At 39.4% G+C, this 115,802-nt stretch overlaps 8 protein-coding genes and 3 long non-coding RNA genes across 19 annotated transcripts; 6 read left to right on the forward strand and 5 right to left on the reverse strand.

Moving 5' to 3' along the window:
• Nucleotides 1-706: 706 nt before the first annotated feature.
• On the forward strand, nucleotides 707-20,992 carry ghrhrl (growth hormone releasing hormone receptor, like). The gene is made up of 13 exons (XM_037769447.1): nucleotides 707-876; nucleotides 8,919-9,024; nucleotides 9,572-9,679; nucleotides 10,802-10,893; nucleotides 11,769-11,872; nucleotides 13,631-13,763; nucleotides 13,908-14,061; nucleotides 15,799-15,859; nucleotides 16,577-16,646; nucleotides 16,962-17,053; nucleotides 17,825-17,954; nucleotides 18,528-18,569; nucleotides 19,679-20,992. The coding sequence occupies exons 1-13, from the start codon at nucleotides 823-825 to the stop codon at nucleotides 19,778-19,780; spliced, it is 1,248 nt and encodes a 415-aa protein (XP_037625375.1). The 5' UTR covers nucleotides 707-822; the 3' UTR covers nucleotides 19,781-20,992.
• A 1,701-nt stretch (nucleotides 20,993-22,693) lies between these two features.
• On the forward strand, nucleotides 22,694-24,643 carry LOC119488128. The gene is made up of 3 exons (XR_005206876.1): nucleotides 22,694-22,847; nucleotides 24,031-24,121; nucleotides 24,502-24,643. It is a non-coding gene; the product is annotated as an uncharacterized LOC119488128 (long non-coding RNA).
• Nucleotides 24,644-28,091: 3,448 nt separating this feature from the next.
• Nucleotides 28,092-42,406, forward strand: si:ch211-221n20.8 (multiple epidermal growth factor-like domains protein 6). Of its 2 annotated transcripts, XM_037769439.1 has the most exons (22): nucleotides 28,093-28,436; nucleotides 28,895-29,029; nucleotides 29,153-29,219; nucleotides 29,305-29,481; nucleotides 30,735-30,860; nucleotides 31,031-31,171; nucleotides 32,200-32,325; nucleotides 33,905-34,027; nucleotides 34,225-34,347; nucleotides 34,511-34,633; nucleotides 35,474-35,596; nucleotides 35,917-36,039; nucleotides 36,885-37,010; nucleotides 37,240-37,368; nucleotides 37,502-37,594; nucleotides 38,314-38,409; nucleotides 38,569-38,664; nucleotides 38,960-39,055; nucleotides 40,819-40,920; nucleotides 41,013-41,118; nucleotides 41,733-41,849; nucleotides 42,150-42,406. In XM_037769439.1, exons 2-22 carry the CDS (start codon nucleotides 28,904-28,906, stop codon nucleotides 42,238-42,240), a joined length of 2,430 nt encoding a protein of 809 aa, XP_037625367.1. In that variant the 5' UTR covers nucleotides 28,093-28,436; nucleotides 28,895-28,903; the 3' UTR covers nucleotides 42,241-42,406. The 2 variants fall into 2 exon arrangements, with proteins under 2 accessions (XP_037625368.1, XP_037625367.1); XM_037769440.1 differs by having other exon boundaries at nucleotides 28,092-29,029.
• Nucleotides 37,015-41,110, reverse strand: LOC119488129. Its single transcript, XR_005206877.1, has 3 exons — nucleotides 40,970-41,110; nucleotides 38,348-38,472; nucleotides 37,015-37,148 (listed from the first exon to the last, which is right to left on the reverse strand). It is a non-coding gene; the product is annotated as an uncharacterized LOC119488129 (long non-coding RNA).
• Nucleotides 42,396-54,775, reverse strand: LOC119488490. The gene is given in 19 exon segments (XM_037770213.1): nucleotides 42,396-42,981; nucleotides 43,117-43,304; nucleotides 43,658-43,799; nucleotides 43,881-44,068; nucleotides 44,193-44,346; nucleotides 45,402-45,578; nucleotides 45,747-45,907; nucleotides 45,995-46,144; nucleotides 46,900-47,059; nucleotides 48,473-48,826; nucleotides 50,310-50,482; nucleotides 51,119-51,334; nucleotides 51,337-51,528; nucleotides 52,257-52,398; nucleotides 53,004-53,180; nucleotides 53,429-53,589; nucleotides 53,677-53,826; nucleotides 54,228-54,390; nucleotides 54,493-54,775. Coding segments are annotated over 18 exon segments (3,246 nt in total). The 5' UTR covers nucleotides 54,697-54,775; the 3' UTR covers nucleotides 42,396-42,981; nucleotides 43,117-43,122.
• A 1,035-nt stretch (nucleotides 54,776-55,810) lies between these two features.
• LOC119488125 (cytochrome P450 2J6-like) lies at nucleotides 55,811-60,345 on the reverse strand. 2 transcript variants are annotated; one of them, XM_037769446.1, is made up of 9 exons: nucleotides 60,045-60,345; nucleotides 59,771-59,933; nucleotides 59,458-59,607; nucleotides 58,789-58,949; nucleotides 57,800-57,976; nucleotides 57,288-57,429; nucleotides 56,776-56,963; nucleotides 56,560-56,701; nucleotides 55,811-56,415 (listed from the first exon to the last, which is right to left on the reverse strand). In XM_037769446.1, exons 1-9 carry the CDS (start codon nucleotides 60,237-60,239, stop codon nucleotides 56,240-56,242), a joined length of 1,494 nt encoding a protein of 497 aa, XP_037625374.1. In that variant the 5' UTR covers nucleotides 60,240-60,345; the 3' UTR covers nucleotides 55,811-56,239. The 2 variants fall into 2 exon arrangements, with proteins under 2 accessions (XP_037625374.1, XP_037625373.1); XM_037769445.1 differs by having other exon boundaries at nucleotides 60,036-60,345.
• A 7,688-nt stretch (nucleotides 60,346-68,033) lies between these two features.
• On the reverse strand, nucleotides 68,034-72,378 carry LOC119488124 (cytochrome P450 2J6-like). Of its 3 annotated transcripts, none has more exons than XM_037769443.1 (10): nucleotides 72,253-72,378; nucleotides 72,030-72,142; nucleotides 71,763-71,921; nucleotides 70,404-70,553; nucleotides 70,153-70,313; nucleotides 69,732-69,908; nucleotides 68,884-69,025; nucleotides 68,568-68,755; nucleotides 68,340-68,481; nucleotides 68,034-68,248 (listed from the first exon to the last, which is right to left on the reverse strand). In XM_037769443.1, the coding sequence occupies exons 3-10, from the start codon at nucleotides 71,887-71,889 to the stop codon at nucleotides 68,067-68,069; spliced, it is 1,269 nt and encodes a 422-aa protein (XP_037625371.1). In that variant the 5' UTR covers nucleotides 71,890-71,921; nucleotides 72,030-72,142; nucleotides 72,253-72,378; the 3' UTR covers nucleotides 68,034-68,066. The 3 variants fall into 3 exon arrangements, with proteins under 3 accessions (XP_037625371.1, XP_037625370.1, XP_037625369.1); XM_037769442.1 differs by having other exon boundaries at nucleotides 71,763-71,925; XM_037769441.1 differs by having other exon boundaries at nucleotides 71,763-71,925; nucleotides 72,030-72,368.
• A 1,678-nt stretch (nucleotides 72,379-74,056) lies between these two features.
• On the forward strand, nucleotides 74,057-77,344 carry LOC119488127 (cytochrome b-c1 complex subunit 6, mitochondrial). Of its 3 annotated transcripts, none has more exons than XM_037769448.1 (4): nucleotides 74,057-74,215; nucleotides 74,483-74,518; nucleotides 76,149-76,310; nucleotides 77,098-77,344. In XM_037769448.1, exons 1-4 carry the CDS (start codon nucleotides 74,171-74,173, stop codon nucleotides 77,128-77,130), a joined length of 276 nt encoding a protein of 91 aa, XP_037625376.1. In that variant the 5' UTR covers nucleotides 74,057-74,170; the 3' UTR covers nucleotides 77,131-77,344. The 3 variants fall into 3 exon arrangements, with proteins under 3 accessions (XP_037625376.1, XP_037625377.1, XP_037625378.1); XM_037769449.1 differs by having other exon boundaries at nucleotides 74,064-74,215; nucleotides 74,486-74,518; XM_037769450.1 differs by lacking the exons at nucleotides 74,057-74,215; nucleotides 74,483-74,518 and adding an exon at nucleotides 75,966-76,074.
• Nucleotides 77,345-80,266: 2,922 nt separating this feature from the next.
• On the forward strand, nucleotides 80,267-109,931 carry LOC119488568 (vitamin D3 hydroxylase-associated protein-like). 3 transcript variants are annotated; one of them, XM_037770346.1, is made up of 16 exons: nucleotides 80,267-80,630; nucleotides 97,555-97,813; nucleotides 98,275-98,388; nucleotides 98,690-98,833; nucleotides 99,134-99,225; nucleotides 99,338-99,544; nucleotides 99,648-99,688; nucleotides 101,674-101,798; nucleotides 102,620-102,745; nucleotides 102,867-102,964; nucleotides 105,147-105,246; nucleotides 106,714-106,757; nucleotides 106,871-106,910; nucleotides 106,993-107,101; nucleotides 107,253-107,398; nucleotides 108,800-109,931. In XM_037770346.1, the coding sequence occupies exons 2-16, from the start codon at nucleotides 97,586-97,588 to the stop codon at nucleotides 108,920-108,922; spliced, it is 1,737 nt and encodes a 578-aa protein (XP_037626274.1). In that variant the 5' UTR covers nucleotides 80,267-80,630; nucleotides 97,555-97,585; the 3' UTR covers nucleotides 108,923-109,931. The 3 variants fall into 3 exon arrangements, with proteins under 3 accessions (XP_037626274.1, XP_037626273.1, XP_037626275.1); XM_037770345.1 differs by having other exon boundaries at nucleotides 99,092-99,225; nucleotides 108,800-109,927; XM_037770347.1 differs by lacking the exon at nucleotides 80,267-80,630 and having other exon boundaries at nucleotides 97,562-97,813; nucleotides 99,092-99,225; nucleotides 108,800-109,928.
• Nucleotides 80,629-91,263, forward strand: LOC119488569 (vitamin D3 hydroxylase-associated protein-like). Its single transcript, XM_037770348.1, has 15 exons — nucleotides 80,629-80,890; nucleotides 82,377-82,490; nucleotides 82,791-82,934; nucleotides 84,419-84,552; nucleotides 84,669-84,875; nucleotides 84,979-85,019; nucleotides 85,111-85,235; nucleotides 87,108-87,233; nucleotides 87,358-87,455; nucleotides 88,518-88,617; nucleotides 89,176-89,219; nucleotides 89,333-89,372; nucleotides 89,455-89,563; nucleotides 89,715-89,860; nucleotides 90,716-91,263. Exons 1-15 carry the CDS (start codon nucleotides 80,675-80,677, stop codon nucleotides 90,836-90,838), a joined length of 1,767 nt encoding a protein of 588 aa, XP_037626276.1. The 5' UTR covers nucleotides 80,629-80,674; the 3' UTR covers nucleotides 90,839-91,263.
• On the reverse strand, nucleotides 107,274-114,398 carry LOC119488570. Its single transcript, XR_005206985.1, has 3 exons — nucleotides 114,292-114,398; nucleotides 111,072-111,197; nucleotides 107,274-107,388 (listed from the first exon to the last, which is right to left on the reverse strand). It is a non-coding gene; the product is annotated as an uncharacterized LOC119488570 (long non-coding RNA).
• Nucleotides 114,399-115,802: the final 1,404 nt, after the last annotated feature.

The following is a 115,802-nucleotide window of genomic DNA, read 5'->3' on the forward strand; positions in this document are numbered from 1 at the left end:
TAAGACAATTCTTTTTTTGTATTATAAGTTTCCTAAAATGTCATTTTTAATTATGCAAATGAGGCATTATCTAAAAGTTTGGTGAATTTAGGAGAAATTAATAGACAAAGTAGTAGAAAAATGTTTTTTCTACTAGTCTGAAAGAAGACATGTTATGGAAGCTAAATAGCCCAAAATTGACCAATGCATGAAAAACTATATTTTTATATAGTGTCTCCCCTTAATAAGATGAACAATCTGAAAAGAATAAACGTGTCAGAGAGAAAATAGAAACATAATAAAGCAAACAAAACACATTTTTTTAAAAGTCTGCTACTCATATCTCAGTATTTCATCTCTTCTTTCAGTTTGTAAAGTGTAAACACATATAATAACATGAGAGCACATGTTGTGTGTGTGTTTGGCGACACAGTCCGGCTCAGTAAAGCAAAGGGATGAAACTAGAGCATCTCTCTCAGCATCAGCTGTAAAGCTCACCAGCCAAACTAGGAGCTTCCTTCATGCCTTCAAAATAAAAGAGAAACGTGTCTCTTCACAATCGTGCATTACATAGTTATGAAGCCTTTCATCCTTCATTGGGGTATTTGAGGTATTTCTTTGCAATGCTTTAATAATCAGTGAAAAAAAATGTTTTCAGAGCCATTTCATACCGATAATTTGTGAGTGGTGCTTTTATTCTGAAAATATACACACATTTCTATTGTTGCATACTTGACAGGTGTTGTATTTACACCTGGACAGAGAGAGGAGCGTCTCAGCATCCCGTCCTGAGGTCTCATTGATGAAAACGACACGTTGGAGTGAACAGGAGGAACAGACAACATGTCCTGTCTCCACATCAGAGGGATTTTTCTCACCATGTCTTTGGCTTCAACTGTGAGTAAATTCACTTTAACTTCAGCTTTGTGAAAAAAAAAAAAAAAAAAAAGATAAATTATTATTTTTGCCACGTAGAAAACTTGCGAGAACTATTTATAGAGATGAGAGATAATAAACGCCTTAATCTACAGATTTGAGGTTATTCCTCTCTTATGTCCTCTTTACCTGCATTTTATTGAACATATTAATAATATAATATTAATAATTCTGCATCTGTCTGCAGGCACCTGATATGGAGCTGTTTGGTTTCTCTCATGTCCAAAGTAATTTTCTAATCATTAACGTGTTGCATCATCAAATACACATCAGCAGACTGATCTGAAACCAAAAGTACTGAATGAATGTGAATAAGTATAAAGTGAGTGTGTATGTTATTGTAAATGTTTAATATAGCCCCAATACCATAGTATATTTATGAATTATTCTGTGTGTGTTTTAATTTAATCTTTCACATTAAACAAAAATGAGTTTGGGTGGAGATTTACTGTGTGTGTATGTGTGCATAATATGGGGTGTAACTATATGTAAATGCATTTATATATCAGAATCAGCTTTATTGAACAAGTATTGTGTACACATACATACAAGGACTTTTTTTCATTGCTCTAAATGTAGTCTACTTACACAGCTAAAAACAAGGACAAATACTGGTTAACAATAGACAGGATTATATTATATTATATATTATATTATATTATATACGTAAGTAAGTATAAGTATAATATATATATATATGTCAATCAATTAAAATATTTAATTGGAATTATTCGCATGATTGTCCATGATTAATCGCACTAATCGCAAATTAATCGCACATCTTTGATCTATTCAAAATGTACCTTAAAGGGAGAATTGTCAAGTATTTAATACTCTTTTCAACATGGGAGTGGGCAAATATGCTTGCTTTATGCAAATGTATGTATATATTTATTATTGGAAATCAATTAACAACACAAAACAATGACAAATATTGTCCAGAAACCCTCACAGGTAATGCATTTAGCATAAAAAAAAATATGCTCAAATCATAACAAACTGCAGCCCAGCAGGCAACAACAGCTGTCACACTGACAGCTGTCGTTGACTGTTGGGCTTCAGTTTGTCAGTGTGCTGACTTGACCATGACTTGCCCCAAACTGCATGTGATTATCATAAAGTGGGCATGTCTTTAAAGGGGAGACTCGTGGGTACCCAGAGAACGCATTTACATTCACATATCTTGAGGTCAGAGGTCAAGGGACCACTTTGAAAATGGCCACGCCAGTTTTTCCACAATATATGTGTGAAAAATGTGGCCAAACATTAACTGGTTTTAGCTTCCGTTCTTGTTCCAAATGCGAGGATTTACTGGTTTTGTTAGTCTACTATAACTATTATAGAGGCCTACACTATTATAATAAACCAAATATATATCTAGTTTTGGACTATTAGTCTGAAAAAACAAGAGCTTTGAATTTGTCACCTCGGGCTTTGGATAAATGAAATGGACATTTTATAGACAAACGATTAATCAAGAAAATAGTTTACAGGTAAATGGGTAAGAAAAATAATTATTATTTGCAGCCCCTGTACTGTTGTTGATATCTATAACCTGGTATTGTTTTATCATTATTTTGTACTCAATGATTTGCATTTTGAAGATGGGTCTGCGTGTAGATTTTGATTCAAGTAAAAGGTAGTCTGGTGGGCTACAGGTGATGATGTTTAGATATTATGTTTGTTCATTCAGATGTAAAACGTGTAATAGGCCAATTGGAAAATGTATGCTCGTGGGATGGGACAATAGCAAAGGAAATGTTTTTCATTTTCCATGAGACTATTGGAAGAGGTTATGTTACCTGAATTCACTTTATTGAAATCAGAAAGTGAAAATGACTGAATGACTTTTGTTTGCTGATGTTACCCCTTTATTTATTATCTGAAGTGGTTGTACAATTCATCTTGGCAAATCAACCGTGAAGAAGCAAGACAGGCAACAAACTGCCCACAATAGGCTCTGCACATCCACACACGCCGACAGCCTTTTTTTTTTCTTTTTATCAATAGCTTTGTAAGGTTATTATTACACGACCACCTCATTAATTTCCATAACTGAATAGAAATATGAGAAGCAGGCAAACAGGTGGTATGATGATCAGCGTGACAGAGAGAGAATGGGAACAGGGCAGACACTCATCACCGTGCTCCACTTCAGTCTATTCACTTTCAGTGCTCTGGACTGCAGAGAATTATAACGACCTACCACGGTCCATAAACACACACACACACGCACACACACGCACACATTTCAAAAGAAAACACAGACAAAACTAATTGTACATGGATCTTTTTTGAATGTTCAGATATGATTGAAATTTGAAGAGAAAAATAATAGGAAAGATGGAAATGGTCATCTTTTTGCTGTGTGATTAAAAAAAATAGTAATGTCCAAATATACACCTTATTCTTATGAACTAAACCTGAATCACCTCCCAAGCAGCCAGCAGAGTTTTATACATTTGTCAGTTAAAAAAATGACATTTTGAGAAATATGGTTATTCATTTTCAAGAGTTTGATGTCTCATGTTAATACGATAAATATTAAGCTAAGTCAGCAGCCGGTTAGCTTAGCCTAGCATAAAGACCGAAGGAAAAGTTGTGGTTTGACCAAGAAATATTCTAGCACATAATTCCACAGTAAAAATCACAATTTGTCCTTTTTAAACTTCTACACAGGATATAATGTGTAAATTTTAGGGCTGTCAGTCGATTAGAATAGTTAATCACGAATAATCTCAAATTAATCACACATTTTTTATCTGTTTAAAATGTACCTTAAAGGGAGATTTGTCAAGTTTTTAATACTCCTATCAACATAATATGCTTGCTTTATGCAAATGTATTATTGGAAATCAATTAACAACACGAAACAATGACAAATATTGTCCAGAAACCCTCACAGGTACTGCATTTAGCATAAAAAATATGCTCAAATCATAACATGGCAAACTGCAGCCCAACAGGCAACAACAGCTGTCAGTGTGTCAGTGTGCTGACTTGACTATGACTTGCCCAAAACTGCATGTGATTATCATAAAGTGGGCATGTCTGTAAAGGGGAGACTCGTGGGTACCCATTGAACCCATTTTCATTCACATATCTTGAGGTCAGAGGTCAAGGGACCCCTTTGAAAATGGCCATGACAGTTTTGCCTCACCAAAATTTAGTGCAAGTTTGGAGCATGAATTACAGTTGTCTCCTTCATGACAAGCTAGCGAGCGACTCCTCTGTTTGCAAAACAAAGTCCGATTGTTTAGAAGTCTATGAGAAAATGACCTTACTTGATTTATTACCTCAGTAAACATTCTAAAAAAAATAACCTTTTTGGTTGCCTAAAAGGCCTTATTCAGCATTTGGTTGTACTGAGCTCCACCCTCTCGTGTCACTTCTGGTTGCAAAAAAAACCAAGATGGTGGCCAAAAACCAAGATGGTGGCCAAAAACCAAGATGGCAACGGCCAAAATGCCAAACTCGAGGCTTTAAAACCGGAGGCCACACACGACTGGGTGATGTAAAGGTGACTACATCCACTTCTTATATAATCTGCAATCTTTGTCTGAACTGCAGAGAGCCTGTCTGTGTTTTGCTCTTTTTTCTGATTGACTGAACATGTTTTATATTTTAGTCATGTGCCACGGATCCGAGGCAGCAGCGTAAAAGTGCACCTCATTTGCTGTCGAAAATAGAAAGCAACATCTGCAAAGTGAGCCCAATCCGATGGCCACTTTTTGGTTAGTTAGTGGATAATGGGCTTCACCTCTCAGGGAACATTTTTACAGCAGACTGCACGCTAGCCTGGCAGTGTGAAGGGGCCTTTGGCTCTGCATTTAGTTTCATAGCTCATATTATCCAGACATACCTTCTGCAGCCCCCCCAATCTCTCTCCTTATGTTTGTTTCAGTCTCTTAAACGCATGCTGCCTTTATCCCATCATGCATCAGCCACCCAGTCTCGATTCTTGATTTGTTCCTCACCCCCTGGCATTCAAAGCTTTTTTCTCAACTGCACACCATTCTTATCGAGAGTAAAATATCTTCACAGCATCCCCTTGCATATAAATAGGGAACCCATGTGAAGTACACTACATGAGCCCTGTCTGACACGCAGCGTGTCATTTAGCTGATGCTTTTGTGTAGTACACTTTATGGTAACATGAGAGCATAAGTCTTTCTGCTTTGAATATAAATGCCTGGTGCTGTTCATTCCACGCTTGTTCAAACAATGAATTATAACAACTCAGCAGAGAACAATGTACCGTTATACCTGCACACATGTCGTGCCTTGAAGCACGCTTAACCGCAAACTCTGGTTTCTCTGCAGGAGGCAAGGTAAACCTTTTTTTTTCCCCATGCGTCCCTCGCCCGCCTTTGAACAGGAAGAGCAGTAATTGCTGCGTAAATTGCACAATGACACCTCTCATTAAATTATTAGCATTGCATTAAGAACAAGGAGGGCTGGCAACGATTTGCTCAGGTTGCTTCATGTTACATGTCTGTTCCTCAATGATGGAGGGAGAGATGGTGTTGAGAGGTTGCATGTTTGTTCCTACTGACGGTAAAGAAAATGGGGGGGGGGGGAGATTGTTCCTGTCCAACAACCTGCCAGGAGAATTGTTTTCAATTCCAGCTAGTTTTCTGTATTGTGTTTATTCTGTAGGTGACATATTTAGTAAAGTGGTTTGTTATTCTGCACACACACAAGCTCCGGCTTTTTTTTTCTAGGAATCCCATTATTTGTGTGTGTGTATATGTGTGAGATGTACAAGTTGTCAGTTAAGACACAAAATGAGGAGAAAGGACTAAGGTGAATGATTGTGTTGGAGAGACAGAAATGAAGAGTTTCGGTCCAAACCAATTTCACCTATGGTTATCTATTTTCAAATGTATCCTGATGAATTTCAAGGTGCAGCATTGCAGCTTCAACTATTCTTGCATTTGGGGTTTAAATCCTTCAAAGGTCTGGCTTTGCCTTTGATGTGAATCTCAAAGGCTGTTTTTTGTAAGATACAACTGTTCAACTGTAGCGTGATTGAATTAGAAGATTAGATATCTTATCTATGTGTCGAAAACATTAATGTCGAATCTAAATCTGTGTTTGAAACTCATCAATCTCCTTCTTTTACTTTACTTTTATGATAAAAAAATTTAATATTTTGGACAAACAACCTGTTTGTGCCCTGCCATTACACGTTTGGCATTTTATTCTCAATTTTCAAAGCGATTTTGTTTTTCCAATAACATCATACTCAGTTCAAATCGTATGCACAACATTATGATAATATAAGGGCCATATCTATGCAAGGCGTACTCAGTCATGTAATTTCATGAAATGGCTCCAGGTGGGTTTGTACGGGTGCAGATGTTTCTGTTTCCCCCTCAGAGAAACTTATAGATCTCTTTAATGGAAATGTTCATAACACACAATGACTGCGTCCTATTGGAGGACACTCAGAGAGCTGGTGAGTGGGGGAAACTCTCCAGAGGGAGCGTTTGTGGTCCCAGAGGAGTTTAGACTCTGAAGCTTCTTTTTCATTAAGAGTTCCCTCAGGTGTTGCAAAATGAGATGGAACTAACTGAGCTGAATCCAGGACAAACGTCTGTGCAACATGCCTATCAATAACGGAGATGACTTCATTAGGGATGTGCCTGCGACCTGTTGTGTTAATTCACCTTCATCTACTAAAACCAAGAAGAGAGACTTAAAAAGCAGCCGCAAAATTACTCAGCAAGGAAAAACTAAATGCAAAACATTTTCAAAATTTCAAGTAATTTTGAAAAAGGAGGGGCATAGTGATTAGGCTCCATATCAGCCTATAACTAAGTACCACATTTTTTTCTACTTTTGTCTCGCTTTTGTCTGCATTTGCGTCTCTCTTCTTATTAACACACACACGTTTTTCTAATTCCTGCTGACATCAGATTGTGCCTTACACATTGTAGCTACTATAGAGAGGTGAAGTTCCTCCCCTTCCGGTGGACCCCATGGGACCTTATTTACAAAAAAAAAGTCCGGTAGTCAACGGCGAGAGACAAATATTTTTCTGATCCCGTTAGAATTGCGCCATAAATCACACATATGATGTTTGTCAATTTAAAACATAATTTTGCGTGTCAAGAAAGTCACAGTTTGTCGTAGTATCATTTAGTTTTGTGTGAAACCGCTCAGTGAACTACATCTCTCGTCTCGCACAATATTTATGTCACCAACTCTAGCTAGCTAACTTAGCTATGTTGCACGCACAAATGAAACGTTATCTTACCTGATGTGTTTTATCCAGCGACTCCTGGTCTTTTTATCAGCCAGGAAGCGAAATCTAGACTTGTTGCTCATGTGAGTACATCCCAGTACGAAATACACAGACATCTAGTCTAACTATAAACTCAAGGGTGCAGTAATTAAAATGAATTAATCTTTTCTAACATGCAAGCAAATCTCATGTGTTTCACTTGCCTAAATGATAGAGATCAAAAATCAAGGTACAGTATGAAAGCAGATATTATATGATGCCAAAATGTGTACGTACATTAAAATGAAACAGATAGAAAGACAATGGGCCCCTGGGCACAGACATGTGAGAGGACCCCACCCTGTCTACATAGGAAAAAGACACCCAAACTCAAAGAGTCCCAAATCTTTTAGTCATTTTCTATCCCTTTTGTTGTCATTTTGCATCAATTTGTAATCCTTTTGCATCATCTTTTTTTAGTAACTTTAGATGTCTTTGTGGTCATTTTGCATCTCCTTGTAGTTTTTTTCAGCAAGATTTTGAAAGTCAGGTCCCCTGACCCCCTTGGGCCCCTGGGCCTGTGCCTGGTAGACCCATTCAGTAATCCATCCATGACTTCAGTAGCAGTACCATGGAAGATTTTATCAGGAAACACACACACACTGTTGCAGTATGCTGTCAAAGCTTACGAAAAAAGGACCTTGCCTGCTGCTCTGACCTTTACATTCAAGTCTACTTAAGTTCACCAGCAGCATGAGATAAAAATAAACACTTCACCCCAGAGAAGTTGAGCCCACTCACACAATATACTCCTCTTCTCACCACTGACCTTTTCAGTGAGTACAGAGATATAATCTGTTTTATAAAACGTTTAAAATAAAATGGGTAGATTCGTTATGTGGACTCACTTCTGGTCCCTCTTGCCACTTTGACCCTTTTCTTTGGCATTACTCTCATCTGGAAACCCGTCACCACCAATGGACATTACCCGTTTCTGCCATGATCAAAAATCCAATGTAAATATCCCATTGGCTTTTCGTCAAAGGAACCAGTGTGATTCTAACTTCCGGGTTGGCCTACCATAATACGTCATCCCTGCACCACTATATTCACTGGCACAGACTGAGAAACAGGTTTATTATCACAGTGCACTCACAGTTTTGCGGTACAGCCAAAAGGACAATTACCACAGAATCGTGACAATACTGTCCTCGGTGCATACTTCCTCCATCCACCCTCTTCTTCTCTCTACATTACCCTCCAACATTCACCTTACATTAGTCGTTCTTATTTCTTTAAGTCTGAGATAAATGTCAGTCAAATGCAAATACAGTTATTCTGTTTTTATATGGCATCAGGAAACGGAGAGATGAGCAGGGACAGAATAGCTTAAGGATCTCTGAGCGCCGCTAAATGAATGGAGCGCATAGTTGTTGGAGGCCAAGACAATCGTCTGTGTCCTCAGGGACAAACTCATTAAATTAATTTACTGTGCTTCCCCTCTCTGTGCGCTGTAGTAAAAGATAATTTTGCTTAATGCCATAGATGGAAATAGGTACATTTAGCCAAAAGGTTACTGCTTTAGTGGGAAAGCATTTCTTGCTGAGGGCAGAATGACTCACTGCCCTTTAAAAATTGACATACACATGACATGAAATGCCTTTTTCATGGAATTACAGACTGAGTGGCCGCTGTGTGCTCTGCTTGAATGTCTCTATACATCTAATCGAGCATCCCTTCCTTCCTTCCTTCCTTCCTTTTTTACTACCTCTAGGCTTTGTCGAGCCTGCACCCTGAATGCGAGTACATATTTCAGATGGAGAAAGAGGAGCTTCGCTGCCTACAGTACGTTGCAGAGCATGGCAACAGAAGCACAGAAGGTGTGTTTTCCGTTTTAAAATCACCCTGCAGCTGCATATAGCTCATATAAATGCAGGCGTGGCTGTAGTTGTGATATGAAATATACTGTGAATGTTCACATTAAGTACTCGAGTCTAAGCTGGAACAAATGCTTCACAGAGAATCATCAGTTGTCAGGGCGTCCCAACTGCAGAATGAAAACGCACTGGGGGATCTATCACTGTGATGCATCTGTAGAGGAGACCATTAAGGATAGTTACATCAGGATTTATGTAGGTAATCTATCTCAAGATAAAGGTCTTCGTTGGAGATGTACAGTACTTCCTCATTCTTGTCTTAATACAATTTATACAGAGGCGGATGTTATGGCTTTGAGGAATGACGTCGGAGGTATTGTGCATGATACACCCCATTTACCTCTACGGTATCTACATGAGTATATATTTAAACTGTGTTCATTTCAGGCGGCGGTGTATGACAGTGCATATAAATGTGTGTTTATGGAATCTGTCTTCTGATTAACTACCCCGATAGACACTTACTCCTTCTTTCTCCTTCTCCGAAAAGGTTGTCGACCATTCTGGGATGCAGTCGCCTGCTGGCCTCATGCAGCCGTTGGGGAGACAGTCCAGAGAGCTTGTCCTGCCGTCTTCTCCCTCTTCAAAAACAACACAGGTGACTAACGGATCACAAGGTGAAAGAGGGGGGTGAGTTGGGTGTTCAGGCTGAGATAATGATGCAGGCAGCGCGTTCACCAGTGAGTCAAACATTGTTGCTCTAATGAAAGCAAAGGGTGTTTCTGATCCTGATCAATTCAGTTCAAGTATGTTAATTTATTTACCCATTTAGTCTTTCATTTACTGATTTGTTTTGTTGATTAGACTCATGCCGGCTCTCAGTGCTGCTCAGGCTTGTTAGATTGTTACAGGAGGCTGAAATCAAAGTCGTTTTTTTTTTTTTAAAGAGGACCTATTATGTTTATTGTCAGGTGTATACTTGTATTTGGGATTTCTGGGATTTTCTGACCCTAACCTCTCAAAAATCTGAGGGCTCGCCGATCCGTCTGAGGTTGTAACGGGCTCCGTTTTAAAGCTAGAGTGAAGAACTAAATAACTAACTAAAACTAGAAAAACCTAAGAAATCCATTGGTACCAACCATGTCATACTACCTTGTCATGAAGGAGGCTAAATAATGCTCCAAACGTACACAATTATGGCGAGGAAAAACTGGCATAGCCACTTTCAGAGGGGTCCTTTGACCTCTGACCTCAAGATATGTGAATGAAAATGGGTTCTATGGGTACCCACGAGTCTCCCCTTTACAGACATGCCCACTTTATGATAATCACATGCAGTTTGGGGCAAGTCATAGTCAAGTCAGCACACTGACACACTGACAGCTGTTGTTGCCTGTTGGGCTGCAGTTTGCCATGTTATGATTTGAGCATATTTTTTATGCTAAATGCAGTACTTGTGAGGGTTTCTGGACAATATTTGTCATTGTTTTGCATTGTTAATTGATTTCCAATGATACATATATACACACATTTGCATAAAGCAAGCACATTTGCAATCTCCCTTTAAGGTACATTTTGAACAGATAAAAAATGTGTGATGAATTTGCGATGAATCGCGATTAACTCTGGACTATTATGTGATTAATCACAATTAGATATTATAATCGATTGACTGCCCTAATAATTACATTACCAGCATGGCTGAAAACACCAACACAAGTCAGTGAATCTAATCTGAAGATGATCTCTTCATGGCTGACTGTTTGACCTTTCACCTCAGGTTCAGTGAGCCGCAACTGCACCAGCAGAGGTTGGTCCAGGCCTTTCCCACCGTACCACGTCGCCTGCAGTGTGGATGATGACATTCCCGAGGTGAGGGTTGCTGGGGCGTGGCAGATAAAGAGGTCCGACTGGGGAACGGGAAATTGAGAGCGCAGAGGTCAGAACAGGAGGAGAAGTTAACAGGAGCAAGGAGACGACCAACAGAATAAGAACTAATAAAAACAGGGACAAATACCGACCTGTTTCAGCTTCAGAAATCAACAGGCCAAGCAAGATCAATTAAAAAAGAAAAATGTACCATGTTACAAGAGGTTCCTGTCAAAAGTTTTAGTGCGACCTGTCAGACTGTAATGAGGTGAAACCGCTGCCCATATACCGACTTTCTTTTTGGTGTATTTTAGATTTGAGTGTGCAGTGTATGCTTACTGGTTCGCTGCCTCTCGAGAGCAGAAAAGAAATCTATTCAAACAAAAATGTGCCTCATGTGAAAATACTTTTGCAAGGCAGTAAGTGAATCGAATGTCAGCCATCAGCTAATAGCTGAAATTATCTTGTTTCACAAAGAGAGGATGGTGCTTTATCGTACTGAACAGTGTTTCTGCCGGATAATTATCAGAAAACTGCTTTTGGTGCTATACAGAGCTTCTTTGTCTTGATTTTTAAGAACTGAACCGATAGAAAAATCCTTGATAACGTGGTCTGATGTAATTAAATAGCTTTTTTTATATACTTTTGTGAGTTGATTCAGTGCTCTGCTTCGTCCAGTCATAACGTCATTAGACTCAAGCTTCAAAGCTTCAAAATATGGAGAAAGCTTTCTTGCAGTAATGCAGTTGAGTCCTGAGCTTGTCTGCAATTTGGTGTCATTTCAAGACATTACATTCATTTCAGCCCTGACAGCATTTCACAAATTTTGGAATTTAACGTCCTTTTATGCAAAATCTTCTTTCTCGTCTTGCTTTCAGACAGAGCAGTCGTACTTTGCCACAGTGAAGCTGATATACACCGTCGGCTACAGCATCTCTCTGGTGGTGCTGGCTCTCGCTGTGTTGATCTTGTTGCTCTTCAGGTAAGAAGAGATGATGTCCAGAGAAAAGACAGACAGACTTTTATTACGGTTTTCATCAGTAAGTGCTTTTTGGTAAACTTGAAGCCATTCCTTTCACCACAGAGAGCCAACCAATAGCAATCACAACAATATTGTTGTAAACAAAAAAGATTATTCCAAGGTGCTCTTGGTCCTGGGTCTAATAAAACGCCTTTAATAATGCCTGACACTCAGTGGGGCCTTTGTTTGGGCCTTTAGCTTTGACATATTTAAAATTATTTCCTAGTGTAGTTTATTAAAGGAATAGTTTGATATTTTGGAAAACACGCTTGCACTTGACACCACTCATACGCTAAATATGAGGCAACAGCCAGCAGGTGATTAGCTTAGCTTAGCATAATGACTGATAGCTGTAGGAAAAAGCTAGCCTGGCACTGCCCACAGTACAAAACATCCGCCAGCCAACACCTCTAAATTTTACTAAAACATATTATATCTCATTTGTTCTCTACCCAAACGGAAATGTTAAAACACTAAGTTGCGGTTGCATTACCTAAATTATTGGCCACTACCTAGCAGTCTAATCTTCTTGGCTTTAGCTTCCTATATATAGCGTAAACTCTTGCCTAGAAAGCAAATCAGCATATTTCCCGAAAAGTATGACATTTTGGGAAATATGCTTTTAAGGAAGAAGTAAGAAAGTAAGAAGTCATTTTGGAGCCTTATTGACCCCGAAAACCAAAGTAAAGTAAATAAACAAACATAACTGTAATGAAATCAGTTGTCATGGTGATATGATGAAAGAAAATAACCCTAATTTTCTCTTTCATAATCCCTTACGTGCTTCTCCTGTACCTGTGAGGTCCCTCTCAGTTCCAATATTTTCCATCATGGATTTGGACCCACATTAACATGGACATAACAGGTGCTATAAATCCACTTAGCAACTGATTGACACCATGTCAAGGGTCTCTTCACCTCCCCGCCCCACTCAGCTCTGTGATTCACTGGATTAAGAGAAGTAGGAGCGTGTAGAAACACAAAACCTCTTAATTAATGGTTTCTTTTTTTCTCTCTGTCCAGCCATTTTATAAATCTGTTTGTCATGAAATCTTTTTGAAACCACCATAACTTCCATCTCTTTTTAAATTGTTTTTGTTCCTCTTATACTGTATATTTTAATGGTTTTATTTTCATGCTAACTGGCTTGGTTTCCACTTTTTCTGCCACATTTTTTGACTCAAACTGACATCATACTGTGTCAACTGCCTATGTGAGAAACCTCCGGGTCTGAGAAGTGAAGCCAATGCAAAAGTGCCTTTAACTTGCATTCTTTCTAACAGCCAGCAGGGGGCGACTCCTCTGGTTGCAAAAAGAAGTCAGATTGTATAGAAGTCTATGAGAAAATGAGCCTACTTCTCACTTGATTTATTACCTCAGTAAACATTGTAAACATGAGTTTATGGTCTCAATCGCTAGTTTCAAGTCTTCTTCAATACAGCATGATGTTCATTTAGTAAATTATGGTCCCATTTAGAGTCAAATAGACCATAAAGCAGGGGATGCTTTAGGGCGTGGCTACCTTGTGATTGACAGGTCGCTACCACGGCGTTGTCCGGTCTGGGAGTTGTCCGAACTTTTCAGTGTGTTTTCAGTTCATGAAAGTTAATTATAAACTTTTTGGTCGCCAGAAAACATCTTATTCAGAGTTTGGTTGTACTACATTAGACAACACTACAGTACATTTATTACGTGTATCTTGCCTGATTTTTTCAACAGGAGGCTGCGCTGTGCCAGGAACTTCATTCACATCCAACTTTTCATCACATTTATCCTGAAAGCTGTGTCAGTGTTCATAAAGGATGCAACTCTGTTCTCGAGCGATGACACCAACCACTGCACTCTTTCCACAGTAAGAACAAGAGGCTCTTGGTTGTATTAAGAAATTCCTGTGGGCAGATTCCCAACGGCTGTCATCGCACGTCCTCTTTCATACTAATATCCACTTACAATTCACCCTATGTCCTTCTTTTCCTTCCTGTTTTTGTCTGTCCAGTTTGCCTGTAAAGCCTCTGTGGTCTTCTGTCACTACTGTGTAATGTCCAATTTTTTCTGGCTCCTGGTGGAGGCGCTCTACCTCAATTCCCTGCTGCTTTCGTCCTTTTATCACAGCCGTCGATGCCTTTGGGGCTTCAGCCTGCTGGGATGGGGTGAGAGACTTTGACATGAAATAATGTAGGGTACATTTGCAGGTAATAGATGCAAGGATTACAAAATGAGTGGACATAAAAAGACTGGATCATTAATATTTTACAGAGGTCTGATTTTTCCCCTCTGTATTAAATGTAAGTTGGCTCAAGGTGACTAATGCTTATAAATTAGAGAAAGAGAAAAGGCGACATGCTATAATCAGCAAGAATAACAGTTATCAATGTAAATTGCCTGAAAGGTTTGCAAGTGCACTTGAGTCCACATTGGTTTGTGTGCTGTTTATTCGGTTTATGCAACTAGTGCGTCATGTGCTGAATGAGTTTCTGTTTTCTTTGATCTCAGAAAATAGATGTTTTTTTGTTTTTATTAACATCCCTATAATTTGATGCTCCAGACTGTTATTCTTCTTGGCGAATCACACAGTGTGAGTATTTCTCCACTAGATATGCAGTCTCCAGTCTGTGACTTGCATGTTGTTTGGAACAGAACTATTTTGTAAACAATTTGCCTTGTGTTGCACATTTTTTTCCAAGTCACATACCAGGTTTCTTTATTTTTTTATTTATATGTCTTTTATTAATCTACAAATGAGTGTAGCACACTGAATTAAATGAGGGCCATCGTGGAAAACCTTGAAAATATAAATTAGTGGTCTATTTTTTTTTCTTTGGCAAGTGACCATGGTATAAGCAGGATAATGCCCTTCAAAGTGTCCATTATCAGGAATTAATGGACTATGAGGAGGCAACTGCTGGCCTCCACGTCTTCACCTCATCAGGCATTATCCCGTACTTATAAAAGTCACATCAGCAGCTTTGCAGCTTCAAATTTAAGATCGAGATGAATGGAAAAATGCCCTTTTAACCTTTTTTAGATCACATCCCTGGTTATATCGTGCAGTTATATGAATATATATGCAAAAAAAATTTACAAAAAATAAATGTCTTCTTATTTTCATATCAAAATCCAATCATCTTTTTTCCCTGTAAAACAAAATATGACGTGTGCTTACGTCAGCTAGTACCAACCAATTTCAACCAATAATATCATGACATCCATCCATCAATTAATCTGCAACTTTTAGCTTCAAGAGAGGCGTATGTGGAGATTTACGAATCACGCTACCTTCTAAGCCCGCCCTCTCCAATCAAATGCGAAGGATTTGATTTAAATCCTTCTTGTAACTGTACACCGCTAAAATATGCAGTTTTACTGGGGAATACTTCAGTACAGTAGCTAAAGACGCTCTAACTTCCGTTTCACTGGGATTTAAAAAAAATAATTGACATTTACTTTATGTCTCCACAGGATCACTAGAGAATTAGAAATTTTTACATTAAATTACTTCCAAGTAGCGTGTATTTTTTTAATTCCAAACATACCTATCACACTCTTAAACATCATGCTAAAGGGCCTAAGATGACAATGTGAGAGCCAAACAGTGTAATGATGCTTCATTCTCCAAAATCAGATGACTGATTCCAAACCTACTGAGCTGAAAAGTTAGACATTTACCGCAGTTCTGTGATTCAAAGGAGATTTACAGCTGTCTTTCGGGACGACAAGAAGCAGACAGACCTTATTTTAATACAGCCAGAAATTCTCCTCGCTCGGTGTCAACGGCTGTAATTACCAAACAAACTGAATTAAAGTTAACTCCCCTGTGCCAGTAACTGTCTCATTATGATTCAACCAACTTAGTGTGTATTGATTGCATCTTTCCTGCCTTTCTATAGGAGTACCTGTGCTCTTCATTATCCTGTGGATTGGATCCAGGGTGTATTTTGAGGACACAGAGTTTGTATAAACTTTTAGTACCTTATCTCCTCAAGCACAGTTATTTCTTATAATTACAGCACACTGCAACACGTAATGTCCAGCAGAGCCACAGTGTATAGCATTTTTCTAAAGTGTAATGATATACAGTATTGGTTTTTGATGAAGAAATACGCTCTTAGGTTGGAAGGTCAGGTATTTAACCCTTTAAACAAATTTGTAATTTGCACTCATTATTATTTATTGCTGGTTAAGAGTTAATTTTTATTCTACAGTCAGTTGTACATCATGCCTCAAAAGCACTTCTGCACATTTATAAATCATCTTAAGGATTTATCTCATGTTGAACGAGTCTGGGGAAGGATAATTATTATAGCATCTGTAATTGAGTTCATATGAGCAACCGTTGTAGATGAATGTAGAGCAATATACGTGTTGAATATATAGGTATTGTAAATGTGTGTCTGTCAATTGTAATGTACAACCTTTGGTGATTTTTTTTTATAATAATTATTACAAATATTATTATTTCACCACTTATTTTAATAGAAGTTCATTTTATTTATTTATTTTTTAATAATTTTGATATTGTTTGTTAATATGTATGAATCTATGTAGGCTATATATCGTATATATTTATATTATATAAAATGTTGAAAACTCTAAACATATTATTGAAAAGAAAAGAACTTGTACAGACTGACTAAAGTTTGTATTTCAAATTGTCTTCCTACATAGATGTTGGGACATCAACGAGGACTCGCCCTATTGGTGGATCATCAAGGGACCAATTGTTGTGTCTATAGCGGTAAATGCTCCCATTGTGCCGAAAAAAAACAAAACTTAATCATAAGCCTGGCAGATTGTTATGCTGATATTTTGTTTACTTTCTTTTTAAAGGAAATGATTTGAAAAAAAACATCTTTTGTGCATGTTAAAATAGAGTGTCAAAAACCGCCCTCACACCAATCTTAGTCATTACACACTTGGCTGCCTTTATTGTTGCCATGACATTTCATCACGTTGTTGTACGTGACTTTTGGCCAAATACCTAACAAGACATTTCATTAAAGTCAAATTTTTTTTTTCCTTATTCTTTCATTATTGCTTTTTCAATCAACAGGTCAATTTCATTCTCTTCATGAACATCATCAGAATCCTGATTCAGAAGCTCAACCCCCGGCTGATCCACTTCAATAACTCCTCTCAGTACAGGTAATGATTTGGCTGCAGACACAGTATGAGTATGCTAAACTCAGCAGTGATACAGTATCTCCTACTTTAGTCATTACAGCATTTATCAAATTTAGCTTTCATCTTTTTTCTCATGCAGTGTTGGATTTTCAAAGTTGTATCTGCATGTGTGACTTTTTTTATTTTTGAATTGTTAAGCTTTTACAGACACATTTTCAAATACTTTTTCACTCTCTTTGATACTTTTTTCACTCTGATAAGTGGACACTTTGATGTAGGGAAATATGCAAGTTGCGTGAAAACTTTTGATACACCACAGTCAGCAATGTATAATTCATTCAGTCACTACCGAACCTCAAACTAGTCAGTCTGGCCACATCTACCTTTCCACATCCCAGAGTCTGAATTTCTAATTGAAATAGGCTCACTAATTAGCTGGAAGCAATCAGGGACATAATGAATATCCGAAGCTTAAAAAAGACTCACCAAAGGTATGTAAGTTGAGTGATGCTTGACTTAATTGCACCAGGTAGATTGATATGTTCCCCCAAATAAAACCATTACTTAGGCACTCACATTTTACTTTGAATCGCACCTGCTACTACCTTATCCCTCATAAACATAAGCCGCATACAAACTGATGCACTCACACAAAAGCATCCTCTTGATTGGCATCTGATGATTAGCTTGCCTGCATGCTATCCGGAGCAATATTTAAATTAGGCACACACTAAATGACTCCCCGAGGTAGCTTCACCTCCTGCATCTTGTTTCTTTCCTTCTGTGCAACAGACGCCTGACTAAGTCCACCCTCCTCCTCCTCCCTTTGTTTGGTACTCACTACATGGTCTTCAATTTTCTGCCTGACTACTTCAATGTTAACCTGCGCCTCTGCATCGAGCTCTGCTTGGGATCCTTCCAGGTACACACACACACATTCTGACAGCAATATATTTGTACTTGCTCAAAAACCGTTGTAGTATCCCTTTAATTTTGTTAACATATTATTTCTTTGGTATGTATCTACGTTAACAAATATGTACGTCTTGAAATATGGGTTCAATTATCGCTGGTGTGTGATAACTTTTGCATTACTATAGAGTCAAGTCAATTTTATTTGTATAGCCTAAAATCACAAATTTGCCTCAGGGTGCTTTACAATCTGTACAGGATGCGACACCCTCTGTCCTTTACAGTATAACCCTCTCATCAGATAAGGTAAAAACCCTTTTAACGGGGAAAAAGAAATGGAAGAAACCTCAGGAAGAGCAACAGAGGCCTTCTCCTTTAGATTATACAGCAGTGTATTATTGAGATATAAATCCAAATCATTCATTATTCCACTCACGTTTGCTGGCTGTGTGAGTGAAACTAAATCTTCTTCAGCCTATCAGCTCTCGTTCTATCTGCTATTTAAGCTATCTTCACATGAGCAACCTTTTGAATGGTGCGGACTAGTCCTAAATGTTAATGATTCAAACCATCTCTCTTACAGGGGCTTCTTGTGGCGATTCTCTATTGCTTTCTCAATCAAGAGGTCAGTACAAGCCACACCACTCTCAAGCATTTATACTATAACATATTCAGCAAAGCACACAGACAATTTACGGTTCTCTGTTGCATAATAAGCCTGTGTACCCAGATCACATACCAGTGAGGGGTGAGTGGTTCACAGTTGTCGGGGCTTAAAAAGCAAGATAATTTGCTCGTCTCTTCCACAACAAACCAACATGACTACACTTATGTAACCATCAAGAAGTGTTAAATACTCAGTACACAATAACTCTAACATATGTTCATCTGTTTGGTGCTTTAGGGCCTCATGGGTAGTACTTGGAAGCCACTCAATCATCATATAGACTAATGGATTTGTTAATTTCATCTATATGCTCTTGTAGATTAAAAAATGGATAAAAAATGACAGCTGTGGTTTATCAATGAATAATGTTCGGATTTCACAGATACCCCAATAACATGCCGAATAAATACTTTCGATAATTTAATATCTATTAAAATGACTGTAATGCACGGGGGGAAATTATTGACTTTAATGTTCAAGTTTTACCTACCAAAACTGAATTAAATTTTTTTTGGTCCTGTTTTTTGAATTTCAAAGAAATAGTTGAACATTTTTGGAAACAGAATTATTTGCTTTCTTGGCTACCAGCAGTTGCCAGGTAACCAGTGTAGACTCCAAGAAGCACTGCTCCTGAGCAAGAAACTGTCCGGCTCATACTGTAGCTGTTCTTACACTTCAATTTTTGTAAGAATTAAACAAGATATAACATGATGTTTCGTGGTGCTGGTAGGCGTACTTTGTTACCTTTGGACATAGCCAGGTTACCTGTTTCCCCCCATTCTTTGTGTTAAGATAAGCTAACCAGTCGCTGGTTGTAGCCTTATATTTAACGGAGAAACAAGAAAGCAAAGAAATATATTTCCCAAAATGTCGAACTATTGCTAACTATAACTACTAAGTTTATTATCTTGTAGTGTTGCAATATATATTAAATTAGATTTTTTTTTTAAATCATAAACCAAGCACATAATGCTTTAAACAAATATATGTGGCATATGAGTTGAAACAGCATTATCGTACTTGTTTGAAAACAGCTTAATGGTGCATTTTCTGTATGTGTTTGACAGGTCCAAAAAGAGGTCCACATGCAGTGGCTGAGGTGGCAGGAGCGGAGCTACGGTGTGGTGTCACCTGCTGCAAAATGCAGCCAGATGGACACACCCTTCTAGTGGTGGCCTTCACCCTCATCCTATAGGTCTTCTGCTAATTGGACATTGACTGAAGATTGCTTCTGTGCACGTCATCGTCTCCAGTGGGCTGCACAGTACGCGCATCACCAGCGCTTGTCGGCCACGTCTGTAAGTTTTCATTCCAAACTCGATGATAGACTTTTTTTTACTGGCAGCACTTCTTCAACCAGAATGGAGGAACTGGGGTGAACTTTTCCAACGGGGAATGATTCTGAAATCTCCCTGCCAATTACATATGCATTTCACTTAAGACACTGTGGCAACAATTTCAGGAAGATCAGCTTCAAGATTTCCTTGGAGGCCTCACTGATCAAATTAAAGAATGCCAATTTGGTTGAGCTGAGAGTTTAGCCTAACAATTAAAGAACCATCAATTAGCAAGTAAATAGTTCAACCAGATATAGGTTTTATCCTACAAAACGACACACTGTCTTTTCAAGTAATGTACTCACTATGTACTGTAAATGCTAAAGTAAGATACAGTATATTGAAATTTGATTCCATTTATCACCGATGCTGAAGCGTAACCTGTTGAACGTATGATATTTAGACCTTTTCTTATGAAGCTGTATTCTACTGCCAAGTGACACAAAGATTATTCATTACTAGCTGACTCGCATGACAATTAAAATGGGTTCTTATTAATTCTTTTCATATTATTCAATGGTGTTATAACATTGTGTTACATAATTCATATTATTCATATTATCTCTGTGGGAAGCACTGATTGATATGAGTTGTGTGCTTTCTTGTTTTTTGTACTTTTTTGAATTATTTATTTGTTTTCCATTCTTTTCTTTTCTTTTTGCAGTGAAAAACTGCACACTCTTGAACTTCGATGGAAAACTGTTGACAGCCACTTCACTGTATACTTGCGTGTTGTGTTCTGTCATGTCATGTGATCGAAAGAAATCTCCACTAACATCTGCAATTCAGCAAAAGACTAGACAATATCAATATATAGAATATCAATATATATGATTTTAACATATTGTACAGTGCTTTAAACTGCATGGTTATACAAAGAATGATAAAACTGGATATATTATTGCCATAAATAGGGATTCATCGATCCGACTTTTTCAGTCCCGATACCAATGGTGATACCAGTATTTAATTAATAAGCTGTATGCCTCACGGTGTGGAAGTGACTGGGATCATTCTTTATGTGTAAGGTAACATCAGGCCTGACTTAAATATTGCTTTCCTAACTTTGTAAAACAAAATGTGACCAATAAATACATAGATATAAATGTATTTAATTGTTATATATTATTAAAATGGTAAATCGTATACCAGCAACTTGGTAAAAAATCTTCTAAATCAACAGGAATTACAATTCAAGTGTAAACCTTTTTAATGCAGCAACAAATTACAGTATATAATATATAAACATAAAATTGAATTGAATAGATTGTCACCGATATCCGATCCAGCTATTTGAGTCAGTATCGGACTGATATCCGATAAGTATCGGTAGCTGTGTGTCCCTAGTAATTACTATATTTGCGTTGGATCTTTTTTTGTGAGAAATTTAGATTGTTTGTATTCTTTATGCGTTATAAGCTAAACTTTTTTCATCAAGATAAAAGGTCATGCAAAATATTGAAACACTACCCAGTTCCGCAACATCCACAATCCTCTTGTTACAATGGAGTTTCTTATATAAACAAAACATTTGCTTCAAACTGAATGTATAAACCAGTCAACTGTTGGACTGTTGTTTCATAGACATCTTTCTCTTGTTGCATTTAGATGTTGCTGCTTTTCTTGTGCCTCTCTCTCTCTGTGATGTTTTAATGCCTTGTGAAAAAAAACGGTTCCTGCGAGTTAAAGCATAGAAATGTTTACGCTGCTTCATTATGGCTCTCTGCAAACTCTTTCACAAAATGAAGATATCATCAGCTGACAGTTACAAAATGTTAATTCAGTTATAAAAGCTTAAGCCATTAAAAGTCATTGTGGCTGCATGTAATTTAGATACATTGATACAAAATGTGCTCATACTGGCATCCTTTTTCCGAAGGAAGCTCTGTCATTCATAAACATAATATGAAAGTATTTTGTAAAACTTAACATTTGCTTCATAAGAATAACCTCAATACATTTTATTCTTAAAAGCAATGGCATAACGTTTGTCAATGTGTCCTTTTTTTAAACAACAAATCAACATCTTTATTTTTAAACTGTTAGAATAATGAGGTATTTGTTTAAATACATATATTAGAAAAGTAAAGATATTAATCGTTAGTATAGTATAGACTACATGTTTTATTGTTATGTTTATTTAGACGGCTGTTAAAGGGGAACTACACCCATTTTAAAAATTCATACATGTTATTCCTATGGTCTGCGACAGTCCAATATCATAGATACCGTTAATGCTTTTAAAGATTTTATACAGATTTTTGAAATTCTCTTTAGTTTTTTTCGACCAACTGAGAGAACATCTTTCCTGTGCTGAAGCTCTGAGGTAGGATCTTTTTTTCTCATTATCAGCTGCGTTAGTATTTAGTGTTGTTGACTATTAAAAACATTTTAAATTCAGTGGCCTCTTTAGCTTTGTTATGAACTTCTTGAAAATTCATTAAATTATAAGATATGGTCTGTAATAGACATGAACATTCATTCAGTGTGATTTACACTTCCCAAGAATATCATTATCTCTGATGTCCAGAACTGCAGAATACCTGAAGCTGAAATTACATTTAAGGACTTCATTTGTCTTTTTTGTTTGTTCTCAGAGAAACGACCCAAGGTGTTGGAGGAGGAGCAGCAGACTGGATGGAGACGAAGACATCAAGGTGAGGGAGATGAGGACCTGAAAAACACTACTGTCTGCACACAGCTGGAAACTGCAACAGTCAAATGACATGTTTACATTTGAATGATTGTGTGTTTGTAATGTGTTGTTTTTTTTGCGTCTCTGTTCTCCAGAAAATGCTGGATGAGCACCTGGAGGACCACAGGGAGGCTCATCAGAAGCAGCTCAGCCGCCCTCCGAAATGAGATCTAAGACGAGCAGAGGATGCTGGACGAACTCAGAGTAAGGAAACACCAGTAAAGCCAAATATTGTCTTGGTACTTTTATTATTCATTAGTCAGTAAATAGAGTAGGCCATAAAAATTTCATAATCTAGTACGTCATAAAAGAAGTCATAGTATGCCATAAAATGTCATAGCATGCGTTAAGAGTCATAATAAAGGTCAAAGTACAGTATGCCATAAGAGTCATACAAAATGTAGTATATAGTTTGTCATAAGTGTCATAGTATGCCTAATATACAGTATGTCATAAAATAAAAAAATATATAATGCTATAAAAATGTCATTTAAAAGCATCCCAGTCGAAATAATACAAGCCTGGACTGATGGTCTAATGCAGTTTATTCTGTTTTACATTCACTTCATCAACCAACGTAAGTAAATTAAACAAATAGAAGGCAGAATAATACATTTGCGTTAAACTCTGTTAGCACCACTTCCAGAGAGTTAGCAAATACACAAACTCAAAATTACTAGATTTGACACATAAATGCAATTAATACCTTGTTGCCCTTTCAACTGGAGCTAATCTCCCCGTTCATCCTTATTACTTGTTAATCCCCGTTTTAATGTTACTACACTGTTTAGTTTACCTTTTTCTATCAATTTCCTTCTTTCACCTGCATCTAATGTCTTCTCAAATAAAAGCACTTTGATGTTCATGGGAAATAACAAAAAATTAAAGCAATATATAACATATACATTTAACATGTTAAACCACACTGTGTGCATTGGGGTCATTTACAATCATAATATAGTATGCCATGAAAAATGGAATAAAGAACAAAACACAACCATGCCTTTTCATACTTCTGATGATGGTCGGAACAAAAATATTTAATACGGAAAAAAGTTATGTAATTGATACCATACTAATAGCTACTAAAATATTTTTTGTTAAAATTTGCTCTAATAGATCCCTGATATCTGCCCTACACCTCAAGGCAATATGAATATCAAAATATTTTTTATTATAAATACAAAGTTGTCATAGGTGGAAATTTCACACAGACGCCTTTTTAAAAGAAAGTTGATTTTACTTAAGGTAATATATGATGGTATGTTGCCACAGTTCAGGCCATCACACTGATATAACTCTTTGTTTCTTTCTTTTCTTCATAATACCTGAAGCTGACATTAAAGACAATTTAAGGAGCTCATTTGTATTCTTTGTTGGTTCTCAGAGAAAAGACACGAGGTGTTGGGGGGGGGGGGGGAGCAGCAGCTGCCTACAAGACGAGATCTAAGATGAGCAAAGGATGCTGGATGAATACAGTAAGGAGAAAGGAAATACCATTATAGCAATATGTTATCTTGGTACTTTCATTGTTGTTTCAGTATGCCATAAAATATTATTGAATAATGTGTCATTAAAAGTCCAAATTTACAATACAGTATGCCGAAAAGTCATTAAAAATCATTAAAAAAACATGAATTTTTTTTCATGACATTTTCAACATACTATACAATGACTTTTTATTAAAAAAAAATTTACATAGTTTACTATGGCTTTTTTTTACATGCTATAAATATTGTACTAAACCATACATTTTTTTTACACATTATATTATAACTTCTTTTTCGATTTAATGTAACCTGGCCCACTTTTACCTCACTTACCTGCTCCATCACCACACTCTGATTTCATCCTCCAGTGTCCATCACTCGAAAACAAAAACCGGACCCGGGGCGGCGACAGAATTCTCCACAGCTGCCTCCTCCATCTGAAACTCGCTCTCCAAACACATCAGAGAGTGCACCAACCTGTCAACATTGAAATCATGGATCAAAACTCAACTTTTCAGAATTGTTTTTTTATGTGCAAATAATGTTGAGTGTTTTATATATTATGTTGTTTTTCTTTATGATAAGTTTTACTTACTATGTATAGTGTCTCTAAGTTTCTTGAAAGGTGCTTGATAAATAAAATATATGAACATTATTATTACTGTGACTTTTCTAGAAAAAATATACTGAGTTTTTATACTCTTTTATCAACTTATTTTAAAAATAATTTTTTGACATAATATACTATGATGTTTTACAAATTTTTTTTTTGACATTCTATACTTTGACTTTTTTTTTTATTCTTTGCTATGACTTTATTTGACATAAAATACTATGACTTTTTAAAAATATTTTTTTTCAACTTAATATACTATGACTTTTTAAAAATATTTTTTTTTACATTATATACTTTGGCTTTTTTTGACATACTTTGCTAAGACTTTATTTGACTTACTATACTATGACTTTTTAAAAATATTTTTTCAACATACTTTGCTATGACTTTTTTCCAACATAATATACTATGACTTTCCAAAAATATTTTTTCGACATACTATACTATGACTTTTTAAAAATATTTTTTTTCAACATAATATACCATGACTTTTTAAAAATATTTTTTTGACATACTATACTAACTTTTTTTGACATACTATACTATGACTTTTAAAAAATATTTTTTCGACATACTATACTATGACTTTTTTTGACATACTATACTATGACTTTTAAAAAATATTTTTTTTCGACACAAAATACTATGACTTTTTTTTACATAATATACTATGACTTTTTAAAAATATTTTTTCGACATACAATACTATGACTTTTTTGACATACTATACTATGACTTTTTAAAAATATTTTTTTTCAACATAATATACTATGACTTTTTAAAAATATTTTTTCGACATACTATACTAACTTTTTTTGACATACTATACTATGACTTTTCAAAAATATTTTTTCGACATACTATACTATGACTTTTTTTTGACATACTATACTATGACTTTTAAAAAATATTTTTTTTCGACACAAAATACTATGACTTTTTTGACATACTATACTATGACTTTTTAAAAATATTTTTTTTCAACATAATATACTATGACTTTTTAAAAATATTTTTTCGACATACTATACTAACTTTTTTTGACATACTATACTATGACTTTTCAAAAATATTTTTTCGACATACTATACTATGACTTTTTTTGACATACTATACTATGACTTTTTAAAAATATTTTTTTTCAACATAATATAAAATGACTTTTTAAAATATTTTTCATCAACATACTTTGCTATGACTTTTTTTGACATACTATACTATGATTTTTAAAAAATATTTTTTTCAACACAATACTATGACTTTTTTTTACATAATATACTATGACTTTTTAAAAATATTTTTTCGACATACAATACTATGACTTTTTTTCGACATACAATACTATGACTTTAAAAATATTTTTTTTTGACATACTATACTTGACTTTTCAAAAATATTTTTTTTCAACATACCTTGCCATGACTTTTTTCAACATAATATACTATGACTTTTTAAAAATATTTTTTTTCGACATACTATACTGACTTTTTTTTTACATACTATACTATGGCTTTTTAAAAATATTTTTTCGACATACTATATTATGACTTTTTTTGACATACAAGACTATGACTTTTTTGACATACTATACTATGACTTTTTAAAAAAAGATTTTTTTCAACATAATATATTATGACTTTTTAAAAATATTTTTCTTCAACATACTTTGCTATGACTTTTTTTTGACATACTATACTATGACTTTTAAAAAATATTTTTTTTCGACATACTATACTGACTTTTTTTTTAGATACTATACTATGACTTTTTTTCGACACACAATACTTTGACTTATTTGACATACTATACTATGACTTTTTAAAAATATTTTTTTCGACATACTATACTGTTTTTTTTTCAACATACTTTGCTAAGACTTTTTTTGACATACTATACTTGACTTTTTAAAAATATATTTTTTCAACATACTATACTGACTTTTTTTTGACATACAATACTATGACTTTTTAAAAATATTTTTTTTCGACATACTATACTATGAATTTTTTTCAACATACTTTGCTTTGACTTTTTTTGACATACTATACTTGACTTTTTAAAAATATTTTTTTTCAATATACTTTGCCATGACTTTTTTTAACATAATATACTATGACTTTTTAAAAATATTTTTTAGACATACTATACTATGACTTTTTACAAATATTTTTTTTCAACATACTTTGCTATGACTTTTTTTGACATACAATAATATTACTATTTTTCGACACAGTAGAGTACGTATGTCGAAAAAAAGTCATTGTATTGTAGTCATGTTAGCTTCCATTGGTTCCAATTAATCCAAATTTTACATTAAACACTTTATTTCACTCTTTCGCCGCACCTGTCCGAGTTGAATGCGCCGCGGTAGCTTCAGCCAGCGCGCACCTGGCGTCTACCTGATAGTCATTACGCGAGACGTTCAGGGGAACCTCTGTAAATTGGAGTGACAGAAAATCTTCTTCATTGGATTTGTGCAGACTACACCTCTGCTGTTCTCTACTGATAAACTGGGTTAAATCTAACACAATTAATATTTTCTGTATTTTTTTTATCATTAATCTCCTTGTCTCAGCATAAACAAACTATCAAAATGTATACACGGTCCTGTTTTCTGTTTTGTTTTATTAAATAAATCTCCATTAATATATATATATATATATATATATATATATATGACTTCTTCAAAGAACGATCAAAGATCAGAGGCTACAAATGTAATAAATCTGCACTCGATTGCTCTTGCTCAACGACCGGATATGTGTCTCAGGAAAAATTGAAATTTATTGTATTCATTTCTTATTGGCTTTTATTTTATTTATTTATAAAACACACATATATATATATATATATATATATATAATAATTATTATTATTATTATTATCAATATAATAATGAAAAAAATAAACAAAAAAGAGAAGAAAAAAACCCCCACAAGTGCTCAAACAGGAATTAAGGTACTTGGATATTCATGAAGATATAGGGCTTTTTGAATTTTACAACATTTTATATATTTCAGTATCAGTATTATATAGTTCAGTATCATTTCGTTTAGATATGCAGCAAATATATGAATAGTTTTTTTTAAGATATCTGAGATAATGATTGCAAAATTAACTAAAACTGCCGGAATGGCTTTATAGATAAAGCTATTCTAATGACTCAGTCAGCGTTTTAAAAGAAGTGTTTAATATTCAACCATGAAGCCAAATTGGGAAAAATATTTTCGTGTGAATTTACTCTAAACTTCCTAAAGGAAAGTTCCACATAAAGAAGCTGTCAGTGAAAACTCCAGATGTTTGCATCATCAGGCCTGGTGTCTTTTTACCTGATGAACTCTCTTGTGAAGTCTCTCTGACCTCCCATGTTCCCTCTTGACTGCTTTATGACCTCCATGTCAGGAGTTCAAAGCAGGGCCATTATCAGAGCAGCCTGTGAGTCTCTGGACTTACTGCTGCTCCTCTTTAGAGCTGGTTTGGGATTTGAGGAATGGGAAGTGCAGAGTTCCTGGACAGGATGTGGTGGAGTCAGTCACTGCTGCAGCTGTACAGCCCCCCATACTGACACAGAGGCTGGCTGGCTGCTGCACGAGTCCGCATCTGGAGAAGATAGAACGACACATCTGGATAACTCTCCGTCTATCTCCTGGTGACACAAACCCGTTCATAAGTGCGAGTCTAACCCGGGTAAGTCGGCTATAAGTTTGTTACACTTTTACTCGAATTGCATCATTACTCTATAGGTTAAAGTCCCACCCACGTTTTTTTTTATTGTTTTGTCAGAGTTTCTTGTCGCAAAAGTTCTCCATAATCAGCTTGCTTTTCATTTCAAATTCAGCTTATCTAAAACATGTAGCTGCAGTATTACAGCTGCTTCTTTTGTTCTGTGCAGACAGCCCTGGGGGTTGATGTTAACTTTAATAACAGGGTGCTCTAACCCCCAAAGTGGTTTTGCACGCCTGGACATGCACTGTATATGGCTGCTGTGACTGCTGCACACAATGCATGCCTATTTCACTATAAACTCAACCTTTATAGTCACATGCTCTAAAATTGTATTTTTCTGCATTATTAAACACTTTGAGCTGATTTTTTTCTGTGGCCTGCTGGTGGCTCAGTAAACACACATCTTCTTCTCCACACAGATTCAGGTGATGATGACTCACCTCAGGACCCTCCTGTCTGCCCTGCTGCTGGTTTTGTCTGCCTCTGAGCCTCTGAACAGCACTGAGGAACATGAAAATGAAGTCCTGGAACTCACAGAGCTCACCAAGAGCCAGGTCAGTGACCAATTAGGAAACTCCTCCATGCTGTTAAAGAGATTCCAGTGATTCTTATTAGAAATGTCCTCGTTGTGGATGTGATGTGCATGAATTAAACTTGTTGGTTTCTACTGTTTTTAGAATCAGGTGCCTGAAAATGCCATCAGAAACCTCAGTGAAACTACACCGAGTCACCCACCTACCACAGGTGAGTTTGTGGCTTTTTGCTGCATTCTCCTTTGACTTTACCCTTTCAGTTTCTCCTAAAATTGCCCTTTTTTCTTTTACATTAGCAGCTCCCTTGACTACCACATTCTCCCCGAGCCCAAGTCTTGCTCCTCAGTGTCCGGGAAACCAGGTGATGCTGGAGAACAGCACCGACTGCAGCTGTCCAACTGGCCTGGTGAAGGATGGTGACAACTGTACCTGCCCCGTGGGCTTCACTCTGGAGGGGGACGCAGGGTGTAAAGGTGAGAATCAGCGACAGAATCAGCGTTTAACTGAAGGTGCTGGAACATCAATAAATCATTACTGCATTCACTTTGTGAAATAAGTGTTATTACTGTACACAAATGAGGTGAGCAGTCTCTACTCTGCATTTTAAAGAAATTCAGCAATAACACACAGTCAAACAAAACACAAAATCAGTGAAACAGAAGATTTCCTTAAAGGTACAGTGTGTAGGATTTGGCGGCATCTAGTGGTGTGGTTGCAGTTGCAGCCAACTTAGTACCCTCTGCTAACTCCTCCCTTTCTAAGACTGCAGTAATGTGAGCCGCCAAGTGTAAAAACTGTGGTAACGCTGTTCGCGTCGCTCAGAGGTCATCCTTACCATAATAACACTACTTTAGGAGCAACAGAAGTAAGATGGCGGCTGGCGGTACCACGGTTTCGCACTCCGTGGCTCACGTTAACGCAGTTTCAGAAGCGTGTCAGAGACCTACGGTGGCCTTCAGGTAAAGTAAAAATGCAAAAGTCTCTCTCTAGAGCCAGTGTTTGGTTTGTCCATTCTGGGCTACTGTAGAAACATGGCGGACTCCCTTAAAGAACATATATTGCCAAGAAGTGAAAGTCAGTTGTTCATTCCATTGCAACATCAGCGCCCAGCAGCAAAGCTACGCTTCCGACATTTTGGACTGAAAACGACAACCGGACGGCAGTAAAATGTCCGTCTACAAAGTGCCGTACAAAAGTAAAACTAAATTATTTTCTCTTCTATTGTCCATATTTAATGTCTCTACCAAATGGCCTGTGTTGAACAATACAAATATTATAAATATAATAAGCATTTTCAGTCCAAAATGGCAAAAGTGGCAGTTTCGTTTGGAGTTTCATCTCCTTGCTTCTATACTCTTTGACTCTATGAAGAGGACCTGCTCCCTATGTAGATATGAACGGCTTCTAAGCTAATGAAAACATAATGACTCTTAATTTCAGGTGATTATACACTAATGAAAACATGGTTATGATTATTATATTCCATTTCAGCTATACATCCCCCAAAATGCCTCACACTGGTCCTTTAATGTAGCAGGACCAGCCTTTATAAGAAGGCTACCCCTTGTCTCAATTATAATCTACTCTCTTTACAATAATTATGCATTTGATATTTCAATGCTATACGAAACATTATCCATCAATATACCACATTTAGCAGCTGTTTTATAATTGCATACAGTGATGTCAGTTAGATGCAATGCATTACCTTCTCTCTACTCGACAGATGTTGATGAGTGTGAAGGAGAGGGACCAGGACCATGTGGCCTCCATGCCAGCTGCACTAATAACCCTGGCTCTTACTCGTGTAGCTGTCTCCGTGGTTACCTGATGGGTGCTGGAGGATGCCAGGGTTCGTCAGCATCTGTGTGTGTGTGTGTGTGTGTGTTAGAGAGAGAGAAAGGCAGAGAGGATGTACTGTATGTGTGTGAGAGCATGTTGAAACGAGAGTTGATTATCTGTACCGTTCTATCCTCATATGTAGTATTGTGATAACGTATGTGTGCCGTATGGGTGTTACAGATATAGACGAGTGTGCTCTGGCTGCGGTGACGGGCCTGCAGGCCTGTCAGGGTAATGCTGAATGCAGAAACACTCCCGGCTCCTTCACCTGCTCGTGCCCTTCGGGATATGTAATGGCTCTAAATGGACAAAGCTGTGTAGGTGAGACAGAAGCATTTTATCTAGTGTGAACACTTAGTGCAGTGGTTCCCAACCTGGGGTTCGGGCCCCCCTTAGGAGGGCGCCAAAGATCACAGGGGGCGCACCAGGATTTGTCTGCTCCGAGGTTGTGAAAATTAGATTTATGTATAACTATTAACTAAAATCATAATTACACACTTACTGGATAACTTCTACAAAAGTCTGTATATAAAACTATTTAAAAAGATGTATACGTTTGTTACTTAATAGGCCACATTCTGTTTAAACCCAATATTTGTGAACATTTGCAGATCAGGCTACACTAAAATGATTAATATTATACTATTTGTAGAATTAGATTCAAGTAGTGGCTGCATAGGATTGTTTCCGACTCGTGTAATCCAAATATTTCCAATAACTCCAGAGCGTTTTAAAGTCCAAAATGTCCAAACATGTTTATATTTAACAAAATATTCTGCATCAATCCATATTTGATGCTGTTGTGTGTGTTAGTTTCAAAAACAACATTTTCACTGTGGACAAAAACCTATTTGCTCTCCTGCTTGCCGTACACAAATGGAGGCACGCACCTGTATTAACATGGCAGTTTAGCAGCAATTTAACAGCAACAATAATTACATTTAATTAACCACAATAACAATTTCGGCGCTAACACTATTACAGTAAATTAATTGAGTTGTTAAAAAATGTATCTGCATTTGCTTGGCAAATATATCAAGACGTCATCAATTTACTTATGTTGATGAAAATGATGACATATATACATTAAAGAAAGTTGATTTAATACATTGAATCACCTTATTCAAAATGAGGATTTGTAATTTTTTGAAGGGTGATGAAGTCAAGGAAAACAGGTTGGGAACCTCTGACATAGAGCACCTGCACTGAGGTAGCAGTGACGGGTAAAATGTCTTTCCCAAGGCTCTTTGACAGGATGTCTGGGTGTTGTTATACCTCTGTAATTTTCAAATGCAAGCCTGTCAAGTGAAAGCTTTCTATTTATAGCTCTTGGTTTCTCTCCTCTGTAGATGTGGATGAGTGCAGCTTCGAGGAGCAGTGTCGCCGCGAGCTGGGAAACGTGTGCGTGAACACTCCCGGCAGCTTTGTGTGCCAGTGCCAGCCGGGCTTCAGAGCAGAGGCCCCAGCATGTGTTGGTAAGTCTGGCATTACGCTTCACCGCAGCAGGATGAGACTGGTGTCCAGATTTGATCTGGTGTTGTTGTGGGTTTCTCATATTTCTCTCGAGCTGCCCCAGACTTAATAACTTCTGCTGACAGGAAGTAAAACTTTACAGGAATAGAGATCTTTAATCTGCTGCTTTGCTGCTCGCCTGCGTCGTTACTCTTTGTTTTTGTTTCCTTTCTCTGCTCTTTCACCTTTCCCTTAATGATTCATTTCCTCTCGTCTTCTAAAATCTTCCCATTCGCTTTCTTTTTTTTTTTTTTTTTTACATCTGCCTTGTGCTTTCTCTGTGACTCTTCTGTACTTCTGGTCTCAGGTCCTGTGTGTCCAGACTACACCGTGTGTCAAGGTATGATGTGCTTTCCATGCTTAACACATGCTGCTTGCTTTTTAAGTTCATAAGTAACATCATAAATCACAAGCAAAGCTTGGATATTTGGAAAAGCTCATATTTATAAGAGTTTCTTATAATATCTTCTTATTTTTTTTACCATATTTTAATGCTATTTCCACAATTACAATTTCTTTAAAGAAATGTGCTTTTTCCCCCTTTCCTTTAGTGTGTTATATAGTTTTTTGTTTAGTTTTATTTGTACCCATAGTTAGATCTGGTTTGCAGTAAATAACAAAGGTATCCATCGTGATACACACATTTTTACAAACACAGACAATAGACAAACATGTTAAAAAAATACTCAAAACTCCACTTAAAACTACTAAAATACAATGAATAAATAAATAAGCATGTGTTCCTTCTATAGCATCCGTACAGTGTCGTTACAACTTGTTCATCTGAGTTATGGCTGCTGGATCTAAATCTATTTTTATACCGCTTTGTTCTACACCTTGGGACACTTAACCTCCATCCATAAGGAAGAAGCTGAAATTCACGGTGCAAAAGGTTTGGGAGTCATCATTTAAAATGGAGCCGGTTATCCGCTGGTGTACAGGGACCCTGGGTGAAGCTGTGACTCACCAATCAGCCTTGTGCATGTAAAAGATCTGCAAAGTCAAAAAGCCTAAAGTCCACGTCAAAGAGAGTTACTCTCCTCCACAGAAACACTGCTCCTGAACGGCCTGAAACGCCTTGCTTGAAGTCCCGCCTTTTCTTCTGTAACTCGGTGATGTCACCAAGTAACACATTTGCATAATACCTGCCTACCGGCTAAAACATTAAAGCATGTAAACATGTTCTTGTAAAAACCTAAAATACAAGTATGCACCTGAAAATGAGCATAATAGGTCCTCTTTAAAAACTGCTATGGGAAAGTAATGGATGTGGTGTTGAACAAAAGGGAATATTGTCTTATATTAATACAACAGCTCCCCATAGTGTTGCAGGGTCAACAGTTTACTTATGCCTAATAAAGACTTGATTGGAGTTTGATGACATGAAAATCATTTAGTAACTCCAGGGTGCATTGCACAGACAACAGTTTCTTTTTACTCATCAATAAAATGTTTTATTGCAAATGTCAGAGCAGCAAGTGAATGAAAAAGTCATAAACTGTACGTAGCATTGTCTTTGTCTGTCCTTTGTCTCTGTCCCAGATGTGGATGAATGTACGGAGAGTCCTGCGGTGTGTGACGGTCAGGGTGTGTGTGAGAACACGCTTGGGAGCTACAAGTGTGTTTGTCGACCAGGTTACCGGGGAAACGGCACACACTGCGAAGGTAAGCAATTAGTGCTGACGTCCCTCGATGGAAAACTGACGGGGTCAGTTTCCTTGTGTGCGCGTGTTTTAATGCTCGCTGTTATGCCTTCCATTAAAATGATCCCGAGCGGCAGAATAATAATTATTGAATGGAAATGAACTGAGTTTAGGATCTTTTTTTTGTTTTGTTTTTCTGTGTGTGCGCTCTCTTTCCAGATGAGAACGAGTGTGCATCTGGTCATCACGGGTGTGACACCAACGCTCGTTGTGGCAACATCATCGGCTCTTATTTCTGCCAGTGCTACCAGGGCTTCAACGGAGACGGACACTCTTGTTTTGGTGGGTAAGCAGCAGTGTTCGGTGTGTTTTCATTCATCCATACATTAGTGGTGCTAAGTGATACTTGTGTCATGCAAACAATTACTTACTTGCCTGTGCCAGCTGCACTTGGGCACACAACATTCAGCAGACAGCAGTCCCTCAGGATTGTCCTTGTTTACAGACATTGATGAGTGTGCTCTGAACAACGGCCACTGTCAACACAACTGCTCCAACAAACCAGGAGGGTACAGCTGCCAGTGTGACTCCGGCTACCTGCTGGACCAGGATGGACTCAACTGCACAGGTAAAGCACAGGTCAGGTAAAACACAGGTCAGGAATTCACACCATCTTTTATGTGATGAAGAGAATCATTCAACATTTTGAGAAATACGCGTATTAGCTTTCTTGCCATGAGTTCGATGAGAAGATCTATACCTCTCTTGCTAAATATGTAGCTATGAAGATTGGACTCGGGGAAATGTTACGTTCTAAAGCACAAATAAACACGACCATAACTCTGCACCACCCTGCAGGAAAGTGCCAAGTTGCCGGATTTTGAATGAATGCAGCCGAAGAGCAGGCTTCATCCTGTCCGCTGTGGCTCAGCGCTGCTCTCGGTCAAGGGGGGGGACACTGTCTGAATCACATGCACATAAGAATACACAACCCGTTCTTATCTGTGAAATACGGCCGCTTTGTATCTGACAGAGCTAAAGGGGGACTTGTGCCTCAGAATTAGACACCAAGGGGCGTGTCAAAGCGACAGCATTTGATGACCTAAACGGGCTGCACACCCTGCACGCTGTTATTGGCTGGGGCACAAACGCTCTTTGCTGACGCCAAGAAGCGTCCAGAGTAAAGCAAAATAACATGAAAAGAGAAAATACAGGCAGAGGGCAGGGTCTCTGCAGATACAGACACCACCACACACTTCTAGTGGGTCATAAGAGACAATCGAGAGGGATTATTTTTCTTGCATATTATACCTTTAACTGGTCTTCTGCTGCAAAACCCCACTCGCCCGGCCCTCCAAGCTCGTTGAAACAAGTGGTAAAATGAATTGCAAATAGTGTTTGACTAAAGTCTGAATGAGCCGTGTTGAGCCATTAGAGAAGAGTTAACTAAATGTCTCTGATCCCCCAGATGTGGACGAGTGTTTGGCGCTGAATGGGACCTGCGAGCACATTTGCGTCAACACTCGGGGATCTTTCCAGTGCTCCTGCAGGCCCGGCTACCAGCTGCACATTGATGGCCGCACCTGTGTGGGTCAGTGTCGCCCACCGACACTCTTTCACTTCTCACTGTTTACCTACTCATTTTAGTCATTCAAACAGGCTCATTTACCAACATGCAGAAGAGACAAACACCGCCATGAATATGTTATCTCACGTTCTCAGTTGGTGTGTGTCTGTTTGTGTGCGTGCCCAGACGTAAGTGGATGTCCTAGGGGCACATTTAGGAGGATTAGTGAGATGAGAATGCCAGACTCAGTTAGGAATCTGTTGCACAGCAGAAATAAGGGTGTCCAAAAAAGGATGTTTACCTTGTGTCTCTGTATGTGTGTCTCTGTGTTTGTGTGTGCTCAGACATTGATGAATGTAAACTCCAGAGCGGCGGCTGCTCTCACACCTGCACCAACTCTCCAGGAGGACACAGTTGCCACTGCCCTCCTCCTCTGCTGCTCGACACAGACAACCTCACCTGCAGCAGTACGGTTCTCATTACACTGTTGACAGCTCATTATTTCCAGTTAAAAAAAAATTAATTGCACCTATTTAAAGTTTGAAAACTTTTTAAAAAGTGAGTCAAACTGCTTTTCTTATTACTAAATGTTTTGTTTTCCATGATCTCACTGCAGCCCAGGCAGATATCATAGTTTAAAAAAAAAATGGTCCACATACAGCACTTTAGTATATATACTGAATACTAGAATATATACTGCATATTTTTACAATCTTTTATTCTTTAGGACTGGTACAACAGTCCCTGGGTATGATTTATTTTACGGCCTCTCTTATTATCAGATAATATTAAACAATAGTTGTTTAAAAAGGCTACAAACAATAGCTTTAACTAAGTATTTATAGCGACTGCATGTTTCTAAGAGGAAGAATTTTGTTTGATGATTTATTTTTTGATATAGTCTGTTATTTTTAAAATTTGTCCAATAATTTGACAATTCAGTTCAATTAGGGCTGCAGCTAATTATTCATTTAATTATCATTTAATTTGCACATTAACTCTCGATCAATCGTCTTGTCTATGAAATGTCAGAAAATAAAGAAAAATGCCCATCATGATTTTCAAAGCCCATTGTGACGTCTTCAAATGTCTTGTTGTGTCCATCCAACAGTCCAAAACATTAAATATACTCTATATAACAAAAAACAGCAGCAAATTTCCCAATTCAGAAACTTTTTGGCATTTTCTCTTGATTAAAAGATTAATTGATTTTTTAAATCTATCGACGAATCAATTCTTTCAGCTCTGCCGAAAACACAATATTTATCTGTAAATATTCAATGTTAAAATAATTTATTTTTCACCTGAACAGATGTCACATCCTGCAAGCTGAGGAATGGTGGTTGCGCCCACATATGTACCGTGCGGGCTGAGGGTCAGGTCCGGTGTAGCTGTCGAGCAGGCTGGATGTTGGACGGGGACCAGAGGAGCTGTGTGGGTGAGATTGGATTTTCTGTCCTCTTCATTGCCACCTTCACTGTTGAGTTTTGATGACCCTGAACGGTTCAGCTGTGGCCACATTTTCTTGGATGATAAGCTTGTGTGCACACAGCCAAGCTCCCCTGGCCACTCAGCCCTTAAGGAAATAAACTGACTGTATACTACAGATTGTTTTGTAGTTCTGAAATGTCCGCCTGTTTAACTGTCACACTGTCTTTTGTCATAAGATGTGAACGAGTGCGGGGACTTCACCAACGGAGGTTGTGAGCAGCTTTGTGTGAACCATCCTGCTGGGTTTAACTGCACCTGCAGGGACGGGTATGAAGTGCGAACGGATGACCTCACCAAGTGCCAGCGTGAGTCGAAACATCTAATAAGTCGATTGTGATTAATCTTGAAACAGTATTAGCAAAAGGAACTACTTTATTCTGCTGTTTCTAAACAGTTAAAAATATCAAATTATGCTTATTAACTTCTCTGTCTTTCCAGCTGTGTGTAACCCTCACTGTCAGAACTACGGAGTGTGTGTCGCCCCAAACAGCTGTGACTGTCCTCCAGGCTACCCTGGACTCGGCTGCTCAGGTACAAACATTCACTGTTGTACATGGATACCATACTGTATATGTAATAGGGCTGTCAGTCGATTCAAATATTTAATCGGGATTAATCGCAAATTAATTGGACATTTTTTATCTGTTCAAAATGTACCTTCAAAAGGAGATTTGTCAATTATTTAATACTCTTATCAACATGGGAGTGGACAAATATGCTCAGATCATAACATGGCAAACTCGAGCCCAACAGGCAACAACAGCTGTCAGTGTGTCAGTGTGCTGACTTGACTATGACTTGCCCCAAACTGCATGTGATTATCATAAAGTGGGCATGTCTGTAAAGGGGAGACTCGTGGGTACCCATAGGACCAATTTACATTCACATATCTTGAGGTCAGAGGTCAAGGGACCCCTTTGAAAATGGCCATGCCAGCTTTTCCTCGCCAAAATTTAATGTAAGTTTGGAGCGCTATTTAGCCTCCCTTGCGACAAGCAAGTATGTCATGGTTGGTACCAATGGATTCCTTAGGTTTTTCTAATTTCATACGTTTCGTATCTTCACTCTAGCTTCAAAACTGAGCTGGCTACAGCCTAAAAATTGCAAGTTGCTTTAAAGAAATTAGTGGCGTTAACACGTTATTATCGTGTTAACTTTGACAGCCCTAATATGTAATTGTAATATATTATTTTCAGTTATTTGCTGTTGCTGTGAGAAATGGACCGATGTTGATTATTGTTGTATTTCAGCCATCTGCTCCCCACCCTGTGCCCATGGAGGTACCTGTATGCGCTGGAACAAGTGTCTGTGTCGTCCTGGTTGGACCGGAGCAGGCTGCCACACAGGTACATCACCTCTTAACAAAGACTGCCCCACTTCTGTACAAGCAGGAACTGCAGGGACGCTGTCTATAAACACAGGGGGATAGAAGTTATACTGAATAAGCAAAGCAGGAAAACAAACACTGTTGCATAAGCAGTTACATCATTGTTTCTCTCTCTCAGCGGTGTGCGAGCTGCCCTGTGCTAATGGCGGTCGCTGTGTGGGGCCCGGGACCTGCCAGTGTCCCTCCGACTACACCGGCCCCCAGTGCCTCTTGCGTGAGTAACAAAACCACCAACACATCTGGCATCAGTTACACCAGGCATGCAAGTACTTCCATGCTTGTTAGCAGCACCGCCTGGTAAAATATGTGTGTTATGTTCCCAATTTACCCCCGGGGAACAATAAAGTATTTCTGATTCTGATCTGAGATCATGATGGAAAAACAAAAAAAGCAGCGGGTAATCTAAAAATCATCATGTTTAGATTACACATTATACCTATACGCCATCTATAAGTGTCATTTTCCAACATAAATCTACCTCAATCCTTACGTGTGTGTGTATTTTGCAGCCCTGTGCACGCCTGCCTGCCAAAACGGGGGAAGATGTGTGGATGTCAACAAATGCACATGTGTTGGTGGATGGCAAGGAGCTCGTTGCCAGATAGGTGACATTTCACTCACAATCTGTTTCTATCCAGTGTTTTATAGTTAAAATATTAGTCAGCGTCAAGGTTATAAAAGTTTGCATTTTCAATTATTTTTTTATTTTTAGTTTTGACTATTCGATTTCATTTTAGTTTAGTTAGTTTTCTGAGTGTGTTTACTAGTTTTAGTTTAGTTTCAGTTTTTCAGAAAGGTTAAGTTTTTATATATATTAAGTTTAGTTTACAGTAGTTTTAGTTGGTTTTACACTATACAGTATATAATGTCTCATAAGTATGTAGCTACATATACATACGAAATACATGGTTGAAACTGTGTAAGAATGGTCATAATGTTTAATGTTAAATCTTTCTGCTACTTTAGTGAAGCAACTGAGCATAGTGCCATCATCTTGTCCGTTCAATTTCTGTGGTTCAGTGTCCAGAATGTTCAAATTCATGTTTTTTTCAGTAGTGATATATTATAGCTAAAAATCAAAAACTGAAATGAATTTACGTTCATTTTTATTTTATTTTTATTAGTGTTTTACCCAGGCAATATCAGTTAGTTAGTATCTGTTAGTTTTTCTTAAAGGATTACATTTTTTTCACTGCTTATTTTAGTTTTAGTTTACTATAATAACCCTGTACAGTATACATTTTACATACAGGACCAGTCATGTTTAACTGGTGTTTCAATATAGTAAAACCTATAGAGCAATATTATTATCAATAACAAATCATCGTCAAAGTAAAAAGCATGAGAAGTGTTCCCTTCCCGACCGTATGACTTCTCATGGCTTTTGCTTTGAGTAGTACACACCTTAGTTTAATTTGCATCCATCAGGACGCAGGTTTTAACTCCCTCGAGGAGCCACTAACTGAAATACGAGACTCCATTATTCCATCAGCTGGTGGGCTTTTTAAACAAAATGAGATTTGGGTTGTTACCAGCTGTTGATGCAGCTGCAGAGTTTTCCCTGGTTTTTGGCTCTTTCTTCTCTTTGCTGCTTTCTGTAGATTTTTTTGGATAACAATGTTAACAGTGATGTAAAAAAAAATCATATTTCTGTAACGTGTTTTTTTAGGGCTGGCAAAGTTAACGCGAAAACGCAAATTAATTTTAACGCAACTTGTAATTTTTAATGAACCTCTTAAAATTTCAACAGGGCGCTGTTGAGCCGGCCGCTATTTGATCTTTTCGAATTTTAAAGCTAGAGTGAAGTTACTGTCATCACATAAAAATAGAAAATCTAAGGAATCCATTGGTACCAACTATGTCATACTAGCTTGTCGTGAAGGAGGCGAAATTACTCTCAAAACTCGCACTAAATTTTGGTGAGAAAAAACTGGCATGGTGATCTTCAAAGGGGTCCGTTGACCTCTGACCTCAAGATATGTGAATGAAAATGGGTTCTATGGGTACCCACGAGTCTAAATGCAGTACCTGTGAGGGTTTCTGGACAATATTTGTCATTGTTTTGTGTTGTTAGTTGATTTCCAATAATAAATATATACATACATTTGCATAAAGCAGCATATTTGTCCACTCCCTTGATGATAGGAGTATTAAATACTTGACAAATCTCCCTTTAAGGTACATTTTGAACAGATAAAAAATATGTGATTGATTTGCGATGAAATATTTTAATCGCTTGACAGCCCTAGCTATTATTATTTTTATATTATACTGATTACCAATTTTCCCTTCTACAATAACAGTTGTAGATGCTCTGTGAATTTCTACCATAAACTTTACTGTATGTTGGCTTTTCTGTCTCCCTCAGAGCCTGTTCAGTGTCACAAACCTTGTAAGAACGGTGGAGTGTGTGTGGGCCTCAACAGGTGCCGCTGCGCCAAAAGATTTACTGGAAGTCTCTGTGAAACGGGTTAGTTTCTGTGTGTGTATGTGTGTGCGTTAAAAAGACCTTTCTTTACCTTCACTTTGCATTAAGACTCTTGCTGTGTGGTGTGTCTGCAGCGGTGACCACCCCCTGCGTGCCGCCCTGCCAACACGGGGCCACATGCAGTCCTCACAACACCTGTACATGTCCAGAGGGCACCGCAGGCCTGCGCTGTGAGAAACTGTAAGTATGAACAACACCAACTACAATAAGAGTCATAAAAAAAACACCTGTGTTTCTTTAACCTGTGGTTTGTCTACTGCTCATTACTGGTCTGCTTTTTCAGTGAAAGTTTATTTTACTCAAGCATATTATATCAACAGTGTGCAATTATTTAAAGACCTATTATGTGATCTACAACTTTCATTATATGCAACAACATCAATACAGATCTGGTACTCTTTACAGGGCCTGATTTTTCCTGAGAAGTTCAACTAGTCTCAATATTTCTGCTGCATTGCATTGTGTTGACCGTGCTGCTATGCAAACATGCATGATCCCCCATTCAGATTAATAGTTACAGTTAATAACAGCATACAATTAAGCGGCTGATATAACTTTATTTTGCTAAGTTTTCACAATAGTGGAAAAAGACCGAAGAACCTACATAAATACCTGGTGTCAAGATAAGTATCATAAATATTAAATGACAATGTTAGGGCTTTCTCCTTTGTCAATTTCTTCCAAAGTGTTGAGCAGATGATGAGCTGTGTGTATGTTTGGGAATGTCATGTAACTCAAGTTATTATCATTATTACTCATTCTCATGGATGTGTGTTCATGTGTGTGTGTCCTAGGACGTGCCCTGTGGTCACCACGGTGGTCAGTATGGCTCGAGCCGTACGAAAGGCGTTTAGGGAGAGTTACGTTGACCGCTGTGGACCCCTGGGAGTTCAGCTTTGCACTAAATACAGGTTACCTGTTTTCTTATTACATCCTCTACATCTGGATTTAGCAGTTCATGAAGTTGTTATTTGTTTCAAGTAGCAGAAGGTTGGAGTTTTGAGTTGACTCAGGTAATGCTAGCGTCCACATTATTCATAACCTTATTGATTAGCTTATTTTGGTAACCTACATGTACATCACTGCTTTTTGTTAATGGCTGAGTGGGCGTTTCCATTTTTTTTTTTTAAATGAAGAAAATGCAGATGGACCTGCCCTTTAAGTTAGATCAGAGTATAATAATAATATATGCTTTGTGGTTGCGTTTACAGGATAAACCAGGCACGTGTGTACCTGCAGGCCTACCGGGTGGGCTACAAGATCCAGTGTCCAGAGGAAGGGCAGATGAGTGATGTTGTATAAATGTCATGAGGAAACCCAACAGAGAACATTTTGGGCAACACACTAGAACTGAAATGAGACGAGCTGTAAACTGTAAAATGAAATGGGAGTTAGTTAGAGGGTGTCGTGGCGTCTCTGAGGGCGAGCCTCTATGTTGAAATAAAAAGGGGAGATAATGACTGTATCATAAAGGCTTTTTATTTGATCTGTGACGTACTGTATGTTGACAGTTATCTTGAAATCACTTCTGTACACAATCATGTTTACATTTCATGAAATATTCCTCAGTATATAAAATGTGCAATGGTTTGATTATTTGTCATGTTTGTATATGGCAGCTGATAGTTATTAAACATTACTCCGTGTTTACCTTTTTACAAATTGGTGTCAACATTTTTTACAGCACACAAACACGTTTTGGAGGTTGATATCTTTGATTTTAAACTAGAATTACTGTGTGAATGACAGGACAGGGCTGTCATCTCACTAAACAATTCATAGTAGCAGTTCTTGTCCACTTTTATTGGTTGCAGTTTGAATTGAACTGCATTGTGTGACTGTATGTCACATTATCGCTGTGTAGTACTGATATCTGCTGTCCAGCACGTTCAGGTTGATGACCTTGTTTGCTTTCCTGTAAAACTTGAATGTATACGCAGGTAAAAGGTCTCTATGTGACATACTTTGGTTCAGGAGCTCCAGATGTTGGCAAAGATGTCCTCCTTCAGGCTTTTACAGATGTTTGTATTCACAGCACTATGACTGTTGAAGTGAAAAACACTGTTATAGACCATATGTACACACAGATATATCAGCCCAATCTTCCCCGTATCTCTGACAATACAGTAACACTTCCATCTTTTTGTCTTGTTACCTTAAAGCTCCACTTTAGCTCACCGTTTATCACTCTTCACGTGAAGTGGCACAGATTTCATAGGGGTTGGGTGAAAGGATGAGACCAAAACGGGGCTTCATCACAGCCTCCACACCCGGAGGCATGGAGAAGGTGAAGCGCTGCATGAAGGAGGTGAAGAGGAGGAAGAGCTCCATCCTGGCCAGGTTCTCCCCGAGACACACCCGCTTACCTGCAGCAAAATCACACAACAACAAGTCATCAGACAAATGCCAGTACATAAATTAAACAGTTGAGTTTTATACTATTTAAACTACGGTAGAGCGCAATGGGGGTGTTTATGAACTTAACACAAAATACTTAACTAAATGAAACATTTCTACCTAATATTAATCAGAACATATTTGAAACCTAAAATAAAACCTAAATAACTGTGTTCTCAAGTATTTTGTTTTCTTAATAATACATTTCTTAGAAGGATTCCAGTGTATTGAAGTCAATCAATGATCGCATAAACTTCAATTAAAATTCTCTGTCCTGTAATCTGTTTCCATGACATTCAAAATGTTGTGAAATTGTACTTGCCTGCAGAGAACGGGATAAAAGCAGCTCGCTTCACAAACTTGCCCTCCTCGTTCAGAAAGTGTCCTGGGTTAAAGGTGTCGGGCGTCTCCCACTCATTCTTGTCGAAATGCACCGAGGTCAGATTGGGGATTACTGTAACTCCCTGGTGATTGGAATCATAATAATTCAGAAAGGTGCATCATGGTCGTGTATGTGATGAAGAAAATTGCACACGAGAGCTGACCTTTGGGATTGTGTAGCCTCCCAGCTGGATGTCCCTGTTGGTAACATGAGGCACGCTGAGAGGAACTATGTTGCCCATCCTCTGGATCTCGTGGATGACAGCGTCAGTGTAGGGCAGGCTTGCACGATCTTGCATGGACGGCTGTCTGGACCGTCCAATCACTCTGTCTATCTCAGCCTGGACCTTTTCTGTGCAACAGGTTAGCAGAGGAGAGAACAATAAATTAGTCTCTGAGACTTAATAAGTGTAATTCAGATTTCTGCCAATCAAACTTCTTCTAATGGCTTCTCGTCCACATCTGTGAGCTCCTACCCTGAATGTCGGCGTACTTTGCCATGAAGAGCAAAGCCCAGCGCAGGGTGATGGATGTGGTCTCAGTGCCAGCCCCAAACAGATCATACGAACACATTGCCAAATTGTTCTCATGAAAACCGGCATCTGCTTCATCGTCCTTCTTGTCCTGATGCTGAACACATTTTGTTTCTGAGAGTTAAGGTTTATAATTTACAAGCCAAACTGTAAAGTTCATTATTATAGCGTCACCCGTTGGCCAAATTGCACCACATTCAACACTGCACTCCCATTGGTCCTGAGCAATACACCCACCAAGTGTGAAGTAGATCGAATGAGCGGATCTTGAGATATACGAAGGACACACAGAAAGACAGAGATTCCTCGCTTTTTAGTTAGATTTGTTGATATGATTTCAAATTATAAACCATTAAAGTCTGTATTTAAACTCTTAAGCTACAAGCAGGATATACTACAAACCTTTTTTCTCTTGTGAGAAAGCTTTCATATTGAGAAAACACAGTGATCACTTAGAGCATCTATAAACTGGTGAGACATCTGTTGGTATTCTGATGCGTTTTCATACTCAAATGGTTAGTCAAGCACTATGGACTGAGTCATAAAAGTAATGCTACTTCCATTTGAGTGATATTAACGCCAACTAACAGTACTTTTATTATTTTTCTTCCCTCAGGAATATTAGCAAAACCTTACAAATTGGGGCTGCAATTCGGGCTGTACCCGATTATTCAACTTTTTGATTATTTGTTCGGGATTACAAACATGTATACAACACACCAAACCGTTTGGAATCAAATGCTTCTTATTCAATAACAAATAAAAATGCAAATAACAATACTGTAGAATAACAGAATCTTTAAAAATGAATGCCTTTAATTAAACCAAAAGACACATGTTGCAACGCTATGCTATGCATTTCAGCCGAGAATGGAGAAATGTCTTCCCGAGTGTTGTCATGGAGACTTCGAATATTCCTTGTTGACTACTACTGAAGCTCCGGAGCCCAAAAAAATGGTATTTGGGACAGCCCTAGCTGCAGCATCAACGTCCAAAATCCAAATATGTTCAGTTTACTATCACGTAAGACAAAGAAAAGTAGCAAATGTATAAATTGAGAAGCTGGGAGTGAGGAACGTTTGCTTGAAAAATGACTTTGAACAATGAATTGATTATTAAAATAGTTGCGGTTTTATTTGCCTATCCACCCACCTTCTGAATCTCATTCAGGTAACAGTCGATGAAGTCCCTGGGCTCAGAGGGGTTCCAGTCTTCCTTGTGCTTATTGATTTCTGTTTTTATCAAGTCCATTATTTCACCATAAATCTTTTGAAGAGTGCGGTGTGGCCCCGGCAGACGCCTCATCAGCACAGGAAATGCGTTGTACAGCTGTCAGAATCAATGAGAAGACCGTAAATCAGACTAAGAGCACTTTATTTCAAAGAGCAAATACTTAGCAACAACTTAATAAAAAAAGAGTATTCAGATGCATGAATTGCACAAGAACAGTACAAAGCAGGCCATGAAGCCTTCATTAATAGCTTTGAAATGCAGTACCTGTGCCCAAATGGAGGCTTCAAGCTGGGCCCCTTTGTCAAACAACTTCATCATTTTCAGAAACTTCTCATCACCGTACTCAAAGCGATGACCAAAAACCAGGGAGCTGATGATGTTGGAGGTGGCGTTGTTCATCATTAAATGTGGACTGAAGGGTTTGCCTGGACAGTTGAGCACGTTAAGAAGAGGTAAGAAGCACCAAGTATTTGACTTAAGATTACAGACACTTCGTGCATTAGGTTCTTTACCTTTATGATCAGCGACTTCTTTGGACAAATAAATAAATTCATCCAGTATTGAAGATTCAAGGGATTTCTTGCCAACGCCAAAGTATTTGAGAGTAAAGAGGGCAAATTGTCTCTGCTGTTTCCACATATGTCCATTAGCAAAAATAATACCTGATGAGAAAAACTGAATTCAGATTAAGATTCAACTCAGAAAAAACAGATTGTGATATAAATGAATACACCGGGTATGAAACAGTCTGTATGTAGACGTGGGAAAACTCAGTGAATATAACAAAGCTCTACAGGAATACTTAATGAACTACACTTGTCATAAACATGCACATCATATTTACACTTGAATATGGTGCTGGCCTCAACTCTGATTCAATACTAGTAGAGCTGCAACGATAAATCGATTAGCTGTCAACTATCACATTAATCGGCACAATTTTTAATATCAATTAATCGGTTTGAGTAATTTTTTAATAAAAAAAAAGGTCAATTCTTTTATTCCAGCTTCTTAAATGTGAATGAATGGTTTGGTAAACTGAATATCGTTGAGTCGTGGATAAAACAAGACATTTGAGGGCGTCATCTTGAACTTTGGGAAACACTGATTGACATTTTTCACCATTTCTGACATTTTATAATTTAAACAAGTAATCGATTAGTCGAGAAAATAATCAACAGATTAATAAACAGTGAAAATAATCGTTATTTGCAGCCCTAAATACTAGAACATCAAATTCATAATGTCAGTGATCACAACAGTGAAAGCAACACTGGGGAACTGAAATGCATCTGAATCATAAAAATTTCTGAATAAGCTCTATGCTTTATCCACCATGAGTAGAAACTATCTATGAAGTGCTGCTGCCCCCCAGTGATGGAGTAGGTAATCTTTATGGTTATAAATAAGTCTTTACCCAGACTGGGGAGCACATCAGTGTGGAGTGGAAGTTCTGGTCGGTCGACAAGGAGGTCTCCTTTGGTGAGACCCTCTTGCAGTGTGCCGAGTCCATTCAGCACCACCGTCCACGAGGGACCCATTTTCAGGCTGTACACGTTCCCGTACTTCTCTGCTAACTGGCACAAGGACAACACGAGTGAGTGACACGAAAAAGCAAATATGCAAATGTTTTTTTTCTCAAGAAACTCATTGCATATTTTCTAGTGTTGTCGAAGTATTTATTTTTCAGCAACAATTATTTGAAAACTGTTGATCTCAAAGCTGGGGAGGCCGCTAACACCAATCGAACTTTGACCATGTGTGGATTGTTGTGGTCTCCTTCACATTACCACTCACAACTATACGGTCTCATGTGTATTAAATTGTATCTAACAAAATTATTTTGGTGTGACTGTATTCTGTGTTCTCACAACCTCTGTCCTATTCGGATTATTAAACAAAGCAGCAATACTGTGATATAAAGAAAGTCCATTACAAGTAAAAGTAAAGTATTAAGTAAACGTATTATTAGCAAAATGTACATAAGGTGTCAAATGTAAAAGTACTCATAATGCAGAAATTGCCCCCTGTTAGTGTTATAGCGGTATATATCATATTATATGATTATTATTACTGGTGCATTATCTGTAAATATAATTTTACTGTTGTAGTTGGTCAAGGTCGAGCTAATTTGAACAATTTTAGATACTGTTGGGTAGTTTAATCTAATAAAATCATCATAAAGTATGTTGAGGAGAGTGGCCCTATGTCAAAATCTAGTGTTAGGAGCTTTATTATTTTAGTGTATATTGTGCTCACATTGTGCGTATTCCTAAATAAATTAGAGTACTGGTTCTGGAATTAGTGGGAATTTGGAGGATGGTGTGTATATATATATATATATTTATATATATGATTGCTCTGCACACCTGTACCGGTATGAGGCAGCGGTACGCATTTAGTCGATCTATTATCTGCACTCTGACCCCATGGTGACACATGCTGAGTGACAGCCCCCTCATTTACATAATGACGCAGAAAATGCATAAAACAATGTAAAAAAAAATGTAAGTAATGTAATGAAGTTTGGTAAAATAAATAAGGGGTGAAATGCAAAGGAAAATCATGCAGGAATAAATAAATGCATAAATACATACATTTAAAAATAAATATAAAATGAATTTTTAAAAAATGAAATTAAAAATAAATTAAAAAATAAATAAATAAATACAATAAATTCAAAAATTAATAAAAAGTAAATATCTAAATAAATAAAAGGGAAAAAATAAACAGAAGAGTAAATAAATAAGGGAATAAATAAAAAAAATAAGCAAATTAAAACAGAAATGTCAATTTATGTCCATTTATCAATTTTAATATTATATTTGCTAGATTTATTGACATATTTATTCATCGAGTCTTTTATTTATTCATTCATTCATTCATTTTTTTGGCAGGTTTGGGGTTCCATACCCTATAAGTCAATGACTTTTAGGTTATTTCCCCCTCTGATCTGAAGATAAATGGATGCATTATCTCAGTGGTCCTACCTTAGTCATGTCTCCGTGGACGTTGTTGAAATCCAGAGAGAACATGTTGCCCACTAGAGGAAGAGGTCGAGGTCCTGGAGGAAAGCTGCTGGGTCGACGGCTCCTCAGATACTCTGCAGTCACCAGGAGCACCAGGGTGAAGAGGAGCAGACTGCGGCCGTCCAGACACAACCACACTGAGGACACAGACACACCAGAGAGTCGGTCCATCGTCACAACCTGCTGCCTCTGGATACACTTCGAAATCTGCAATGATCCTAATTCTGGTTTAGTATTATCTTCAGAGTTTATCACAGAGACACGCACACCTGCACAGGTGTCTTCCTCTCTGCATAACTTGAGTTCACCTCTTCTCTAAACCCCGCCTACAGGGTTTATCTCTGGGCTGTGATTGGCTGTTTCCTGGCAGGAAAGGATGTCGTCACTGGAACACTCCTATTTACAAAATAAAATCTTTTCAAGAACAATTTAAAGTTTTTCTTAAAAAAAAAAAAAGATGACATTTATCATGGTTGTGTGAGCTTTTAACAGTAATGTAATCCTTTATTTTATAGCCTATTTACCCAGATGACTTACAAGATTTCGGCATGACTATAGCGATATTCTTTTCATGTTTATAACTGTTTCAATATAAAATGTAATTCAAAGATATTTAATTTTAATATTTATTATAAATATTAAATCTCTTTAATATTTTGTATTAATATTAAATATATAATATTAATGTTTAATGTTAATATGACATATATTTAATATTAATATTAAATATTAAAGATATGTCATATTAATATTAACACACATACATACAAAATACTAGATGCATGCTGCCAATTAAATTGCCAAATATTCCTTCAACTCCTAAGCTTTTTCTTCTTCTTTTTTTTTTAAATATCTATACAGTATCCTAACATATATTAGGCATAATGACCTTACTCTCCTACCACATCATTTAATGAGTCTCAATATAAAATAAAAGGTATGTTCAGTAAATATTGACCTCTCTCCTCTTGGGTATGTGTTAGAAATCCAAAATGTAGGCTATCATACAGGCTATCACACATTTTACACTTTAATAAAAAGAAAGCAATATAAATATTTGAATATTATATGTGCCTATTATTAAATTCCACAGTTAATATTCTGAAATTCAAAAGAGGCTTAATTGATGTGGGATTTTGACACTCAGTGACAACATTTTTGTATTTAAGATGGGATTTTGTAATTTTAAATCAATCCATTTTCATGCTATGAGAATGTTTTAAGGTAAGCAGTATGCTAAGTGACTCATGTCATCTTTTCTAAATGAAAAAGGATTTACAAAAATATCAAACAATTGAGACAGGCTAAGCTAAACTCACCTTATAAGAGTTTTCTTCTTAGAAATTCAAAATCTCCACCACTGATGTAGAAAAGAAAAGAACAGAGTAGAAAAAAATGGGGACATGTTGGTGCTACTGCAGTGTTTTTTAAAGTTAAAAATATAGGAAAATATAGGAAAATATGGATACTGATTTTAATATAATTATTATGATTCAGTTTGTTTTATGTTATGCATTCTATGTATTCTATTTCATTTTATTTTTTGTCTTACTTAAAATTTGTATCGTATTTTATCAAGTGTGTTTTATTTTCCATCTTATTTTCTCTGTTTTTATGCGTAAAACAATTTGGGCTGAATTTCTTGTGTGAAAAGTGCTATACAAATCAAGATTACTATTATATTTATTAAAGTTAAAGCCACATTACAGTTTGATGTATTCAGTAAACCCTGTCACAGTGACATAATCATAAGAGGTTAATGCTTTTTGAAATATTTTTTACGTCAGAGCTGCTCTTAGCGTGACGTTGCGCAGATTTCATATGGAAGCGGTGCCCGAATGACGCCAAAGCGAAAATCCATCGCAGGCTTCACCCCAGCAGGCATGGAGAAGGTGAAGTTCTGCAGTAAGGAGGTAAAGAAGAGGAAGAGCTCCATCTTGGCCAGACTCTCCCCGAGACACTGCCGCTTACCTGAGACAGGAAAACAAACTGAACATTTCTTTGACACAGTTTTGGCCCAGAGATCAAATTAATTTAAGACAACAGTAGTAGTCATTCTCATAAGGCCTTTATAGGAAGTAGAACTGTTAACTGTTCTGGTAAACATTATACGTTTTGTCCTGATTTTAGGTCTAGACAGAAGGTCAGAGGTTCACCTAAATCATTACTCAGACATCACTATTGTTAGGTTCTGCTGGTGCCCACTAGTAGGGCTAAAGTAATGATGGACACATCCCTCACTTAATCTATTTTCCTGCCGCCTGGTATACAGAAAAATAACTTTATGTGGAAAAAAAATTACCATCTCTGCAAACCCAAAACAAAATTCACCAGCCTGAGCCTTCCATAAGAAATGCTGAATGTGTCAACACTTCCAGACAATTATTACTGGGATGGCAGTGGAGTGATCAGTGATCGTAGATATGATCCCTGGCCTCTATCCTCTCTGTGTTCTCTTGATCTCTCTCATGAGAGTTTCCTCTGGGCCAATCAGCAATCATTATGTGAGGAACACCGTAGGGTCCCAGTGTATGCTGGGAGAGGCTCCAGGCTCCTGTATAAACAGGTAAAGACACTAATAAAACAAGAGATTGTGTTGCTCCTCACCAGCAGAGAACGGGATGAAAGCAGCTGGCTTCACAAACTTGCCCTCCTTGTTCAGAAAGTGTCCTGGATTAAAGGTGTCGGGCGTCTCCCACTCATTCTTGTCGAACAGCGCCGAGGTCAGATTGGGGATTATTACAACTCCCTGGTGATTAGAATAGTAATAATTCATAAAGGTGGAGCGTGGTCGTGTATGTGATGTAAAAATTATGTATGAGAACTGACCTTTGGGATTGTGTAGCCACCCAGCTGGATGTCCCTGTTGGTAGCATGAAGCAGGCTGAGAGGAACTATGTTGCCCATCCTCTGGACCTCGTGTATGACAGCGTCAGTGTAGGGCAGGCTTGCACGATCTTGCATGGACGGCTGTCTGGACTGTCCAATCACGCTGTCTATCTCAGCCTGGACCTTTTCTGTGAAATAGGAGGGGAACCGATGAAACAGTATTTCATCAACATGCTGCAATAGTACATCTTAAAGACTCATGGAGAGATGAAGGACAATGCAGCACTGCCACATTATGAATAGACAGATTTGTGTTGATTTGCAACCAGTCATAAGAAGGTATACAATATTATATAAAAACAGGTAGATGCACAGAGTTAGTCATAAATGTAAAGGACACTAGTGATTGCACAATATTTGTCACCTTGGAGTAAAAGTAGTTACATGATGTATAAAGGTCCAACCCGGTCTCATGGGAAGGCGTATAAATACCACGGCATTGCACGGACATTCCGCGTGTCATTTGTACGCCGCTTTTTGCGTGTCATTCGTACGCCATGCAAACGTTCGCAGTTAGGTTTAGGCAAGAAAACCACTTAGTTAGGGTAAGGGAACACATCATGGTTGGACTTAAAATAAGTAAGTAAACTAAGTAAACTAAGTAACACGTACGGAAACAACTACCAAAAACACGTCACAAACATCAACAAAAAACATGTGACAATCGTCACTAGCGTAACTTACAAAACAAAACACCGGCAAAAAATTGGTCTGAAACACGGGTCTCCTGGTTAAAAATGGGCAAGAACTGGAAACACTGGGGTTGATTACCACCAATAAATTTGTTTTTGTATCACCAATTTTCACATTATTAAGTAAGAACAAAGAGCTTCGTTGTCTTGGTCAATGCTCTTACCCTGAATTTCAGGGTACTTTGCCATGTAGAGGAACGCCCAGCGCAGGGTGGTGGATGTGGTCTCAGAGCCAGCCATAAACAGATCCATGACACAGATAACCAGGTTTTCCTCATCAAAAGCATAATCAGCCGGTACCTTACCCTGAGAATAAATACAAATACATGTGTTTAAACATGCTGCAAAATAATTTAGAATGACTTCATGTCAGTGCCATACAGCCAGGGTTATAATCATTTATGGTCTTAATTTAAGTAAAGTAAAAAACTTTTTTCTATGCTGGACCTTGTACTTTGAAAAATATTTGAAATGCTTTGCTATGTTGATTAAAAATGGTGTCACTATGTCAACTGTATATAAAAATACATGTGTTAAAACATGCTGCAGTGCTATTACAGCCAAGGTTATGATCATTTATGACAGAAACTTCAGTAAAACAACTTTAATGTGAACTGGACCTTGTATCTTGAAAAGGATTTGATTTGTTAGGTTAAAAGGGGTGTATGCTGTTGGAGATAAGGGCATAAAAGATAGTGCTATAAGGCAGAGGCCTTGGCAAAAGTGCACATTAGGTTGTTGGACATTTCAACACACAGCAGCCAGGAGTGGTGCCACGATGAAAGGTTGTGTCAGGACAACATGTTAACAGCTGATAGTTCTGATGTAGGTGCAAAGAAAGCATAGATGATGTTCACAGGAAATGAACAACACAGTATATGAAAAACAAAGCTACATCTAGTGCCGATTACCATCTGAATCTCATTCAGGAAGCAGTCGATGTAGTCTCTTTGGTCTGAGGGATCCCAGTTCTGTTTGTGCTCTTTAACCTCTTCTCTTATGAAGTCCTTTGCAAAGTTCAACATGTGCTGGACTGTCTGATGTGGCCCTGGCAAACGTCTCATCAGCAGAGGGAACGCGTTGTAAAGCTAAGGAGTAGAGCAGATTGAAACAATAACATATTGATAAGGCATTTCAGAGAACGATTTTCTATTACAATCAATACCAAATATTAAAAATCCATTTACAATCTTGCAACGTGAGCTGTGTGTGTACTACATATAACATATCTGTGACTAGAGCCACTGGCATGAATGATAAACTGTTTTACAAAACGGAATGTATTGCACAACAACGGCACACAGTATTTAGATTTCATAGCTTTAAAATGCTGTACCTGAGCCCAAACGGTGCCTAGAATATAGAGAGATTCACCAAACCACCTCATCAGTTTTATGAACTTCTCATTATTGTAGTCAAAGCGATGACCGAAAACCAGGGAGCTGGTGATGTTGGCGACAGCTTTGTGGATCACGAGGTGTGGATTGAATGGCTTACCTCCACAATGAAACAGAAAATGACATGTAAATAGTGTATTTGTCATTGTGTCATCATTCTTAATGAATCACTGCATTCACTTTTTACCTTTATAGCTTCTGATGTCTTCTGCACAATATGTAAATTCCTCAGAGATGACGGGTTCAAGTGAGTTCTTGCCAAGTCCAAAATTCCTGAGGGTTGAAAGTGCAAAACGCCTCTGCTGCTTCCATATGCTCCCATTAGTGAGAAGTACCCCTGATGGGAAATACATCACAAGTAGATCAAAATAAAGTAGATAGAATTCAGGAAAATTAAGGAATATTCTTTAACACATTAAACATGAACAATCCATGTTTGGGAGACAGTCTGTATTTTTGTAACTGCTAAATAATTGCTATATAAAAATGGATTTGTTATTATGTGTGAAATACAGAAAAACAGTAAACTAACAAATATTTTCATCATTATTCTCTATTGAAAACAATGTGACATAGTGTATGTACCTTAAAAATACACCTTACCTATGAAAAGGGTAAATCAAACTTTCAACTTATTAAAGGGTATGAACAATCAAACTATTACACTGATTGAGAGAAAGCAATGTATCACACAGTGTATTCACTCAACAATGGTTTCTGTGTGTTACGTCCTCTCACCTAGTCCATTGGTTATGTCCAGCGTCAGAGGGAGCAGTGGACGGTCCCTCAGGCTGTCTTTCTGATTTACCAGAGCTTCTTTCAGAACCTCGAACTTGTTCAACACCACGACCCATGCCTGGCCCATTCGCATGCTGTACACATCTCCAAATTTCTCTGATAACTGAGAGACAATTTGAGAGAGGAGGAAGAGAATCATGCTTCATATTACAGATAACAGAACTGTTGCATTTTGAATGGTATCTATAAGGATCTATTGATGTACCTGTGTCAAAAATTCATGGTTCCTGCTGTAATCCATAGTGAATATGTTGCCAAAGATAGGGAATGCCCGGGGTCCTGGAGGGAAGTTGTCTGGTCGACGGTTCTTAATCATATCTGCAGTGATGATGAAAACTGCAGTGAAGAGCAGCAGACTTTTGACATCCCAGTCAACATAAGATCCCAATACCGAAAAGATTGAATCCATTCTGCAAACAAGGGCTCAAGCCTGTCTAAATAAAACCTGTGTTTTCCTTGCTTCTCCTGTCACATAAAAGGCTGGTGTTGTTTACCAGGGACATATAATATCACCCATGTCCCTACTTGTTGTTATTGGCAGCAAAACATGGCATAGCATGCCAGTGGACTCTGCCCTTTTTAAACATGGAAAACGAGTATCAAACACTGTGAATCAGTGACTAAAAACAATATTTCTAATTCAGCAGTAAGGAATATAACTTGTAAGACAAATAGGCAGCTTATTTGTGTTATGTTCTTATTTTCCCCACATCCAAAAAAAAACTAGCTAAGATATACCAACCCCTACTGCCTCGAAATGCTCTTCCTTACAGTCCGTTATGAGAATGAAATGGTGATTTCTGATTCCAATCATTTCTTTGGAAATTGCATGTAGGACTGATTTAACCCGCAACTAATTCAGTCTTATACAATCATATAAAGATATGTAATAGCCGGCCGATTAGACTGTTATCAGGCCATTGAATAGGTGTTATCAGTGGTAATAAGCCTCATAAATGTGAGTCAGTAAAGCCAATATTAGCTTTTTAGGGACGAGAACGTGCCTTGATTCTACGATGGTGTTGAGCTGGGGAAAGACGGGTCCGACCTAGCTGGATGGGTTCCTCGCTGGATGACATGGGAGAAGGAGCTGGACAGGGAACTGGGCTAACTCTTGGGAGGAGTGGTGGGAGAAGTGTGAGGGAAACTGAGGTGAGGGCTGAATATTCATTCATAACAGAATATTCATCAACACCATAGGGTCCCTGACGGAGCAACAGGAGACGCTTGGCTGCCTAATTAAATGGAAAGCGAAATGCCTACATTTTTTAGGGTCACTGGACAGCAACAGGGGAGAAATGTGCAGATTTTATATATCAGTATAAGGATAATGACGTTACTAACCACATCATTTATTCTCATAGGTAATATAAAATAAAAGGTATGTTCTGTAGATATTGACCTCCATATCTTCTTTGGCATGTGTGTTAGAAGTCCAAAATCTAACACCATACACACATTTTTCACTTTAATGAAAGAAAGCAATAGAAAAAAATTATTTAATTCATTTAATTTATTTGTTATGGGATTTTGACACTCAGTGACAACGTTTCTGCTTTTAAGATGGTATGTTGTAATTTGAGTCCGTCCATTTTCACGTTATGAGAATGTTTTATGGTAAGCAGTAGACAAAGTGACTCATTCACCTTTGTAAATGAAAAATTGAAAATATCAAACAATTGAGCCAGGCTAAGCTAAACTAGCCTTAAAAACCAGAAGTGTCACTGCAATTAAACAAAACGAAAAGTGCAAATAAAATAACTATATCACACATTTGCAGCCTGAATGATCATAGAAAATATCTACAGTGGATCCCATGAAATGTCATCTATGATTAAAGCCAAATATATCAGTTTGATATATTCATTAAACCCTGTCACAGTGACATAATCATGAGTAATGAAGACAGAAAAAAACATATTACTTTAGCATCTTGCATGTCAGAGCTACCCTTAGCGTGAGGTTGCGCAGATTTCATATTGAAGAGGTGTCAGAGTGATGCCAAAGTGATAGTCCATAACAGGCTTCACCCCAGCAGGCATGGAGAAGGTGAAGTGCTGCAATAGGGAGGTGAAGAAGAGGAAAAGCTCCATCTTGGCCAGGTTCTCCCCGGGACACTGCCGCTTACCTGAGACAGGAAAACAAACCAATCAAATTGAAAATGTCTTTGACAAACAGTTTTGGCTCAGAGATCCAACAGTAGTGGTCATTCTTATAAGGCGTTTATAGGACGTATCATGAGATTGATCATGAGAGTGTCCTCTCTCCTCACCAGCAGAGAACGGGATGAAAGCAGCTGGCTTCACAAACTTGCCCTCCTCGTTCAGAAAGTGTCCTGGGTTAAAGGTGTCGGGCGTCTCCCACTCATTTTTGTCATACAGCACCGAGGTCAGATTGGGGATTATTGCAACTCCCTGGTGATTGGAATAGTAATAATTCATAAAGGTGCAACATGGTCGTGTATATGACATAAAAATTGCATACTGACCTTTGGGATTGTGTAGCCTCCCAGCTGGACGTCTCTGTTGGTAACATGAGGCAGGCTGAGAGGAACTATGTTGCCCATCCTCTGGACCTCGTGTATGACGGCGTCAGTGTAGGGCAGGTTTGCACGATCTTCCATGGACGGCTCTCTGGACTGTCCAATCACTCTGTCTATCTCAGCCTGGACTTTTTCTGTGAAAAAGTGAGGGAAAAGACAGAAGCTACAGTATTTAACAGTAGTAACTAGATGACGCAGCACCATAGTAGTGAACAGAATGATTCTTGTTCCTGTGGAAGTGGATATACTGTATGTTTTACAGGAAGATGTTTGTTGCACAGAATTAGTCTTAAATGTGAAGGGCACTGGTGATGGCACCACATTTGTCACCTTGGGAGTAAAAGTAGTTACATGATGTATCTAATTTGTATACCTATTACCACCAATAAATTTGTTTTGGTATCACCAACATTATGAGTAAAAACAAAGAGCTTAATTGGTTTGGTGAGTGCTCTTACCCTGGATCTCAGGGTACTTTGCCATGTAGAGGAAAGCCCAGCGCAGGGTGGTGGATGTGGTCTCAGAGCCAGCCACAAACAGATCCAAGACACACATAACCATGTTTTCCTCATCAAAAGTATGGTCAGCCTGCTCCTTACTCTGAGAATAAATACAAATACATGTGTTAAAGGTGAAGTGCGTATGATTTGGCGATATGTAGTGATGTGGCTGAGTACCCCTCCGCTCACTCCTCCCTTTCCAAGACTTCGGTAACGTGAGCTGCCGAGTGCAAAACAGTGATCACTTCGCTCAGAGGCCATCTTTACCATAATAACATTACTTTAGGGGCAACGGAAGTCAGACGGAAGGCAGAGTATAGTGCACATCAGGTCTTTGCACATTTCAACCCACAGCATCCAGGAGTAGTGCCATGATGAAACGTTGTGTAGGTACAAAACAAGCAGAGATGATGTTCACAGGAACTGAACACAGAATAACAAAACACAAAGCAACATCTAGTGCCAATTACCATCTGAATCTCATTCAGGTAGCAGTCGATGTAGTCTCTTCGGTCTGAGGGATCCCAGTTCTGTTTGTGCTCCTTAACCTCTGCTCTTATGAAGTCCTTTGTATTGTTCCAGATGTGCTTGACTGTCTGATGGGGCCCTGGCAAACGTCTCATCAGCAGAGGGAACGCGTTGTAAAGCTAAGGAGTAGAGCAGATTAGAAAAATAACATATTGATAAGGTACTTCAGAGAAAGATTTCCTATTACAATCAATACCAAATATCTCGAGCTGTGTATATACTACATATTACTATTATTAGCAAAGAAGAAAATTACACAAAGAGGAATGAATTCCACAATGATATACTGTTGGAAATATATCATGATAAAACTGTTGTTGTGTAACAAACTTAATTATGTTGTGAGTTTAGCGAGTTTGGTGTTAAATACTAGGCTTAGACTGTCTACAGATAATTGACTAATGTAAGACGGGGCAAGAATGATCACCTGGATTATCTCGTGATGGAATGTTGAGTGGGCCTGTACAAAGAGCAGTTGCAAGGTCAAAAGGGCATTGGGGGTAAAACCGGAAGGGGGAAGGGACAGGATGTTCGTGCAGACCCAAGGTTGTAAAAGATGGAGTCAGACATAGGATGGAAAAGTATTGGTTCTGCTAAAAGCCTGACCCCTCCCCCAGGGTGAGCCTGCTGTGTATAAAGTTAAATGTATAGCAGAGATCGGGGTTCATTCTCTGCGAACTGACAACCGTGTTGCATGGTATCAGGGACACATTGATGAATCCAGAACTTCTGTAATAACTCTGTGCAACTTTGATGAGTATATCTTCGGAATAAATTGATACTGATTATGCTTTAAACTTACTTGTATTTGTTTATGATTTACTCTGAGCTTGCAGCTGCTTAGAAGATAAACCAACACGCATGAAGGTGACGACTCCCTGAGGGGAATTCCTTCAATACACAGTATTAACATTTCATCAAAATGCTGTACCTGGGCCCAAATGGAGACTTGCTTTTCGAGAGCTTCGCCAAACCACTTCATCAGTTTCATGAACTTCTCATCACTGTAGTCAAAGCGATGACCAAACACCAGGGAGCAGATGATGTTGGAGACAGCGTTGCTGATGATGAGGTGTGGATTGAATGGCTTACCTCCACGATGAAACAGAAAATTAGATGTAAATTGTGTATTTGTCATTGTGGATCATTCTTAAAGGGATAGTTTGGGTGTTTTGCAGTGGGGTTGTATGAGGTACTTATCCATAGTCAGTGTATTAACTACAGTAGACGACGGTCGGCACGCCCCCAGTTTGGAGAAACATACAGGAGTACCAGCACGGGAGCAAAGCAACGCACTGCTGTGGACGGGGGCAGCAGAAAAACGTATTTTAGCCACCTAAAAGAAAGGCTCACCTAAAAAAATCTATATCTATTTAAGTGTACGCTATATTTAGAATATTTTCACCACTTTATCTTGCCGTCAAACAGCCCTTCCCAATGGGGAAATTAACTCAAATTGAAACTTATCTATGCTCTCCTCAAAGCAGTTAACAAAAACAGAATACTGTAGGTAATACACTGACTATGGATAAGTACCTCATACAACCCCACTTGAACACCTGAACTATCCATTTAATTTGTCGCTGCATTCACTATTTACCTTTATAGCTTCTGAAGTCTTTTGCACAATATGTAAATTCTTCCAAGATGACGAGTTCAAGGGATTTCTTGCCAAATCCAAAATATTTGAGGGTTGTAAGTGCAAAACGCCTCTGCTGCTTCCATCCGTTCCCACTACTGAAAACTAAACCTGATAGCAGACAAAAAGTAGATGAAATTAAGTAGATAGAAATATGTAAATTAATACACATTAAATATTAAATAATGATAATAAGTACATCATATGTCCCCTTGGGTAAATACAGTCAGATACACAGGCTTTGCATTTGTGTGTGTGTGTTACATCCTCTCACCTTGCTCATGGGATATGTCCTGTATCAGAGCTTGATATGGGCGGTCCGCTACACTGTCTCCCTGATTTACCAGAACTTCTTTAAGAACCTCGAACCCGTTTAACACCACGATCCATGTCTGGCCCATTCGTAGGCTGTACACATCTCCATATATCCCGGCTAACTGTGAGAGAATTTGTGAGAGGAAGAAGAGAATTGTGCTTTATATAACAGAAAACACAAGCAGTCCTATCTGTTAACATGTTGCATTTTTGACATGCGTTACCTGTGTTACACTCTCATGGGTCCTGTTGTAATCCAAAGTGAATATGTTGCCCACAATAGGAAATGCCCGGGGTCCTGGAGGGAAGCTGTCTGGCCGACGGTTCTTAATAAAATCTGCAGTGAGGATGAAAACTGCAGTGAAGAGCAGCAGACTTTTGACATCCCAGTCAACATAAGATCCAAATACTGAAAAGATTGAATCCATTCTGATATCGAGGGCAAAAGTCTGTCTAAATTAAACCTGTGTTTTCCTTGCTTCTCCTGTCACATAAAAAGCTGGTGTTGTGTCAACATGAGCTTATATCACTCTGGTTGCACTGGACTCTGCCCATATGGAAAAATGGTATCAAACACTGTTAATCAGTGATCCTAAAACAACTATTCCAACTTAGCGGTAGGAAATATGTGTTGTATGGTGTGAATAAGGCAAAATGTAATCTTATCACATATAAAAGAAATGATTTCTGATTCTAATCCTATCTTTGCTAAATTCTTCTTAATCCATAGAAGCGGCATGTAGGACTTTTTACCTGATTTAACCTGCAACTCATAGTATAATCATATAAAGACATGTTTTAGCAGCCACCAAGATCCTCAGTCCTCTCTGTCTGTGTCTTTTTGAATTTATCTTAACTTGTGTTGAAGTGCCGCCACGCTCAAGAAAGAATTTCTTGTCTCTATACCCAAGTACCACTTCACCTTACAGCTCGATTTGATCTACACCAGCGGCTTTCAAAGTGGGAGGCGTGCCTCATCAGGGGGGCTCCAAACCGAAATCGAAAAAATATTACATTAGTTATCAAAAGATCTGATAGAATAGCCTAAATGTGTGTGATTTGGTTTGACATAGTTAAAGGGACTATATGTAACTTTTAGAAAGTCCTTGTTATCAATGACACCGGTGGCCATTAAGTGAACTGCAATCAGCATCCTGTTGCTCGTGCTCGCACTCCGTAGGCGCAAGGGATCATCCTGGGCATCGGCCAAAACAGTGACGTGACATTACATTATAACCATATATCACCGTTACTATCTGTAATGTCCAATCTCCTAGCTTGCCATTTGCAAATTACTTCATCAGCTAACATTACGAAGCAAAACCGTCCCAAGTCCTTTACATAGAAATCAGTCCACATCAGTCCACAGGCTGTTATAGGCAACCGAGAAAATCGGGGAAGGTCTCCGCTTTTAAGTTACATTACAATATGTTCACACAACGGCAATACAAAGTGATTAATACATTTAAATTGTTACATATAGTACCTTTAAGAGATACGGTATGTTGGGTAATTTCACTGTTTTTAGCAGTTTCCCAGAGTCAAGAAACTAAAAAATGTCTTAGGTCTTTTTTATGTATTTGGTGTAGTCTGAAGATATGTCGAACAGCAATATTAGGCTATCTTGGCTCAATTGTTGAGTGTTTATGGGATCAAATAACATAATCATGATCTCATAGACATCCATAAATTGAGTGAAACTAAGCAAGTAAACTAAGAAAACTCTACACGATGGCCAACAGTACGTGGGTACATGAACAGAGTATGTGGGCAACCAAACATTACATCCATATGCGATTGTTGAACATCTCAATCCAAACCCTGGTCATTAAGATGCTGTTATAGCAGCCTCCACTCTTCTGGGAAGGCTATTTCTCCAGTATAGTCACAAGAACATTAGTGAGGTCAAGCACTGATGTTGGGCAATGAGGTCTAACTCACTGTCTGCGCTCCAGTTCATCCAGAAGGTGTTTGGTACGGGTGAGATTATGGCTCTGTGCAGGGCATTCAAGTTCTATCACACCAGACTGCGGGAAAAAAACATTTAATTATGGACCTCATTGTCATGTTCAAAAAGGATAGCACCTCCCACAAACTGCTGCCACAAAGTTGGATTATTATTAAAATTTCCCTTAATATACTGTATATATTTTGTCCAATCAACAGTCAAAAACACAAAGACGTTCATTTTGATATCACAGCTTACGAAAAAGATAAGTAGCAAACGTTAAAATTGAGAAGCTGAGACTGAGGAGTTTTGGGTATTTTTGTTTGAAAAATTACTTTTTTCAAGACAACACAATTAATTAATTATCAAAATAGTGCCACCCACCTTCTGAATCTCATTCAGGTAACAGTTGATGAAGTCTCAGGGCTCAGAGGGGTTCCAGTCTTTCTTGTGCTTATAGATTTCTGTTTACACCATGTCCTTTGTTCCACCATAAATGTTTGAAGAGTGTGGTGTGGCTCCGGCAGACGCCTCCTCAGCACAGGACATGCGTTGTACAGCTATCAATATCAATGACCTCCATATCCTCTGGGGCATGTGTTACAAATCCAAAATGTAACACACATTTTTTAGATGTATCACACATTTTAGACTTTAATGACAGAAGGCTACAGAAAGACAAAGTGACTCATATCACCTTTGTGAATAAAAAAGTGATTTACAAAATGTTTTAACAATTGAGCCAGGCTAAGCTAAACTAGCCTTAAAAATCACTGTGTTCTATTTTAAAGGCAAATATCAGTTTGATATATTCACTAAACCCTGTCACTAAAGCTGCAACGATTAATCGATTTGTTGTCAACTATTAAATTAATCGCTAACTATTTTGATAATCAGTTTGAGTAATTTTTTTTTTTTAATTCTCTGATACCAGCTTCTTAAATGTGAAAAAGGTTTTGTGTCTTTACTCCTCTATGATAGCAAACTTAATATTATCAAAACAAGACCTTTAAGGCAAGGCAAGGCAAGGCAAGGCAGCTTTATTTGTATAGCACATTTCAACAACAGGGCAATTCAAAGTGCTTTACAGAAACATTCAAGAACATTGCGACAAAATGCAAAAGAACATTAAGAAATAATTAAAACAGTTATAAAAACATAAAAACATTAAAACATTAAAGATTAGAAAATAAAAACAAGCTAAAAATAAAAGCTAGGATAGAAGCTAAAATTGCATAAAACTCAAAAGAGTAAAAGTTATAGTGCAGTGTCAGAATAAAAGGCACCCGCAAACAGGAAAGTTTTAAGCTTTGTTTTAAAAGAAGTGAGAGTTGGAGCGGTCCTGCAGGTTTCTGGGAGCTTGTTCCAGATATTTGGTGCATAAAAACTGAATGCTGCTTCTGCATGTTTAGTTCTGACTCTGGGGACACTAAGCAGACCTGATCCAGATGACCTGAGAGGTCTGGATGGTTCATAACACAGCAGAAGATCAGAAATGTATTTTGGCCCTAAACCATTTAGTGCTTTGTAAACCAGCAGCAGTATTTTGAAATCAATTCTCTGAGAGACAGGCAGCCAGTGTAGAGACTTCAGAACTGGACTGATGTGATCCACTTTCTTGGTCTTAGTGAGGACTCTAGCAGCAACGTTCTGAATCAGCTGCAGCTGTCTGATCGATTTTTTAGGAAGACCGGTAAAGACGCCGTTACAGTAGTCAAGTCGGCTGAAGATAAATGCATGTACTAGTTTTTCCAAATCCTGCTGAGACATCAGTCCTCTAATTCTTCTTATATTCTTCAGGTGATAGAAGGCTGTCTTTGTAATTGTCTTAATATGGCTGTTAAAGCTCAGGTCTGAGTCCATGACTACACCAAGGTTTCTGGCTTGGTCTGAGCTTTTTAACATCACAGATTGTAGGTGAGCACTAACCTTTAATCTTTCTTTTTTGGCTCCAAAAACTACAACCTCAGTTTTGTCTTTGTTCAGCTGAAGAAAATTCTGGCACATCCAATTATTGACTTGTTCAATGCACTCACTCAGTGCTTGTATTGGACTGTAGTCTCCTGGTGATAGAGTTATGTAAATTTGTGTGTCGTCTGCATAGTTATGGTAATTTATTTTGTTGTTCTCAAAAATCTGACCCAGTGGGAGCATGTAGATGTTAAACAAAAGAGGCCCCAAGATGGAGCCTTGGGGAACTCCGCATGTGATTTTGTTCAGCTCAGATTTGCAATTACCTATAGACACAAAGAAGTCCCTGTCTTTTAGGTAGGATTTAAACCAGCTGAGTGCTATGCCAGAAATACCCACCCAGTTTTCCAGTCGGTCTAGTAATATATTATGGTCAACCGTATCGAATGCAGCACTGAGATCCAGTAAAACTAAAACCGTAGTTCTACCACTGTCTGTGTTCAATCGGATGTCATTGAAGACCTTAACAAGAGCAGTCTCAGTGCTGTGGTTTCGTCGAAAACCTGACTGGAAGACATCAAAAGAGTTGTTTAGTGCCAGAAAGCTATTTAATTTTTGAAAAAACTGTTTTTTTTCAATTATTTTAGACAAGAATGGAAGATTTGATATCGGTCTGTAATTATTTACTATTGATGAGTCCAGATTGTTCTTTTTGAGGAGTGGTTTGATGACAGCAGTTTTCAGGGCCTGTGGGAACACTCCTGAAACAAGAGATGCATTAACAATCTGTAAAAGCTCTGAGACCATACAATCTGATACTTTTTTGAAAAGGCCTGTTGGCAGAATGTCAAGGCAGCATGAGGAGGATTTTAGATGTTGTATGATTTCCTCCAGGTATGTCTGATTTATTGGATAAAACTGTGTCATGGTATTTGCACCAGGTTTAAGTGGACGCAGGGGAAACAAACATCCTGTACCTGCTATGGAGGAAGTGACTGCTTGTCTGATTTTGTGAATTTTTTCTGTAAAAAAGGAAGCAAATTCATTGCAGGCCCTGGAGGATAAAAGTTCAGAGGCTACTGACACAGGAGGGTTTGTTAGCCTGTCGACAGTAGCAAACAGGGCACGTGCATTGTTATTGTTTTTGGTGATGATGTCAGAGAAGAAGGACCGCCTTGCATTTTTCAGTTCTGAATTATAAATGCAAAGTCTCTCTTTATAGATGTCATAATGAACTTGTAGATTTGTTTTCCGCCACTGGCGTTCAGCTTTTCGACACTCTCTTTTTCATTTCTTACCAACATGGTATTTCTCCATGGAGATTTTTTCTTACCAGAGACAATCTTCACCGTGGTGGGTGCAATGGTATCAATAACATTTGTCATTTTAGAATTGAAATTATCTACAAGCTCATTGACAGAGGTCCAGGGGAGGGTGGGTGTGGAAGAGAAAGCCTGAACAAATTGATCACTGGTATTTTCAGTGATATACCTTTTTGTGATTACCTCTGTCTTATCATTCCTGTGCACAGGAAGAGTACTCTCAAAGAATACACATGAATGATCAGACAGAGCAACATCCATCACTACAACCCTGGAAATGTTCAGGCCCTTTGATATGATTAAGTCCAAAGTGTGTCCCCTATTGTGTGTGGGCTCTGTCACATGCTGACTCATTCCATAGTTATCAAGAACCTGACTCAGTTCTTTGGCCCCTCTGTCCTGTTGGTTGTCAACATGGATGTTAAAATCACCAACAATGACTACACAGTCAAAGTCAACACAAATTACAGACAGCAGTTCACTAAAATCATCAAAAAAGTTTGCACAGTATTTAGGTGGCCTGTAGATATTGAGAAACAAAGCTCGAGAAGAGGAGTTCAGCTGAAGAGCGACATATTCAAAAGAAGCAAAATGTCCATAAGATATCTGTTTGCATTGGAGAGAATCATTAAACAATATGGCAACTCCACCTCCTTTCTTATGCATTCTAGCTTCGCTCATAAAACTAAAGTTGGGAGGAGTTGACTCGATAAGAACAGCTGCACTGTTATTTTGGTCTAACCAAGTTTCAGTTAAAAACATAAAATCAAGCTTGTGCTCAATAATAAAATCATTGATTAAAAAACTTTTTCCTGCCAAAGACCTGACGTTTAACAGGGCTAGCTTTAATGTGCTAGAAGCATTATTATTATTTTTTGGGACATGGTTTGGCTGGCAAGGAATCAATGCTAAATTTGATAAATTAGCACAATCAGTAAAAATCTTCCTGTTTCTTTGCAGATTCACCATTCTCTTTCTACTACTTATTAGAACTGAGATAGAAGAAGCTCTCATCACACAGGGCCCCAGCTTTTCCTGGAAACAGTCACGTGTATCATTAGCCTTGAAGCCTGGACCCAGCACATATCAATCTGTGCTTGCAACATTTTGTAAAGGAACATCCTTATCAGACTGCGGAGACAGAGGCTGATTCCATTGTGGAGGGGATGGAGGTGGTAGGTGTCGTGCTTGTGGAGATAGTGCCAAAGTTGTTCGAGGTCGACCTCGTGGGGGGATCATGGGAGAGAAAATGGGTGTAGGGCGGGGAGTAAGTTTAGTTCCAGCATTGACCAGCTCCTTCATGTGGTCAGTGAACTCCAAGAGGGGGGAGGAGGGAGAAAGGGTGATAAGCGAGGATGAGGACGCCTCCTCTTGTCTCTGCTGTATCCCAGGGCTGGCTTGTGGTGGGGGGTGAAATGATTCTCCTTGAGGTCCCCTGGCACATTGTGTTGTGTCTTCCTCCAGTGGTGATTCCTCTTGTCTCGCGTCCTTGGCAGAGGGAACAGATGAATGACGCAGTAAGTAGAATAGGTTGGAGTTGAACAATTTTACTCCTGACTTGTTTAGGCAGAGTCCATCTGCCTTGAAGAGATGTCTGCGGTCCCAAAAAAAGTTAAAATTGTCAATAAAATGCACTGAGTGGGATTTGCATGCTGTTGAAAGCCATGTGTTCAGTCCCAGCAACCTGCTGAATCTCTCGACTCCTCTTCTGATTGGCGGCAGGGGTCCACTGATAAACACCTGAGCATTCACAGAGCTGACCGTGTTTAGCAGACCAGTAAAGTCCCGTTTCAGCACTTCAGACTGTTGCTTCACAACATCATTCGACCCAATGTGCAATACCACATTTTTCACATTTGGGTGTGCAGTCACAATATCCAGGATTCTTTCTGCCAGATCAGAGACCATATCTTTGGGAAAACAGAGTACTTTGATGTCTTTACTCCACATGCTTTTCACATCTTTAACAGCAGCATCACCCACAATCAGAGTTTGAGTTTGAGGCCCAGTTGTTAGCTTTCCCTGTAGCCTTTTACCTTCAGAGTTGCTTTTGGTTCTTACCCTGCTGTGTGAAGAGTTGAGATTATCCAGGGCATCAGATCGAGATCCAGGGTCCTGCAACAGTGGAGCAAATCTGTTCTCCAGTTGCAAACTTCTTTGTTGGGGAGGTTTGTTACTCATCCTTCCTTTCACAGTTGTCCACGGTTGGACCTTACTTTGTACAGGGGTTGATGAGGCACTATGCTCGGATGCTAATGCAGGCCAGCCGGTCGCATCATATATCTGAGGGTGCTGGGTTCTGCCTGTAAGTTTTCCTCCCATTTCCCAGGGACATGATTTACGCTTTGGCTTTGCACCAAGAGCGTTCCAGGGAGGACTACTAGTCGATTTATTGCCCCCTTCTTGATTCTTGGTGGTCTTGTTGGTGCTAATTAGCTTTCTATTAGCCTGTTCCAGTTCACTGTTTTGAGTCAGTGGTAGAGTGGTTTCATTCCCACATAGTCCATTCACCTCCGCATTCACTTCGAGCCGGATAATCTTTGTTTCCAGCACTGCTATCTTCTGTAGAAGTTTGTAGTAGTCATCCGTGGAGAAGGGAGGCATCTTGCTGCTGATTAGCTTTAGCCAAGCACCTCGCTCCCGTTCACTATAGTACAGGCTTGTGCTGCTGATAGGCCACGCTCACAAAGTAAAACAGTTTTTAAAATAGTGGTAGCCTTCAGTTTCTTTCATAAATTAAACTCCCAGTGATTTGTAAGTATCCAGGACCCGTTTTCCAAAAATTTAGTAGCGAAAGATAAGCATAGCAATGATAAAAAGAAAGCAAAGCGAAGAGCAACTCAGCGAAGCGTCTGCACAGGAGGAAGAGCAGGAAGCAAAAAAGGATGCCATCTTTGGCTTTGGGAAACACTGTTCGACATTTTTCATCATTTTCTGACATTTAATAGACCAAACATCTGATTGATTAATCATTAGTCGTTAGTTGCAGCCCTACTTGTCACAGTGACATAATCATAAGTGCTGAAGAAAGAAAAAAATCGTTTTGCTTTTAAAGTGTTTTTCTTATGTCAGAGCTACTCCAAGCGTGAGTGTACACAGATTTCATATTGAAGCGGTGCCAGAGTGACGCCAAAGCGATAATCCATCACAGGCTTCACCCCAGCAGGCATGGAGATGGTGAAGTGCTGCATGAAGGAGGTGAAGAAGAGGAAAAGCTCCATCTTGGCCAGGCTCTCCCCTAGGCACACCCGCTTACCTGAGGCAGGAAAACAAACAAACACAGGCTCCAGGCTCCTGTATAAACAGGTAAAGACACTAATAAAACAAGAGATTGTGTTGCTCCTCACCAGTAGAGAACGGGATGAAAGCAGCTGGCTTCACAAACTTGCCCTCCTCGTTCAGAAAGTGTCCTGGGTTAAGGGTGTCGGGCGTCTCCCACTCATTCTTGTCGTACAGAACCGAGGTCAGATTGGTGATTACTGTAATTCCCTGGTGATTGGAATCGTAATGGCAATTCATGAAGACACAAAATGCTTTGTATGTGTGTGACGTAACAATTGCATACGAGAGCTGACCTTTGGGATTGTGTAGCCTCCCAGCTGGACGTCCCTGTTGGTAACATGAGGCAGGCTGATAGGAACTATGTTGCCCATTCTCTGGACCTCGTGTATGACAGCGTCAGTGTAGGGCAGGCTTGCACGATCTTCCATGGACAGCTGTCTGGACTGTCCAATCACTCTGTCTATCTCAGCCTGGACCTTTTCTGTGAAGAAGAAGGGGAATAGACAGAAGTTGTAACAGTATTTCATCACCACCAATAAATGGGTTTTGGTATCACCTATTTACACTGTACTGAATAAGAACAAAGAGCTTCATTGGCTTGGTCCTTACCCTGGATCTCAGGGTATTTTGCCATGTAGAGGAAAGCCCAGCGCAGGGTGGTGGATGTGGTCTCAGAGCCAGTCACAAACAGATCCCAGGCAGATATAACCAGGTTTTCCTCATCAAAAGTAGTGTCAGCTTGCCCTTTTCTCTGAGAATATATACAAATACATGTGTTTTGCAAGCTTGCAGCTGTATTTATACCCTACATCTTAAAGAAGGGTGGTTCATTCAGCTGTGAGTGTGTCTACAAATGGATGTCACTCTGTCACGGAGTTGGATCGGGGAGTTTCCGGTTTGAGAAAAGCCCATAGTGACCAGGTTACATCGCTGTCTCCGTTTCTCTCCTCTGCTCTTTGTCTGTGTCATGGATGTATACAGCCCTGTATACAGGTCTGTCGGTCTGTTTGACCGATGGCAGGGGTGAAACACACATACGTAGAGCAGAGAGGCCACAGCAGACAGGCCAACTATGAATGTTGCGTTTACAAACAGTAAGCGAGATGGCTGCATAGTATACCTATAATTGATCAAAGTAAAAAGCCTTGAATCTATGCTGGACCTTGTATCATAAATATTGAAAAGGATTTGCTTTGTTAGATTTAAAGGAGTGTTTGCTGTTGGAAGTAAGTCCATAAGAGATAGTGCTGTAAGGCAGAGGCCATGGCAAGAGTTCAAATCCGGTCACTGCACTTTTCAACACATAGTAGCCAGGAGTGGTGCCACGATGAAAGGTTGTGTCAGGACAACATGTTAAAAGCTGATAGTTCTGATGTAGGTGCAAAACAAGAAAATATGATGTTCACAGGAACTGAACACAGTAAAAGAAAAACAAAGCAACATCTAGTGCCAATTACCATCTGAATCTCATTCAGGTAGCAGTCGATGAAGTCTCTTTGGTCTGAGGGATCCCATTTCTGTTTGTGCTCCTTAATCTCTGCTCTTATGAAGTCCTTTACATCGTCCCAGATGTGCTGGACTGTCTGATGTAGCCCTGGCAAACGTCTCATCAGCAGAGGGAACGCATTGTAAAGCTGCAGAGTAGAGCAGATTGGAACAATAACACATTGATAAGGAAATTTCAGAGAACGATTTTCTATTACAATCAATACCAAATATTGAAATCCCATATATTCCACGTAGAGCTGTGTGTGTAGTGCATAATGTAACACCTGTGCCCAAATAGAGCCACTGGCATGAATGATAAACAAAACGAGAATGGTATTGTGCAACAATGGTACACAGCAAGATTGCATAAAAAGCTTTAAAATGCTGTACCTGAGCCCAAATGGAGCCTCCGATTTCAAGACCTTCATCAAACCACTTTATCAGTTTTATGAACTTCTCATCACTGTAGTCAAAGCGATGACCAAAAACCAGGGAGCAGATGATGTTGGCGACAGCTTTGTTGATCATGAGGTGTGGATTGAATGGCTTACCTCCACAATGAAACAGAAAATTGGATATAAATTGTGTATTTGTTTGTCATTTTGTATCATTCTTAATGTATCACTGAATTCACTATTTACCTTTATAGCTATTGAAGTCTTTTGCACAATTTGTAAATTCATCCAAGATGACGGGTTCAAGTGACTTCTTGCCAATTCCAAAATTTCTGAGGGTTGAGAGTGCAAAATGCCTCTGCTGCTTCCATGTGTGCCCACTACTGAAAACTAAACCTGATGGTAAATACATCAAAAGTAGATACAGTGCTGTTATTTTATCATGAATGGTCAAAATACTTGGGAGATAGTATTCATTTTTGTAACTGCTAAAAAACTGCTATATACAGTAAAAATAGATTTGTTATTATGTGTTAAGTACAGCAACAGGAAAGCATAGTAGATAAAAGGTGCTAAATACCGGACTCGGAGAATTTCTATTGCCTCTCAACAGCTCTCAACATGGCGACATGACAGAGCTAACAGTATTTACCTGGGGGGGAATCAGAGGGTGGGTGCTACACCTCTACATCTTTACTTAGCAAATAGTTGTTTGCTGCTATATTAATGCTGGATAATAACTGGATATCTAATTTAGCACCTTTAATAGAAGTTTTCTTATAAATTCTATAACAATCGCACAGGAGGAAATGTAGATCAAAAGACGCACACAAGAAAGATCATGAAACTTTGACAAAACTGAGATTCCCAGAAGCAAAAACACATCTCTATGTTTTTGTTCATTCAGTGTGTAAACTAACAAATATGTTCATCAATACGTTTTACTCTCTATGTAAAACCACGTGACATAGTATATGTACCTCATTTATTTATTTATTTATCTATTTATTCATTTAAAAAGGATCCCCATTAGCTGATACCACTGGCACCAGCTGGTCTTCCTGGGGTCCGAAATCAAGTACATTACATCTATCACATACATACTATATACAACATTATATTTGTGTTACACTAATAACATTCAAATTTTCCAAACATATATAAATTTCACATTCATACACATCTTCCACAACCATTTAGCCTCAAGGCCCACCATCAGGGAAAAGGAACAAAAGAAAAACCATACATGACCAACACTGGACTATCGATCAGCTGCTTAAGTAAAGTATTCTTAGATGGTATTTGAATGAGGATTTGTTAGAGGATTAACGGATGTAAAGAGGGCAGCTATTCCAATGATTGATGGCACGATAAATGCCATCAATCATTGGAATAGCTGCCCTGTTGATCTACCTGTGTCATACCTTAAAATACCACATACTCATGAAAACTTTTTAAAAGTATGAACAAACAAACCATAACACTGATTGGGGGGGAAAAGCTATTCATGACACTGTGGATTCATTCAACAATGCTTTGCTGTTTCACAGAAGTCACAATAGCAGTGAGCTGAATACAGGCTCTGTGTGTGTTACGTCCTCTCACCTTGTCTATGGGATATGTCCACCAGCAGAGGGAGATCTGGGCGGTCCGCCAGACTGTCTCCTTGATTTACCAGAGCTTCTTTCAGAACCTCGAACCTGTTTAACACCACGACCCACGCCTGGCCCATTCGTAGGCTGTACACATCTCCATATATCCCGGCTAACTGTGACAGAATTTGAGAGAGGAGGAAGAGCATGATGCTTCATACAACACAAGCAGTCCTATCTGTTGACATTTTGCATTATTTAATGACATGTGTTGATCTACCTGTGTCATACTCTCATGGGTCCTTTTGTAATCCACAGTGAATAGGTTGCCCACAATAGGAAATGCTCTTGGTCCTGGAGGGAAGCTGCCCGGCCGACGGTTCTTAATAAAATCTGCAGTGAGGATGAGAACTGCAGTGAAGAGCAGCAGCCTTTTGACATCCCAGTCAACATAAGATCCAAATATAGAAAAGATTGAATCCATTCTGCAATCTAGGGCTCACGCCTGTCTAACTGAAGTCTATGTTTTCCTTGCTTCTCCTGTCAAATAAAAGGCTGGTGTTGTGTTGCCAGGAGCCAATAATATCACCTCTCTCTCTCTCCTGAGGAAGAAGCTTGTTGTTATTGGCTCTTGGCAGCACAGCATGGCCTACTGGTTGCACTGGACTCCGCCCTTTATACATGGAAAGACGGTATATAACACTGTTAATCAGTGACCCTATCAATTATTCTCATTTAGCAGTATAGGGAATATAATTTGTTGCATGGCATGAATAAGGCCAAGTTTAATCTTATCAGACATAACACGATTAGACAGACAAATTCAAATAACCTGATACTAAAACCAAGATCATTCAAGTTAACACCAGACTGGGATTTTAAAAAAAAAAGTACCTCATTGACCACGGCTGCTGAAACAGGAAATCAACCTCCCACAACTGATGCTGTAAAATTAAGATTTCCTTTAATTCTAACTAAGGGGACTAGTCCAGATCATTAAAGGGACTGTTTGTAAGAATCAGAATTGCTTGTTAACAGCGACACCTGTGGCCATTAAGTCAACGAAAGTCAGCGTCGGGCTCGCGCTTGCGCTCGCTCTAAATAGACATGAACGAGCATCGCTCAAAACAGTGAGACGACACACGTCATCTAGAACCACAATATCACTCTATAGGTCTGGGTATCATCGGATATTCCGTTTTTCCTTTGGAATTCAGAAAGGAAAAAACTTTTTTTTATGTTTTCGTTTTAAACCAAAAACCAGAAAACGGCCGTTTTCTGGTTTTTGGAGGGAACAGGGGAGACACCAGCACACGGTCAGAGACAATAATGTTTCTCGCTGCGGAGCCCCGTCACTTCGCAAGACACGGAAAACCTCTGTTGGTCTGGAGGAACTGCAGCATTTATTTCTGCACAAACGTTCACTGTACATTCACTAGATATTCTTAGAGCTACGAAGTCTTCTGCAGTGTGTAGTGTGCACGCATGCACGTGCGGTGGAGCGAGCTGAGTGAAGGCAAGCAGGCAGAGGAGCAGAGGAGCACAGTGCAGCAGAGACTCCGGCCCTGGAGACCAAAGCTACGGTCTCGCCCGCGTCCTCCGACCGCGGCCAACACTGTTTAACAGACGGGCTTCACTAGATATAACTTTGTGGTTTTGGTGCTTCCGTGTAGTTTGTGTTGGAGTCTTGTCTGAACAGCGTAGCCACATGCGAGCGGGCATGGGACACCGACCCGGGTGATTTATATGTGTAAGAAGTTACAAACAGTCCCTTTAAAGTAAGACCAAAAGTACACATAAGTGGGCCTATATTGTAACTCCCTATAGTTTTTACAGTGTGCTCAACTGGTGTAGTACTACTTCTCACCACACGATGGTAGTATAGGGCTTTAGAGTTTCAGCCGAGGGGAAGTACAGACGATTCTGACTTCAAAATAAAACACATTTTGTCGCTTGATTCAAAAAAATTGCAGCATTTAGTGTGAAAAACTTCTGAGTGAGTGGAAAGGTCAATGTTAAGGGTATTGGTTCTTATAGCTAATATTATCATAAACGTTTAGGTTAGCCTGTTATGCCTCCGGACAACTTTTTAAGAGCGTATCAAATGTCTTTATCTCAAGTTGTATCTCCACTAATTGAGACAGTTTGGTGGCTTCAGGCACGACCCAATCAGTATTTGACAAAAGTGCATTTTCATAAACGTTTTCAGTGATTGTGTCTTTATTTTTCACGTTTGATCCCACAATATAACAAAGTTGGTGAACAGGAATTTTATTGTGAAAGTCCCATGACCGGAAACTGCGTGGGTAGTTTTTTGTTGCTAACTTGTTAGCTTTCCGCTCTGCTCAGTGTGACCTGCTGTGTCCTCCAACATCTAGAGATCTGACAGCCGGGCAGCTAAGGACAAGAACACCAGAAACCATGGTTTTCGAGGAGAAGATGATCCTGAACGGAGAGCCCGATGATGTTAGTAGCTTTGACAGATTTAAGACAACTCTGTTATGCCTGTAATGTTTGGTTATTTAGGCTAGCAAGCTAACACAACACGGCTGACTAAGCTGTAGCATCACCTAGCTTACTGCTAGCATTAGACAATATGTCCATCGTCCTTCAGAAACATGGTGAAGCTTAGTCATGCAGCAGAAAAGTCGTTGGTAAAGTTGTCTTGCTAAGTGATGAATGTGTTAATTCATACCAGAACTACAGCTAACAACTGTGTGATGTCTGTTTCAGGAGGAGGAAGAAGAAGAGGAGGAGGAAGACCTGGTGGTATGTTCATTGCAGATCTACATCAGAATCAAAATATGTTAACTGTCCCTCTGTATTATTGTGAGATTTCGAGTCTGATCGCCCTTTCATTTGACTTGTCAAGCAAAGAAAGGAGCATTTATTTAAAAGAAAGTAAAAAACAATATTAAATTGTGAACCATGAGAAACATAAAGGTGTGTTTAAAAACACTATGCAGACCTCCTGTCTTCTACATGACCAACAATAACCAGACATGGGGTCGTTTCAGGCCTCCTCCTTTGCCACCCCCTCCCTCTGGAACTTAGTTTATCTATAAATACATGAGACATTTTCTCTCTCCCCATATAAATGAATCCTCAAAACGTACCATCGTAACCCTCATTTGACTGGTTGATTCCAAATCCCACACTATTTTGATATATTAAAGGAAGTGTTTGTAAGAATCAGAAATGCTTGTTAACAGCGACACCTGTGGCCGTTAAGTCAACGAAAGTCAGCGTCCAGATGACCAGATGAAGGTCTCTCCATGAATCAATGCTGAGCCCAGTGTTGGCTTTTCCTGCTTCAGCCTCCTGACCGCGGCCGAAAGCAACAGGGAAGACACCGGCACCCGGTCGGAGACAATAACATTTCTCTCTGCGGGGCCCCGTCACTTCACAAGACACGGGAAACCTCTGTTGGTCTGGAGGAGCTGCAGCAGTTATTTCTGCATAAACGTCCACTGTACATTTACTAGATATTCTCATACCTTATTTTGAAAACCAGACGTAGTCACACGTGTATACTGTACACTGTATACGTCAGCTCCGTCCTCTATACATCCATGGTCAGCTCCATCGGGGCTGTTTGAATGCATTTAACAACAATGACTGCACGTTACCGCAATATGATAATTTTACCTGCAAGCAGCTTTAGCCATCATGTCTAGCTCTGCCTTTCCTGGCAATGTTTGAAACCCAAAGTGTTTCCAGACTTTACTGTAAGTGTAGCATTTACCACTTTGGATTTAAAATGTGAGGGTGCAGGTTGTATCCACACCAACCCTCCGCCGTTTTCTGCTCTTATGTATCTGCTGTTTTTTGCTCGCTACTGCCGGCTGGCTACTGTTTGTTTTGAGTGACGGATACGGAACGGATTTGACGTCACGTTACTCTGACTACAACAATAAAAGCGGTAACTTCCTTCTACCTCCGCATAAACTCAAATGAAGTAAATATACTGTATATTGATTCTAGCATTAAAAAATCAATTTCAAAATCGTAAAAAGAAAAAATTGCAATACATAAGTGAAACGATTTTTTTTTTTCCCACCCCCACCATGTATCCTATTCAGGGGGGCTGGAGCCGATCCCAGCTGACATTGGGCGAAGTCAGGGTACACCCTGGACAATTTGCCAGCCTATCACAGGGCTGACACATAGAGACAGACAACCATTCTCACTCTCATTCACACCTATGGGCAATTTAGAGTCAACAGTTAACCTAACCTGCATTTGGACTGTGGGAGGAAGCCGGAGAAAACCCACGTTAACATGGGGAGAACATGCAAACTACACAAAGAAGGGCCCCAATCCAGGTTTGAAACTGGGTGTAGTACTGAATCTACTGAATGTGTATCCCCTATCCTGAATGTTGCATATTCTGTTTCAGGATCCCCTCGAATCGATGCGACAGAAGTGTGAAGAGACGGAGCACTGCGTTCACACTCGGGAGCGTCTGGAGAATTGTGAGACCCGAGTTGGCTCCCGGTCTGCGACGACAGAGGAGTGTACTGAGGAGCTGTTTGACTTCCTGCATGCACGGGACCACTGTGTAAGTGTGACATTTGCCAATTTTACCAAGCAGAAAGATTAAAAAAATACATCCCCCAGAGGAGCCAAGGGTGTAAATAGCTTGGCTAATGCTAGTCTTTTACAGCGGAGCTCTGTGTCAGCCACCTAAGCATGTTTTTCAAATATTTTCAAATAGACTATGATTAATAATATTCTTTGGTCAAGATGAGTTCAGTTGATAAATGTGGCTTGCAAATGATTCTCACTCATGATAAAACTTTGTATTGTATGATTGTATGGTTGTATTCCAGTAAAATCTCATCGTTGGGGTTGTTTCACGGACATTAAAGAATTTTCCACAGCTCTCCTTTTGCTTAGGTGAAATATGCTCAGCACCACCCCTCATGTTTGACGTGTATTTTTATTTTTAAGAAGATGGATCCTCACAGATTTCGGGAATACATTGTCCTCTAGAAAGAAATAATAAATGGTCTTCACAAAATATTTTTTGCCAAACATTTGGAAGTAAGGCTCCGGTGCTCGTAGCTGGCTTTAACTACAAGAAGTTAACTGGTGGGCACATGCAGCAGCAGTGAGCACCTTTTCCTCTAATTTAAGGTTTTATTGAAATACAAGCTACATCATCCATTTCCACTGTCCTTTTTATTTGACAGTATATTCTTACAGCTCAGTAACAGACTCTATTGTAAGATTGTCAAAAAGGTGCATGGAATTACCATTGCCTTTGCATGTCATTTGCACATTTGTTTAACCTTGCACTGTATGTAGTATGTATGCATTAATTAACTTCCTCTTGTCCTCTGCAGGTGTCACACAAACTGTTTCATTCAGTCAAATGAAGTCCTCCATGACCGCTGCAGCTCTGGCTGATGACATTCTTCAAATATTGTACTATGAGGAAAACATGGTTTTAAATGCATCCATATGTGGATCTGCTGTATGTTGTAACTTTAAATGTATACTATACTGTATCTGCTTGTGTGAAGAAACCTAAATATTTAACAAGGTAACCTGAGTCAACATTTCATTAAAGTGGATGGCTTGAAAACCTGACCTTGTGTCACAAGTTTATTTTATGACTCTTTATAGAAGAGTCCTTCCCCCTCCGGTGGACCCCATGGACCCTTATTTTGGAAGAAATATGAACGGTAGTCAACGGTGAGAGACAAATATTGTTTTGAACCCGTTTGAATTGCGCCATGTATCACACATATTTTTGTCAATTCAAAACATAATTTTGCAAGTCAAGAAAGTGGCAGTTTGTCATAGTATTATTTAGTTTTGTGTGAAACCTCTCGTCTCGCACAATACACATCACCAACACTGGCTAGCTAGCTAACTTAGCTAGCATTGTGTGTTGTTTTTCCAATTAGCCTAAAATTGTGTTTTAAATTGACATATATATATATGTGTGATTCATAGGACAATTCAAACAGGATCAAAATATAATTTGTCTTTCGCCATTGACTACCATTCCTATTTTTTTCCGAAATCAGGTCCCATGGGGTCAACCTGAAGGGAAGGGACTTCGCTTCTCTATTAGGCTGTGTTGAGTGCTCGATTCTGATTGGTCAATCACAGCGTTCTACAATCTGTTATTTCTTTATAGCAGACTGTTGCTATGGACGCAGTTCTGAAGTTGGACTCTGGAAGACCATTTTTGTGTCACGTTATTGATTTCTGAAGTTAGTAGGCGTGTAATAAGCGGGATATTGTACAGTGAGCGGGTCATTGTTGTGAAATAAACCACAACAGGGCGTTCGCTGTACATTATCCCTTACATATCCAATATTATTTGGTAGCCTGAATAATTCTTGTCAAGCTAAACCTCTGTAAACTGATTACTGAAGAGATAAATCTGATATTAAGTTGTAAGAACCGTTTGCTATGAATGCCTTGCCATAATTTATAGCCAGTTTGAAAAAACACTTGCCCTGTAACTGTCATGATTATTACGCAAGAAAAACTAAGAAGGGAAGCTGTTTAAGGTTGTTTTTTTTAAAAGTGCAACATCTAATTTGCTCAACTCCTGCCTGAAAATGTGTCACTTAAATGACAGTTTTCATCTGGAGATGCTTCACTATTAGCGGAGACACAGGAGGGAACAAAGGATGCAATTGTGTAACTTTAAAAATGAACACAATTGATCCAAGTGTGGCTATTTTTTGGCAAAAAGGGTCAGTTATCTACTGTTGGATTTATTATGTACAAAAGTGCTTACAATGACCTGAAATAACCTGCTTATAAGGGAAGCTGAAAACTGTTGTATTGTTTCATGATTGCTCAATAACTGTCTCTCAATTATTAGCTTCTAAGGGCATAACTCAGGGTGAAGGAATGAAGGACTTGGGGCTGTTCAGTTGTTGTTGCACTGTTTTGTTCCTTGAGGAGGTGATTCGGTGACTGTAGATTTCTATATAGTCACATTGTAATAATCTCCGGCAGCATTTGGAGAGGCTTTGAACTACTCAAGGGCGAGGACAGGGTGGAGGCACACGGGACTGCATCTTCTGTTCTTTTCACAAGGTCACGGGAGGATGGAGTCAGAAGAAGAAACAAAAAAGAAGATATGCAGCAAAAACATCACGTGCCATAAGCTCATGACTATTGATATTGTGTAAACCATAAAAACGCTGGATCAGGGATAGCTCGGGGTTCAGACTTCGCGAACTGACCCATGCATTGTATGTTGTCAGGGACACGTTGATTGGATCCAGAATTCTGTAAACTCTGTTATCTTACTTATGCAACATTAATTGTTCGGAATAAATTGTATTATTATGCTTTAACCAGTCTATATCAATAACATGTTACTTATAGATTATGCCTTAGTCCATATATATATTATCAAATGAGCAAGATCAATACTGCACAATACAGGGTCATGCGACGCCTGCTGCCTTTCACAAGTAAAAAAAAAAGTGTTGTGAAAAGGGTCTATTGTTAAAGACTCTGCATCCACACAAGTATTTGTTATTCATGCTGGTCTGGTTAAAGTTTAAAATGCTGAGGTAAGGTTACCCTGCACAGCCAGGCTCGATAAAATTTTATTGACCCTGGCTGTGCAGGTTAACCTGACCTCAGCATTTGGACTAAGGCATAACAGCATATTTGCTGTTTGGAAAATCTCTTTGTCACACAAGATTAACCAGCACGTAACTGGGCCTTGACTTCTCGGAGGTAGAAGGCCAGTTCCTTCACTACTTCCTGCATCTGATTAGACTTTGTTGCCCGACCTAACATGAACTCCAGAAGCATCTGAAACGTTACTGTGTAATAAAATATTAAATGAGTGTCAGCCACTGGACAATCATTTAATGTGACCTATACAATTAATCAACCCTGTCTCTTTTTTAAAAAAAAAAAAGTGATTTATGAAAATGAGAGACATCTTCCTGCATAGACCAGACTGGTCTGCCAACTAAGGAGTGTGGAGCATATTACAGTTTTTAAAGTGGCAATCTCGAAAATTTGTACTAAAAAAAAAAAGAAATGAAGTCACTATCTGTAGCCAAATGAGGTAACACAATGGTGACTGAGTCTATGGCCCACTAATTAAAGTATTACAATATTCCCACATATCCCCATTGTGTACAGACACAAAATGGAACTATGCACACAAGTTTGAAAACATGAAACTCGTGTACACAGGGCGTCTGGGTTAGCTCAGTTGGTAGAGCGGGCGTCCATGTATTAAGGCTTGGTCCTGACCGCGGCGGCCCGGGTTCGAATCCGGCCTGTGGCCCTTTCAGCATCCACTCTCTCTCTCCCCCCTTTCAAGACTCTATCCACTGTCCTGTCAATAAAAATGGAAAAATGCCCCCAAAAAAATAACTTAAAAAGAAACTCGTGTACACATAAATAACATTTTTATATTCTATGTCTGGGTGTTTCTGCAACTACACTCACTTTTGACTCTCCCAAATTAAAAAAAAAAATCAACCTCTGTGAATTTAAATTTAACAGGTACACAAAAGTACATATAGTGGTTAATATTTTAATCTGTGGTTTTACATTTTGCTTTTTAAATTTCTATAATATTTTTAAGACATTAAAAAAAAAAAAAAAAATAAAACTGATAAAATGAGTCACTTGAGGCTCTCTGTCGCCCTCTACCGGCTCTACAGTAACCTGCTGTCCGGACAGTGTGGGTGGGTTCCTCCCCGGCGGTAGTTGAGTAAACTGGTTCTACAGACCCGAGGTGCTGCTGGAGCTCCACGATGAATATGTAACTAAACTCGTTAACCGCGCCTACTAGTTCACTTTATAACTCTGGCAAATCCAACAAATAATGCATGATCCAACACCAGTCTGTTTGTTGTAGCCTCAGTTAACCTGCGTTCATCCTTGTGCTTGAGACTGAGAAGACAAACGGGGGGAATCATGGAAAACGTGAAACAGTTTCTTCAGGGAGTGGAGCTCAACAACCGGGCCGCGGCTCTACTGACGGCTGCTGCCTGCGTTGTGGGAGCTCTGGTGGTTCTGGTTCAGAAGGTCTACAGCCACCAAGAGGCGCAGGACAAGATGCAGAGAGCCAGGAACCGGAGAGCAGACAGCCTGCAGCGGGCTGAACAGGCTGTTCTCCAGTACAAGAAGTCGGTAAGAGTTGAAGGAGACTTGAAAGCGTGTTTAGAGGGAAAGTTATACTACTCTTACTGCTTTTAATTACTTGACACTGATTGCAAATAACTTAAACAGCATCGTTTGTTGTCAACCTTTGGGAAATGTTATTATCTGCTATTCTGCATCTGTCATTGTCTGTCCTATGGTTTATTCTCATCGCAGACATTTTGACCTATAGCACGTGGAGCTCATCAATAACATGTTACTTATAGATTATGCCTTAGTCCATATATATATTATCAAATGAGCAAGATCAATACTGCACAATACAGGGTCAGGGTCTATTGTTAAAGACTCTGCATCCACACAAGTATTTGTTATTCATGCTGGTCTGGTTAAAGTTTAAAATGCTGAGGTAAGGTTACCCTGCACAGCCAGGCTCAATAAAACCAATGGGAGAGTGATGGGACAACACAGCTGTTAGACCATTTCACAGTTGTAAACATTACAGATGTGTCTCAGATCAGCTGACAAGAAGTAAACATGGCCCCAAACTGCCAAGCAATGCAACTCCGTTGAAACTGTCTATAATTTACTTATAATTAGTGTATTTATTCTGTCTCACATATGCTGCCTTTAACTTTTAAAGCAAGCAAACATTGGAACTAGGGCTGTCAATCAATTAAAATATTTAATCGCAAATTAATCACACATTTTTATCAGTTCAAAATGTACCTTAAAGGGAGGTTTGTCTAGTATTTAGTTGGTTAACCAATGATGCCACAAATCTACCATATATATATATACCTTCACAGTTTTAAACGTAGACATTCAGTTACAGTGTGTGTGAATGACATCAGCTAACAAGAAGTAAACACAGACCGAAGCTGCCAAGCCACACATTTCCGTTGAAATGTGCTAACGTAGCATCTCAGACAGAGGGTAAATACAGGCATATTCAGACAGACTGTATGGGGAAAATAAGGTTAACAATAAAGCAAACAAGTAATGTAAACACATCCCAAAATACAAGTATGAACCTGAAAAGGAGCACAATATGGTACCTTTAAGGTATAGATTGTAAGATATATGTATAACACCTGTTCTTTTCATACTATGCCGAATCAAAATGTCTGGTGTGAAAAAGGCTTATTGATAAGAAGATTGACAGAAAATTAATTGGCAACTATTTTGATCACCAAAAAATAGTTTCAGCTCTTTGTCATATATGATAATTAACTTAATATTTTGGGTTTTGGACTGTTGATCAGACAAAACAAACAATATGATAATCTATAGGGCTTTTTCTAGACAAAATGATTCATTGATTAATGCAGACAATAATCAGCAGATCAGCTGAGAATCAAAATAATAGTTTGTTGCTGCCCAATATTTGTCATCTGTTAAGAATATTTAGCTAATTTATAAAAGGGATGATTATTGTCTGTGTGTGAATTCATTTCCCACACACATGTTACTGTGTCATAGTCTGTTTGTGTGTGTGTGTGTGTGTGTCCTCTAGCATCCAGTGACCGACTCTGCTTTCATCTTGTCGCTGTCTCTGTCTGAGCTGACGAAGAACCTGCAGGACGGCTCGCTGAGCCCCGAGGACGTGTTTTACTCTTACATGGAAAAGGTTCAAAACCATCATAACACTAATCATTTATCACCAAAACAGAACAATCATGTTTATAAATAATCTGGTTTTATTTGCCTATTAGAGCTCAATGTTCCAAGTTAAGGTTATCATCACAATATCTTGAATGAATCATTAACTCTACAGAGCACTTAGTGTATGTCTCATTGTTACTAAGTCAATATTGATCTACTTGGTTGCACATTTCTTACTTGACTTTCGTGTTCTACAAAACCAGACTTTTGGAGGAAATCATACATATGAACCTGTCTGTGCTGTTTTTCTTTTCTTTTCCCACAGACTCTGGATGTAAACAAAGATCTCAACTGCTGCACCGGGATCTTGTTGGAGAGTTTTGACCAGCTGAAAACGGTTGCCTCCTCCAACAAGCGAGGTCTCTTGTATGGAGTTCCAGTTAGCATCAAAGAAAACTATGCGTACAAGGTATTTTTTGTAGTATTAGCTGCATCTTTAGATTGATTGATTTTTATTGTTCCCAAAGGGGAAATTTGTTTCCACAGAATAGCATTATGTGTACCTCCAGAACATCTACATCTTGTTGTTGTAGTCTGAGTAACGTGACGTCGTATTTGTTCCGTGTCCTTCAACCAAAACAAACCTCAGTCAGCCGCAACGAGGATGTACAAGGAGGATGCCCTATTTTTAAATGGACCTGATTTATTCCCTGGTTTTCTGCTCGCCGTTTCAAACAGGAAACAACATGGCGGTCTGCTCGTAAACTTTCTGTTATATCGTCTAAACAATCCACCAAAATCTACTTCTTAAAACATTTTAAGGGAGAAAACGGCTATGCAACTGCTGAATCTCGTTTCATTAGAACTAGATTGCCTAGTTTGACAGCTTGGACCAAGGTTCGTGAGCCGGACGCATCGTGCTGGACGGGCTCATTTGCATAAAGTACTGTTCATTTTGTAAGAGCTACAGCCAATGAGGAAACTCCATCAATTGGCCGACCAATCGTGTAACTTCATCACTCAGTGACAGACTTTTGTGTTTGTATTTAAATATAAATATATACAAATATAGTAGTAAAAAATATAGTAGTAGACAGACATTGTTGTACATGAAATATGAAATGTTGATATTGTACAAGATGTAGATATTGCACAGTGGTATACATTGATATCATTGATATCATTGATATTGCACATGATGAGTGAATTAATTACTTGGGTTTTCTTTTTGGTCCAGTTCAGTTCAGTTCAGTTCAGTTCAGTTCGTTAGTCATTAGAACGATTATTTTTGCAATTCCATTAGCAAAAGTTGTGGATGGTACCAATAGAACCACTCCGGTGGACATGGGACATCCTGCACAAACCCGCCCAATGGTGACCGCAATTTTTATTTTACTCGACCCAGATTTTTTAAAAAGGGCAGCTCGCAAAACTAATGTTACGTCGGACACACTATGTACACAAAGTGCAGCTCCTCTGTTGCCGTTGAAATGATTCAGCGACTTTCCCATTGAAGATGATGTCACTGCAGTTTCACGTGCCGTCGCTACAGCGATCAGCTGAGAATCCCCCATACACTGAAGGGGAACTATCTGCAGTGGAAACACGGCATAGAGAAAAGGGCCGGTGCCAAAAGTGAGTTGAGTCGAGGAAGAGCCGTACCATGCAGCGGAAACACAGCTTAAGTGTCCCATCTCTGCATCCAGATAGGGGAGGAGTAAAGAGAGGGTTGAGGGGGGTGTCCAGGGTCATGGTGATTGCCATGCGAGTGATGGCTCTGTCATTGAAATCTAAGAGGTTAGGGGTTGGTAGATCAATGATTTTGGAAGCAGTATGCGGGACAGCTTGTTCTTGTTGGAGACAGAGAGCATGGCAGATCATTTCAGGTTTATGTCTTTGATGTGCTTTTACCTAACATTGTTCTCTTTGTCTGTGTTCATTTTACAACACAAGAATTATGACTCGTCTTGCGGTGTGATCATTAATCTGGACCAGCCTGCCCAGGAGGACAGCGTGCTTGTTAAAGTTCTCAAGCGACAAGGAGCTATTCCCTTTGTGAAAACCAACTTGCCCCAAGCATTGTTAAAGTAAATCATTTCTCAATAAAGTTATCACAAAGATAAGCTGTGACACATGACACTTGTTTTTGTATGTGCAAAGGCCGTGATTTTTATCTGTTTGTCTTTTATTATTTCATCTCCAGTTATGACTGTGGGAACCCCATCTATGGGCAGACGGTGAACCCCCACAACCTCCAGAAGACCAGCGGAGGTTCGTCCGGTGGAGAGGGGGCTCTCATCGGGGGAGGGGGCTCCGTGCTTGGTTTAGGCAGCGATGTAGGGGGTAGCATCCGTATTCCTGCCTCATTCTGTGGAATCTGTGGCCTCAAGCCAACAGCATGTCGGCTTAGGTGAGCGTCTCTGCTTCAGTCAGTTTTGGATAATCGCTGTACAGTCATGACACTTTGATCTTTGCTTAGTTTTAGATGTTTTATTTCTTTGTGTCTCGATCAGTTCACGGGGCTTGAGCCCCATTTATCGAGGGCAAAAATCAGGTAAGTTACAGTTGTATCATCATTGCCTACATACTGCATGTGTTGTCTGAAAAAGTGTGGTTACTTTTACTTATGTTTCTTATGAAATTAGTGCTGTCAAGTCCTGGACCCATGGCGAGGGATGTGGACAGTCTGGCTCTGTGTATGCAGGCTCTGCTCTGTGACGACATGTTTTCTTTAGACCCCACCGTTCCACCCATACCTTTCAATATGCAGGTGTGTCCACTACAAACTGTTCTACTGTTCTTAGCTGGTACAAGTACCTTTCTGGAGTTTGTCTTGGAGTCTCTGGCCAAGACATAGTCTGGCACATAACCCCCTGTGAAATGGTGATTTGACGTTTTCACACTTTGGTTTTTGCACAGATTAAACAAACAAGATACATTGTGTAAATAAGTGCGCTTTCGAGGTGGTGGTTGGCGGATTTTGTTACCTTTTTACCTGCTAGTTGAAATATTTAGTCTTTATGCCAACTGGCTGCTGGCTTTAACTACTTATTATCAATAATAGGGCTGTGTTCAACATCACAATGCCCCTGTGCCCAAAGTTAGGTCCATAAAGAAATGTTTTATCAAGTTTGAACCCTGACCAAGTACCTGCAAAGTTGTGTGGAAAGCCTTCCCAGAAGAGTGGAGGCTGCTCTTGTGCCAAGTTAGGCCTAACACAGATCTCTGTACATATCACTTTACGGGTATATAGTGATGACGTGCATTTCCTTTGACAGCTGTGGAATCTGGAAAGACTCCTTGCATCAGTTTTCTGTCAGACATTCCAAACTACAGTTTCCTTTCTAGCTACCAGAGATGTTTGTGTAATTGTGGTTCAAAATATTGGGCCTCATGTTCGTATCCACGATTTGTTCTTATTTTATTAGTAGCCATTGATTTCTGGCATTCTCCAATCTTTTCTTATTTTTACTCTTTTCTTAGGTAAGAGAACATTTTAGCACTCTTACCAAGATAATTTAAAAGATCTTGTTTTCACAGTCCAACGCAAGGAAACGCATGAATATCATATAATCAAATTTATATTATTCCATGTTTTAGAGTAATTATGATGATTGAATTATTAAAGAAATCTATTGGTCCACTGATCCCAAGTAAGACTATAAAAACCCTTGGATGATATGCGTGCGTTCAGCTTCTGGCTTACTGCTCTTTGATGCTTTTTGATTTTCCTGTAATGCCCGTACTGACGCTCTGGAAAATCATGTTTATTTTTTCCAATTTTATTAACAGTACCTCGATTTCGCTACTACTGTTCTACTTTCCCAATTTGGGATCCATAAAGTCTATCTATCCATCTATCTATCAAAGTTCAATGTGCAAGTGCATTTTTTGGTGGCATCTCTCCAATTCTTGGGCAAGTGCTAGAGTACACGGCCACACGCCTCCAATTTATGATCAAGTGGGATTCATCATTCAGCACACCTGGGTAAGAGCAGATTTGGGTGGTTAAGGTGCATCTGGAGTTGACTTCTCTTATTTTTTATCTCTTAACAGAAAATTAAGAGAAAATATAATAGAAATTTAAGAGAAGGTTGCTGCATGAGGCCCATTGTCTCATCTCGCAAAGAGTGAGGAAAGGAACATAATGAAAAGTCCCTTGAGCTTTGCTGCCTGTTGTTTGCAAAGTGTTCACTCTGGGGGAATGTGCTCTGCTGTGACTACGAGTTGAATTCACCTATATAATGTGCAGGGGCAACATAAAGGCACATTATTATCCATGTTTGTATTTATCTTTCATCATGATTCTAAAAAACATCCTGGATCCGACCCTCTGACAATGAGCAAAGCACTGAATTTGTGGACACACTGACTAACAAGCAGGATTTAAAAGGACTATGAGCAGATAGAGTTCAGGCATGTTTAAACACACAAATTAAACCTACAGTTCATCAGTAGCAGTTCACCCATTCATTTACTGTGCCTTCATTAAAGTAAATAAACTAAAGCCTTTAGATAAAAAGCTTCAATCGCCTATCCATAAATATTTATTAGTTATGTACCAAAAGTGACACTATTTCTGTGCGTTTCCTCTCAGATGTCTCCCTACTGATCTGACAGAATGAAAATGTCTTGTCCTCAGATATACCAGAGCTCCAAACCTCTCAGGATCGGTTACCTAGAAAACGACGGCTACACACAACCGTCTCCAAGCATGGCCCGAGGCGTCAGAGAGGTCAAAGCTCTGTTAGAGCAAGCAGGGCACACTGTAAGACACACACACACACACACACACACACTGTGATGTATGGCCACATAAAATATGTGATGTGAACTATACAGTATGTTTTTAATGCAGTTACTTTTTCCCTCTCTGCCATTTGTGCCTGTAGTTGGTGCCCTACACTCCTCTGAAGATCAGTGAGGTTATGATGGATCTTATTGCAAGGGGTACCTTCGCAGACGGAACTACCTCCCTGCGTCAAAAACTGTGAGTTTGAGTTCCTTTTAAGATGCCAGTTATTTAATCAGTGTAGTCCTTGTTAATTACGTAATTAACTTGATGATTGAAGTGTCAGAGAATAAGCATATTTAAGGATGCTTAATGCAAGATTGGGAGCATTTCTATTGCTTCTGCACGGCTCTCAACATGGCGACAGCTGAGCCGGCGGCTCGTAGCTAACAGTGCTAACAGCGCTAGCAATAAAAACAAAGACAACAGGGCCGGCAGAGCAATAGCGTTAAAGCAAGGGCAGGCAGAATGTTTTTGGCATCATTGGGCAAAAATTCCATAATAACCTTTCAGCATATTGTAATTCAAGTGTTCTGAGAGATAACTAAACTTCTGCACCTCTTCATGGCTCTGTTTTCAGGCTTTAAAAAATCTAATCTCTCCCGTGACGGGAGACTTTGGCCAATCACAGGCCATTTCAGAGAGAGAGTGTTCCTATTGGCTGTTCTTTCAACAAAGGCAACTGTCAGTCACTCGCAAACTCCAATCAAACGGTCAAACTAGGCAGCGCTGATCAAATATTAATCAATATTCTGTTACTGTAATGCCTATTTCTCACCTCAAATGTTTTCAGAAACATCTTGTAATGTACTGCTTAGCTGTAAAATGAGAAAGTTTGCTCCGGCTGGTGGGCGGTGCTTGGGGTTTCCTCAACTGTTTTAAACATGATGACCGGGTCACAAACTTTCTCATTTTACAGCTGAAAAGCTGTAAATCTCTAGATTCTTTTGCTTGATAAAGAATGCTCTAATTTAAGAATTGCTTGATTAGTGAATGTTCAAAAATGTTTGCAATGTTGTTCTGATGGTTGGTCCACTACTTTGGTCCAACAACTCAACAACTATCAGATGGATTACCATGAATTGATTATGGTCCCTGGAGGATGAACCCTAATGATTTTGGTGATCCTCTGACTTTTCCTCTAGCGTCACCATGAAGTTTACATTTATGCTTTTGAGTGAAATGTTTTGACCATATTAAAATCACTTTGAACACATTGTTCTCTAGTTTGCCAATGATCCCTTATTGCTTCTATTTTAGGAAGGGGAGCCCTCTGGACCCCTGTCTCAAAACACAGATTCTCCCTTACTACCTTCCTACATGGTTGAAGAAAACCATCTCATTCCTCCTCAAGCCCCTGGTGAGTTCTCTCCTTCTGTGACAGACATGCACCAATACAGACTAAAGAAAGTATAATTCTTCCTCAGGGGCGCTGAGTATTGAATATTTCCTTGGCAGTTAATTGGTAAAACAGTTAGGGGCCCTGTCTTACACACAGCACAGCGCAACTGTCATTGCTAGTTTCAGACCAACGCAGTTGTCATTTTCACGCACAGCACCCACGTTGTGTAAGTAGCAAATGTACTTGCGCCCATCTGTGCAATCAGCCTTTTAAATAGCAATGTGGCTGATGCAGGCGCACCTGGCTTTTAAAGGGGATGGGAGATGACACTCTGATTGGTTTGATACCTGTTACAACTAAAACACACCTATGATTAATTAAGAGACTAAATATAACCCCTTTGCCCGTTGCGCCTTACTTTGCTCCCAGATTATGCGCTGCTTAACTAGCAAAAGTGGAGTTGGACATGCCCTAAATGCACTTACGCCATGTACTTTAGACCTGCACTATAGATTGTTAAAATAGGGCCCTTACAGTGTGATTTGATACTTAGTGTTTATGTCTTGTCTTTTGCAGTCTCCTCGTGGTTCTGCCATGCTCAGTGCTCTCTCTGGAATTGGGTAAGAAAGTGATTTTGACGTGACAGTTTGCTCTTGAGGTTTTGTTACTCACACATTGCATGTAATGCGCAAAATGCCAAAACATACCAATTCTTTCTCTGCCTTGTTTTTAGATCTGTTGCAGATCTGTGGAAGCAGCATGCTGCTGTTGAGGTACTGTTAGTTGTCAGCTAATGATGCTTGTCCATGTATGAATGCATACAGGGGACTTTGAATACTCTTGTGTTTTCATAAGGACTACATTCAGGAAACAATAGCAGATTGGAGAAGATGCAACATTGACGTGCTGCTGTGCCCTGTGATCGGACCAGCCTATAACTTCCTCTACTGCAGCAAGCTTACCAGTACGGTGCACTGAAACGTACAATACACCATAAAAGGCAGACCACTGCTCCAAAGAGCTAGGGAGTTATCTCCCTGCATCATACTCATGATTACTGTACAGAACAGCAATGATATTAGTGTATAACCTGTTTATATTTTCTGTCCTTCCAGTTGTTCTCTCTTACACAATGCTTTACAATCTACTCACCTTTCCTGCTGGCGTTGTTACTGTTTCCACGGTGACGGCAGAGGATGAGGAGGAACTCAAGCACTTTAAGGGCATTCATCAGGACTACTGGGAAAAGCTCTTCAAACAGGTATAGTAATACATACTACCTTTGTAGTCTACCTAATCTGTTTTTCAGGCTGAGTTAGACCGGAGACAGTTCAGAAAGGACACATGTACTGAGAGTCAGTTTCCTGTATCTGTGTCCCATGGGTTTCGCAACTCCCTTTAGGAGACTAGCCAGTGCCACCTCTACAATCTGATTGGTCACCCCAGATGCCACCCCAAAATGTTCTGGCTTTATTGAAATACACAGTGTTGTGCATGAACGCACTGAAAGAGCGCATTCATTGAACGTGGAGTTGGTGTGTAAACGTGATTGACACAACGTGAGGTCGTATTTATGTTTAAACCTGCAACTATTTCGGACGAAAAATATGGACAACTTGTCAAGGTCTGTTTATTAAACCACTGCCTATTGAGCCTACTCAATTGTAATAACTTGTGACACATTATTTTTCAGTGTTATAGATTAATGTCAATAAACAAAATATTAAACCACGTGTTCATTCTAATATGAAATTATATCATTAAATTGCTGCTATTTGTAACTCCAAATAGCCTACAGACATGGATAGATTATGAGACAACGGGCCCCAGGACTCAGATATGTAAAAGGGCCCACACCCCTCCTACAAAGTAGAGACACTTAGACTGAAAGAGACGACTATGAAGAAAAAGAAAAGGTTTTTACAGTTCTTTTTAGTGGTTTTGCTCTCTTTGTAGTTGTTTTGTGTCTCTTTTTAGCCATTTTGTGGTCATTCAGGCTATTTAAGTGACTCTCTTAAAACAGTAGTTCCACAGTTGGTCAGTAGATGGAGGCAGGAGACTGTGGTGGTTCTGGTTGCTGACTGTTGACTGACTGGATGTTGTGTTTGTGTTTAAGGCTGTGTCTGGAGGTGAGGGTCTGCCCGTGGCGGTGCAGTGTGTCGCCCTGCCGTGGCAGGATGAGCTCTGCCTGCGCTTAATGAAGGAGGTGGAACAGCTGGTTAAACAGAGCAGAAAGTAAAGTCTGGAGGCCACATGTTGGGCTGCTAACTTCAGGGTCTTCAGATCAAATTTGTTTTGAATACACCCAGTGAATGTGAAAAACACAAACAACTACACCTGTTAATCACAATAAATCAAAAGTAAATATGAGTAGGAGTTAACACAATTAATATTGCTTTAGCAAAGGTATTTGAGTACTTGAAAATCTTTAATATTTTGAGTTTCACTCTTCTGCTCTACAAGGATAAACTTAGGCATTTTCTGCTCTTTGGCTTTTTAGAGTCTTAATAAAGATTTAATAAATGCTAATAGTGAAACTGTTAAAGGGGACATATCAGGTTCATACTTGTATTTTGGATTTCTACTAGAACATGTTCACATGCTTTAATGTTAAAAAAATACACTTTATTTTTTTATTCATACTGTCTGTCTGATTAAACCTCTGTTTGAAACGCTAAAATATTTTTATTTTATTTTTATTTAACCAGGTTAGTCCCATTGAGATTAAGAACCTCTTTTCCAAGGGAAACCTGGCCAAGACGGCCAGCAGCAAGAACACAAAGTTGCAGACACAGACAGAGACAAAATACAATTTACAAACACTAAAAGCACTAAAATTTGCAAAGTTGGTGCACCTTTGCAAATGTAGCTCTCAAGCTGTGGGCGGTGTATTCTAATGAGCCTGCATGGGACGTAGGAAGGGGAGCCAAATCTGAATGGTTTGTTGAATCACATGTTTTCTGATCTAGGCAGCCCACAAAAAACTGACTTGGTTGTCGTATTTCACAGTTTGTAGGTTGGTAGACACTCCAGATACCCAAAAGTATGTGCACAAGCATTGAAAAAGAGTTTTTCATATGTCCCTTTTAAAGTTGATTCACTTGTACTGATTGGAATTCTCTCCTTCTTTGTTTAATTCTTTCATTGAAGAACCTCAAAATGTTAACATTTCATTTGTATTGTACTAATAACATAAACTTAGACATTGCTTGCTTTTAATAAACACGTTTGCTTTAAAGTTAAGAGTCTGACATGACAAGCATGATTAGATGATCTTTATGTTTTGTTTTTTTGCAAAATTCAGCATCCTGTTTGGACATTAGTAGATGTGAAATAATTCTGTAGTCGTGTAATAGCTTGGCTAACACTAGTCTAGTACAGCGGAGCTCTGTGTCAGCCACCTCAGCATGTTGTTCAAATATTTTCAAATAGACTATGATTAATAATACTCTTCGGTCAAGATGAGTTCAGTTGATAAATGTGGCTTGCAAATGATTCTCATTCATGATACAAAGATGTAATGTTGTATTCCATTAAAATCTCTTTTAACAGTTGGCGTTGTTTCAGGGTCATTACAGAATTTTCCACAACTCTCCTTCTACTTAAGTGAAATGTGCTCAGCAACATCCCTCAAGTTTGACATTGATTTTGATTTTTAAGATGGATCTTCCTAGATTTCAGAATACATTGTCCTCTTCAAAGAAATAATAAATGGTCTTCACAAAATCAATTTTGCCCAGCATTTCCAAGTAAGGGTTCGGTGCTCGTAGCTGACTTTATATACTAGAAGTTAACTGGTGTAGCATTATTGCATGGAGCAGATTAATAATCATTAATGGATATAAAAATATGGATCTATAATTAATAACTAAAAATTATGAATCATAAACCCCTGAATTGTTGTAAAAGGTAAAGGAGAGTGATGGCACTCAGCTTCAGCTATTATACACAGTTAGTTTCAATATAAGAATTCAACCTTAATTTCAATCGTTTTTTCCGATCTTAATCTGTCTCTCTGGTCTCTCTCGTAGCTGGAGGGCTCTCCTGGCATCGTTGCCAGTTCAAAATGTCCTCTGTTTTAAGTCTTTCCTTAAAAGTTTCTTTTCTTCACACTGGCTGGAACCAGGGGCTGCACGGTGGTGCAGTGGTTAGCACTGGCGCCTCACAGCTAGAGGGTCGCAGGTTCGAATCCGGCTTGGGGCCCTTCTGTGTGGGGTTTGCATGTTCTCCCCGTGTTAGCGTGGGTTTTCTCCGGGTACTCCGGTTTCCTCCCACAGTCCAAAGACATGCAGGTTAGGTTAATTGTTGACTCTAAATTGCCCGTAGGTGTGAATGGTTGTCTGTCTCTATGTGTCCCTGCGATGGACTGGCGACCTGTCCAGGGTGTACCCCGCCTTCGCCCAATGTCGGCTGGGATAGGCTCCAGCCCCCCCCGCGACCCCTAACGGGACAAGCGGTTGCAGATGGATGGCTGGAACCAAGTCTTCAGCACGTTGTGTGGAGCTGCAGCGTACTTTAGGGGTCAGCAATCAGGACATAAAGGCATAGCAGTGAGAGAGATGACCTTGTTTGCATGATTCAGAGTTCTTTTAGCCGTAGTTGGAGCATGTCGGCTGGATGCCGATCTCAGCATGTCTTAAGATGTTGGGCCTCCGGTCCTCAGGACGGGCGATCACCCTGTGTCCCAGATCGGTACAAAGGTAAAGGAGAGTGATGGCACTCAGCTTCAGCTATTATACACATTAATTTCAATATAAGAATTCAACCTTAATTTCAATTAGGATGGAAATTTAGGACGCCACCCAATTTTGGATAACTAGGAAAAACTTCAAAATTGTATATTAATCAATTAAGTCTCCTAATCTTAGGGTTGCTACAGACTTCTTCAGTGATTTGAGTTGTTTTATATACACACATAAATCAAATAACCAATTTCTTTATAAAATAAATTGTTTAACTGGTTTGCAGGATTCAGAGTTCTTTTAGCCGTAGTTGGAGCTTGTCGGCTGGATGCCGATCTCAGCATGTCGTGAGGTGCTGGGCCTCCGGTCCTCAGGACGGGCGATCACCCTATGTTCCAGATCGGTGCGGTGCAATGCAGAAGGTGGACCCCAACGCGAGGCTCGCTGCACATTATCCCTTACATATCCAATATAATTTGGTACCCTAAATAATTCTTGTCAAGCTAAACCTCTGTAAACTGATTACTTAGAGATAAAATTGATATTAAGTTGGAAGAACCTTTTGCTATGACTGCCTCACAATAATTTATTGCCACTTTGAAAAAACACTTGCTCTGTAACTGTCATGCATGTGATTATTACACAAGGAAAACAAAGAAGGGAAGCTGTTTGAGGTGTTTTTTAAAAATTGCTGATAAAGTCTGAAGAAGAGCTTGTGCTCGAAACGTCACTAGCTAAGATGTGCTAATAAATTGCACTTAAAGGGAGCTACAGTGTGCAGACCTTCTTCTACGTCTTTCATTTTTAAAAAGTGCAACATTTAATTTGCTCAAGTCCTGCCTGGAAATTTGTCACTGAAATGACAGTTTTCATCTGGTGATGCTTCACTATTAGCGGAGACACAGGACACAGGAGGGAACAAAGGATGCGATGGTGTAACTTTAAAAATGAACACAATTGATCCTAGTGTTGCTATCTGTTGGCAAAAAGGGTCAGATGTCTACTTCCTGCATTTGGTTAGACTTTGTAGCCCGACCTAACATGAACTCCAGAAGCAGCTGAATCTTTACTGTGTTACTGAATTGATAATGAGTGTCAGCCACTAGATAATTATTTAGTGTGACCTGTAAAACTACTCAACCCTGTCTCTTTTTTAAAAAGGGATTTCTTCCTGCATAGACCAAACTGGTCTGCCAATTAAGGTGCGGAGCATATTAAGAGTTTTTAGTCTGGCAATCTCCTCTCTTAAAGTAGCATTAGTGAGTGTCCCACAGACCGTGTGTGTGTGGCGGCGGTGAGTGTGGGGTTGTCGTTATAGCTGTGAACGTAGCTGTAGTGTGTATACAGTTTATTTGTCGGTGAATAAATGACCAAGCCAACCAAGCCCGAACCAACTTTCTGTACCTTGCTACTCTGGCTCAGACTCAATACAAGCACTGAGTGAGTGCATTGAACAATCAATAATTGGATGTGCCAGAATTTTCTTCAGCTGAACAAAGACAAAAATGAGATCGTAGTTTTTGGAGCCAAAGAGGAAAGATTAAAGGGTAGTGCTCACCTTCAATCTGTAATGTTTAAAAGCACGGACCAAGCCAGAAATCTTGTTGTAGTCATGGACTCTGACCTGAGTTTTAACAGCCATATTAAGACAATTACAAAGACAGCCTTCTCTCACCTGAAGAATATAGCAAGAATTAAAGGACTGATGTCTCAGCAGGATTTAGAAAAACTAGTCCATGCATTCATCTTCAGCCGACTTGACTACTGTAACGGCGTCTTTACGGGTCTTCCTAAAAAATGTATCAGACAGCTGCAGCTGATTCAGAACGCTGCTGCTAGAGCCCTCACTAAGACCAACAAAGTGGATCATATCAGTCCAGTTCTGAGGTCTCTACACTGGATCGCTGTCTCTCAGAGAATTGATTTCAAAATACTCCTGCTAGTTTACGAAGCACTAAATATACTGGAAAAACAAAGTTTGGAAACTTGTGTTTGATGGATTATTTCACTGTTGTTCCAATGCTAATTGGCATTGTATTTTACATCGTTGGAAAGCCTGTTTATTTACCTTCGCAATGATGTCCCACTTGTAAGGATCATGCATTTGTGAGATGAGCAGCACAGCTGATTATGTGGATAGCGCCCAAGAAAAATTTGCCAATATGCTCCGTCAATGGTAAACAGTGTATTCTCCTGTTGGTATTGACTCTTGTTTTGAGTTGTTTGGTGGATTGGATGATTGAACTCTCCATCAGTAACAAGGAACAAACAAGACATATTGGCTATTTTACACTTTATTCATTTAATACACCGTCAGGAGCCTCAGTAGCGGGTGGAAGATCCATACGCAGCCACAACAGCCTGGCACCTCGTCCTCATGCTGGTCACCAACCTGGTCACACGTTGCTGTGGGATGGCGTTCCATTCCTCAACCAGGATTCGTTGCAGGTCAGCCAACGAGATTGTGTTGGTCACTAACACGTACAGCACGCCCAACCTGATCCCACATGTTGAATTGGGTTCAGGTGTGGACTCTTGGCAGGCCGTTCCATTCTCTCTACTCCCACATTGTGGAGGTAGTCTGTGATAACCCTGGCTCTGTGGGGGCGAGCGTTGTCATCTTGGAGGATGAAGTTAGGTGCCAGATTGTGGAGATATGGGATCGTCACTGGCTGCAGAATCTCATCCCGATATCTCACTGCATTGAGATGGCCTTCAATGATGACAAGCTTTGTTTTGCCAGTGAGGGAGATGCCGCCCCACACCATGACACAGCCCCCACCAAAAGCTGTTACTCCATCGGTGCTACAATCAGCATAGCGTTCTCCGCGTCGTCTCCATACTTTCACCCTGCCGTCCAACTTTGGCAGACAGAACCTGGACTCATCACTGAACATGACATTCCCCCACATGTTCAGGTTCCATTGTCTGTGTTGTCGACACCAGCGCAAACGAGCCTGACGGTGAAGGGCAGTCATTGCAGGCTTCCTGGTAGCCTTATGAGAATACACTGTTTAGAGCATTTTGGCAAATTTTTCTTGGGCGCTACCCACATAATCAGCTGTGCTGCTCATCCCACAAATGCATGATCCTTACAAGTTGGACATCATTGCGAAGGTAAATAAACAGGCTTTCCAACGATATAAAATACAATGACAATTAGCATTGTAACAACAGAGAAATAATCCACCAAACACAAGTTTCCGAACTTTGTTTTTCCAGTTTAGTTTAGGGCCAAAATACATTTCTGATCTTCTGCTATGTATTGAACTATCCAGACCTCTCAGGTCATCTGGAACAGGACTGCTTAGTGTCCCCAGAGTCAAAACTGAATATGCAGAAGCAGCGTTCAGTTTTTATGCACCAAATATTTGGAACAAGCTCCCAGAAAACTGCAGGACCAACTCCAACTCTGAGTTCTTTTAAATCAAAGCTTAAAACTTTCTTGTTTGCTGCTGCCTTTTATTAAACCAGATAATTATCTTATACTGCACTAGAGCTTTTACTCTTGTGTGTTATACTCTATTTTAGCTTCTATTCTAGCTTTTATTTTTAGCTTGCTTTTTATTTTCTAGTCTTTGACATTTTTATATTTTTATGACTGTTTTAATTATGTCTTAATGTTCTTTTGTACTTTGTCTCAATGTTCTTGAATGTTTGTGTAAAGCACTTTGAATTGCCCTGTTGCTGAAATGTGCTATACAAATAAAGCTGCCTTGCCTTAAGGTGGGCTGTTAAAGTGGAACAGCTTTTCTCCTTTAAGTGACAAGCCGCTCCTCTGAGTTTTGCTCGGCTTTTTAATTAATTTTTGATATTTCTTTTAAACGTTTAACCAAAAGCATTAATCGGTTAAAATTCTTAATGTCGGATAACGGTTAAACGGTTAATTATTAATACGTATCTCTAATAGAAATATACTTTCTCTATTCTATTTCTATGCTCATGTATAAAAAAAAAAGACTAAGAATAACTCCACTGTTTCACTCAAATAGCAATTCTAAACCAGGACTGAAATCTTAAGGATTGCCACTTTAAATCAAACTGATCTTTAAGATAAAATGACTCACTTGAGGCAGCACTTCTGCCTCTACCTTTCAAATGCTATTGCTCTACCGGTTTCGGTGGGTTCTTCCCTGGCTGTAGTTTGAGCAAATTGGTTAGTGACCTGAGGTGCTGGAGCTAATATGTAATTTAACCACGCCTGGTTGTTGACTTGCTAATCCAACAAATAATCATGAATGATCCAACACCAGTCTGTTTGTTGTACCCTCAGTTTCATCCTTGTGCTTGGAGTGAGAAGACAAATGGGGGGAATCATGGAAAACGTGAAACAGTTTCTTCAGAGAGTGGAGCTCAACAACTGGACCGCGGCACTACTGACGGCTGCTGCCTGCGGTGTGGGAGCTCTGGTGGTTCTGGTTCAGAAGGTCTACAGCCACCAAGAGATGCAAGACAAGATGCAGAGAGCCAGAAACCGGAGAGCACACAGCCTGCAGCGGGCTGAACAGGCTGTTCTCCAGTACAAGAAGTCGGTAAGAGTTGAATGAGACTTGAGGGCGTGTTTAGAGGGTTACAATGCTTTTACTGCTTTTAATTCAGACCTATACTGTATACATTACGTTTTTGACAGATAACTAAATTGCATCATTTGTTGTCGACATGCTTACGAGCTTTGGGAAATGTTAATATCTGGACTACCGTTCTGCATCTGTCATTGTCTGTTCAATTTTAGACTGTTGATCAAACAAAACAAACAATATGATAATCTATAGTGCTTTTTATTTATAGTGACAAAATGATTCATCGATTAATGCAGACAATAATCAGCAGATCAGCTGAGAATCAAAATAATAGTTTGTTGCTGCCCAATATTTGTCATCTGTTAAGAACATTTAGCTAATTTATGAAAGGGATGATTATTGTCTGTGTGTGAATTCATTTCCCACACACATGTTACTGTGTCATAGTCTGTTTGTGTGTGTGTGTCCTCTAGCATCCAGTGACCGACTCTGCTTTCATCTTGTCGCTGTCTCTGTCTGAGCTGACGAAGAACCTGCAGGACGGCTCGCTGAGCCCCGAGGACGTGTTTTACTCTTACATGGAAAAGGTTCAAAACCATCATAACACTAATCATTTATCACCAAAACAGAACAATCATGTTTATAAATAATCTGGTTTTGTTTGTCTAGTAGAGCTCAATGTTCCAATTTAAGGTTATCATTACAATATCTTGAATGAATCATTAACTCTACAGAGCACTTAGTGTTCTCTCATTGTTACTAAGTCAATATTGATTTACTTGGTTGCACATTTCTTACTTGACTTTCGTGTTCTACAAAACCAGACTTTTGGAGGAAATCATACATATGAACCTGTCTGTGCTGTTTTTTTTTTTTCTTTTCCCACAGACTCTGGATGTAAACAAAGATCTCAATTGCTGCACCGGGATCTTGTTGGAGAGTTTTGACCAGCTGAAAACGGTTGCCTCCTCCAACAAGCGAGGTCTCTTGTATGGAGTTCCAGTTAGCATCAAAGAAAACTATGCATACAAGGTATTTTGTAGTTGTGTATTACCTTTGGATAGATGGATAGATTTGTATTGTTCCCAAAGGGAAAATTTCTTTCCACAGAACAGAACAGAGCAGCATTATGTGTTCCCCCCAGGCGGCAACCTCTGGGTCTAAAAAGTGAAGCCAATGCGAAAGAGCCAGCAGGGTTGCAAAAAGAAGTCTGATTGTATAGAAGTCTATGAGAAAATGTGCTCTTATCTAACACTGCTCTCTTTGCCTGTGTTCATTTTACAACACAAGAATTATGACTCGTCTTGCGGTTTGATCATTAATCTGGACCAGCCTGCCCAGGAGGACAGCGTGCTTGTTAAAGTTCTCAAGAGACAAGGAGCTATTCCCTTTGTGAAAACCAACATTCCCCAAACATTATTGAAGTAAATAATTTCTCAATCAATTTATCGCAAATATAAGCTGTGACACTGTGTCACTTGTTTTTGCATGTGCAAAGGCTGTGATCTGTTTGTCTTTTTTATATTTCATCTCCAGTTATGACTGTGGGAACCCCATCTATGGGCAGACGGTGAACCCCCACAACCTCCAGAAGACCAGCGGAGGTTCGTCCGGTGGGGAGGGGGCTCTCATCGCTGCCGGGGGCTCCCTGCTTGGTTTTGGCAGTGATGCAGGGGGTAGTGTCCGTCTTCCTGCCTCATTCTGTGGGATCTGTGGCCTCAAGCCAACAGCACGTCGGCTTAGGTGAGCGTCTCTGCTTCAGTCAGTTTTGGATAATCACTGTACAGTCATGACACTTTGATCTTTGCTTAGTTTTAGATGTTTTATTTCTTTGTGTCTCGATCAGTTCACGGGGCTTGAGACCCATTTATAGAGGGCAAAAATCAGGTAAGTTACAGTCGTATCATCATTGCCTACATACCAAGTGTTGTCTGAAAAAGTAGTTTGGTGTTTCACTATGGGAATCACCTCAGTGTGACCAACTACGGAAGCTCCAGTGACACCACGTCTGTCAATGACAGTCAGGTCGAACAGTGTTAGGGCTACGCCCCCTCATATTACCACAGTCGACCGACCCCCTCACAAATCATTCTCGCTTTCTTCCCCTTAAGAAACTATAAGCTCCCTCAGCTCATCTAGGCTAGCTTGGATTTTCTACTCAACAGTTCACAGAAGACCCGTTAAGGAATACGTCATCAAACTCAGTTCCCAGCTTTAGTCTGGATTTGCTGAGTAAGTACTTTGAGTGCTTCTAAGTAACTTATTTGTTTACTGGTGTAGCTGGTGACTGTGTGACATTATACCTTACGGCTAACGTATCGGACAAGGGCTGGCTTCACTGCTGCAGCTGCAGCAGTGAAGGGGAGACAGGGGGCGGGGCGGGCCGGGCCGCAGAGACAGGCAGCTGGTCAACAGACTAGCCATCAGCCTTGGTCAGAAAACCCTAAGCCATGGGGCAAACACTCTTTTGCTGCAGTTGCAGCAAGAAACCGCCCATTCTACCCCGGAGAAGGGAAGAAGAAGCGTGCGACCTAACACCCCTTGCGTCTTCCTCTCCCCTTCCACAAAGAAAAAAGAAAGGGGATGGAGGTGGAACAAAGCCCCCAAGTTCATGTTTCAGAGACCCTGGTGTGTTCCACCGGACAACACCATTGTGGTAGCGTACATCAACTGCCAGGGCGGCACTCACTCACTGCAGTTGCACAGGTTAGCTCAGAAGATAAGCATGTGGAGCAGCACCAGGCTCATGAACCTCTGAGTGACACATGTGCCAGGCGTTTTAAACAGGGGTGCAGATCTTCTGTCCCTGTACGGAGAGTGGACTCTCCATCCGCAGGTGGTGGAGCGGGTTTGGCAGAAATACAGCCGGGCAGCCGTAGATCTCTTCACCTCGCAGGAAAACGCTTACTGTCCACTGTTTTTCTCCCTGTCAGACGTAAATGTACTTCTGGGGGCGGATGCTCTGGCCAACTCATGGCCAAACATGCTGCTCTATGCATTCCCCCCTCTCAGCTTGAACTCCCCCACTCTGGCCAGGGTGAGAGAGAGTTGCTAATCCTGCACCAAAGTGGTCGTCCAAGCATTGGGTAGTGGAAATATTACAGCTTCTAGCGGGCGAGCCGTGGCCTCTTCTCATAAGCAGGGATCTTCTGTCCCAGGCGAGAGGGGAGATCTAACACCCTCACCCAGACCGCATAGCGCTCTGGGCTTGGCCTTTGACAGATGGAACCTGAATTCTGCAGGCCTGCCGGAACAGGTCATTGACACCATTCAGAGTTCAATGGCCTCCTCCACTCACTTTCTTTACAGTGGTAAGTGGCGAATTTTTGAGAAGTGGTGCGAGTCGAGGCACACCATTCCTTTACAGGCTGGATGTCTCGGGGCCATCATTGGCAAAGGCTGTGCTAGAGGCAAACGCGCCAGGGTCTCTGTGAAGTTCACTGTGATGTTCACTGTCCAGTATCCAGACCAATATCGTTTATGGCTTCAAGAAATATATGCAATACAGGAGGGGTCTATATCTCTCATAGTGAAACACTGAACAACGTTAGAAAAAGAACTTTGGGTTACTTAACGTAATCCCCAGTTCTTTGATAACAGAGTGAGGTGTTTCACCATCACTTCCCTCCTTGCATATACACAGAAAGAAACTGGTCTAGAATGATTTGTGAAGAGTCGGTCGACTGTGGTATTATGAGGGGGCGTAGCCCTAACACAGTTCTGTCACTGACAGACGTGGTGTCATTGGAGCTTCCATAGTTGGTCACGCCGAGGCGATTCCCATAGTGAAACTCCTCACTCTGTTATCAAAGAACCAGGGATTACGTTAAGTAACCCAAAGTTAATTGTTCTTATGTTTCTTATTAAATTAGTGTCGTCAAGTCCTGGACCACTGGCGAGGGATGTGGAAAGTCTGGCACTGTGTATGCAGGCTCTGCTCTGTGACGACATGTTTTCTTTGGACCCCACCATTCCACCCATACCTTTCAATATGCAGGTGTGTCCACTATAAACTGTTCTACAAGGGAGTATGTACTAGAGTATTTCTTGGCTGGGACCAGTAACTTCTTGGAGTCTCTCTTGGAGTCTCTGGCCAAGAAATAGTCTGGCACATAACCCCCCCCCTGTGAAATGGTGAATTGAACAAAATAAAATACAAACAAAAACAGGCATGCTTTGATGATGATAATTAATAGGCAGAGCATTAGTCGGCCATTAGCTGCTCTTGCTGTGGGACTATTTCTGTTGTTTTCTTGTTTTTTGGGGTTTATTATCTGTCTAGTTCGCCCTGGCACATGAGCCGGTAGCGGACAAAAAGATATGGGCATTGCCCTTGGGGCGGACTAGTTTCTTTTATTTTCTTCAATATATCCCATCAGCAAAATGCCAGCAAATATGGATATTTCGTTAGATAAAAATGTGAATTTTTTATTTTTCCAATACATTTGGACTTTTGGACTTTACAAAAGACCTGGAGTTATTGGAAATGTTTGTATCACCCAGCTGGCCTCTTTCGACACGAAGGAGCAGCAGCTTGTATCTGCAACCTCATTCTTTCGATCACTACCCAAAGCTCATGACCATAGGTGAGGTTTGGAACGTAGATGGACTGGTAAATTGAGAGCTTTGCCTTCCGGCTCAGCTCCTTCACCACAACGGTCTGGTACAATGCCCGCATAACTGCAGGTGCCGCACCGAACCACCCATCTCCTAGTCCATTTTACCCTCATTCGTGAACAGTGCAGAGACACAATTCTGAGGGCCCCAACTGCCCTGTCTCCCTACTGATCTGACAGAATGGAAATGTCTTGTCCTCAGATATACCAGAGCTCCAAACCTCTCAGGATCGGTTACCTAGAAAACGACGGCCACACACAACCGTCTCCAAGCATGGCCCGAGGCGTCAGAGAGGTCAAAGCTCTGTTAGAGCAAGCAGGGCACACTGTAAGACACACACACACACACACAAACACACACAATATGATCTATGGCCACATTAAATATGTGATGTGAGCTATGTGTTTTTAATGCGGATACTTTTTCCCTCTGTCATGTTTGCCTGTAGTTGGTGCCCTACACTCCTCTGAGGGTCAATGACATTCTAACTGATCTTATCATAAGGGGTTTCTTCGCAGACGGAACTACCTCCCTGCTTCAAAAACTGTGAGTTCAAGTTCCCTTTAAGACATTATTTAGTCAGTGTAGTCCTTGTTAATCACCTAATTAATTTGAAGATTGTGTGTAATTGAAGTGTCAGTTTTTCTAGAGCATTTCTAGTGCCTCTGCACGGCTCTCAAAATGGCGACAGCTAAGCCGTCGGCTCGTAGCTAACGGTGCTACTGTAACAGCGCTAACAGTAAAAACAAAGGCAACATTGCTGACAGAGCCAACAGTGTTAAACTGGGCAGGGGTAAACAGAGGGTGAGTGCTACGCTTCCGCAATGGCGGCAGAGCAGCGTCTGTAAACTAGCCAGTGGGGCACACTCATATGCACTAAATGGAACACATGGCAGGCCCAGCTATTTCAACAAAGCACGGAGAATCTCAGATTACAAAACACACAGAGGGAGAGTGACTTCATTCTCTGCTCAGGTAGACATTATTCCTCTATATTTTTACATAGCAAATAGTTGATGCTGCTATATTAATTCTCTGAATATCTTATAAAGAACCTTTTAAGGCCCAAGCACCGAGTGGTGCGAAGGCCCTATTGCAATTCAAGGAATTAGTCTTGTTTTTATATAACTCAAGCGCATTTTTGAGGGGCTACAGATACTCGAAAAACTCACGAAACTTGGCACATGCATCAGAAGTGGTGAACTGATTTGACCGCATCAAGATAAACGATAGGGGGCGCTAATTCTCCAGTCAGGTGCTGACTAACCATTGCAGAAGACAAGGGCGCAATGAGATGGGCTAAAAACGGTGGAAAACAATGTGGAAAACATAACGGAAATATGGCATTTGTTAGTTTAATGCACTTCAGATTGTGGAATCTAATATAGTGCAAAATGATCGCGGTCAGCTCAAATAGTTGCGATCATGTATAACTGCGACAGGCCTAGTGAAGTCTAGGTAACACATAGTTCATCAAATGTATACAAAATGTCTAATATTTCATCTCCAGCACCACATACTCCAAGCAGGAAATCATATTTTACTCATCCATGCACATATAATACTGTGCACTACACACACACACACACACATATACACACACTAAGTCATAGTGCCACATACTGGCAACATGAAGCAAGTCTCATGTGACAAACATGATTCAATTTACATCAAATTTACATTGTGTGGTCAACACTTGATATACAGCAACATAATGTATAATTAGTATGTGTTCCTTAGCACCATATATTGGACACAGGAAGTGATTAACTCTTTCATGCAGTGTCCAATAGTCCTGTCAACCAACCTCCAGCAACAACACCAGAACAACACGGGGGTGCGAGAACCTGTTCATCGCTGCTTGCAGCTTTCATTTTTTTTTATCTTTTGAGATTGTCTTTTGATTTATTACTTTAATTAATCGTTTACTCTTCAGAATGTCAAAAAAAATGTGTAAAATGCCTTTTACAAGTTCCCATAGCTCATGGTGACATCTACAAATTGCTTGTGTTGATCGATCAACAGTCTAAAATCCAATTATATTTCATTTACACAGATGTAACAGAGAAAAGTAGCAAATTCTGACATTTGAAAAGATGCAATCAGTAAGTGCTTTTGCTTGATAAATGGCTTAAAGGTACAGTGTGTAGGATATGGTGACATCTAGTGGCGTGGTGGCAGATTGCAACCAACTGAGTACCCCTCCACTCACTCCTGAATGAATAATCCAAAATGTTTTGAAATGTTGTTCAATTCAATTCAATTAAATTTATTTTTGTATAGCGTCAAATCACAGCAGAAGTTATCTCAAGACGCTTTATATATAGAGCAGGTCTATGACCGTACACCATAGTTTAGAGACCCAACAGTATCCACCAAGCGCACTGTGGCCAGGAAAAACTCCCCGATTACTGGGAAGAAACCTGGAGCAGAACCGGGCGCAGGGCGGGCGGCCATCTGCCGAGACTGGATGGGGGGATAGATAGTTCTGACGGCTGGTCTACTATTTTGGTCCAACAACTCAACAACTATCAGATGGATTACCATGAATTGATTATAGTCCCTAATGGATGAACCCTAATGACTTTGGTGATCCTCTGACTTTTCCTCTAGCGCCACCATGAAGTTTACATTTGTGCTTTTGAGTGAAATGTTTTGACCATATTATAATCCCTTTGAACACATTTTTCTGTTGTGTGCCAATGATCCCTTTTTGCTTCTATTTTAGGAAGGGGGGCCCTCTGGACCCCTGTCTCAGACCCCAGGTTCTCCCTTACTACCTTCCTACGTGGTTGAAGAAAACCCTCTCATTCCTCCTCAAGCCCCTGGTGAGTTCTCTCCTTCTGTGACAGACATGCATAAATACAGACTATCCATCCATCCATCCATTTTCTACTGCTTATCCGGGGCCGGGTCGCGGGGGCAGCAGGTTTATAAACCCAGCAACGTTTTCCAGCTCTTCCTGGGGGACCCCGAGGCGTTCCCAGGCCAGCCGAGATATATAATCTCTCCAGTGTGTTCTTGGTCTACCCCGGGGCCTCTTACCAGTTGGACATGCCCGGAAAACCTCCAAAGGGAGGCGTCTAGGAGGCATCCTGATCAGATGCCCGAACCACCTCAGCTGGCCCCTTTCGACGCGAAGGAGCAGCGGCCCTACTCCGAGCTCCCTCCGGATGTCTGAGCTAAATGCCGGTGCGCAGCTCACTTGCATTATGACCAGATAGTTTTGTCCAGTGTAGCGGTAATGGATTTTCTGGATGGGACCATGAACTCGGGCTCAACAAATGCCATCAAATTTGAAAACCCTCGTCTTCAACAAAGCTGATTGGAAGCATTTCTCTAGCTATCATCTTTGAGATGAGGGCCGTTGTTAGCTCTGCACGTCTGCTAGCATCAAACTTGCTTCGTTTGGTGACAAAGCTAGCCATAGATTGTTGATTTGTCGACGGGCCAAGGTCCCCACCTTCCGCTGGGTGCTACAGCTACGGCTGTATTAGTCTCTGCAAGTTGTTTGTTTTTGACGTCTGTGGCAGACTGGGCTCTGCATGTTGTTGTTTTGTTGTTTTTTTGCACCAGCCCATCTCACAGCGCTATACTGCCTTCATGCGGGAAAAGGCAGAACTGAATGTGCCACACACGTTTCACCGGCGCCGGCAAAAATAGAGGAATATATATAGGACTAAATATATTATGAAAAGACAATAGTGATTTTTTGATTTTTTATTATTTAATGACTAATCCAATGTTCGAAAATCATAACCCATCCCTAGTAGGCGTAGACTACTTCAAAGTTTGCGGTACCTCTCCCCCTAAACGGCGGCATTTTGATGCTGATGGATCCGCGCATTAAGCACCGCCTCTCTGGCAGTGCCCGGCCGAAAGCCCGTGCGTAATGCATCACCAGAGGATTCCACTGAGCCGGTCCGAGCCCCTCGTGGGTTGCATCGGAAAGTAATACAGTTTTCATTATTTCTCAATACATGTTCATCATATTTAGCCTAATCCAGGCACACCTTGTTTTTAAAGGGAATGGGAGATGACACTCTGATTAGTTTGATTCCTATTACACCCAAAACACACCTATGATAAGATGATTAAGACACATTAAATATAACCCCTTTGCCCCTTGTGCCTTACTTTGCGCCCAGATTATGCACTGCTTAACTAGCAAAAGTGGAGTTAGACACGGACATAATGCACTTGCGCCATGCACTTTAGACCTGCACTATAGATCATTAAAATAGGGCCCTTACAGTGTGATTTGATACTTAGTGTTTATGTCTTGTCTTTTGCAGTCTCCTCGTGGTTCTGCCATGCTCAGTGCTCTCTCTGGAATTGGGTAAGAAAGTGATTTTGACGTGACAGTTTGCTCTTGAGGTTTTGTTACTCACACATTGCATGTAATGCGGAAAATGTCAAAACATACTGATTCTTTCTCCGCCTCATTTTTAGATCTGTTGCAGATCTGTGGAAGCAGCATGCTGCTGTTGAGGTACTGTTAGATGTCAGCTAATGATGCTTGTTCATGTATGAATGCATACAGGGGACTTTGAATTCTCTTGTGTTTTCATAAGGACTACATTCAGGAAACAATAGCAGATTGGAGAAGATGCAACATAGACGTGCTGCTGTGCCCTGTGACCGGACCAGCCTATAACTTCCTCTACTGTGGCAAGCTTTTCAGTACGGTACACTTAAACGTACAATACACCATAAAAGGCAGACCACTGCTCCAAAGAGCTAGGGAGTTATCTCCCTACATCATTCTCATGATTACTGTACAGAACAGCAATGATATTAGTGTATAACCGGTTTATATTTTCTGTCCTTCCAGATGCTATCTCTTACACAGTACTTTACAATCTACTCACCTTTCCTGCTGGCGTTGTTACTGTTTCCACGGTGACGGCAGAGGATGAGGAGGAACTCAAGCACTATAAGGGCATTCATCAGGACCACTGGGAAAAGCTCTTCAAACAGGTAAGAAAACACATGTCAGTAAGAGATGACTGATACCAAAATTCCTCTTTCTGCAACAACACAAACATATGCGTGCACCGGAGCTTTTCGGTGGAACACAGCCCGGTTTCATTGCCAGGTCGTCAAATACACCGTATTGCGCTTGTGTTTTTGGTGAACGGCATGTATCCGTTTGCAACTAATGAGGGTGAGCATCGTTAACTCTCGGAACAGTGACGCTCACGCACTGTGGCGGCATGCCGTCATGGCAGTGCAATCAAAGGAGCGGAGACAGACATCGTCTTCTCAGGTCAAGCCTGCAACTTGGGGTTATGTCGGGTTACCATGGCAGGGATTGCCTAACACCTTATAGTTTGTTCTGCAGAACAAAGTCCATGAGAGCTTTGAATATGGTCAGAACCTGTTCTTAATCATTTATCCCAAAACATACAGGCTAATCCGTCTTATCATATCAGTATATTATATGATGTATTGTATATTATATGATTCAGATCAGTCATTTTGAGTTAATTTAGAGGAAGATAGAACCATGTTGGTCCACAGTTCAAAACTGGGTTGGATTGAACCCAGGGTTTGCATAATGCATTTTTGTTTGGTGATTTTCTTCGAGCATTTGACTACTTAATAGAATGCTTGGAATGCACATCCCTAATGGATAGCGCCATGGATAGCCCCAAGCGGGGCTAATGAATGAATGACATTGCAAGAAGCTATCTTTTATCTTCCAAGAGCACAATGACTACTGTCTAATCTTTAGTACAGCCTTTGTTTTGTGATCATTCCCTATTCCAAGCTGTTCTGCAATGACCTGCCACAATCTATCAATAAATTCTGCATCTTTGTACTCTTTTATTTCTTTATCATAAAGTGCTTTGTGCAGGGACTGGAGACGTGAATCAGTTTATCAGACGTCATTTTTGATGATGACGTTTACACAGACAGTGGCTCAAGTAACCCTTCTGTGGATTTGCAAAAAAAAAAAACAGAGATAATCGAACCTGTTCTGAAAACTTTAATGAGGGCCGAAAGTTTCGGAGTCGGTGTGTAAGCGTGATTGACACAATGGGAGGTTGTATTTATTTTTAAATCTGCGACAATTTCGGACGAAAAATACTGACTTGGTGTGCAAAGGCCATGGTCTGTTTATTAAACTACTGCCAATTGAGCCTACTCAATTTTTCAGAGAGATAATTTTAAGAACTTGTGATCTATGTTGACTTTTGTATTTCTCTGAAGTAAAGTTCCAACTAACTCACATTAGCCCCTGAACTTCAGTCTCAGGCTATTTAAGTGACTCTCTTAAAACAGTAGTTCCACAGTTGGTCAGTAGATGGAGGCAGGAGACTGTGGTGGTTCTGGTTGCTGACTGTTGACTGACTGGATGTTGTGTTTGTGTTTAAGGCTGTGTCTGGAGCTGAGGGTCTGCCCGTGGCGGTACAGTGTGTCGCCCTGCCGTGGCAGGATGAGCTCTGCCTGCGCTTCATGAAGGAGGTGGAACAACTGGTCAATCAGAGCAAAAAGTAAGGCCTGGAGGCCACATGTTGGGCTGCTAACTTCAGGGTCTTCAGGTCAAATTAGCTTTGAATACACCCAGTGAATGTGAAAACACAAACAACTACACCTGTTAGCCGCATTATAACAAAATGAAATATGAGTAGAAGTTAACACAATTACTATTGCTTTAGCAAAGGTAGTTGAGTTCTTGAAAATCTTTAATATTTTGAGTTTCACTCTTCTGCTCTACAAGGATAAACTCAGGCATTTTCTGCTCTTTGGCTTTTTAGGGCCATAATAAAGATTTAATAAATGTTAACCATGAAATGGTTAAAGGGGACATATCAGGTTCATACTTGTATTTTGGGTTTCTACTAGAACATGTTTACATGTTTTAATGTTCAAAAAACACTTTTTTTTTTTATTCTTACTGTCTGTCTGATTAAACCTCTGTTTGAAACACTAAAAGATTGTGCACCTTTGCAAAGGTAGTTCTCAAGCAGTAGGTGGTATATGCCTGCATGTGACGTAGGAAGGTGAGCCAAATCTGAATGGCTTGTTGAATCACATGTCTTCTGATTTAGGCAGCCCACAAAAAACTGACTGGGTTGTCTTATTTCACAGTTTGTAGGTTGGTAGACACTCCAGATACCCAAAAGAGAGTTTTTCATATGTTCCCCTTAAAGTTGACATTCATGTTTACTGATTGAAAAAGTTCTTTCCTTCCTTGTTTATCTCTTTCATTGAGAAACCTCAAGATTTTAACACTTTGTTTTGTTTGTATTGTATTGTATTGATAACATAAACTTAGACATTGTTTGCTTTTAATAAACATATTTGCTTTAAAATTAAGAGTCTGACATCACAGGCATGATTAGATGATCTTTATATTTATTTTTTGGCGAAAATCAGCATCCTGTTTGGACATTAGTATGTGTGAAATAAGTCTTTGTTTGTCTAAACAAAAACTGACAGCTTTCTATGATAGGATGAGTGAGAATAAAATAAAGTGACTGATTTCTCATAAAGGAACTGCTGCTGTTATTTGTTTCCACAATAGAAATGTTGAAATTTGTTCTCAGAGGTTGGAAGTCACTAGAGATGTTCTGATACCATTTTTTCCTTCCCAATACCGATTCCGATACCTGAACTTGGGGTATCAGCCAATACAGAGTACTGATCTGATATCAATATCTATTGTTAGTATTATTATTATTATTATTATTTAACAGCTGCTAACTACTGACCATGTATGGCCTGGCTCAGGTTAAACCCTTTGTAAAACATTAACAAATACATATAATTCTTTTATTATTCAGTTTGTCAGTTACAAAGAACATAAATAAATGAAGCCAAGAATAAATAACAATTCTGTATTCTCTCAGTTGTCTACTCAGTGGACAGCCTGTGTGCTAATTTGTCCTGCATGGTGCAATATTCACACACCCTACTCAGGTACAATGCCAGCATTTGTACCCTTTTACGTACATCCTTGTGCCTTGTTTGAGTTTAGCAGCTTGCAATTTAAAAAATTAGACTTTAAATAGGACAGGAACAGCAGTGCAACAGTATCTTAAAAACTAAATCTAGAAATAAATATAAATTCCTTTAATAATTTGTTATAGTGCTGCAGCCACAATTGAAGCTGTCGTGCTCTTTCTCGTGATGCGTCTTCAAATGTTTTCCACTGGGAAATATTACCAAATGGCTGACATTTCCCTCGCTCTGTCTACTGTTACCGTTACACTCTCCACTAGCACCGCACTGTTGTTGTTTTGCCATTGTCACGTAACAAACTACCTGCAATCAGTTCTTCTTTGCTGATCTAAAACAGTAGTTGCCAGTGGCAGCCATGATACATCCAGGGCGACAGCACAGTGAAAGCTACTGTTTTGGAGTGGCGAAGAAGAATTGATTTCCAGTTAAACAAATCGGTTTTTTTCTGGGTTGATAAATTATGGTATCAGATCGGTGCATAGACTGGTGTACTCGCCGATATCCAATCCCAAATTTTGGGCATTGGAACAACTCTACAAGTCACCAAGTTATGATCCTCTGTTCCTTCCTCTGTTCATTTGGGTCTGGTTTGAGTTGATATTTAACGCTTTTAAAACCTGTACAGTGAACACGTTTTTGTTATTGAATATTTAACAAACTGAGTTTATAAAGTGTGTTGTACCTTTAAGGCATCCAGCATCTGTGAGGGTCCAAAACCTTCGTCTTCATCCTCCACCTCTTCATCACTTTGCCAGAGATGAGCGCAGATCATTTTCATTCTTATTGTGAGTGATTGTTGCGCTGATGCCTTAACAGGAAACAGAAAAGAGATAAAGGAGACTAATGACACATGGCGCCTCCATCTACAAGGCCAGCGCACCATGTCGTCATATTGTGATTACCCCGTGCTATTGTAAATATGTGTTTCTGTTGGGTTTACATAAATTTACATATGTTTTAAAACTCTCCTGGGATGGGAAACCATTAGGGACAATGTTAGTGTTTTCCATTACAATCGCCCACGTTTGCGCTGCGGTCTCATTGAATGGAAATGGCCGTGTGCGTGCGGTAGAGGAAGGAGGGCACATTAGGCGAGGAGGGGAGCTGGAATTGAGAGGTTGTTCTTAGCATTATCTGTGGCACATAGAGAGAGAGTGTGTGGCTCTCGCTGTGCCACTCAGTCAGGGAGCATTAAGCTTTAAGAGGCAGTGAAGAGACTCAGGTCTTCAGAGGGAACTTGACATTGTTCATAAATCCCTCAGGATCTGAGACAGAAGCAATGACAAGTACACACACACACACATACACAAAGTCAGTCTGCAGATTGCCCCATTAAATACATTTACCAATTCCAATTTGGCAGTCGTGTGTATTATATTACATATTAAAATCAATTTAAATGTTATTAATATACCGTAGCACTTTAAAAACATCACAGATGATCAAAGCATAAGTGATATAGTGCAAAAGACTGTCAGTTTGCAAAATAAGATAAAAAATAAAAATGGTGACCATCTAAATTCAGATTTTTCCATTTAATCCTAACATCTTATTTCAGTTACACAATACTAGTGTCGTGTGGTGAGTTTACCAAGTTGACCCAATCGCAGAGTAACGGGCAGGACAGGTAGTTTTTAAATAAAAGCGAGCTTTAATAAAGCTGAAAAGATCCAAAACCACAAAACAGGGAGGGGAACAAAGTACAAAGAAACCACAAAGTACAAATGAAAACACACCAAAAAACCAAACTGAGAACAAAACCAAGCTACAAACCAGAAGATACGAGAAACACGGGCAGGAGGAAACAAGGAACACGGAGGACAAGGTAGACGGGGCTGGGGAGACAAACGAACCGACAAGGACAGAGGGGAAACACACAGGCTTAAATACAAGACATGATTACACACAGGTGAAACAAATCAGGGCGGGGCAGACAATCAACAAAAGGCGGGAAAACAAACAAAGGAGGGAAGTAAGACCAGACAAGACAGGAGGAGTGAACTACAAAATAAAACAGGAAACACCGGAATAATATAGAAGACACCAAATCCAAAATCACAAAAGTAAATAATAACAAGAGACTGGCACAGCCAGAACATGACAACTAGCATATAACACACACGTCACTTTAAACGTATAAGACATGTAATGTGTCAGACTGCAATCAAAATGTAAGACTTAATTTTTGCTGTTAGGTCCAACTTTCTACTAAGGGACTGCAGATGAAAATTATCAGTTTCCGCAATCACAAAGCATTTACATTTTAGTAAACAATTAATGTAAACTAAATGCAAAAAGCAAGTTTTTATAGGCCTTTGTCACAAAAGACATTTTGACATGTCGCAGTAGAAAAAACGGGTGTAAACATAAAAATGAAAGACACGGGAAACCTCTGTTGGTCTGGAGGAGCTGCAGCATTTATTTCTGCACAAACGTCCACTGTACATTCACTAGATATTCTCAGAGCAAAACTAACTCTTCTGCAGTGTGGAGTGTGCGCGCATGAACGTGAGGTGGAGCAAGAACAAGCGTGGTGTGTGAGTGAAGGCAATCAGGCAGAGGACCAGAATACAGCAGAGACTCCGGCCCTGGGTCGCGTTCGAATAGTCCTTTTTGCTTAGGAAGGTTCCTAACTGAGTGAAATGACCTGGAGGTACCTCAGTAGCAGCCATGATGACATTTCGTTTCACTTTATTTTTAATTAATTATTTATTTCGAACATGTAACAAATATCTCAGTAAAAAACAAAAGAATAATTAATAAAATGAACAGTAAACAACCAATTAACAAATAATCAACATAAATAAATATTAAGAATATTTCGAAAAGAAGTTGGAAGAAGTACAGCCTACACTTACAGTATATGGTCCTACCCCTTCTCCATAACTCGAACAATTAACTCAATAGTTATCATATATTCCTGTTTATTTAAATTCCAATTGGGTAATGAAGTGATATTTTTCCACGTTAGGTCAGATGATCCTTTATTATATGTTGATAGAGTGTTCCAGCAGCAGGAGGAGGAGCTGTGGTATATCTCTTTCACAAACCGCAGGTGAAGGAGTCTGTCACTGAAAGACCTATTTAATAACGCAGAGAGAAGCAGCGCCTTTTGTAGTCCATCTTCAGAACATTGTAGTTTCACCACAGCAGACTGACGTCACTAACATCCGCCGCCGTCGCATCATAATGACGGAGCCTAGTGAAAGAGCAATCGGATTCTCCTAACACCGCTGTTGTCTTTTCCTAACTCCTTCTGAATTCTCCTTCTCATCTTTCCTTGACCTCATGACGTTTTCCACTTATGTCAAGGAAAAGGGGTTAGGAAAAGACGTTAGGACGCAATTATTTGACTATTCGAACGCAGCCCTGGAGACCAAAGCTATGGTCTCCTCCGCGTCCTCCGACCGCGGCCAACACTGTTTTGCAAGACGGGCTTCACTCGATATAACTTTCTGGTTTTAGTGCTTCCGTGTAGTTTGTGTTGGAGTCTGATGGTACGTGTCCACAGGGAGTCTGAACGCATGTGCGCGCGAGGGAAACAGACCCGGGTGATTTATACCTGTAAAAAGTTACAAACAGTCCCTTTAACTTTTAATTATTAGTCCCCCTTTAAAATGAATTACACATAAACAAAACAATAATAGTGAAAATTACACAGAAAATGCAGCTATAACCATAGCCTACTCTTGCTACTGCATTACACACATAACGTTAGCTGCAGCATCTCTTACTACAAGTAGCAAGGAATGCTGATTGCTTGTTAACATGAAGGGTTGAGCCGAAATGGCGTCTTTGCAAGCTTACACACACACACTCTCTCTAACTCAGCAAAACTACGTAAAATACATTAATAAAGTCACTTATTATCAAGTATAGTGGAAAACAAAATATAGACGAACCTTGTGTCCTTATCAGCCAGGTGCTAAACAAACAAAAACCTACGAAACACCGTGTTTTAGAGGACACACCGGACGTTTAACGGTTTAACCGTTACCGTTGGTCTTTTTCTTTTTTCACCTCTATAACAGGTAATTAGCACAAGGCAAGGCAAGGCAGCTTTATTTGTTTAAGTCATTTCAGCAACAGGGCAATTCAAAGTGCTTTACATAAACATTCAAGAACATTGAGACAAAGTGCAACGTTAAGACATAATTAAAACAGTTATAAAAACATTAAATATTAGAAAATAAAAACAAGCTAAAAATAAAAGCTAAGATAGAAGCTAAAATAGAATATAACACACAAGAGTAAACGCTCTAGTGCAGTATAAGATCATTATCTGGTTTAATTAAAGGCAGCAGCAAACAGGAAAGTTTTAAGCTTTGATTTAAAGAACTCAGAGTTGGAGTTGGTCCTGCAGGTTTCTGGGAGCTTGTTCCAGATATTTGGGGCATTAAAAACTGAACGCTGCTTCTGCATGTTTAGTTCTGACTCTTGGGACACTAAGCAGACCTGATCCAGGTGAACTGAGAGGTCTGGATGGTTCATAACATAGCAGAAGATCAGACACTTAAAAAAAATTAACAAATATGAAAACAACACACTATACAAATATATATGGACCATGCCAAAGGTCATTTACAGACAGTATCTGAAGGAAAACTTTCCAAATGTCATGATGCTAAAAATAATATTTGATCCAGGATTTAACTTTGCTGTAGGCCCTATACCAGGGGTCAGCAACCTTTACTATCAAAAGAGCCATTTTAGGCCAAATTAAAAAAAAAAAATGTCTGAAACCAAAAAACATTTGATCATTGTGATGAAGGTAACACAGTTTATAGTCTAAGTATATAGTATATAAATCTAATGCAGTGAGGGTCAAAGTGCAAATGTACTACGGAGTATTAGGGCCACACTGAGGAGAAAGAAATCTGAGATTTCCAGAATAAAGTCATAATATTACGAGGAATAAAGTCGTAATGTTACGAGAATAAAGTCATAACTTTACGAGAAACAAATTATAATATTACGAGTATAAAGTCATAACTTTACGAGAAAAAAGTCGTAATGTTACGAGATAAAAGTCATAACTTTTCAAGAAAAAAAGTCATAATATTACGAGATAAAATCATAACTTTACAAGAAAAAAAGTCGTAATATTACGAGAATAAAGTCATAACTTTACAAGAAAAAAATTATAATATTACGAGAATAAAGTCATAACTTTACGAGGAAGAAGTCGTAATATTACGAGAATAAAGTCATAACTTTATGAGAAAAAAAGAAAATAATGCGTAAAATTACTACTTTATAATATTGACTTTATTCTCATAATACTCCAACTTTTTTCTCTGAAACTTCTGACTTTATTCTCGAAATCTCAGATTTATTTATTTTTCCTCAATGTGGCCCTAATACTCCGTCGTACCGTCGTAACGTAGACCTACAACAATGATAAATAAAAATG

This window comes from Sebastes umbrosus, chromosome 5, assembly GCF_015220745.1.
Source record: "Sebastes umbrosus isolate fSebUmb1 chromosome 5, fSebUmb1.pri, whole genome shotgun sequence".
NCBI classification, from domain to species: Eukaryota; Metazoa; Chordata; class Actinopteri; order Perciformes; family Sebastidae; genus Sebastes; species Sebastes umbrosus.

Bases quoted from the DNA above. Each gene is read 5' to 3' on its own strand.
- LOC119488124 (XM_037769441.1), bottom strand. From the start codon at position 72,233: ATGGATTCAATCTTTTCTATATTTGGATCTTATGTTGACTGGGATGTC. The intron at 69,909-70,152 runs GTACAGCATTTT...TCTACTCTGCAG, and splicing joins GAGGCTCCATTTGGGCTCAG to CTTTACAATGCGTTCCCTCT. The intron at 68,249-68,339 runs GTGAGGAGCAAC...TTCCTGCCTCAG, and splicing joins TTTCATCCCGTTCTCTACTG to GTAAGCGGGTGTGCCTAGGG.
- si:ch211-221n20.8 (XM_037769440.1), top strand. From the start codon at position 28,904: ATGATGACTCACCTCAGGACCCTCCTGTCTGCCCTGCTGCTGGTTTTG. The intron at 30,861-31,030 runs GTTCGTCAGCAT...TGGGTGTTACAG, and splicing joins GGGTGCTGGAGGATGCCAGG to ATATAGACGAGTGTGCTCTG. The intron at 32,326-33,904 runs GTAAGTCTGGCA...TCTCTGTCCCAG, and splicing joins AGAGGCCCCAGCATGTGTTG to ATGTGGATGAATGTACGGAG.
- ghrhrl (XM_037769447.1), top strand. From the start codon at position 823: ATGTCCTGTCTCCACATCAGAGGGATTTTTCTCACCATGTCTTTGGCT. The intron at 11,873-13,630 runs GTAAGAAGAGAT...TTTTTTCAACAG, and splicing joins TTGATCTTGTTGCTCTTCAG to GAGGCTGCGCTGTGCCAGGA. The intron at 13,764-13,907 runs GTAAGAACAAGA...TTGTCTGTCCAG, and splicing joins ACCACTGCACTCTTTCCACA to TTTGCCTGTAAAGCCTCTGT.
- LOC119488127 (XM_037769448.1), top strand. From the start codon at position 74,171: ATGGTTTTCGAGGAGAAGATGATCCTGAACGGAGAGCCCGATGAT. The intron at 74,216-74,482 runs GTTAGTAGCTTT...TGTCTGTTTCAG, and splicing joins TGAACGGAGAGCCCGATGAT to GAGGAGGAAGAAGAAGAGGA. The intron at 76,311-77,097 runs GTAAGTGTGACA...TGTCCTCTGCAG, and splicing joins TGCATGCACGGGACCACTGT to GTGTCACACAAACTGTTTCA.
- LOC119488568 (XM_037770345.1), top strand. From the start codon at position 97,586: ATGGGGGGAATCATGGAAAACGTGAAACAGTTTCTTCAGAGAGTGGAG. The intron at 102,965-105,146 runs GTGAGTTCAAGT...CTTCTATTTTAG, and splicing joins ACCTCCCTGCTTCAAAAACT to GAAGGGGGGCCCTCTGGACC. The intron at 105,247-106,713 runs GTGAGTTCTCTC...TGTCTTTTGCAG, and splicing joins CATTCCTCCTCAAGCCCCTG to TCTCCTCGTGGTTCTGCCAT.
- LOC119488569 (XM_037770348.1), top strand. From the start codon at position 80,675: ATGGAAAACGTGAAACAGTTTCTTCAGGGAGTGGAGCTCAACAACCGG. The intron at 82,935-84,418 runs GTATTTTTTGTA...TTACAACACAAG, and splicing joins AAGAAAACTATGCGTACAAG to AATTATGACTCGTCTTGCGG. The intron at 89,220-89,332 runs GTAAGAAAGTGA...CCTTGTTTTTAG, and splicing joins AGTGCTCTCTCTGGAATTGG to ATCTGTTGCAGATCTGTGGA.
- LOC119488125 (XM_037769445.1), bottom strand. From the start codon at position 60,239: ATGGATTCAATCTTTTCAGTATTTGGATCTTATGTTGACTGGGATGTC. The intron at 58,950-59,457 runs GTAAATAGTGAA...TTCATCGTGGAG, and splicing joins AGACTTCAGAAGCTATAAAG to GTAAGCCATTCAATCCACAC. The intron at 56,416-56,559 runs GTGAGGAGAGAG...TTCCTGTCTCAG, and splicing joins TTTCATCCCGTTCTCTGCTG to GTAAGCGGCAGTGTCCCGGG.